Source organism: Staurois parvus, unplaced genomic scaffold (assembly GCF_062004578.1).
Source record: "Staurois parvus isolate SC_StPar_1 unplaced genomic scaffold, SC_StPar_1.0 ptg000636l, whole genome shotgun sequence".
Taxonomy (NCBI): Eukaryota; Metazoa; Chordata; class Amphibia; order Anura; family Ranidae; genus Staurois; species Staurois parvus.
Window position 1 is genome coordinate 364,545 of NW_028318432.1, and position 144,179 is coordinate 508,723.

Below are 144,179 nucleotides of genomic sequence, written 5' to 3' on the forward strand. Positions count from 1 at the left end.
CTCAGTGCGTTTGCCTGCATGGATTGCAGTACCATGTGATCTGGTTGAAGTACGTTTTTAAAAGTAGTGAATTAACTACTTTTGGTGCAATACAGTAAGATTTCAGCCCATTCAAATTAATGGGCTGAAAATTGCATTGTACTGAACCGCACAGAAATGCAGAGCATGTTCCTGTGCGATTCTGGTGTGAACCAGCACTTAAAGTATTCAAGGTGACCCATAAGAGGACTTGTTGCAGTCTACAGTAACCATCTGCTCTTCGCATGTAGCCTCACACAGAGTGGTTAGATAAGATTTAAAAAAGATGTCCGAGCCTGGGCACAGTTACATAGTTACATAGTTAGTCTGGCTGAAAAAAGACAAAAGTCCATCCAGTTCAACCATAAAAAAAAAAAAAAAAGTTATAATCCTTTACCTGCAGTTGATCCAGAGGAAGGAAAAAAACCCAGCAAAGCATGATACAATTTGCTTCTGCTGGGAAAAAAAATCCTTCCTGATCCCCCGAGAGGCAATTGGATATTCCCTGGATCAACTTTACCTGTAAATGTTAGTATCCAGTTATATTCTATGTATCTAAAGAAGAATCCAGGCCTTTTTTTGAAGCACTCCACTGAGCTGGCCAGAACCAACTCTTGAGGGAGTCTATTCCACATTCTCACAGCTCTCACTGTGAAGAAACCTTTCCGTGTTTGGAGATTACATTTCTTTACCTCCAGACGTAAAGAGTGCCCCCTTGTCCTCTGTGATGACCTCAGGGTGAATAACTCTACACCGAGTTCACTATATGAACCACTGATGTATTTATACATGGAGATCATATCCCCCCTTATGTATTATACATGGAGATCATATCCCCCTTATGTATTATACATGGAGATCATATCCCCCTTATGTATTATACATGGAGATCATATCCCCCCTTATGTATTATACATGGTGATCATATCCCCCCTTATGTATTATACATGGTGATCATATCCCCCTTATGTATTATACATGGAGATCATATCCCCCCTTATGTATTATACATGGTGATCATATCCCCCCTTATGTATTATACATGGTGATCATATCCCCCCTTATGTATTATACATGGAGATCATATCCCCCTTATGTATTATACATGGAGATCATATCCCCCCTTATGTATTATACATGGAGATCATATCCCCCCTTATGTATTATACATGGAGATCATATCCCCCCTTATGTATTATACATGGTGATCATATCCCCCCTTATGTATTATACATGGAGATCATATCCCCCCCTTATGTATTATACATGGTGATCATATCCCTCCTTATGTATTATACATGGAGATCATATCCCCCCCTTATGTATTATACATGGTGATCATATCCCCCCTTATGTATTATACATGGAGATCATATCCCCCCTTATGTATTATACATGAAGATCATATCCCCCTTATGTATTAAACATGGTGATCATATCCCCCTTATGTATTATACATGGTGATCATATCCCCCTTATGTATTATACATGGAGATCATATCCCCCTTATGTATTATACATGGAGATCATATCCCCCCTTATGTATTATACATGGTAATCATATCCCCCCTTATGTATTATACATGGTGATCATATCCCCCCTTATGTATTATACATGGTGATCATATCCCCCCTTATGTATTATACATGGAGATCATATCCCCCCTTATGTATTATACATGGAGATCATATCCCCCCTTATGTATTATACATGGTGATCATATCCCCCTTATGTATTATACATGGTGATCATATCCCCCTTATGTATTATACATGGTGATCATATCCCCCCTTATGTATTATACATGGAGATCATATCCCCCTTAATCTCCACTTCTCAAGAGAGAATAAATTCAGTTCCTCTAATCTTTCCTTAGTCCAGTCTCAAACATCTGTTCCTATCCGCAGCGAACCGCTCTGTATGGGGCTACATGAGAACAGCAATGGCCACTGTCAGCCCACCACTAGTTTAAATGGGCTGAGCGGCTGCTGCTGATCACATACCCCAGTTATTCCAGCAGCAAGAATCTGCAGGAAGCCGGTGGCCGCACCAACCAACCTAGAAAAAATAGAAATATTCCCCTGGGACTTTGTATGGCAAAAAACATAATAAGTATACAAAAGTATAAAACAGTAATGTTTATTACAAAAGATTGTTGCGATAAAAAAAATGCAATGAAGTAAATTACAATACAATAGTTTATAATTCACATACAGAGCATTATGAACTATGTATTGTAATTTACTTCACTGAATTTTTTTTATTCTTTTTATTGCAACAATCTTTTGTAATAAACATTACTGTTTTTTACTTTTGTATACTTATTATATTTTTGGCCATAAAAAGTCCCAGGGGAATATTTCTATTTTTTCTTGGTCTTTACACATTGGGATATTGGCAAAAACAGTCTTAATGGTGGGACATGTTGTCCATATTTTCTTTTTTTGTACACCAACCAACCAAGCCATGTGCAGGAGGCCTGAAACATTTGGCTCATGGGTTTGCACTCATAATGCAGTGAAATCAGTGGCACGTGGAAAAGTCAAGAAGGCTAATTTAAACCAAAGAGGAGCTGTAAAATGATATCTTGGGTATGCTAGCTTTGGTATGACAATGCATGGGTATTGGCTATATTTTCTATATTCCTAAAGAATACGTAAAGCCTTAAAATTAAATTCTCTTGTTTGTTCCCTTTTGTTTTGTTATGTGCATAAGGTTTTTTTGTTTGTTTTGTTTTAATAGTGCGGTGACATACACTTTAAATTAGGGGAAAAAACAGCCAAACCAGATCTCCACTAACCATCAGAAATTCATAAATACATAAATAGCAGAAAAGAAAAAACAGCCAATCAGGTGCCAGCCTCTTAGGTAATCAGAGCATCAATCAGATTGGTTGTCCTAGGCCAGCCATTCTCAAACAGTGTTCTATTGAACCCTAGAGTTCTTCCAGACTTTGCTAGGGGTTGCTTGAGCTGTGGTTGATAGACCTTATATTTTGATGATGCTTCCACTTCGCATATCCACCTGCATGATACGAATGAACATTTTCAGTTGTCTTTAGCATTCTTCCCACTGGCTACCAATGTAAGTGCCATTTTTTGTCTACTGTCCTCCCAATGAATTGGTTTTAACTGGGGTGTCTCGAGAACTGAAAACTTATCAAAGGTTCCTTGTTGGTAAAAAGGTTGAGAATGGCAGTCCTAGGCAGTGCTTTAACCAATTCAATACCGGGCAATTTTACACCTTCCTGTCCAGGCCAGTTTTCAGGTTTCAGCGCTCTCACACTTTGAATGACAATTGCGCGGTCATACAACATTATACCCAAACTAAAATTTTATCATTTTCTTCACACAACTAAAGCTTTCTTTTGGTGGTATTTAATCACCGCTGGGGTTTTTATTTTTTGCTAAATTAACAAAAAAAGACCAAAAATTTTGAAAAAAACACGTTTTTCTTTGTTTCTGTTATAAAAGTTTGCAAATAAATAATTGTTCTTCATAAATTTAGGCCAAGATGTATTCTACTACATGTCTTTGGTGAAAATAACCCAAATTAGGATGTATTTTTTAGTTTGTGGGAAAGTTATAGAGTTCACAAACTATGGTATAGATCTGAATATTGATCAATCCTGAAGTACTGACAGCCAATCTAATTTCTTGAGGTCCCAGAATGTCAGAACAGTACAGATATCCCCAAATGACCACTTTTTGCAAAGTAGACAGTCCAATGTACTTCATAAGAGGCATGGCGAGTTTTTTGAAGCTGTATTTTTTTTGTCATAATTTTTCGGAAAATGAAAAAATTAAAAAAATTAGTTTCACTATTTTTTTTTACATATTGTCACCAGTGCAGTACAGCGTCATCATATAACTGGCATGGCGGTGATCAGGGACCCTGACTGGTGACAGTATGAAAAAAAAAATATATATATTTTTTTTTTATTCTTTTTTATTAATTTTTTTTTCTTTTTTTAAGATTATTTTTTCATATTTCACTATGACCAAAGTAGTATGATGTTACCATAGTAACATTGTACTACTTTGGGGAAGTGATCGTTTTTTTTTGTTTTTTTTTTACACAATTTGCTTATAGCAAAGAATTACTTTGCTATAAGCAAGCATTCACCTGAATGCTTGTGGTGACAGATCGCGCCACTGCGCGGCTCTGCAGGAGCGCGATCTGCGCATGTGCGGGAGGACGCCATATGGCGTCCACCCGGAACGCTGATGACATTTGTCAGCCGCCATTCGGCCATAGGGCGGGCGGCAAATGGTTAAAGTGGTTGTAAATCTTAGACATGAAATATGAACAAAGTATATCCCTCTATAGTGTGTACTATTAAAGAGGAATTCCACTTGAAAAAAAAAATGAAAGTCAGCAACTACAAAAACTGTAGCTACTGACTTTGATAATACAGACACTTACCCGTCCCTTTATCCAGCGGTGTCCTCGCCGTGGCTGATTTCACTGGCCGCCTTCTTTCCCTGGCGCTGGCATCTTCAATGTGGGCACCCAGGCTGTGACAGCTTGCGGATTCACAGCCGTGTGCTCACTGTGCATGCGCGAGTAGAGATGCACTTTGTGAATGGTCCCATAGTCTTCTGGGACCTGTCATGCATCTCAGAAGACTACGGGGAGGGAGGGAGGACAACTGCCACTTCCGATCGCCTTAGGCGATTGCACAGGAAGTGGGAGCGGGTACCTGTCAAAGTTGGGTACCTGCTCCCCCCTGCTCCCTAAAGGTGCCAATCCTTAATGGGGAGAGGGGGACAAAGCCTTAAAGCGCAACTTCCCCTTCCCAAGTGTCATTTCTGTCTGCTGCCTCGTTCCTCTGCTATCAGCATGAGTCACTTCTATGATTTTTCCTGACACCAAGAGAAAAATAGTGATGGGGAGGGACCTCCAGCACACAGCCTGTGATTGACAGCCTCAGCTCTGTTTCTGTTTCCTGTGTGAAGGGGGGAGTGTCCCTTCCCTCCAATCATCTCTCAGTTCCCACTAAGGTTACTTTCACGCTGAGGAGTTTTTGAAGCGTTTTTTAATAAAAAACAAAGTGCCTGAAAAGCTCAAGAAAAATGGCTCCCTATGTATGTGAATGTATATCTATGTATGTTTTCACACTGAGGCGTTGTGCTTGCGGTGCGGTGTAAAAACTCCTGCTTGCAGCATCTTTGGGGCATGTTTGGTGAGTTAAAAAAATGCCCCAGAAACGCCTCTTCCCATTGAAATTAATGGAAAACGCCTGAAAAGCGACTCAAAAACGCCTCTGGGAAGCATTTTTGGAGCAATTTTTAAGTCACGTGTCTTTTAAAAATGCTCAGAAAGCATGACAAAAGCCAAGTAAAAACACCTATGCATCTTTGCTGTGTTTTTGCGGCAGACCAGTGTAAAAGTAGCCTAAGCTCTGAAGTGTGTAATTTCAGCTCATCACCTCCTGCTTTCTGAAAGTACAGACAAGCTTTATAAATTCAGCACATAGGACAGATGTGGCGAAGTGAAGACTGCAGATAAACAGGTACAACTTATGTAGGAGGATTTGTTTCATCTCTGTGTATCACCTGAGACCAGTCACTTCAGTGGGTATATGTAAGGGTTTACAACCACTCTAAATATTCTAGTTTTTAAAAAAATCTGCCCATGATGACACTTCAGACATGTAACGTCCTGACAGAAGATAGGGAAATTGTATTGCCTCCATACCTGCCAGTTATCGGCGCACAAACAAAAGAAGGAATCCAGAAGGTTCAGACACGTCCCTGAATTCTGACATGGGTTACTATTGCATGACTTTCGGTTGATAGTCTGTTATTTCAAAAAAACAGATTAAATTAATTTTTAGAAATGAAACAAACATATTCGCATTTATCATATCTATCTATCCATTCAGTCGTATCTGACCCTCGGCGATTGCATGGACTGTCACTTGTAAGCGACTTTTTCCATGAATTCTCTTAGCAATTATTTTACAGGGTAGATTGCCAGGTCTTTCCCCAACCACTACCATGCAGGAGATCCCACATGGCCAGTGATGAAACTAGGACAATTTAGACAGGAGCCAATTAACCTACCAGCATGTCTTTGGAGTGTGGGAGGAAACCAGAGTACCCGGAGGAAACCCACGCAAGAACAGGGAGAACATGCAAACTCCATGCAGGAGGCGCCATGGTCGGGAATTAAACCCATGACCCATTTACTGCAAGGCAGATGTGCTAACCACTAAGCCACTGTGCCACCCCATTTATCATATACTGTCATGTAAAATGTATATGTACAACAGCAAACATATGAAATCTACGCTTAAAAAGACCCTGACATCATACTATTCATATCAACAACAATCTTCCGTGAAATCATGTGTGCACGTAACATGTTTTTTGTATGTTACTAAGGAAAAGTCTCCTTTAAATAGACATTGAAAAGCCTGCAGCTGAGCGCTGCCATCCACATCTGCCATTAGCAGCCCCAGCAGACTCCAAGCTGTCACTAAAGTGAAATTCTACAGTATTCTCCTTCTCTCCTCCATCATCAGCTATATAAAAGGTTATATTGGGAGTTGCAGTGAGGGGTGTAGGAGCTGGGCCAGCACACCCAGTAGCTAAGACACACCCAAAAGAGGAGAGGGCTATGATGTGAAAGGGGGAAATGTACTTTTCCTAATAAAGTAAAAATTTCTAGCATATTCAGGCATGTGCAGGCACTGCAAGTGAAAACAATATTTTTTTTAAAAAAAGCAAAAACACTGGCAGTAAGCATTTAAAAGAACTGATTTTTTTGTGGTTTATCTGCAGATTTTTGAAGTTGGGTATCTTTCAGTATGCCTCAGCAATGCCATAAATGTGAGGAATAAAACATTGGAGATACTTAGTTGGCAGAAAGAAATGCATATAAAAGCAATATTTGTACATAATGCAGTTCTAGGTGTGAAGCCCACGTGGGACGGTGTTTGCATGGAGTTTGCATGTTCTTCCTGTGTTTGCATAGGTTTCCAACCACAAACATGTCAGAAAGCTAATTGGTTTCCTCCCAAAATTGGCCGTACTGTATGTATGCGTGGGATAGAGATTGTGGGCTCCTTTGGTGAATGATAGGAAGGGGGCCCATCCAAGGTGGGGTTAATGTATTAAAGACAAATAGACTGTGCACTTTGCAAGTGCTGTTGCACTTATTTTTCCCAGAGCTTAGTGAATGTGGGGAAGCTCTGCTGATTTCCATCATCCAATCATGTGCAAGCCAAAATGCAGGTGTTTGTTTTTATTTTCCTAGCACCTGATTCTTTACAAAGTGAAACTTCACCACATTCACTAAGCTCTGGGGAAAATAAGTGCAACAGCACTTACAAAGTGCACAGTCTATTTGCCTTTAGTAAATCAGCCTCATGGTGTAATATGTCAATGCCATCTACAGGAAATATATTAAAAAAAATAGCTTACCTCCTGTAAAACTTGAACCCTGTTTTCAATATCGGACAACTAGAAAGATAAGATAACACCCACCAAAAAATATTAAAGTCATTCATGTCTTTGCCAGTCGCCATTCATAACAATGTAAACATTTATATGTATCACTGTAAGAGCTCGTTCCTTCTAAAGAGCGCCCCTGTGATGGATCACTTTTCAGAGGGCATTTGACAGGTGGAGAGAAGGAGATGTGTCACTTCCTCACTGTCTGATTTAACCACTTGGTGACCGTGCTATAGTCGAATGACAGCTACAGCGCGTTTATCCAGTTTTGGGAGGGCGTCATATGATGTCCTCCCAGAACACACCCCCAGCAGCACCCGGCGATCTCTGTGATCTGTCCTATGGACACAGCTGATCATGTGATGAGGTAAAAGGCCAATCATAACATCCTTTTACCACGTGATCAGTTGCCGGTTATCGGCAGCACTTTTCTGCTGTCACAGCATGAGGAAAGTACTGCCGATAACCGGCAGCTGTCACAGAGCAGATTGGCACTGATCAACAAGGCACTGATGATCTGTGCCCTGATGATCAGTGCCCAGCAGTGCCGCCCAGCAGTGCCCAGCAGTGCCACCCACCAGTGCCTAGCAGTGCCACCCACCAGTGCCCAGCAGTGCCTCCCACCAGTGCCCAGCAGTGCCTCCCACCAGTGCCTAGCAGTGCCACCCACCAGTGCCCAGCAGTGCCTCCCACCAGTGCCCAGCAGTGCTACCCATCACTGCCCAGCAGTGCCGCCCATCAGTGCTGCCCAGCAGTTGCGCCCATCAGTGCCCAGCAAAGCCACCAGTCAGTGCCATCAGTCAGTGCTGCCAGTCAGTGCCATCAGTCAGCTCCGCCCATCAGTGTTGCCCATCAGTGCCGTCTATCAGTGAAGCCTATCAGTGCCCATCAGTGCCATCTATCTGTGACCATCATTGCTGCATATCAGTGCAGCATCATCAGTGCCTCCTCATCAATGCCCACCAGTGCCGCCTCATCCGTGCAGCCTATCAGTGCCCATCAGTGCTGCCTATCCTTGCCACCTCATCAGTGCCCATCAGTGCTGCCTATCAGTGTCCATCAGTGCTGCCTATCAGTGCAGCCTCATCAATGCACATCAGTGAAGGAGAAAAATTTATTGCTTGCAAAAGTTTATAATAGAAACAAACAAAAACGTTTTTTTTCAAATTTTTTGCTCTTTTTTTGTTTATAGTGCAAAAAAATAAAACACCCAGCGTTGAGTACATACCACCAAAAGAAATCTCTATTTGTGTGAAAAAAATAAAAATTTCATATGGGTATGTTGTTGCATGACCGCGCAATTGTCATTCAAAGTGTGACAGCACTGAAAGCTGAAAATTGGCCTGGGCAGGATGGGGGTATAAGTGCCCAGTAGGCAAGTGGTTAACCACACTAGTGCACTGCAGACCAGGTTTGCTGTTAGAAACCACTGGGCCCCATACATCCAACCTGACACCCCCAAATAAACACAGTTTACTATGCTTCAGTTATGAATGAACACAGTGAGAGATTGGTACCAATTACCCATTGTGTTCATTCAGGAAAGGGAGGGGCTGTCATAAATGACATATTTACCAGACTCTTTTTCCATTGTCCATCCTGAAGGATCCTATTCCTACCAGCAGGAAGCAGAGGAGGGAATCCGGCAGCACAGTGGGGGTGGGTCACACAGGGGGAAATGTATGGTGCAGAATGAGGGTGATTGGCGAGGCTAGGGGACAGTTAATAGAACCGATCCTCTGTATGGCTCTGTAGCAGCTGAAAGCAACCAGGAGAAAAAGGAGAAGACGCCAACTTTCAGCTGCCGATTACCCTCCCTGGCCAAATATGATTCACCCAGCTGGCCTGGGCCCTGCACAGGAGAACCAGTGGTACCCCCTTATCCATGGCCATGCTGCAGACACTAACATTGCACAGGGTTGCGGTGCATCCCCATAGACCTGCATTGGCTATGTTTGACCACTGAAAGTGACATGATGTTTCATTGCCATGTGGGTATGTGTACAGCTGTAGGCAGCTGCACGGGAGTATTCAGGTGGGCAGCTGAGGGGCCGCAAAACCACGGCTCAACCGCCTGGTCTTACCGTCCCCTGGCCACACGTGTGAACAAAGCCTAATGCAGACCATACATGGGTCAAATTCCAAACGGTTTACCAATCGAAAATCTGAAATTTCGTGCATTTTGTAATCCAATGTTGCCAACATTGATTTCGAAATTCGACCAACCAAGCCTTCAGTTTCACAGAAAAGAAATTTAGTGGACAGGAATATTCTTTTCTTTCCAGGTTACAGCTCATGCGCATTTCTTTTTTGATTACATTTATTGCACCATTCTCCCATAATTTATTAGAAATGTGTTCATTTTTCAAAAAATTTCCAACATGATCAATCACTCAAGTTTGATGGCTGCATGAAAAACGGTCGTTGTTGCAGCCCGTTAATGGTGTGAAACTTCAACTAAAATTCATCATTACGATTTTCGAAAGAAAATTTGTTCGGAAATGGCCCCATGCATGGCCGGCAAAAGTCAGCAGTGATGTCTCAGTCTTTTGTAGGTAAGTGTAACTGCAGCCATGCTTTAGTTTCAGTAAAGAGTGGAAAGGTTAGGACCAGGGGCGGACTGACCATTTGGGAACTCGGGCACTGCCCAAGGGCCCGGGGTCGGTAGGGGGCCCCAAGAGATGCCCCTGGAACCTTTCATAGGCTTTTTTGGGTGTGGTTTGAGTGTGGGCGAGGATACAGGGGCCCCATGATCCCCTATTGCCCCGGGGGCCCCATGAGTTGTCAGTCCGCCCCTGTTTAGGAACAATCAGTTGTTTTCAAAATCGGCAATGTGGTCAAAGGAACATTTCTTTTAGACTGCAGTGATGAGAATATTTGAAGGGGCAGGGTGGATTCTTTTTTTTTTTTTTGACTGAATGTGGCCCATTCAAGTGATGTGGGCTGTGCAGCAACTGTATGCACTGAATGTGGTTGCAGCATGGTGGTTCAGCATCTTGATGGTTTAAGGAGGCGCTTCCTCACTGCCTGTCAAATACTCCCTGGAAAGGGATCCATCAAGAATCAATTTTCAGAGAGGCAGCAGTATAGCCGCTCACAAGAACAAGTCCTTAAAGATACATTTGGTGGCAAGATTGAATCAAAGATACAACACTATAATTATAATGTGATACAATCAACAATTTGCTCCAACAAAGAAAAGGCATTATCCACTTTCATTATAAATGATGTGCAGGGGCGGACTGACCATTTGGAAACTCGGGCACTGCCCGAGGGCCCGGGGTCAGTAGGGGGCTCCATGAGATGCCCCTGGTACCTTTTTCATAGGCTTTTTTGAGTTTGGGCAAGGACACAGGGGCCCCATGATCCCCTATTACCCGGGGGCCCCATGAGTTGTCAGTCCGTCCCTGGTTAGGACCTCTGTTGTGTGTTTTGCAGCGGTCTATGTGAGATTTCCCCTCACTTCCTGTGTGGTCACCAGAACAGGAAGTGTTGGACAATCTCTACAATTTGGAATTAGCAATACCACTTTTTATTGGATAGGGGAACTGTTTGGACCTCTGTCAGGTTTGTAATGATGTCTGTGTCCTTGGAGGAGAGATTCTATGTTGCTATGTAACTACAGTTGCTATGTTATCGGCTGTACAGGAAGAAAGTGGAAATCTCTCCATTGGAGACCTACAGGTGAATAATAAAGCAATAATGACACATTTCTGGCAGTATGGCCCCTATAACATGACCTGCACCTTTGTGACAGTTTCCAGTTCTGACACATGCGCTAGATTCAGGAAATTCTTACCACCGCAACTTTTAGAACCCGTTGCTATGGCTGCGACAGATTAAGTCTGGGTTCACACCGATGCAGTGTGGAATTTGCAGCGTTTTCTGTGTGAATTGCGCGCCGCATCAGAATCGCACCCTGTTCGTGCCAACCAATGCGGGTGTGTATGTTAAATTAACAACACCCTGAAATCGATCCGCAACATGTGGTGCGATGTACAGAATCAGATCACATAGGTGTGAATACCCATGCGACCCGATTTTAGTGCGGACCCAAAAAAGGGTCTTGCACCTTTTTAGTGCGGGTGCAGTGCAATTGAAGCCATACATAATGTCTCAAATTGTACCGCACACAAATTGCATGTGATTTGCACAGGAATGAAGGAAAGCTGCCATTAACCACTTGCCCTCCAGAGGATTTACCCCCCTTTCTGACCAGGGCATTTTTTGCAATACGGCGCTGCTTTAGTTTAACTGACAATTGTGCGGTCATGCAACGCTGCACCCAAATAAAAATACATGTCCCTTTTTTTCCCCCAAAATGGAGATTTCTTTTGGTGGTATTTGATCGACTGTACGTTTTTTATTTTTTGCACTATAAACAAAGAAAAAAAAAACGACAATTTTGAAAAAAAAACCTGCAATATTTTTGACTTTTTGCTATTAAACATCTCCAGTAAAAAAATTTTAAAAAATCAAATTTTGTCATAAATTTAGGCCAAAATGTATTCTGCTACATGTCTTTGCTAAAAAAAAATCTCAATATGTGTAAATTAATTAGTTTACATGAAAATTATATCGTTTTCAAATGGCGGTATTGATACTGGAATTATTTTTTTTTATTTTATACTAGTAATGGCGGCGATCAGCAATTTATAGTAGGACTGCAGAGGGCATTCCAACATTTGGGGGAACTGACTTGGTGTCACTGACATCCCCACTGACACTAATACAGTGATCAGTACCAATAAAAAGCACTGACACTGCACTAATGGCACTGGGCAGGAAGGGGTTAACATCTGGGGCAATCAAAGGGTTAACTGCGTGCTGTTCTACTATTTTGTCTGTATGTGCTTTACTGTGTAAGCACGCTGTGTTGTATGGCTCTGCTATGCAGAGCCATACAAAGTAGCATGCTGGTACTGACAGGGGAGAGATCTGTATTGTTTACATGCAGACCTCTCTGTCAGTGTTCCTCAGCGATCATTGGCTGCAGGCAGGGAATCTGTGGCCAGGACCCGGTGATCGACAGCTGTAGCCACTAATGGCGGCTCAGATAGGTCGTGATTTTGAGCGGCCCGGCTTCCCTGTAGCAGTACTTCTGCTATAGGGCGGCCGGGAATCGGTTAATATGACAGGGCTTATTGGTTGCTAGGACGCCAATGGAGATTCCCCAGGTGGTGGCTGAAAGTAAACAAAGTGGCAGGATGCTGGCTGACATATGGCTGGGGTCATATTTTGGTAATGACATCAACCAGCATTCCATCCCCTTTGTTTACTTTCTGCTGTCGGCCTGGGATTCTCCTGGCCACCAGTGATTGGTTCCCTGTTGCTATGACACTATCAACGTCAGAACCAACAACATCCTAGCTAGAGAGGGGCGGAGATTCCCCGGCCTACAGCTGAAAAGGGAGGTCCCATGCACAGCCTCCAGTGTGCTCGTCTCAAACAACAAAGTTTTATGAAAATAACGACATCAACAGTGTGCCAACGACCTTTGGTATTCGGCCTACAATGGAGGTGAGTTTCTTCCTGCCTCAACCTACTGTCCTGAACAGGCTTGAGCACATGAGTGGCCATCTTTTCTGTCTCCCTAAGACCTAAAAGGTACATGGAAATCCCCATGGGACTTTAGTGGCAGAGAAAAAGTAGCAAAAGCAAAAGACCAATTGTCAATTTTTATTTGTATAAAGGTTTTTTGCTCACTGCAGTCCCTTTCACTGGTGTTCCTCGCTCCCCGACACCGGTATCTTCAGTGTTGGCACCCAGCTGTGATAGCTTGCGGCTTCAGAGCTGAGTGCCCACGCCTTGTGAATGGTCCTGTAGTCTTGTGGGATATGTCAAGTGTCCCAGAAGACTACGGGGAGGGAGGACAACATTTGCTTCCGATCACCTAGGTGATCGCAGTAGGAGTGGGAACCTGTCAAATTTGGGTACCCCCCCACCTGCTCTCTAAAGGTGCCAATCCTTAATGGGAAGCAGGGGACAAAGCCTTAAAGCGGAACTTCCCCTTTTGGGTGGAGCTCCACTTTAACTTCACATGGTATCAGCCACTTTCACTCTGTTTAACAGAGCTTAAACTGGCATGGGAGAAGTGATGAGCTCATCCGTGTGCTGCTTCTCTTTTCACTGTCCATTCACAGGAAAGAAAATAGCTTCTATCTCATGTGCTTGGGAGACAGGTTCCCTTTACATTTTAACTTTGCCAAACCACAGCCAGCAATAAGTAAAGCTTTACCTTTGTATTGAGCTGAGCAAGCTGGTTGGAAACACTCTGGTTGTGTCCAAGAACATTTGCTTTTAATACAGAAATTTCTTCTCTGTTTTTGTGTATCTGAAATACAGAATAAGATGATTTCAGCCTGACGTTGCCTCGGGGTTATCATTATTGACATTCATTGGTGGCTGGTTACCTGAGTCAGCAGATCAGACAGGTCATCATCATTAACCTTTATTTTCCCATACACGCCAGTCTTGAATTCAATACATTTTGTCTGGCTTACTGAAAATATTAAGTTTCCATCTTCTGAGGACATCCGAGGTCTGTTGGGGAAAAAAAAAGTTTCTTATTTCACTTGGAGCAGTTATAACATTAAATAATAATTTATGTGTAGCACTACCCCCTTAGGGGATGCTGTTGATTTGGGCCCCCCTATAGTTCTGTCCCCTGTCAGCTCCTGCACACTGCTTACAGTTGAAAGCACAGACACAGCCCACTGTAAAACAGCACACACTTTGATCGCCTCTCATATTCACCCCTTCCTGCCAAGTGCCATTAGTACAGTGTCAGTGCTTTTTATTAGTACTGATCACTGTATTGGTGTCACTGGGGATGTCAGTGATACCAAGTCAGTTCCCCCCCAGTGTCAGAATGCCCGCCACAGTCCCGCAATAAGTCGCTGATCACCGCCATTACTAGTAAAAATTTAAGAAAAAAAATCCCAGTATCTCTACCACCATTTGTAAACACTATAACTTTCACACAAACCAACTAATTTACACGTATTGGGATTTTTTATTAGCAAAGACATGTAGCAGAATACATTTTGGCCTAAATTTATGACGAAATTAGATTTTTATAATTTTTTACTTGACATGTTTAATAGCAAAAAGTCAAAAATATTGTTTTTTCTCAAAAATTTTTTATAGCGCAAAAATAAAAAATAAACAGGCAATCAAATATCACTGAAAGAAAGCTCAATTAATGGGAAAAAAAGGACGTACATTTCATTTGGGTGCAGCGCTACATGACTGCGCTATTGGCAGTTAAAGTAACGCAGCGCTGTAATGAAAAAAATGGCCTGGTCAGGAAGGGGGTAAATCCTCAGGAGGGCAAGTGGTTAACCTCTTCACACCGGCCGAATGCAAATGTGCGGCCTCCCCGCATCTGGGCCTAGAAGCCGAGCATCCGCACATTTGCGTTCTATTAAAAAAGGACATATGTGCCGAGAGTGCCCGCCCTGCATGCTCCCAGCACACATGTCCGGTACTCACGGAAAGGTCCCGATCTCCTCTTTCGATTGGGACCTTTCCCAATCATGTGACTGCGGTGATGGCGTGTCACGGCGGCCACATGACCCTAAACCCCGCCTCCCGGCTTCTGAAACTCTTAAAGGGTCAGGAGGCACTAGCGTGAAGGGGTTAAAATTATATTAGGCTAAGTTACATTAAATTGCACAAAACACTACCTGCAAAGACAGGCGATTCATGACCATTTTTGAAACTCCTCGAAAGTCTTTAATAATTGTGTACATTGCATGGCTCATTTTTGTTCACATGGTCATGCTAGTATAGTGTCACAATTGACCCAACACGTGTCGTTTGCTAGGCCTTACTGCTCCCCAAACATTTTTATCCATTACATCAATGTAAATACGCTGCAAGTGCATTGCAAGCACACCACAAACACGCCCATGGCGTTTACAACAAATAGCTGAGATGATAATATATAAAATCCATACAATAGAAAAACACAGAGGGGGCATCTGGCAAGCATTTTTTAACATGACGCGAATACGTCAAAACGCACTGTTAACGCGGCTTAATGCATTAGGTGTGTTAATGGGAGCTGAAATTTGAACTTTTAAATCTTAGATTGTAAGCTCCAAAGAGCAGGGCCCACCTAACCCTCTTGTATTGAACTGTATTGTTGCTGTATTGTCTCCCTCTATATTGTAAAGCACTGAGCAAACTGTTGGCACTATATAAATAATAATAATAATAAGGATAAATGAGCCCATAAAGTAAAAATGTTCTTTGCCCTAAATCAGATAAAAAGAAAATAACCTAAACAACATAACATAAAATAGGTTGTGCATAAAATAATATAATATGCAACATAATGTGTTTTTTAGAGGTTCCTATTTCATTTGTTCCCCTGCCATGCTACTATCTTCGCATCCCCTCTGTGCTGCTGCGACCTATAGAGTCTTATGTGGGGCTCCTCTCCCGCTCTGTACAACAACCGCTGAGAGTGCTGCATACAGGCAGTGTGTGTGTGTGCATGGGGCAGAGACTCGCCCAGGACTTCATAGGTCTAGGAGGCATAGAGAGAATGAAAATATAGCAGCCTGACCAGGGGCCAATGGAAAAAGGAATCTCTGGGGGGGAAATAAAAAAAGTTGCAGGAATTGGGGATTAGATAAAAGTAGAAAAACTCAAGCTGATCTGAGTTCTAAAGGTGCAGGAATTGGTGAATTGGTGCTGATCTGAGGTTTGAAAGTTCAGGAATTGGTGATGGTCTGAGGTGTGAGAGTGCAGGAATTAGTGATGGTCTGAGGTGTGAATGTGCAGCAATTGGTGATGGTCTGAGATGTGAAAGTGCAGGAATTGGTGATGGTCTGAGATGTGAAAGTGCAGGAATTGGTGATGGTCTGAGGTGTGAAAGTGCAGCAATTGGTGATGGTCTGAGATGTGAAAGTGCAGGAATTGGTGATGGTCTGAGATGTGAAAGTGCAGGAATTGGTGATGGTCTGAGATGTGAAAGTGCAGGAATTGGTGATGGTCTGAGATGTGAAAGTGCAAGAATTGGTGATGGTCTGAGATGTGAAAGTGCAGGAATTGGTGATGGTCTGAGATGTGAAAGTGCAGGAATTGGTGATGGTCTGATGTGTGAAAGTGCAGGAATTGGTGATGGTCTGATGTGTGAAAGTGCAGGAATTGGTGATGGTCTGATATGTGAGAGTGCAGGAATTGGTGATGGTCTGATATGTGAAAGTGCAGGAATTGGTGATGGTCTGATATGTGAGAGTGCAGGAATTGGTGATGGTCTGAGATGTGAAAGTGCAGGAATTAGTGATGGTCTGAGATGTGAAAGTGCAGAAATTGGTGATGGTCTGATATGTGAGAGTGCAGGAATTGGTGACGGTCTGAGATGTGAAAGTGCAGGAATTGGTGACGGTCTGAAATATGAGAGTGCAGGAATTGGTGATGGTCTGAGGTGTGAAAGTGCAGCAATTGGTGATGGTCTGAGATGTGAAAGTTCAGGAATTGGTGATGGTCTGAGATGTGAAAGTGCAGGAATTTGTGATGGTCTGAGGTGTGAATATACAGGAAATAGCTGTATCTGAGGTTTGAAGGTGCAGGAATTGGGACCTATCTGTAACACTTCCCCTGTAGAAGCCACTGTACCTTTGCCCAGGTCTTCTCTGTATTCGCCCTGCAGCCATGCACAAGGTATTCTCCCACAGCCAGGTGCGCACACAATTTCGCTCACTGTCTCCAATAAACAGTCTAGGTGATGTTTGGTTTTGTTGTTTTATTAGAGAACTTGGATAGGAATGGGGAATTTAGCAGGATACTCCAAGAATAGAACAAATTACAACAAGGACACTATCTGATCTCTTAGTTGAGCTTTCATAGTTGACTTTCAATGAAGTCCTTGCTGGAGCAGATAGAAGACCTCCCCTTTTCAGCCTCCTTCCAAAGTTTTAAGGGATGCCCTCCGGTGATACCAGACAGATCTTTGGCAGATAGCTCCCCTCAGCCAACTTACTGAAGAACCCAGATCACTCCTACTTCAGGTCTCAGAAATTTAGACACATTTTCCTTATAAAGCGTGTTTATGGCCTATTATAATTTATGGGTCAATGGTCAAGGTGAGCATGGAGTGGGGCCACAAGTCAAGCACGGTGTTGATTATGGCTGGATGATAATGCAACATATACTGGATTGGACGTTTACTATCTGTTAAATTTTATTTCTTTTGGACTGTCACTTTGCCTTTTCAAAGCTTATGGTTCTATTTATGATGAGATAATGCACCACAATCTTTTAATTTATCTAGGAGGGTGCTACATATCTAAGGTATGAAAGTGTAGCAATACAAGCTGATCTGATAATCCAAGTAGGAGAAACATCGCTCCAGGTGGTGTGACAGGATCCTATGCAACACCCACAGAGGTGCACGGAGACAACAGGAAATCAGAAAATTTTTTGTCTGCCACTAAAACGTGTGGATTTATTGAAGCATAGTGAAAATCAATATTACAACATAAAAGCACACATGTGATAGTATGGAAAAAAGTTGGCGTGTTTCACGCTCCATAGCGCTTATTCATAACCAAGATATCATCAATACAAGCTGATCTGAGTTCTAAGGGTGCAGCAATTGAAGCTGATCTGAGTATGAAGGTGCAGGAATGGGTGCTGACCTTAGGTCTGAAGTTGCAAAAATTGAGGCTGATCTGAGGGGAGGGTGCAGGAATTTGGGCTGATCCGAGGTCTAAAGGTGCAGCAAATAGAGCTGATTGGAGGTGTGAAGATGCAGGAATTTAGGGTGATCTGATTCCTGAAGGTGCAGGAAATGGGGTTGATCTGAGGTGTGAAGGTGCAAAAGTTTAGGTTGATTTAAGATGTGAAGGTGCAGGAATTGGGGCTTTATAATATGTATTGCACCCTCACCAAGGAGCAGCTGGTGAACTTATTCCCCTTCCCCTTATTTCCCCAGCTAGAGCACACAATGCTGGGCACATGGCATTTTCTACACTCTTCCAACTGGCTCAAAAGAACAATCTAGGGGGTGTCTTTTTTTTTGTAGTTTTTTTTTTAAACATAGAACTTGGATAGGGTGAAGGAGCATGGGATACCCCAGAACTGAAGAACAGGACACGTTGAGGAATCCCTATCTATTTTGCTGAACTGTACATAAATGTTGCATAGAATCTTTTATGCTGATTGTGACTATGAATTCTCCCAGAGACCAAAAGCTGCAGTCACTCACTCTCTAGCACATGGACCACAGGATTATTGGTTGGCTCCTTCCGACGTCCACCAGGCCCTTTACAGTGAGGGAGATGCACGCTCAGACCAACTTAGGAGAGCTCGATGCACTTTCCCTCATCTTCCTTCTGACTCCAGTGAGCTCTCTCTTAACACAAATTGATTCCAGGACATAGAGCGGAAATCCTCCTCCCCCCCCCACCATATTTTGCCTGTCATTTTTTGGGAGGGGCCTGATACCTGGTTTTGACAGGCACCCACTCCCATTTCCTTCGAAAAGCCTAAGTGATCCAAGTGTAAGTTTTCCTCCCACTTCCTCCCTGTAGTCCTCTGGGACACATCATGGGTCCCAAGAGACTGTGGGACCATTCAAAAAGTGCAGCACGGCTCGCGCATATGCAGTAGGTAGCCGGCTGTGAAGCCGAAAGCAGCATAGCCGGCTGCCCACAGTTGGGATGCCGATGCTGAGAGCCAAAAGGCTAGTGAATAACCAGTCTGGGTGAGGATAGCGCTGGATCCTTGGACATGTAAGTGTCTTTTTATTAAAAAACAGCAGCTACAGGATTTCTAGCTGCTGACTTTTAATTTTTCTTTTCCCAGAGTGAAGAACCGCTCTAAGCTTGCAAATAGGCCTCCCAGCTAAGCCTAACCCCAGGGGTAGAGTCCCTGCACAGGGGGTCTCCTCCAGCAGGACTGGACCCAGGAACACACTGCCCTGCAGTTTCAGGCCTCAAACCTTTTATGAGTATTACCACCACCTACTGGGCAAACTCTCCATGGATTGGTTAGAGTTTCATAAATATTCAAGCTGCCCACGCTGTTCTTCCTCCAACTATAATTATAGAATCCTCTAGAATACAGGGGGAAGTAATCAGAGCAGCAGCCTGTAAAACACTGAGCAGGCCTAAACAATCAATCCCTGTTCCAATGATTACAGAGGAGCTAAAATGTACTACTAAATGTACCAAACAACCTACACTACATCTATGAGGATGCTAAAAATATATTATAAAGGGATACAGTACACTCATGATAAAATTCAAGACAAGAGTTTTAGGAGGGCTTTGCTTGTGAGAGCTTACAATTTAAAAGGGAGGTGCAAGTAATACAAAAGGATAATACCTATGTAGGGATGAGTTGCTGGAAAAAGTACAGCAGAGGTGGGATAGGCTTCCCTGAAAAGATCAGTTTGAGCTAGGGAATTCTAGAGGATGGGAGAGGCTCTACAGATGTCCTGGAGGTGAACATGGGAGAAAGTGACAAGGAATCTAGATAACAGGAGGTCTTTATAGGAGCAAAGAAAATGGTTTAGAGACAAGGATGGTGATGTAGCTCTGGGCAGAGTTGCGGATGGCTTTGCATGTTATTATTAGAGTTTAGAATTTTATTTTTTGGGCCAGCAGAAGCCAGTGGAGGGGTGGTGGGCAGAGAGGGGTGGTGGACACTGAGCGGTTGGGGAGGTTGAAGAGCCTGGCAGTACCAATTATGAAAGACTGAAGGAGGCATAGCCGGTGTAGAGGTTGGTCAATAAGGAGGGGGTTGTATAGTTAAAACGAGAGAATTAGTAGCTTGTTGGTGTCAATGGTTAAGAAGGTACTTATTTTAGAAATGTAGAGGTGAAGGTGGCAAAATTTGGACAATGATGGCAAGGAAGACTGAAAGGAGGGGTCAGAGTCTAGGAATACACTTAACACTTGACATGAAGGGTGGAACTGATAGTTGTGGTATTGACCTTGATGGAAAAGTTGGGCGTAGAAAATATTATGAGTTCAGTTTTGAACTAATTTGTGAAACGGTTGAGCAAACTGGTGATGCGCTGAAGAGACTGAAAGTGGTGAACTGGTGGAGTGGAGAGATAAATTTGGGTGTCGTCAACATAGAGATGGCATTAGAAGCCATGCAAGGTTGTCAACTGACCAAGGGAGAAAGTGTAGATAAAGAAAAGGGGTCCAAAGACAGAGCCTTTGGAGACCCCTACAGAAAGAGAAAGAATTGAGGAGGAAATAGGGTTTTAGGTGACACTGAAGGAGCGCTTAGATAGATAGGAGAACCAATAGGGAGCAGAGTTTTGGAGGCCAAGAAAGTGGAATTTTTTTTCAGGAGTGTGTGGTCAACTATATCAAAGACAGCAGAAAGGTCTAATATTATGTCAAATATAATAGAAACCAACAATACATTTTCCCTTATATTGTCTTGCTGAGTGTTGTGTTTGTCTTTTCAGGAACAACGAAAAGCCATGCCATCTCTGGCATGTTTGTGCGCACAGAAGGTGGTGAGTGACCAAGCCTCCTTCCGCATGTTGTTGGACTCCATTCCCTGCAGTCTCTACCCGCCACTCTTCACTGCTGCCTTCCTAGGGAAGAAGACTTCGGTACTGCAGGACTTGGTGCAGCGATGGCCCTTCTCAAACCTCAGCTTCCAGGCACTGCTAGGAAACAACCTCGGCCAGTTCCACCTATATTACAACTGTGTGTCCACGGAAGCCGTCATAAAGGGTGTTATGGCTTACCTGAGTAAAGAGAGTCAGGAGAGGTAACTGACTGATCCGAGAGGAGGAGGATTGAGACACCTGGGAGAGGGGACATACAGTTGTGTTCAAAATAATAGCAGTTAGACATCACTAACCTGATCAATCACTGTTTTTGGTAGAAATGATATTTCTACATGGAAAATAATTTACTAGCAGGTGTAGTAGAGTAATAGAAATCCAACAGACCCAACAGTCATGACATGCATGCTGCTGATTCTGTGTAATTGAATCACTAATTGAAAGGGGCATGTTCAAAATAATAGCAGTGTGGAGTTCTATTAGTGAGGTCATTCATTCTTTGAAAAACAGGTGGCAATTATTGCCCTTATTTAAGGAAGGAAGGCAGCAAATGTTGTACATGCTGGTTACAGTGCATTTCTCTCTGAAATTCTGAGGAAAATGGGTCGTTCCAGACATTGTTCAGAAGAACAGCGTACCTTGATTAAAAAGTTGATTAAAGAGGGGAAAACATATAATGAAGTGCAGAAAATGATAGGCTGCTCAGCTAAAATGATCGCAAATGCTTTAAAATGGCAACCAAAACCTGTAAGACGTGGAAGAAAGCGAAAAACTACCATTCAAATGGAAAGAAGAATAGCCAAACTGGCAAGGACTCAGCCAACAATCAGCCCCAGGAAGATCAAAGAAGGTGTAAAGTTCCCTGTGAGTACTGTTACAATTAGAAGACGCCTATGTGAAGCCAAGCTATCTGCAAGAAGCCCCCGCAAAGTCCCACTGTTGAAAAAAAGACATGTGCTGAAGAGGTTACAATTTGCCAAAGAGCACATTAACTGGCCTAAAGAGAAATGGCGCAACATTTTGTGGACTGATGAAAGTAAGATTGTTCTTTTTGGGTCTAGTGGCCGGAGACAGTTTGTCAGACGACCCCCAAACACTGAATTCAAGCCACAGTACACTGTGAAGACAGTGAAGCATGGTTGCGCAAGCATCGTGATATGGGGATGTTTCTCATACTACGGTATTGGGCCTATTTATCGCATACCAGGGATCATGGATCAGTTTGAATACATCAGAAAACTTGAAGAGGTCATGCTGCCTTATGCTGAAGAGGAAATGCCCTTGAAATGGGTGTTCCAACTAGACAACGACCCCAAACACATCAGTAAACGTGCAACATCTTGGTTCCAGACCAACAAGATTGACGTTATGGAGTGGCCAGCCCAATCCCCGGATCTTAATCCAATAAAAAACTTGTGGGGTGACATCAAAAATGCAGTTTCTGAGGCAAAACCAAGAAATAGAGAAGAACTGTGGAATGTAGTCCAATCATCCTGGGCTGGAATACCTGTTCACAGGTGCCAGAAGTTGGGTGACTCCATGCAACACAGATGTACAGCAGTTCTCAGAAACAGTGCGACTACAACTAAATATTCATTAAGTGATTCAAAGGAAAGCAAAATCTTCAAACATTTTTCAGTTTATATAGTGAATGTTTGAGTTTGTAAAGAAGAATACAAACACTGCAATTTTTTTGAACAGTCTAATATTCACTTTTCTTCAAATTTTTTAGAGGAACAACACAAATTTGATATGTTTTTCTTCATGTTTTGATTTGGAATAGAATGTGTCGTGTTCCCAATGCATTTGTGTGAATGGAAATAAAAGCTATTAGAAGGATTTTGAGCTTTATTCACTTTTTTCAACACACTGCTATTATTTTGAACACAACTGTAACTGTAAAATGTAGTAAAACTCACACAGAACCATTTCATGAATGTCTTTTGAGCTAAAAGGCCAGAAAATGTATCACTCAATTATTGCCGGAGTCTAGTGTTGCTGAGTCACTTGCCCCAGCACAGAGATCTCCACAACTCCCTAGGGAAACCTGTACCGAGAGATAACATTGCCAATGTTGATCTTTTGAATATGCCAGTTGCTTAAAGCCACTGGACCAACATGACAGCTAGAGAATTTATATTTTCAGAAGAATTTTACAGTGGCAGCTTACATCCTCTGTAGAGGTTTCCTTTGGGCTCCATTCACACTTGTAGGACTCTAAAGTTGTGCACCTTTTGAGTACGACTTTGGTGCAACTTTGACACAACTTTGGATGGGTGTGACTTGGATGTGACTTGTCCCTCTGTAAAGTCAGACCTGCTGTTGCACTCTGTTGCATGTAAAACATTCAGGTATCACTTTAATGCAATTTTTGAGGGTTAACATTGACGTCTGTGGCCTTCAAGTTGCCTGAAAGTCGGACCAAAGTAGTACATAAACTACTTTGAAGTCTCTGCAACTTTAAGTCGCACATATATGAATGGTTATCGTTGAAAAACATGAGGTACCACTTGTCATGTAACTTTGATTTCCAAAGTCGCATAACAAGTTGCACAAGTGTGAATGGGGTTTTAAAGTTAGAAAGTTTCCAGCAGCCGCCAAAGGCCAGAATATCAGTTTTTGGTTGGGATTTCTCTTTTTAGATAGAAAGGCAAACATTTCCTTTATGGGGGTGCCCTAAAGATGTACTCCACTCTGAACTGAAATAGCTTATGTTTTGAAGTTTCTCGACATCCAATACATTTCTATTGCTCCATTCATAGTAATGTTTCTCACTTGTTGTGCAGGAGGCAGCAGTTACTCATACTGGACATGACGGGTGCCCACGGCTTCAACTTGAATGAACTCCACCATAGTCTGTGTTCACACATAATGACCCCGGCCAAGACGTGCATCGATCTCTCTAAGAGATGTTGTGATGAAGCCACACAAGCAAGGCTGAGGAAGCAGGAAGTCAGCAATTCCACATTGGCCCCAATCACTTCCCTCAGCTCCGTTTATGTAGAGGTTAGGATAGACCTCTTTGTATACAGCACAATGTACCCCATCCTAAAGGAGGTACTCCATAAGAGCATGCATGGACCCCTACACCTGCATTGCCGTAACCTACATGTCTGTATGCTGCCCTTGTGTAACACAGTTGAGCTGCTGGAGCTCCTGAACGCAACAGGGGTGCGCATGATTGAACTGTACAGTAAGACCCTGGATGAGCTCAATACCATTCTGCCTGTCATGGTGAAGTTCCGCTCCCTGCGCAGCCTCAAACTGCTCTGCTGCTTCGACAGCATCCAGAGGCCAACCCCTGGCACAGAGGACGCCATGAAGAAATTCACCACGATCATCAGACAGCTGAGATCCCTGAAGGAGCTAAACCTCAGATCTTCCTCCCTAGCAGGATGCTTGCAGCAGCTGCTGGGGTGAGATGGTGATGTATCTTCAAAAACAATATGGAAAATGGCATTGTAAAGTGTTGGGAGGGAGGCACTTAAAGTGGACCTGTCATCAGATACATGTTTATATTTCTTGTTAAAGCTGATCTTCAGGCTTCCCTATCTCTCATCATCTTCTAACTAACCAGAGTCTTCTGTCTTCCTATGTTTACAGAAGGCAGGGTCCTTCTTCAAGGTGTCCACATCACTTTGGGGATGACGTGGACACTTCTTATTGGCTAAGGTGACCAGATTTTTACTGACCATGTACACTTTTATTGAAGGTAGGACATGGGTGGAGCAGGGGGTGAGGATGATAATAGCACGTGAAGCGTGGCTCTCCAAATGCTGGGTGTGGCCAAAATGTGCTAACAGTGCGAGGGACTTAAAGTGTAACAAAAGGCAAACCTTTTTTTTTCCATTTTGGATAGAGTTAATGAGGTTTATAACCAGTTTTTTTTTATGCCACCTGTATCCCATTGGGGAGGTTTTCCTTCACTTCCTGTGCCATAGCCAAAACAAGAATTGAGAGGAAATCCCGATGTGTCAACAGTGTCCAAAGAAATCCAGATGTGTCCCTATTGGAAGATTTCCCATCTATTAGTGTTCTGGTGTCAACCCAAAATGTGAGCTTTTCTTTTACTTTCACATTTGAGGATAACAGTAAACAGGAAAAATAGAGAGGGTGAATCTTCCTAACGGGGACACAGACAGCAAAAACACTGACAGGTGTTTGAATCCCTCTCCGCTCTATCCAAAACTAAAACAAAAAAGTTTTGCCTTTAGTTACACTTTAAGGGAGTATGGTTTAATAACATGGGTCGTGGAAGCCATTATCAAAGCTGGGGACAATTTCTTTTAACAGGGGAGGAAATCAGGGTTGTTTTGTTCCCTGGGGACAGCCCCCCAAAATTGTGGACTGTCCCTGGAAACTGGGGACATCTAGTCACCGTACTATTGGCTGTCCAGCAGCAGGGTTCTCTTGGGATCCAGAAGAAGAGTCTGCACCTACATCTTCAGTGCTAAATTAGTGGCCAACCGCAGTGGCGTAGGGGGGGAGCCAGTGCGATCAACATTTAGAGGTATGTAGACATAACCCAGGCAAACTAAAACCTCCACCCAGTGCCTGGTAAGAGAGAGGGTGCAGCGTGGAGGTTTTAATTTAGTTGCTATCACAGAGAAAGCAGAGAGAACGAATCCAAGCATGCAGAGGAGGGCAGAGTGGTGGGCAGAGCTGGATCCCGAATGTTTGCAGGAAGTGGGCGCCATGCTGTGCTGGGGAAAGTTAGGCCTGGGATGCTGGCGGAGGACGAGGTCAGGGTGAAGGAGGCTCCACACTGGTTGCTGCAGCTGCTGCCACCCCTGGAAATCCTGCTGGAGATATTCTAATGCTTACACAGGACACAGCTAACCCTCTTGTCCCTGGTACTGCAGGACCAGTGAGATGTGGGGTGGATTGTGTGTGTGATGGGGGAGGGGGTATTCGGGGGGGGGCAGAGTGGAGGGATCTGGTGGGGTATCTGGGGGTGTGATCAGATTGGAGGGATCTGGAGGTGTGATCAGAGTGGAGGGATGGGGAGTGCTATCTGGGGGTGTGATCAGAGTGGAGGGATCTGATATCTGGTGGTGTGATCACAGTGGAGGGATCTGGAGGTGTAACCAGAGTGGAGGGATGGGGGGGAATCTGGAGGTGTGGTCAGAGTGGAGGGATGGGGAGCGCTATCTGGGGGTGTGATCAGAGTGGAGGGATCTGATATCTGGTGGTGTGATCACAGTGGAGGGATCTGGAGGTGTGATCAGAGTGGAGGGATGGGGAGTGCTATCTGGGGGTGTGATCAGAGTGGAGGGATCTGATATCTGGTGGTGTGATCACAGTGGAGGGATCTGGAGGTGTAACCAGAGTGGAGGGATGGGGGGAAATCTGGAGGTGTGACCAGAGTGGAGGGATGGGGGGAAATATGGAGGTGTAACCAGAGTGGAGGGATGGGGGGGAATCTGGAGGTGTGACCAGAGTGGAGGGATGAGGAGAGCTATCTGGGGGTGTGATCAGAGTGGAGGAATATGGTATCTGGTGGTGTAATCACAGTGGAGGGATCTGGAGTTGTGACCAGAGTGGAGGGATGGGGGAGGGAATTTGGGGGTGTGATCAGAGTAGAGATGGGGGGATCTGGGGGTGTGATCAGGGTGGAGGTATCTGGGGGTGTGATCAGAATGCGGAGTTATCTGGGGGTGTGATCAATGTGCGGTTATCTAAAAGTTCATGGGATAGGGGGCACAAATTACTTGCCTCGCCCCGGGTGCTGACAACCCACGCTATGCCACATGCCCACCGCACCTGGAAACAGTGAAGACGATGGATCTGGAAGGCTGACTTAGCTGTCAATATATCTTGTTCACAAGGTAAGAAAAAAAAAGTGCAGAATGGCTTAAAGGGGGTGAATTATGCCCCGGGCTCCTCATTGTAACATTTCCAGGTATTTATTACCTTTCACAGAGATCACAGTACTCCCCGACAACGGCGGTTATTTATTAAAACTGCATGGTGCAAAACCTGGAGCAGCTCCACACAGAAACCAATCAGCTTCCAGGTTTTATTGTCAAAACTTAACTGAACAAGCTAAAGTTAGAAGCTGATTGGCTGCCATGCCCAGCTGCACATGATATACCAGTTTTATACATTTCCCCCAGTGTCTTCTGCAGCTTATCTCTCTGGAAGGACAGCACTATCTTTGTTCAAGCATTATCCAGGGTCAGAATCTACTACCAGGATGAGATGAGATAACAAAATCAAGTAAATCCATCCTGGTGCCTGTGCAGTTCTTGGCTGTATTTACAAATGTCTGACACAGATCAACCCCTGTACAGCCTCTCACAATGTGACCTGCTACAAAATTACAATGTTACAGTCTAATCATTGGAGGAGGGGGAGAAATCATAGGCACAGGTATCGGACTGGAGCTCAAATGGCTATTTAATGATAAAAGGTAGAGCTTTTCAGAAAAAATTACATGGTCTATTTTAATTATCAAAGCCACACAAAAATGGGTGGGAACACATAAAGGTAGGCGGGTACAGAGCAGGTAATTATGGCAGGGAGATCTCATTAGAAGACATAAGGGCAGGATGTCAGACATCATCTTAAAATAGAACTATAGGAAAAACTTTTTTTTTTCATTTCGGATAGAGCAAGGGAGGGTTATATCCCCTGTCTGATTTTTTTTACCATCTGACCCATTATGGAGATTTTCCTTCACTTCCTGTTCCATAGCCAAACAGGAAGGGAGAGGAAATCTCTGCAAAGTAAGGGAATTCCTTTGGGACCCCCAGGTCACCAGAACTCGTGTCCCCATTGGAAGATTTCTCCTCTATTACTTTTCTGCGGACAACCCAAAATTTGAGATTTTCTTTTACTTTCACTTTCAATGATAATGGTAAACAAGACAAATAGAGGGGATCTCCCTAACGGGGGCACAGACAGCAATAAAACTGACAGGGGTTCTAACCCCTCTCCATTCTAACCAAAACTAAAAATAGTTAAAATAAATATTACTTCTTGATCCTTTAAAATTGCTGCCAGCTCCTAACCTGACTGAATTGCTCCTGAATTCGTTATATGGTAACTTGTGCAGACTCCACTTCCGCAACATCGCCAAAATCCGCACGTTCCTAACCCCAGAAACCACTAAACAGCTCATCCACTCCCTCATCATATCACGACTCGACTACTGCAACTCCCTCCTCACTGGCCTGCCTCGCCGCTGGCTATCCCCGCTTCAGTCGATCCTGAATACGGCTGCCAGACTCATTCACCTTTCCAACCACTCCGTTTCTGCCACCCCCCTCTGCCAATCCCTCCACTGGCTTTTGATTGCGCAACGGATCAAATTCAAAATCCTAACACTGATGTACAAAGCCGTCCACCATACTGCCCCGAACTACATCACTGACCTAATATCCAAGTACCACCCAACACGCACACTCCGCTCCTCACAAGACCTCCTTCTCTCTAGTTCCCTGGTCTCCTCCCATGCCCGCCTCCAGGACTTCTCCAGGGTGTCACCCATCCTCTGGAACTCCCTGCCCCAACCCATCAGATTATCACCTCCTCTCCTCTCCTTTAGGCGCACCCTGAAAATCCACCTCTTCAGGGAAGCCTACCCCACCCCCTGCTAATCTGCCGACCTCCTCCACGCTTCCCTCCACTCCATCCCCCACAGCTATCTCCTCCTGTGCCACCATCCCCTCCCTCCTAGATTGTAAGCTCCAAAGAACAGGGCCCTCGATCCCCTCATGTTTTGCATTGTATTGGTATTGTTCTGTCACATGTTCTGTCCCCCTTTGTAATGTACAGCGCTGAGCGAACTATTGGCGCTTTATAAATACTGTATAATAATAATAATATGGTAACGCTGTGCACACTTTTTCTTTTCAGGGGAATACAAGAGCCGCTGGAGAGTTTGGAATTGGGACACTGTGACCTGCTCCCGGTAGATTTATATTATTTGTCTAAGAGCCTCCACATCTCCACCCTTAAAAAGTTGGACCTAAGAGGGCATAACCTGTCTGCGCACCTCCTTCTTCCCTTCCTCCAGCTCCTGGCCGCCATCTCCTCCTCCCTCCTTTATCTGGACATCCGTTTGTGCTGGCTAAGTGACCACACCCTGTCGGTCCTGGTGCCCGCACTCTGCCGCTGTTCCCATTTGCGGTGCCTGGTACTCTCCATGAATCCATTATCCTTTCAGGCACTGAAGAGTCTCTTTCAGAACTGTTTGCAGCTCCAGGACCTCCAGCTGGTGGTCTATTCGTACCCACAGGACTGTTATGTTAATGGTACATTCTTCTTCATTGACACAGAGAAACGCAATAGACTCTTGGCAGAGCTGCAGGAGATATTGGCGAAGGCGGGGCGGACAGACATTGTATGGACGACGAGAGTGTCCATTCTCCAAAATCCAGTCTACATGAACCTCTAGCACTGATAACCACTGAAATACAGACTTGAGTCTCAACTCCACCCAGAACTGTTTTACATAAAGGCATAAAAGTGGAACAGCCAAGTTTTTTATTTGTGGATTAAACGAGGCAAAATTAGAACCTGTCAGTTTTTATTGCTGTCTGTGTCACAGTTACCATGTACTGTATCTCCGACAAGTGTGATGTATGGCAAAGGAGGCTTTTTTTTTTGTTAAGAAAATAGCTACGGTACTTTTTTTTTTTAAGTTCATTGGCTAACAAAAAGGTGGGGTATTTATTACTAAGAGCCTATCTCTAGGGAAAGCAAAAATCTTACCTTGTAGTGAGGTTTGCCAGGCACGGTAAGGGTTAGACACTCATTTTGATCGTGGATACCGGAAAAAATGCTTCACTTATCTGATCCCAACTTCTGCCCTATGCTCCAGCATGTGGACTGTACTTTGGTGTCCTCCTGTCCAGTGCATGGCTATAGGCCCTGCATTGTATTTGATATATGAAAAATAGTGAAGAGCTCCACCTATTATCCAATAATCATGCAAAAAATGTTACCAAAAAGATTCATATAATACTATATTGAGTGTTTGATAACATTTTGTGTATGTTTATTGGATAGATGGATTACCTCTCTATTTGTCACATATACAATTTATTGTTTTTGTGGTGTGACTACAAGTCTATAGTGGTAGCTGCTCCTGGCAGTAGGATTTTATTTAGGTACTAACTGGGAGTAATGCAGGGATTTTATTTGATTTAATTGTATTTCATGATTTTAGAGGGCCACTGGAGCATAGGTGGGAATAGGAACTGGTCTTATAGCCCGGAGAGAGCCTGTAAGAGCTGAAGATCAGATATGTAAAAGTGCATTTTCTGGTACCCTAGACCAGTGGTGGGCAACCTTTTTTTTCAACTGAGCCAAATCTCGCCAAAACCACGATTGAAATTTATTTTGAGAGCCACATTTTTAAAACTGAAAATACATCCCCCATATAGGAATTCATCCCCCATAGTAATTCATCCCCCATATAGTAATTCATCCCCCATAGTAATTCATCCCCCATAGTAATTCACCCCCCCTATAGTAATTCATCCCCCCTATAGTAATTCATCCCCCATATAGTAATTCATTCCCCATATTGTGTCAATTCACTTACCTTTGCTCCGCGCGTTCCTCTCGCCGTGTTCCCGCGCCGTTCCGGTCTTCAGGGCGGACTGTGAGAGGAGAGGAGTTCGTCACGCTGCCCCACCTACATCCTGACCGCCAATGTTTGCCACGCTCCGCGGGCCGGATTAAAAGGTCCGCCGGGCCGTAGTTTGCCCATTGCTGGGCTAGCTGCAGAGTCCTGACTTTTGGGGCGGCCGCCCGAGAGGAGGGAGGGGAGCAGGCGCCCGGCCCACAGAAGAGCCGCATTAAAGTGTGTAAAGAGCCGCATGTGGCTCGCGAGCCGCGGCTTGCCGACCACTGTCCTACAGTATCTCACAGAAATGAGCACACCCCTCACATTTTTGTAAATATTTTATTATATCTTTTCATGCAACAACACAGAAGAAATGACACTTTGCTACGATGTAAAGTAGTGAGTGTACAGCTTGTACAAGAGTGTAAATTTGCTGTCCCCTCAAAATAACTCAACACACAGCCATTAATGTCTAAACCGCTGGCAACAAAAGTGAGTACACCCCTAAATGAAAATGTCCAAATTGGGCCCAATTAGCCATTTTTCCTCCCCGGGGTCATGTGATTTGTTAGTGTTACAAGGTCTCAGGTGTGAATGGGGAGCAGGTTTGTTAAATTTGGTATTATCGCTCTCACTCTCTCACACTGGTCACTGGAAGTTCAACATGGCACCTCATGACAAAGAACTTTCTGAGGATCTGAAAAAAAGAATTGTTGCTCTACATAAAGATGGTTTAGGCTATAAGAAGATTGCTAAGACCCTAAAACTGAGCTGCAGCACGGTGGCCAAGACCATACAGTGGTTTAACAGGACAGGTTCCACTCAGAACAGGCCTCGCCATGGTCGACCAAAGAAGTTGAGTGCACGTGCTTTGGGAAATAGACGCATGATTGCTGCCAGCATTGCTGCAGAGGTTTAAGGGGTGGGGGGTCAGCCTGTCAGTGCTCAGACAATGCGCAGCACACTGCATCAAATTGGTCTGCATGGCTGTCGTCCCAGAAGGAAGCCTCTTCTAAAGATGATGCACAAGAAAGCCCACAAACAGTTTGCTGAAGACTAAGGACATGGATAAACTTATTTGGTTCAGATGGTGTCAAGCGTGTGTGGTGGCAATCAGATGGTGAGTACGAAGACAAGTGTGTCTTGCCTACAGTCAAACATGGTGGTGGGAGTGTCATGGTCTGGGGCTGCACAAGTGCTGCTGGCACTGGGGAGCTACAGTTCATTGAAGGAACCATGAATGCCAACATGTACTGTGACATACTGAAGCAGAGCATGATCCCTCCCTTCTGAGAGTGGGCTGCAGAGCAGTATTCCAACATACTAACGACCCTAAACACACCTCTAAGATGACCACCCCCTTGCTAAAGAAGCTGAGGGTAAAGGTGATGGACTGGCCAAGCATGTCTCCAGACCTAAACCCTTTTGAGCATCTGTGGGGCATCCTCAAACAAAAGGTGGAGGAGCGCAAGGTCTCTAACATCCACTAGCTCCGTGATGTCATCATGGAGGCGTGGAAGAGGACTGCAGTGGCAACCTGTGAAGCTCTGGTGAAATCCATGCCCAAGAGGGTTAAGGCAGTGCAGGAAAATAATGGTGACCACACAAAATATTGACACTTTGGACCCAATTTGGAGATTTTCACTTAGGGGTGTACTCACTTTTGTTGCCAGCGGTTTAGACATTAATGGCTGTGTGTTGAGTTATTTTGAGGGGACAGCAAATTTACACTGTTATACAAGCTGCACACGCACTACTTTAAATCGTAGCAAAGTGTAATTTCTTCAGTGTTGTCACATGAAAAGATAGAATAAAATATTGACAAAAATGTGAGGGGTGTACTCACTTCTGTGAGATACTGTATGTAGATCTTTAGTTATCACTAGAGAGATCACAAACTACCTCAAATGAGCTCCATTGGCTAAAAACTATTTTGAAACTCATTATGGCCTCAAGGAGTGCATTTATAAGCCCTAATTCTGGTTGTAAAAGATCCAACTTCTCTGACCTGAAACAGAAGATGCAAATCAGTAATCCGAAAATTCTGTATCCCTTGATGACTGCGTGGGTTCCTCTAAAAACAATGTTCAAGCATCTTGTCTGCATTTGGAAATGTATTACTTATAGTAATTAATCACATTCTATCATTCTTCTGCTGCTTATGAGAAAAACTGCTGAAATCTCATTGGTTACAACAGATCCAGGTCATCCATAAGGTAACATAGCCAGGAAGTTCTGGGGCTCAGCTGCAACCTCCATGGTCGTTCAGTAAACCAGGAGAAGGCAGTCAGTCAAAGCTGAGCCATTGCCACTTCACAAGGGAGGATGAACTTTTAGGCATTTTGGTGTCTCACATAGTCATACCAATACAGACAATACAAATTGGGCAACACATATGTACCTCAACCAAATTTATCACTGAAAGTGAAAATAAAAGAAAACCCAAATTTTGGGTTGACTCCAGAAAAGTAAAGAAGGGAAATTTTCCAATAGGAACACTAGTTCAAGTGACCTGGGGGTTCCCAAGGAATACCCTTAATATGCAGGGATTTTTTCTCACTTCCTGCTTTGTCTATGGGACAGGAAGTGAAGGTAAATCTCTCCAATGAGACACAGGTGACAAAAAATAAACTGAAGGGATAGAACCCTCCGTACCTTTATCCAAAATGAGAAAAAAAAAGTTTTGCCTATAGTTCTACTTTAATCCATCTCAGGGCTACTGTTAAAATTTTTGTTTTTCCAACAAATAGCTCCACAGTGTTAGCAGCAATGTAACAACACTTACTGGTCATGCAGCGTGTCCCTTCTCTCCCTGGCTTTCGATGGCTCCCCAAGCTGACATATCAGTCCAGAAATAAACAATAACTCCCACAGAAAATGCCTTGAGAAATGGCCTGGAGAAAGCATGTTCATGGTTGGCTTTCCCCAGGCAGTAAGGTGAAAGCAGTCATTGAGCCTGAAATATCTCCCTGCATGTACTTTGTCCTTATAGAATCATTCATTCTCACAAACCAGGACACATAGTTAACACAAGTCCTTCGTTCACATTAATTGTTTAACTCAAGTAATGGGAGGGGACAAAGTGCTGACTGGTTACATTTCAAACGTGCGTAAAGTATTCTTGTTTAAAATCCATCAACTTGATGACCTTTGTGACAATTTAGGAGCTGCTATGAGTGTGAATGTTAATAACCTATGGAAGATTGGTGACTCCACTACAGTGTTATCCTGTCCTTCAATGACCCTAACCATAACCTGACATCTCATTGTAACTATTTTGAGGTCCCACTGGTAAACCTATGTACTTTACTTCTCTATTTAAGCAGGCCATAGATGATGTGATTTTCTTTTCTGCAACCACAGCAAATCTTGATTCCCCCTTCACCACAGTTAGTGTTGATGGGGGAATCCCTCCCATGGAGCTATTGTGTTCTCCTGGCAAGGGGTGCCATCCCACCAAGATAACACAGTGATTATTGCTAGTGGCTACAGCTGCTGGCAATCGCATGAAAAATCTGACAGGCTAACTGTACCCAAGTCGTACAACAATCGAATCAGCCTGCCTATAGATTGTTCGAATCTTGGCTGGTCCCTGCTGAGCCATCTATGGTGGGTTTTAGTCAGAATGGTTTAAATTATAGAAACAATTTCTTAGCCCATTATTTTATAATAATTTGCTATAGCCCTTCAAGCCATTTAGTCTTTCAGAATCAACAAAATAAGTAGAAATTGATTTATTCTTTCCTATTACTAACCTTTTTATGTGACAGCACCATTTAAAAGGAAAATACGGAAAATCTTGAGTCACCTCAGTCTAAAATGGGGTCCTTCTATTAAAGCAGAGTCCCCAATTCACATCTGAGTACTCAGTCTTCCCCTCTCTCTTTCACATCATTGCATCAGAAACCTCAGCCCTCCCTTTTATATCAAGGTTCTCAGTCCCTCTTCTTCATCAGAGTCCTCAGGTCTCCCTTTTATATCAATGTCCTCATTCCCTGCCTTTCATATCAGAGTCCTCAGTACCTCCCCCTTCACATCAGAGTCATCAGCCCCCCACTTTCACATCAGAGTCCTGAACTGATCCATTTGCATCATGGAAAAACTGTGCAAAAATATGGGACACAGTGGCAGCCCTGGTGAGCCCAGAAGGTGCTCTGCTTAAGAATGCAATCACATTCCATCTGAAATGCAGGACAGTAAATGACAGCTTACCCTTTGCAATCGCCCTGCTGGAAAATCTCCGGTCGATCTGTGTATTCTGATGGTGGGGAAGTCTCGCTGTCAATGGCAATACAATGATACAGAGGGAGTATTCCCCTATCCACTTCCTACTTGTGAATGAAGGACTCAGGTTAGTTTTTTCTGTTCTGCCAGCGGCCATCAGCTTTATTTATTATAGGTACTTATATGGCACTATCCAATTACACAGTGCATTTACATATATTGTACATTCACATCAGTTCCTAACCCTCAAGCAGCATACAATCTAAGGTCCCTAACTCACATTCATACACATACTAGGGCCAATTAACCTGTCTTTGAAGTGTGGGAGGAAATCAGAGTATCCGGATGAAATCTAAGCAGCCACAGGAAGAACATGCAAACTCTGGGCAGGTAGTGCCATGATTGGGATTCAAACCAACAACCCTAGTACTGCCAGATGATAGTGCTAACCACTTTGCCACTGTGCTTTAGGCAGATTGCTGTTCAATTACAAGCAATTGTTCTGAAGGGGAAAGTTACACAACGTATTTTAGGATGTCAGGTCCTGGACAGCATATTCTAGTCAGCTAATTGTAAAAAAAAAAATTCTACTTTTCCATTAGACTCAAGTTTCCCTTGACTGCTCCAGTATATAATTACACTTTATCTACATGCAAACATCAGTTTAATGATACAGAATATTAATTTGCATTTCATTGGATAGGCCCAATGCAGTCTGGTAAGTGGTAATTAAATAACTGTAGACCTAATCATTTAGTTAAGTTGTACACAGGTCAGAGATGAGAAAATATGTGGTATCCCCAAGTAATCAGGAAATGCATCTTTATAACTGGTGTACAGTTCAACAAATCTGCAGATCACAACAATATCCTATCAACAAAGATAAGATTGATGAGACTTAGTACTCATATTAAATAAACATACGGTACCTTTAAAGGTGAACTGCAGGAGTTACGATATAATTTTTGTATACTTAAATTGGGCTAGCTTGGATCGATATAAATATCCATATCCAATATCCAGAGAGCTACTGCGAATGATGAAAATCACTCTAGTGGTCTCCAATACATACAGTGAAAACCATGGTCTTCTGGGTTCTGTGCAAGCAGCTTCCCCTCTGCACAGTAAACACGGGTCATTCACCTGTCACTCATGCAAGTGGGTCATCCAGCTAGTCATAATGAAATGTCGTCATTGAAAATAAATGGACAACACATGAATCTTTAAGTGTTATGAATCTTTATTCAAGTAAAACCTTCACAACAGGGACCTGGTCTGAAGCACTTTAAAAGAGAAGTGCAGGAATTAAAAAAAAACAAACAAACCTGCACACTCACCTGCTGATGGCTGCAGAATCAATCCAAAAGATAAACGAACGAAACCAGCGCTCCAGTCTTCATACAACCAAGGAGATGCCAAAATGCCAACCGAAGAGGCGCTGCCCCTCTAAGATCGGGAAATCTGACCACTAGTGGAAAAGAACAGACAAGGGCGCACTCTCATCGTGCATTACCGTGGTAGAACACGTGTTTATTGAATAAAAAGAGGATATATACTCACAAACCAACGTGATTAAAAGCAGTATAAGTGGTCCACAAAGACAGTCACAATACTTCTGTGTCTAATGATGCGGATAATCTGACGCGTTTCGGGAGCTGAACCCCCTTACGCAGAGTTCAGCTCCCGAAACGCGTAAGTTTATCCGCATCATTAGACACAGATGTATTGTGACTGTCTTTGTGGACCACTTATACTGCTTTTAATCACGTTGGTTTGTGAGTATATATCCTCTTTTTATTCAATAAACACGTGTTCTACCACGGTAATGCACGATGAGAGTGCGCCCTTGTCTGTTCTTTTCCAGAATCAATCCAAGCTGCAGCTGACCCCCACTGGCTCTAGTGCTGAGAATTGAGCGGTCAAAGACTGCTGACTGCTCAGTTCTTGGGTCTGCTCTAAACACAGAGCGGTGGCTCTCAGTTACTGATCTCTGCTCTGTCCCTCCAGTGCTTATTGGAGTTCCAGGCTGGGAGCGGCTGGCTCAAACTGGCCATATACAAAAAAAATTGCTCAATTGTCCCATCAACACTAATGGGGGAATCCCTCCCGCAAAGCAGTTGTGTTCTTCTGGTGGGGAGACAGGAGGAGCCATCCCCACCGTGAAAACACAGTGATTTCTGTTAGCGGCTATAATAGCCACTAGCAATATTTGCATGTAAAATACGACAGGCTGGTTATTCCCAAGCTGATCAGCCTGCCCATACATAGTTCAAGTCATGGCTGGTTCCTGCTGAATTGGCTGAGATTTGAATCATCTATGGCAGGCTTTAGGCTCTCAGCAATATCCTGAGAGGCTGAGCCAGCTGCTGGTCAGGCTTTTGGGCAAACCCCTTGCATTATTGTTGGGATTCCTGCAGAGCCTGGACTGGATCTGTGATGGCAGTCAACAGTGGGCTTTAGCCTGCTGTTGTGCTGAATCTGGGGTCACGGGAGTGCAGAACTAAGTGCACTACTGTGACCCACAGGAGAAGTATGGCCAAAAGATCTTTGTGCTATACTTCTCCTTTTCTCCTTTAAGGCATCTACTTGACATTTTACTAAAAGCTTTCAAGATGTTTGTGTGCAGTCCATTTATTGTGGATGGAATCACCAGTGCTAGTTTGCATCTCAGTTACCTCCTACAAGGAATTTTGGAAATTCTGAGATATCTCCCTACTGAGGCCCCAAAGATATACAAGGAACCAACAGCTGATTGAACCAACAGCTGATTTAACCTATCAATGACTATGCTAAAATTAAACATCAGTTATTGGTGGACAAAGTTCCGAACAAATGATAAAAAAAGAGAATAAAAAAGTGTTTATTATTTAATTTATTCAATCTAATTCAAATATTTAGGATAAAAAAAAAAAGTCTGGGGTCTTGTTGATCCTTGAAGCTGAATCAATGTGACTGAAGTAGGAGGGTGACGAGTCTGGCAACAATATGCACGTTCAGACTGTTCCCGAGCAGCCGATACCTCTGTTTTGAGGTTATCTTTTCTGGAAAACCTAAGGAGGACATAAAAGGCATTCGATTACAAAAAAAAAAATCAAAAAGATCAAAAAATATAAAAAAAAAAAATAACTTGTGTGCAGAATAAAGCAGCTGCTGTGCCAGTGTGATACCAATTGTAACAAATCAAAGAAAAACAGTAGAAGCAAAGCTAAATCCACCAATGACAAACAATAAATCATCTTCTAATGGAAATGGTGCTTAAAACATTCCAATCACTAAAAAAATGATCACAATGCAAATAAATACACATGCAATGACAATTACTAGATTTTTAAATCATAAAACATTTCCAAAAATACAGTGCAGTCTGAGGGTTGCAGCGACTCAAAAGCTCTGGTAAACTCTGAACAGTGTAAGTGGAGGTGTTCTAAACAGCTCTAACCAGGAGGCTACTGGATGACTATTCAACCTGAGCATGTATGACCATTTATAACCTAAAGGCTCACAATATTTGGTAAGAGGCTTCCCTGAATAGTGACACATGGTGGTGGAAGCACTTTGGTTACTAGGATGTGAATATACGAGGGGCGTTCAAGTTAAACTGGGACTTTTAATTTTACAGATATAAAAGGGATGCTAGCGTAGCGGCACTACACACAGTAGTAAATGGCGAGTGTGTCCATTTACAGATAGGCAGTGCACATGTTGTGGGCCAGTCTAGAAACCGTTAATCAAGATGGCAAACGACAGTGTTAGTGCGTGCATGGAACGGCGTGTGGTGATGAAGTTTCTTATGAATGAAGGAGTAAAAGCCGCTGATATCTAAAGAAGACTTCATGCATAGTACGTTGAGGAGACGCTCAGCCGCAGTAAGACATTTGAATGGTGTAAACATTTCAAAGATGGCCATATGTCCGTTGTATCGTTACATGTGAAGAAACCTGGGAACATCATTTCACTCCAGAATCAAAATGATCATCAAAAGCAGTGTAAGCATGCGGACTCACCACCACCAAAAACATTTCCAACAATTCCGTCTGCAGGTAAAAAAATGGCAAGTGTTTTCTGGGACATATGTAGAGTTATTTATGTGGATTTTCTTCCCTGTGGTGCCACTATTAACAGTGAATATCACTGTCATGTTCTGAGTGATGTGCATATGCATCTGCAGAAAAAACGGCCTAGGTTTGATCACTAAGGGCATCCTGTGTAACAAGATCATACTAATCCCCACACTACATGCACAATGCAGCAACTCAGCTAGGAGGTATTGCCACATCTCCCTTACAGCCCGGACCTCGCTCCGAGTGATTTCCACCTGTTTGGACCCCTAAAAGAATTCCTCAGAGGTCAGCATTTCAGCACTGATGAGGTGAAGCAGGCTGTCCTAGGATGGTTCAGGCGTACTGACAAATCTTTCTATGCTGAAGCTTTCCAGGCATTACTTAAACGCAGGGATAAGTGTATAAATGTAGCAGGGGAGTATGTAAAAAAATAAATGCAGTTTCTACTCCTTGAACTTTGTTCTTTTATTATATAAACTCTAAAGTCTCAGTTTGACTTGAACGCCCCTCGTACATTGGGTCAACGCATGAACTGCTGCTGTTCACATGTGCTTATTGCGCTGTAGTTTGTGTACATGTTTTATGGTTTAAAAACATAGTAATTGTCATTATATGTGTGTATTTTTTTGAATTTGTGCATATTTTTTAGTGTTTGGAATGTTTTAAGCACCGTTTTCATTAGAGGGTGTCTGATTATTTGTCATTGGTAGATGTAACGCTGCTTTTACTGTTGTTCTGTTTGGATTATTTAGATTGTTTTTGATATCATTTTCACTGTATGTGTGTTTTAAAACACAGAATAAAATCCTTTGCAGCCCCTAATAGCAACTGGATAAGTCCTTTAATCAATGATCTACAATGTATTTTTAAAGGAAACCTTTGTATTTTGTTCCTTTCAAAAAGTGTGCAATCATTTTTTAAGAAAGAAATCTATGTTATCTGCTAAGATCAGTCATGGCGAGATACTTTACTTTAGTTTGCACTAGATATGGCGCAATACTTTACAGCTGAGGCCATCTACAGCTCAAGTTACTTCCGTCTAGACCCAGATATGCCTCAGTTTTCCACAGTAGGATAATATATTACTTGGACTCTACACTAAATGGTTTGGCATAACAATCTAGAAGTTTCTGCAATAATGCATGAATTACTTGTCACCAAATCTGTTACTGAAATGCTGAATCAAGTAATATTTCTAAATTGACTACAGTGTTTGTCTGTAGTGTCAAAGGTTGTCTCTCCCCATCCTACACATTCCCAGTGGCCAGTAAGATTATAGACCATAGTTATGGGCCAAAAGGCCAGCCCTACACGCTGGAAGAATCCATATTTATATATAGCGGATGTAGCCGGGGGACATGGTCCTTCCCGGAATGCTGAGGAGACCACGTGGGAGATGCCATTTTATGCCTTAGGCTTTATGGTGTCTGGCCGAATCGGGAGGTGGACAATTTCACACACCTGGCAACCATTAATTGTGTTTGGGGTGGAGATTGATCCCTATCTATACATACAGTGCTCAGCATAAATGAGTACACCCCGTTTGAAAAGTAAGATTTTAATCAATATCTCAGTGAACACTGTATGACCTCCATGATTTGTAAGGACAGCACCAAGTCTCCTAGGCATAGAATGAACAAGTTGGCAACATATTGCAACACCGAACTTTTTTCATTCTTCAAGAACGACCTCTTTTAGAGCCTGGAAGGTGGATGGGTTCAGATCACAAGATATACTTTGCCACTGAATCACTTTCACCCTGTTCTTATTCAGAAATGCAACAGTGGCTTTAGATGTGTGTATTGGATCATTGTCAGGTTGGAAAAGTGCACAACGAACCAAGGGCACGGAGTGATGGTAGCAACTTCTCTTTGAATATAGAGCAATACATCAGTGAATTAATTATACCACCAGTGAATTGCAGCTCCCTGACACCAGCAGCACTCATGCAGCCCCAAAGAAGGATACTGACACCAGCATGTTTCACTGTAGGTACCATGTATTTCACCTGTGCGATGCCATACAGTTTTGAAGCCATCAGGTCCAAAAACATCTTGGCCTCATCACTTCAGAGTACAGAATCCCAGTAGTCGTCTTCTTTTTCAGCATGGGCCCTGGAAAATTCTAAGCAGGCTTTTTTGTGCATGGGCTTTAGGAGGCTTCCTTCGTGGACAACACCCATGCATGCCATTCCTCTGCAGTGTATGCTGTATTGTGTCACGGGAAACAGTCACCCCAGTTTGGCTACTTCTTTAGCTAACTGCAGTGAACTTGCATGGCGATTTTCTTCAACCCTTCTCATCAGAAGATGCTCTTGTCAAGGTGTTAACTTCCATGGATGGCCTGGACATCTCTGTGTGATGGTTGCAGCTCCATCTTTGTTACATTTTTGTTTCACTTTTGTTAAGTATTCCGGCTGATAAGCTTTAGTGATCTTCTTGTAGCCTTCACATTTCTTGTGTAAAGAAATTATTTTCTTTATTAGGCCTTGTGACATTTCTCTTCCACGTGGTGCCATTGCTGACAGCATGAAATGGGAAGGGGTTTTCTTGTTAAGTAATGCCCTTTTATAGTCAACTGTCTGCTGGAAACCTGTTTAATGAATAATTAGATTCACTTGTAGTTGAATTCTTATTATTTAGGATTTTGTTGTCTAAAATTTAGCTTTGCTCCTAAGACTTTCATTGGAGTGTATTCATTTTTGCAACATGGTCTTCGATGACTTTTGTTAGGAAAAATACTTTATGTGTGCAAATTAACAAATCTTGTTTGCGATCAATGGTCCGCATTTGTGGGAGTATTTTGTAGTATAGTGTCCCTTAGAAAATGTTGATTCTGAAAGGAAAGTCAAGGTTTTCTGACAAATCTGTTGGGGTGTATTCATTTATGCTGAGCACTGTATATAGGATACCTTCTCAATTTGGGTTTCACTTGCACTCAGACTGGTCCGCAGTATACATCACAGTAAGGTAATAACATACTCCTTGGTGGACTTTAAATCACTCAGGAGTTTTCTAATTTTCTTTTGTAGATCCTTTTCAAAATGGTGAATAAGCCAACTGAATAAAGGAATTGGAGAGTCCTTTTCTGGCCAAAAAAAAACCCTTATTGGGCATTATATTCATTTTCTCTGTAAACTATAGAGTGGACCTCATAACTCATCCCAGCATAGTGATGGGCCATTATATATTTTTGATTTATACCTATACTGGGCACTTGTATGTGCCTCAAAGCTTTAGGATACTTGACAGGTAATATATATATACATATGCATATACAATATGTCCTTCTCTTTCAAGCATTCCTTAATTATTGACCTCAAGACATTGCCTTTAATATTCAGCAAGAATTTTACTGATGTAGTAACTGCTTTTTACCCTCTATGTCCTTTATTTGGTCAGTATGGTTGACACATGGCTCACCAGCCTGAGCACATGTATTATCCAATCTGATTTATCTGTATTCATAGAACGAAAAACATTTTTCTCTATTTGAACCCCCTTTTTGGTACAGGTGTGTGATCTCCTCACTTCCTGATGCGGCCTTTGGCCTGGCTCCTGGGATTGTCCTCTGTGGAGTGTGATCGGGGTGCTTGGAAAAACACCTGTTTTTAGTTGCTCTGGTGTTTGTCCATTATCCCCAAAACTGCAAGGTAATTACTCTATGTACACGTGGAGCACATTTAGTCAATGTTCAGGACTGAAGTCAGTATACCTTATATTATTTGCATAGTATGTGATGTTCTAAATAAGATTTATTTTTCAGTTCAGATACCCTTAACCACTTTCCCTCCAGAAGATTTACCCCCTTCCTGACCGGACAATTTTTTGCGTTATGGTTCTGCGTTACTTTAACTTACAATTGCGCGGTCATGCAACGCTGCACCCAAATGAAATTTATGTCCTTTTTTTCCCCCACGAATTAAGTTTTCTTTGGTGACATTTGATCACCTGTGCGGGTTTTATTTTTTAGCACTATAAAAAAAGTCAACAATTTTGAGAATAAAACAATATTTTTTACTTTTTGCTATTAAACATGTCCAGTAAAAATTTTGTCATACATTTAGGCCAAAATGTATTCTGCTACATGTCTTTGCTTTGAGGCGATCAAAGGGTTAACTGTGTGCTGTTTTACTGTGGGCTGTGTCTGTGCTTTCAACTGTAAGCACACTGCTTTGCATGGCTCTGCTATGCAGAATCATGCAAAGCAGTGTGCAGGAGCTAACAGGGGAGAGAACTGTATTGTTTGCATACAGCTCTCTCCCTCCGTCCATAATGCTCCGCAATCACCATGTAGCTGCGAGTAATCACTGGTCGGGACCCGGTGATTGACAGCCAAAGCCGCGAATAGCAGCGTGGGTAGGGCACGCGAGCTCCCCCTACACAGAAATGCAAAATCGCATATATATATATATGTGATTTTGCACACCCCTGCCGCCCTGTAGCAGTATATCTGCTATAGGGTAGTGGGAAAGCGGTTAATCTCTCTGATGATGATTGTAAACACTGTATATCGAAACGCATTTGAGTTTCTTCTCAAGGCAGAAGTATAATATGTGAAATTCTTGTGTAATCTTTCTGCCACTAGTAGGGTTATCTTTGTATAGCATTGGGGACCTATTGTACCAGAACTCATATTTTAAGCACTTGCTTTATTTATTTATTTTTAAATCTTGTATAAATAAAAGATATCGTTATCGTTTATTGTTGTACTTTTTGATTTATTTGTGCTGCCGAAAATTCCAAGGGGGGAATTATTGTTGGACAATTTGTTTAGGACAAGCAGCATATCTGTCTCTATGTGATTCTTTTTCCTAAATCCATATTTACATATTAGATCTCCTGAGGTGCATGAGAAGGTGATTGAAGGTATGTGCATATGCATGTACCTTACATATTGATAGAACTATAACTAATAAACAGCAGAATACATACTAAAAGTGTTTTGCCTGGACCTTTGAGATCCAGGACAGACCTGTTAAATTCTAATGGATGGTGCTGACCAACCAGAATCCATCTGGTCCCTCCCAGCAGCACAGAACCAAGAAGAGAGAGTAGCAGGGATGTGAAATCCCTGGACCAGCGGAGTGGCAGTGGGAGCCCTGACAGCTACAGATCGAAACAGGTAAGTACAGCGGGAACTAGAGGGTGGGGAGGGTGTCCAGTGTTAGGCCACCTTTTTACAGTTTTTTTTTTTTGTAAAGGTGAACCAAATATTTAAAGTGGTTGTAAAGGCTCTAGGTTTGCACGAAGGTAAAAAACCTGTGTACAGCAACACCCTAAAACTTACCTGAGCCCCATCTCAATCCAGCGATGTGCATGAGAGCATCGGCTCTCTCAATTCTCTCCCTCCTCATTGGCTCAGACAGCAGTGGTATCCGCTACTGTCAATCACAGTAAAATACCATCACACTATAAAATGAATCCTCAAGACATTAGATCCCCAACTGTAATAAGAAATGAAAGATGAAAAAAAATTAATAAACCTGAGAGAACCGCCGTGTTTATCTACCATGAAACAAAACCGAAAGATAAATCAGCTGGCTATGGCTCAACCTCAAATATGCAAAAAAGCTTTTATGTATATAGGAAGCCCAGAGGACAACTCAACACATAAAAATATTTATATGTGTTGAGTTGTCCTCTTGCCTTCCTATAAACATATAAGCTTTTTTTGGGCTACCATATTATATTTTTGCATATACAGTGGGGCAAAAAAGTATTTAGTCAGCCACCAATTGTGCAAGTTCTCCCACTTAAAAAGATAAGAGAGGCCTGTAATTGGCATCATAGGTAGACCTCAACTATGAGAGACAAAATGAGAAAAACAATCCAGACAATCACATTGGCTGATTTGGAAAGAATTTATTTGCAAATAAACATCACTGCTCTAGAGGAGATCTGCATGGAGGAATGGGCCAACATACCAGCAACAGTGTGTGCCAACCTTGTGAAGACTTACAGGAAACGTTTGACCTCTGTCATTGCCAACAAAGGATATATAACAAAGTATTGAGATGAACTTTTCATATTGACCAAATACTTATTTTCCACCATAATTTGCAAATAAATTCTTTCCAAATCAGCCAATGTGATTGTCTGGATTGTTTTTCTCATTTTGTCTCTCATAGTTGAGGTCTACCTATGATGCCAATTACAGGCCTCTCTCTTTTTAAGTGGGAGAACTTGCACAATTGGTGGCTGACTAAATACTTTTTTGCCCCACTGTATGAGGTTACGCCATAATCAGGTCTTTTATCTATCGGTTTTACTACTGTCAATCATAGTCCGTGATCCAATAAGGAGAGAGTGGGGGTGGGCCTAGCCATGCTCTCTGAATGGACACACAGAGCAGTGGCTCGGGTGCCCCCATAGCAAGCTGCTTGATCTGGGGGCAATCAGCAGGGGAAGGAGCCAGTAGTGCCAGTAGGGGACCCGGGTAGAGGAAGATTGGGGATGCTCTGTGCAAAACCATTACACAGAGCAGGTAATTCTTTACCTTGAATCACTGTAACTGTGAACTAATTTCATGAATGCCGATGCAGTATGTATATAAATAAGAGGTTTTTTTTACATATCTTTCTGAAGTTCTTGTTAAATGTGGTTATCACATTCCATATTTTCTTTGCTGTTTATCACACATACCAAAATCTGCTGCAAATCCGTGAAGATTTGCAATTTCTCTCGGTGTGAAGTATCTCAGTTTCATTGTGGAAAGTTTAGCGAGTTTCTCCTCGTCAGATAATGTTTCCAGTGATTTATACACAGAGCTGATCTGCATCACAATAGGAAAAAAAGACACATGAGGGCCCAGAACCCATAAATTAGAGTAATAAAACGCAAACCATAAAGCGATATTTCAGTTGTCCTCAAATCTGGCTCCATTTTATAATATCACAGTTCCTTTTCTGCTTTGACAAGCACCATTCAGAATAACATGTCAACATTCTCCCAATAAATGTATCCCAGCCAACTAGTAGACAGAGTTTGTGAAAAGCGCAGAGACAGTTTCCTGCCCACTTGGCTGAACATTTAACTCATTCACTTAATGAGAGTGCCATTGTTTAGAAGCAATAAAGCGTACAGTGACACAGACAGGCCCCGGCTGCCAACATGCTTCGTATATAAAGTTGTTACTAGCCTATCAGTTATTATAGCCGGGATTTCAATAAAGATAATGATCTTTACCCGCCAAACAAGCTCATCTACTGAAAAAGCTGTCTAGCGCCAAGGACCACTTAATGCACAGTGGAAAAACAATAGTCCCAGAGCACAAACAATGGTTTTATAGTTGTTCACAAAAGTAAAGTGGTTCCACCAGTAGTTTACACTGTCATTTGTTACAGATGATCAACTACTACAGAGAAAAATGTTACGTTTTTATTGGCGGGGCTGTTCAGCTCTTCAACCATTTAAAACAATATAAAAAAATCATGAAAAAAACACAGACTTTTCTAAATTGATCAATGTGGTAAAAAGAATTGATACTGTAGATAAAAAGGTATAAATGTAATTTTCTAATTTGTGCTGTGTATTAGGATTCCACATTTGTGTTACTGATTCCAATTCTCCTGTGATGGTTTGGTTCTGAGTGGATAATAATTAATAAAACAATATATATATATATATATATATATATATATATATATATATATACATACACACAGTATATATATATATATATATAATTTTTTTTTTAACACACACAATTATTGTATAAAGTATTTTAAAGTTATTTACAAAGCTTTTTTTTTTTCAATTCTGCATTTTTTTTTATGTAACATACACACAAAAACTCATGAATAAAATGAAAGAGGTTCAAATATTAATGTTTGGAAAAATAAACAAAAAAAAACAAATAGGGAAAAATTGGTAAACTGGAGAAGGGGAAGAAGGAGTTAAAGTGGTATTAAACCCAAAAGCAAACAATTACTATATTGCAACTTAACAATCCTTAGATGTGGTGGCTGAATTAGTTTTCTTTTTTGTTCCTTTATTTTCACCAGGTGGTCTGGCTAGTAAGTCTGTTGTTTTTTTAACAGAAAAAGCTTGTGATGGTCAGCTTTTATTCATATAGCCAAAACCTTTATCACAAAAGGAAAATAACTATTGCTGTAACTGCTTAAAACGCGTTGGCTTCAATTTGTTAGTGCTTCTAAATCTGCTAGTACATCCAACATGCATCTCCACCCAGACTGAAATGTGAATGAAAAGATGGGTTACTGGCCAGATCACCAGGTGAAAAAAACAGAGGGAAAAAAGGCTAAAAAAGAAAACGAATGCAGCCACCACATCTAATGTTTGGTAAGCTGAGTTTTTGGTTTATTATCATTTTAATTAAGCTGATGGGTAAACCACGTGTTAATAAGTGATTTAATGGGAGCACATTTTATTAAAACAAAAAAAAACCTTTGCAAGGTTGCTTTAAAGCTGAATTCCAGGAATTCAGCCACTTTGATAAAAATGCAGGCATAATATGAGTTAAGTGGGCTTATCTCTTGAATTTAAATCTCACAGTTTTAGGGAACTCTTGGAGGATAGCTCTGGTCAAAGGAATGAGCTTTGGTCTCAAGCTATCAGGGCTCTGAGAGGAGAGGCACTGTGTGCACACACACAGCATCTCTGCCCGCCCCTCCCATCTTCTCCCCATTCACAGAAGCCTTTGTGAATGAGTTCACAAAATGTAAAGGCTTCTGTGAATGACCAGCAGAGGTTAGGGGCAGACACAGCAGCTACATGCACTCTGCAGAAGGTCATGTTGGAGCTCTGGAACTATAGCCATAGCTATCTTTCTGGAGCACCATATAACTGTCAAATGTAAATGAAAGAGACAAGTTCACCATGTGGCATGCACTTCATTGGACTTAACTCATAGAATGCCTTTAGTTCAACCATGACCAGTGTAAATGCACCCTTAGGCTCCATTCATATCTGGCTTTTTGTCATGTGGAAAATGTGCTACAAATGCACTGTGAAAAAATGCGCCACGCTCCACTCCAAAAATGATTATTTGGGGTATTTGATGCACATAGAGCAGGCCATTCAAGTGAATGGGCTGCCACATGCATGATGAACAAAAAGCTCAAAAAACATGCAAAGAAAAACGTGAGTTCCTGATACGCTTAGGTGTGAATGAGGTCCTAGACTCCTGATACAGTCAGTGATGTTTCCAAGCAATGTACCAAATCAGAATGTCTCTTTAAGCAATTGCACAGTGTCCAGCATTAGGCTTAACCATTCAGGTATGAAAGTTTACCTCTACATCTGTTGCCATCTGTAAGACAGAACCCGTTCCTTCTACATAATGCCCATATCTAAAGAGGAAGGGATTGAGACGTTGAAATGATTAATTTTCAGTCTTCCATGCAACCATAAAGAAATGTTGATAAAACAATACTTTTAGCAATAGCCAATTAGGAACACAGAGTATACTGTATGCAAACTATACAAAGAAAAAATCTATCTAAACAGCAGAAAAACTGATAAAATATATCTAAAACACAGAAAACACTATAAAGTCAGCTACTATCTATATTAATCTGAGTGCAAGATGTCCCTCACCAAGAAGCAACCAAAAAAGATGTTCAGAGGTGTATTGATTTTTTTCGTAACTAAATTTTCAAAAGTGGACTTGGAATTAGACACCCAATTTAGAAAATCTCTTTAAAAAAGGTTTTCCATGCATGCATCTAATTTGTACAGCAGTCCTCACTTGGTATATTTGCATTGAACATTTTTAAATTCAATACTGATTCTCTATGAGGAATAATATATCACATCTGCATCCAACTTTTTATTTTTCATAATAACAAACTGCAGCTATAAACTGCATATTTTTGGATCTTCGGATACTTCAGATTTTCAGAGTTGATGTGCTTCCGATGGGAGTTCCTGACCTGATCTCCTTCCTGCATCATTATGGTTAATCAGCCAAGCACAGCCCATGGAATTTTGTGACTGTATGATGATAGAGCAGCAACAAACTGATGAGATTATCCCTCTACTCTCTCCTCTTTCAGCAGGTTCCTTGTCAGCACATGTGAAAAAGACATCTGACTGTCTCCCAGTGCTGTTCCCCCCTCTCCCTGTCTGGGTGCTGCTGTAACATATAGTACAAAGATCTAATATCTAGTCAAATTCAGGCATTTTTACCAGTTGTTTTAAAATACATGTATATATATATATATACACATATTTATATATATACATACATATATACAACTATATTTAATAGGCTTTTCTTTTACCAGCCAGCTTTAAAATGTCATTCTGGGATGGAGTTACCCCTTACATGCTGCCATGTTGCACACTCACCCTTTTGTGAAGCAAATTGACCTTCGGCATGTGGGTTTTACAATATCCAGGATTAAAGCATATCTCAGTAATGACTTTGGAGGCAGAAGGTATTGGCTGATCTCTTCAGTGTTCTCTTCTAAAAAGTCTTGTAGAGTCTGTATAGAGGAGTCATTGTCCTGACTCTGTTTTCTCTGCAGGTCCTTAGCCGTTTCCAACTTGTATACGAATCCTCCATCTGGGCACTGGGCGCTGCTTGCAGCTTTCTTCTGATCTGTGTCTGTTTGCGGGTGCTCTTCCAAACCCAAATCACTGCCAGTTCTTGTTGATTCTGATTCATTTGTACTAGGAAAAGTTTCAAGAATCTAATATGGAAAAGTATATTGGTATATAGATGTGTTAATTTGAGCCTAAAATAAGTCTGTACTAGTCATGGTATACAGATGTTTGAATAAGTGGTGGTAATTATACAAGAGGCATTCAAGTCAAACCGACACTTTTGATTTTACATAATAAAAACACATTTTAAGGAGTGGAAACTATATTTATTTTTCAACATACTCCCCTGCTACATGTATACACTTATCCCAGCATTTAACTAATGTCTGGAAAGCTTTGGCATAGAAAGATCTGTCAGTATGCCTGAACCATTCTAGCTTCACTTCGTCACCATTGCGTTCACCGTTCCCACAAAAAAATTTGTCTCTTGTGCAATTTTATGACAGGTTATGTGTCTATTATCCAGTATCAGGCGTTCAATGCGCTGAATGATCACAGGAATGACTGCTGTGGGCTGGGAACCACCAGGGCCAGGATCGTCACTGACGGACGTACGGCCATCTTTGAAATGTTTACACCATTCAAATGTCTTACTGCGGCTGAGTGTCTCATCACCGCACTGTGCTTGAAGTCTCCTGTAGACATCCGTGGGCTTTACACCTTAGTTCACAAGAAACATCATCATTACACGCTGTTCCATGCATGCACTAACACTGTTGTCTGCCATCTTGATTAACAGTCTCTGGACTGGCCCATGACATGTGCTCCGCCTATCAGTAATAGGACACACTTGCTACTTACTACTGTGCGTAGTACCGCCGCGCTAGCATCCCTTTTTATTCCTGTAAAATTAAAAGTCCTGGTTTGACTTGAATGCTCCTCATATATTGAACCAAGTGTACCTGGACTGAGGTTGGTGGCCCCTCTAATTGTGTAGTGACTAAGAAAGGCACCTACAGGGCCACAAATAAGGAAAGTGTTAATTTGATCACCATTTTCACCTTTAAATCAGTTGTGTTGGTGAAAAAGGTAGGCTTTAGTAAAACATTTTTCTACAAAATTGTCAATAGGTCCCATAAACTTAAAAGCTGCCCTACACATGGGTTGCATATTTGTCAAGGTAGCTCATTTAGATATTCTATATTTCAGTAATGAGGCTGCATATGTGCTGTCACCATTTAAAAGAGAAGTATTAGATTTTTTTTTTCAATCATACTTACCTACAGTATCTCACAGAAGTGAGTACACCCCTCACATTTCTGTAAATATTTTATTACATCTTTTCATGTGACAACACAGAAGAAATGACATTTTGCTACAATGTAAAGTAGTGAGTGTGCAGCTTGTATAACATTGCAAATTTGCTGTCCCCTCAAAATAACTCAACACACAGTCATTAATGTCTAAACCGCTGGCAACAAAACTGAGTACAAAAAAACTAAAAAATTCTTCCTGCGCCAAGTTAAACACCCTACTACAGGATCTATCCTGCTGCTGTGCAATGTGGTGAACACAAAATGTGATAAATATAAATAAACAGCGCAAACATAGACCTTTAAATCAAATCAATATACAAAGTGCAAACATATATAAAAAATTATATTAATAGTGAAGTCCATCATGGTTAATAGACAACAAAAGTTCAGAAATCTCAAAAAAATATTTTGTGCAAAAAAAATTTTTTTCCCATTCTTCTTCTAATGTAAAGAAAAAAACTTCCACCTTCCACCCGTGCAAACCAACATCAAATGCACTCACCAGATTTAGGTGAATGAAACGCCTTTTAGGAATTTATATGGGATCCTAAACCCTCTTCCGTATCCACTCTATAGGAATCCTCACCTTCAGTGTAGGCTCCACCATACAACCGGGGAGAGAAAAATCTCAGATAGTGTAATATTGCAAAATACCATTTATGAATAAAATCAAGGATTAAGGCCACTCACATTTAAATCACTTTAAAAAGGCATATTTATTAGGACAAGCTTCTTCCAGATGGACAATGAATGTAAGACAACCTCCCATGGAATCTCACATCACAGCTCCAGGATACAGCAGAAGTTCCACAGAGACCAAACATACACAGATCCCAAAAGATGGCCGCTGGAACGCACCGCTCAGCGTGCGCTCCACTCACCGGAAGTGACGTCAGATGTACGGGGTAACAACCGGAAATGCGTCAACGCGTTTCGCCCCTCCCATCGGGCGTTCCAGCGGCCATCTTTTGGGATCTGTGTATGTTTGGTCTCTGTGGAACTTCTGCTGTATCCTGGAGCTGTGATGTGAGATTCCATGGGAGGTTGTCTTACATTCATTGTCCATCTGGAAGAAGCTTGTCCTAATAAATATGCCTTTTTAAAGTGATTTAAATGTGAGTGGCCTTAATCCTTGATTTTATTCATAAATGGTATTTTGCAATATTACACTATCTGAGATTTTTCTCTCCCCGGTTGTATGGTGGAGCCTACACTGAAGGTGAGGATTCCTATAGAGTGGATACAAAAGAGGGTTTAGGATCCCATATAAATTCCTAAAAGGCGTTTCATTCACCTAAATCTGGTGAGTGCATTTGATGTTGGTTTGCACGGGTGGAAGGTGGAAGTTTTTTTCTTTACATTAGAAGAAGAATGGGAAAAAAATTTTTTTTGCACAAAATATTTTTTTGAGATTTCTGAACTTTTGTTGTCTATTAACCATGATGGACTTCACTATAAATATAATTTTTTATATATGTTTGCACTTTGTATATTGATTTGATTTAAAGGTCTATGTTTGCGCTGTTTATTTATATTTAAAACTGAGTACACCCCTAAGTGAAAATGTCCAAATTATGCCCAATAAGGTTGGTTATCTGAAGAACACATAGGCCTGGGCAGGCTCTAAAATGACTGATGTGGTACATACTATGCGGATGTTCAGGACTTGCAGTTATGCACAGCTGAGGATCAGACGTACTAAACTGCTAATGGATGACCAGCTTGAAACACAGGTTAAATCTTAAAAAATAACTAGAGTAAAAGGGCCTCTGTATCCCACCTTCATTCATTATATATATATATATATATACACATATACACACACACACACACACACACACACACACACACATACATACATATACACACACACACGTACAGTATATTAATCAATATCTCAATGAACACAAGAATAATTTATAAAATTGTGACAAAACTGAGTTTTAAAGAACATTTGTTTAGCTCATTACATGAAAGTAAGGTTAATAATATAATGTAGATAACAAAATCTTCGGATTTACTCAAATTTGTTGATGCAAAAATGAATACACCCACAACAAAAACTACTACATCTAGAATTTTGTATGACCTCCATGATTTGTAAGGACAGCACCGAGTCTGCTAGGCATGGAATGAACAAGTTGGCGACATTGCAACATCGATCTTTTTCCGTTCTTCAAGAACGACCTACTTTAGAGCCTGGATGCTGGATGGAGAGTCTCTTCTGAATTCCTCATAGGTGTTCGATTGGGTTCAGATCAGGAGACATACTTGGCCACTGAATCACTTTCACCCTGTTCTTCTTCAGAAATGCAACAGTGGCCTTAGATGTGCATTTTGATCATTGTCATGTTGGTAAAGTGCACGAGGACCAAAGGCACAGAGTGATGGTAGCATCTTCTCTTTCGATATAGAGCAGTACATCTGTGAATTCATGATACCATCAATACAGCTCCCTGACACCAGCAGCACTCATGCAGCCCAACAGAAGGACACTGCCACCACTATGCTTCACTGTAGGCACCATGCATTTTTCTTTGTACTCCTCACCTTCGTGACGCCATACAGTTTTGAAGCCATCAGGTCCAAAAACATTTATCTTGGTCTCATCACTCCAGAGTACAGATTCTAAGTAGTCTTCTTTTTCAGCATGAGCCCTGGCAAATTCTAAGCAAGTGTTTTTGTACATGGTCTTTAGGAGAGGCTTCCTTCGTAGACGAAACACCCAAGCATGCCATTCCTCTACAGTGTACACTGTATTGGGTCACGGGAAACAATCACCCCAGTTTGGCTTTCTACTTCTGTAGCTAACTGCAGTGAACTTGCATGGCAATTTTCTTCAACCCTTCTCATTAGAAGATGCTCCTGTTGAGGTGTTAACTTCTGTGGACAGCCTGGACGTCTCTGTGAGATGGTTGCAGTTCCATAATTGTTAAAGTTTTGTATCACTTTTGCTACAGTATTCTGATAAGTAACGTTTTGCTGATCTACTTGTAGCCTTCAACTTTCTTGTGTAAAGAAATTATTTTTTCTCAGGCCTTGTGATGTTTCTCTTCCATGTGGTGCCCATGCTGACAGCATGAAATGGGAAGGGGAATTCTTTGTTAAGTTACACCCTTTTATAATTAACTGTCTGTTGGACACCTGTTTAATGAATAATTAGACTCACCTATTGTTTAATTCTTGTTAATTAGGATTTTGTTGTCTAAAATGTAGCTTTGCTAATTAACAAATGTTGTTTGCAATCAATGGCCCGCAACTGTGGGAGTATTATGGTTATAAGAGGTTATGACCCAGGATTCTCATCTAGGCGTGTTGAGGGGCTCCAGGGACCTTGTGTCATATAGAGGAAACTGACTTTTGAGTTTTCCTGGTTTGGGACCTGGAGCCCAGAGATTTTGTAGAGATCTGGGAGGGATGAAATCTCCACTCCTGGGCCCTGGTTCTCAGAACTACCAGCACACTAAATGGTCAGGTGTGTGCTGGGGTTTTAGTAGTGGTATTGAACCTAGCCATGTTTCTGTGCTCCACCGCCGGTGGACAGAGGTGGAAGGCTCCACCTAGGAGAGAGGTAGGAGTCACAGCAGTAAGGGGCTGCAAGGTATGTGCTGAGAGTTTCTGATAAGATTGTCTGGAGAACACAGACAGACCAGAGCCTAGAAGGTAAGGCCGGAGTAGTAGTGTCAAATGTGTAAGCCAGAAGGCTGAATGTGGATGCAAGACAGAGAAATGCTGAACACTCCAGTGAGGGAAACTCTAATTTTAATTTTCTGAAACTTTGTGAAACCCTTAAAAAAGGAGAAAAATCAAGTGGCGGTGTCCTTAAAAGCTCTTGCAGCTAGTTCTCACAATATATAAAACAAAAAAAAGAATGTCAGGTAATATCTGATAATAAATTATATGTTCCAGTTCTTATTGATACCTCCAAGTGCCTGTACAACAGAGGTCAGTTTTTCTATTCAGATCACCTGGTTTCTAAAATCCTAGAGTGCCCTGGAATGCAAAATTCTCCATCTTCCCCGGTAAAGAGTCTGGCCCTAATGCCACCCATGACCAACTACTAGCCAGTGATGCTTCCCAACACATGTACTGCCCATCTGTAAGGGTAGGGAGCCTAGATTTCCAGCATGCAGGATCCAGAGAACTTGGATGGAATTGGAAAAATTACTTGATGTGCAGATAACCAGAGGTAGCGGTTCACAGAATCTTTTTCATTTTAAGTTTGCCTAAACTGAAAAATAGGTTCTAAGCCTACTTTTTTATATGTATTTCAATTATCTGATTCTAATGCTGCATTAGCATTAAAGCCTGAAAGTCATTTAATGTTTTTAGTGTAGGCTAAAGGCTAAGTGGAACTGCTATTCAGATGGTTTAATCAAAATATGTGATTGTGACAATGTACTCAGTTAATGGCTGCATTCAGAGACAAAGTCAGATATAATTACTTCAATGGCAAGCAGATTAAGAATGCACTTCGTACATTTACAGACCACCCACCAAAGCATGGACAAAACCTACCATAACTGCAAACCAATTAAAAATCCAGTCTAGTAGTTATGTACTTGTCTAATTAAATACCAAAATCATGCAGTTACTTCCTCCACATATAAACCCACGCGGCATTTTATAGACAGAGAGTCCTATGACTGTGCTGTACTTACTAGATGTCTAAAGGGTAACAAAACACAAACCAATACAATGATAAACAGCCTTCTGTACATCAGACGGTAGATCAACTAACATAATGCTTAAGGCAGGAAGTCCATTATTCTGAATTTTGCTAAATCAAGTCTAGTAATATGTGGATTGTTCTCATAGGCCGGGTGTCTGCAACCCGCGGCTCCAGAGCCGCATGCGGCTCTTTTTCACCTTGGCTGCGGCTCCGGAGCACACTGCCCACCAGGTGACAGGCAATAGGGCAGCAATGGGCAAACTACGGCCCGGCGGACCTTTTAATCCGGCCCACGGAGCTAGGCTCCCGCTAGGCTCCTCTCACAGTCCGCCCTGAAGACCGGTGTAGCATGAAAATCTGTCTCCTATGAGGATCTGTCCCCCTCTACGTATTTGCGCATGTGCCGGAGATCGCCGATCGGCTGCTAATGCCTGAAACTGGCACATGCGCAGATACGTCGAGGGGGACAGATCCTCATAGGAGACAGATTTTCATGCTACACCGGAACGGCGCGGGAACACGGCGAGAGGAACGCGCGGAGCAAAGGTAAGTGAATTGACACAGGGGGGACTTAATATGGGGGATGAATTAATATGGGGGATGAATTACTATAGGGGGGATGAATTACTATATGGGGGATGAATTACTATATGGGGGATGAATTACTATGGGAGATGAATTACTATATGGGGGATGAATTACTATATGGGGGATGAATTACTATATGGGGGATGTATTTTCAGTTTTAAAAATGTGGCTCTCAAAATAAATTTCAATCGTGGTTTTGGCGAGATTTGGCTCAGTTGAAAAAAAAGGTTGCCCACCACTGACCTAAGGCTATGATTGTGATTATGACGATACACTGTGGCCCTGATTAACCCTTTGCTTACTGGGCCCTTAAACCCCCTTCATGACCAGAGCGCTTTTTGCAATATATGCAGTGTCGGATTTGTTTTAAATGTTGCAATGGTTTTGCGGCTCCCAGTCTTTTTTTCCCTCTCGGAAACGGGTCCAAGTGGCTCTTTATGTCTTAAAGGTTGCAGACCCCTGTCATAGGCTATCTGTGCTTTAATGCCTTCTATAGACAGCGCCACCAGACATGATTATGAAGGTGCGATCCAAGAAAAGAGGAAGCAGCTACTTTATCTCTGGAAATCCCAAAGCAATATAAGCAGATACAAGAAATTAAATAGTGCTCCCTTACACCATTACAATATACCCTCCCAAATGTGTGCAAACCCCTACAGGTATACAAAACATGAAAAATGTTGCTAAAGTGCAAAACAAAGTGCTATATGCAAACATACACTAAAAAAAGTGTCATATTCATAAATGACTCACATTATCTAATTCATATACAAAATAATTGTGCATACCCCATCAAAATCATATCAAATTCATACAACAAATTATGCAAAAATATATCTTAAATGTATATCCAAAAGTTATATATAAAAAGATTGTGATGAAAATTCCATCAATTCATACATTTAATTCTTGTGCTTTCTATAATGTTCACCACCACACCGTGCTGTTCCACCACAAAATGTATTAAATGAACTCACCAGAGCTCCATGCTGGTAAGATAATAAACCAGCTACAGCACATTGGCTTTGGGAGCAATGATCCGCCCTTGCAGGATTTCGGATGACAAAAAACGTACGATGGGGCTTTGGAGGTGATGTCACCACGCATGTCGGGTGAGCTTGCAATAATCGGTGAGACCGGAGACTACCTGCTTTCAAATTTATGCTGGTTGTAATGGAATAAAGCATTTTAAATGGTTTTACGCTATGGAGTTCCCTCTTTCCTTCCAAATGGTTCCCTGGCATCTGTGCTATAAGCCTTCAGTGAGCTCAAAGAAAAAGCAATGCTGGAACCAGGTGCCCCCTGGCCTGTTAAAGTCCAATTTAGTGTTTTCTACTTATTTACCCAGCAGAATAACAATAGCCAGAGTAAAAATAAAAGTGACTCTGCAGGCAGGCTGTAACACCAAATTGCTTCAAATGCAAAGGTAAACTGATGGATGGGAGTGTAATTATAAGTAACGTGCTACATCATATTTAAGGTAATTTGTACTCATGTTAATACCTGTGTGGAAAGCCTGACTTGGAAGTCACCATTATGCTTTCTGGCCCACATACTACTTCCAAAGTAGTAAAGTCCTTGTTCAGCAGGTAACCTCATAAAACGTAAGGTCTCCACTGAAGCTCCTGTAAGTCCTCCAGGTGTTTCCTGCAATGGGTGCTGGCTGGGAAAGAGTCCATCTACATTCCTCACATACTGTGGATATGCATAGAGAAAGGTCCCAAACACCGCACACCAAGCAAAGCCATTAGTAAACAAATCCTCAGCCAGCTTGACCCAAAGCCATGTCCCCAACAAGTTTCACCCCAGCCATGGAGCTTAATCATAGAGGTCATAAATAAGCCCCATGGTCAGAGTGAAATGTGTTTTGGACGTGGCTTTGGGTGAAGCTGGCTGAGGCTGCTTTCACTTGTTTACTAATGGCTTTGCTTGGTGTGCGGTGTTTACGACCTTCCTCTATGTATATCCACAGGTTGTTCAGCATGACTGCAAGTAAGGTGACTGCTTCCAAATTAGCCTACAGCTTGAAAGTCTAAAAATGGGAGATTCCATCTCATGGTTTTCAGACAAGTACTGTTTTTTCAGGGTCCAACTGGGTAGGAGATTTCCTTTCCCTGTCCTATAAAGACAAAAGAATGTGATAGGAAATCTCACTAATCCAAGCAGAAAAAAAATCTTATACAGTTATCACCAAAACAAGTGTCCACTTTACAAGATTTTTTCCTCCCTTTCTGTGACAACTAAAATTTTGGATTTCTCATTATTTCCTGTCCCATTGACAATGGTCTTCATGACATAGAGAGGATGAATTTCCCCATCAGGGACAGAAATAAAAACCTTACAGTCATTTCTGTAAAAAAAAAAAAAAAAAAGGCTTTAGATATACTTTAATATACAAGTTGTCAAAGATGGTGGTTGGACATGACATCATATTGCAATCATTGAACAATGATTATTTAAAATGAAGGGTACATAAACATGCAAGTTCAGTTCATCATGCCAGTAGTGACTGTCCAGGGCAATTCAAGCTGGCTGACCAAGCCTAAAGCTGGTCAAACACATCTTGAATGAAAAAATCCATCCACGATAACCAGGGGTTGTATTCTGACAGTCGGTGTCGCCAGCTATCAAAACACCCAACAATGTCTACATCTGATGCAGGTTCTGCTGACAACTTTCTGCCTAGCTCCTTTGATTTTTTCACTTGAGGAATGTTATTCAGGATGGGGCCCACAGGGTCATCTACAGAGCGAATTTCAGATGGTTAAAGTGATTATAAAGGCTTTTTTTTGTTAAATAATAAATGTGTCTTTACTTTCCCAGTGTGTGCAGTGGTTTTGCACAGAGCAGCCCCGGTCCTCCTCTTCTCGGGTCCCCTTCAGGCTCTCCTGGCCCCTCTCCTGATGGGTGCCCCCACAGCAAGCAGCTTGCTATGGGGGCACCTGCTGCTCCATGTGTCCATTCACACATGGAGCCACGGCTCAGCCCCGCCCCCTCTCTCTTCTCATTGGCTCACTGGTTGTGATTCATAGCAGTGGGAACTGATGGCTCCCGCTTCTGTCTCAGCCAATCGGAAGAGGGAGTCCCGGGATAGCCGAGACTCCAATGAACATCGCTGGATCGAGAGGGGGGCTTAGGTGATTATTAGGGGGGGCCGGGGTGATGCTGCACACAGAAGGTTTTTTACCTTCATAAACCTTGAGCCTATAAAACCACTTTAATCAGGAAATCAGCAGAAATTGCTCTGTGCGTGGCCAGGCTTAACACTGGTCATTCAATCACCACCCAACCCTGAAGATATGGACCAGCCTGGAAGTTGGACAATTTAGGTATTCCATCACATTGTGACTGTAGTAAAGCTGACCCATCAAGGGAAAAGTTGGATTTCTGATGGTACATTTTTTTTTCAACCGTGGTTGTTTAGAAATATGAATAATTTTTTCGGCACTGCAATTTTAAATCATGTGTGATTATTGGTTCATTGTATATTATAAAGGAAAAACTACTGGAAGCTTACTTTATTGGTGGTCTGGAAAGCAAATGGCTCTGACTGAAGCTTAGCAATCAGAAAGTACCGCAGCCTTGAATTTGGAATGCCGAGCTAGTAAAAAAAAAAAAAGAAACACAAAGCAAAAGATTTAATGAAGGCCTAGCATGAAATTTTGGCAGCAGCAATACAAGTGCGTAGCCGAACAACCACAATGGAGATGATACATAAAATCTAAAGGGCAAAGCAACGTGCTTCCAATAGCAACCAGTAACATACCAACCAAATTCCAATTTTTTTCAGTTAAAGTAGAGCTGGAATATGTAGCAAAGGGCCACACAGCTTTCCCTTCCTCCAGAATTTATAAAATCAGGCTGGAGATACTCATTTTCCAAGTATGTACTGATTTTCTGTTTTAGTTATCAAATCCTGCTAAAAGCCAGTACAAATAAAAAACTGCACATACCTTTATATTATAAGGTGTGTTCAATAAAGGATTTCAAAAGGCAATGATAATCTGCATATGCATTAATTCCAGGCACTCACAAATTATTATACAGTATTTATATAGTGCCAATAGTTGGCTCAGCACTGTACATTATAGTGGGAGACAGTACAGTAACAATACAATACACGAGGGGTTCAAGGGCCCTGCTCCTTGGAGCTTACAATCTAGGAGGGAGGGGATAGTGGTACAGGAGGAAATAGCTGTGGGGGATGGAGTGGTGGGAAGAGCGGAGGAGATCAGCAATTAGGTGAGGGCGGGGTAGGCTTCCCTGAAGAGATGGGTTTTCAGGGTGCGCCTAAAGGAAAGGAGAGTAGGTGATGGATGGGGGTAGCGAGTTCCAGATGCTGCACTAAGCTCACTGCTCTTCTCCTTCTGAAACTAAAATTTTTTTTACTGATCATCAGATGATAACAATGTAGAAAGAATCTATAAAAAAAGGCTGCATGCACATTAGGAAAAACAGAAGGCCCCATTCACACGTCTCGATTTGGAATGACAGGAAGAACTGCAGTGATTCTGCCTCTGATTCCAAATTGCACTGCAATTTCCATGTATGTTTTGGTGCCATTCAATGTTAATTGCATCCCAAATTCAGTGTGATTTTGGCTCGACTGTCACATGACAGAATTGCACGGCAATCGCGGCAAAATGCATTGTACAAAGCCTGTTGCCCAAAAGAAGATCCTGCAAAAATTGCAGCAAAATCGAACTGCGTTTGCGATACCATTAAGAATGAATGGCACCCAAACGCACGTGGCACATTTTATCACAATTGCAGTGCAATTTGTAATCCCAAACTATGATTGGTGCCTAAATGTATGTTAATGCCAGAGCTGTGCAGTAAGCAAAGCTCACAATTCTTGCTGATTGGAGAGTTTTAGCTACTACTCAGATGGTGGGAGGGAATTCACACCTCTACAGGGAGACCATTGTTCTTACAGTCCAACAGCATGGAAAGTATCCAAGGGCTTCCTTCATCAACCCAAAGCTTTGGATAGAGTGAGGAAGTATTAGAACCCGTCAGGTTTTACTGCTGTCTCTGGGCTCCATTAGGGCTCATTTGCACCAAATGCAGTCAAATACACTTTTAATTCAGAACAAACGCGTATACAAGAAAAATTTATATATTGCAATGAGCCTAGTTCATACCACTGCAGTGCCTTAACCACTTCCTGTCCGGACACTTTTACCCCCATCCTGTCCAGGGCAATTTTTAGCTTTCAGCGCTATCACACTTTGAATGACAATTGCGCGGTCATGCAACACTGTACTCTTATAATTATTTCTGTAAATTAAATTTTTTATTTATTATGAAATTTGCTTAATATTAAATAATTTTGATAATCACTGATATTTATTATATTATTAATTATTGAGGTTTTATAATCAAAAATATATTTTTTTCGGGTATTTAGTTATTATTATATATGAATACTCAATTGTGGTTAATTGTATGAATACACGTTATTTATTTTTTGTAATTAGTTATTTTGAGGGATATAAATGGAGGGCTATTAGTACTAAAAAAGATATTATAAATTAATAAGGAGCGCAACACACTTTGGTGAAACACTGTACCCATATGAATTTTTTTACCATTTTTTTGAGACAGATAAAACTTTATTTTGGTGGTATTTATTCACCGCTGGGAGTTTTATTTTTTTTGCTATGTAAATGAAAAAGTCCAAAAAATTTTGAAAAAAGGTGTTTTTCTTATAAAATTTTGCAAATTAATAATATTTCATCATAAATCCTGGCCAAAATTTATTCAGTTACCTTTTTAGTAAAAACAAAATAAGCCAAATTCGTTTATAACCAAAAATTATAATTTTTAAACATTTTTTTTTACATTTTTATTTAATTTTTTTATATTATTATTATTTTTTTTCACATACTGTCACCCTAGCAGTACACTACTTGTGGGGGGTGATGATGATTTTTTATTTTTTTACACTGATTGCTTTTCCACCCATATAGGATGTAAAAGCAATCATTTCTCTTTCTCTCTGCCTGCATTCTTGCAGCCATTGAGAACTACTGAGAGAGCTGTGATTGGTCACAGCTTGTCACATGGTACAAGGCTGTTGTGAATAGCCTTGGACCATGTGACCTCTGTGATCATTCACAGATTTCACACGTAGTAAGCAATGATGTCACAAGTGACATCTTGCTTACTACTTTGCATGTGATCACTGATTGGCCAATCAGCAATTACATGATCGGGACCTCGTACAGAGGTCCCGTCCGACGATCGGTGTTTCACTTCCGAAGGACACAGCGAGCACCAGATCGCGGTGCTGCGCGCTCCCAGGGAGCGCGCACAAGCAAGGTGCGGGGAGGCCATTTATAAACGGCCACCCGACCTTGCAGTGCCACGGTCCGACCATTTATATACAACGGCCGGACAGGAGGTGGTTAATGTGCATTTAAAAAAAAAAAAAATACAACTCGCTGCATTTTTGCTTGTAAATGCATCACAAACCTATGTAAATGCAACTTTATGAAAACAAAATCATAGAAAATGCCTGCAAGCACATAACTAATGCATGTAAAAGCGCATGCTGTACTGTACACTGTTGCAGTGTAAACAAGCCCTTAGGGAGAGTTTCCCTCACTTAAACTTGCCATACATTGTGGACTGAAGAAAAAACATAACAGATTCCTCCTGCAGTGCAGATGGACGAATTCCCCACTGTAGGTATTGCATTTTGACAACAGGTTTTCCCAGCTGTTGACATACGCAAACAGTGCCTACATCTGACTGAATGCAGCCACTGTCCAGCTGAAACTTTTCCAGCAGACTCCTTCATTGAAAGGAGCAAGACTGGCAGGCCACTCCATTTGCAAAATGCATGACCAGCTTTACTGTCCCAGTGACAATTGTTTCAACAAATTGGAAGCAGGAGGAATTCTACAAGAAGGATATAGACAGGAATAAAAACGCATTTTTTTAAAGTAGTAGTAAAGTACGAAAAGGATGAAGGTTTTTTCAACTTCTCACTGTCAGAGTTCCTTGTTTACCCTCACTACCTGTCTGGTGAAACTGTTGTCACTGTGAAAGTGAGGCGGAACAGGGGCCCTGGATAGCAATAAAAAACCCGAACAGGGATTTTAATCCTTCCCAACTCCATCTGAAACGGAAAAAAAAGGTTTGGCTTGACATACGCTTTAAAGCTGAACTCCAGGGACAGTCAAAATTCTCCCATGCAGTGGGCTGCCCCCGCACAGCAAGGGCTAAATGTTCATTTGCACCTAGAGGACCAGGAAAATCAGTTTTGCTTACCTGATGCCCCACAGGCTCCTCTGTGCTACAAAGACTGGTCCCCACAGCCTCTACTCCCCTGTGCTCTGCGGTCGGATGACCCTGATGTCATCAAGACCAATATAGGGCCCATAGCCTACTATACATGGGGGACACTGGGACAGTCCACTGCTGGAGCATAGGGGAGCATCGTCTGCAGGGGGAGAAAAGTATCAGGTAAGTACAACTGATTATTCCATCCCCTAGACGTAAACGAGCATTCAACATTTGCAATGTGGGGTCAGAACCATTGCAAAGCGGCATTTTACCTTTTTCTGGATTTGGGCATTAAGTCTTCACGTTAATGTCTAAAGGATAAGTTCACCTTTTGGACAAAAATAATAAATGCACACTTTTTTGCAGGTAAAAAAAATGTGCATTTATTATTTTTGTCCAAACGAGCCCGGAAAGCATTGCACCAGTGATCAGTAGATCGCTGATACCATGCAGGTCTCCTGCAGACCTGTCAGAATATCTGCTTGCCATATACGCACAGAAAACTTCAGTGAACTACCACGGCGCTCCACAGGTAGTTCATTGAAAACTACAAGTCGACAGCCGCTAAAGACTGCCAGGACTTGTAGGCACTCATTCACAGAACACTGTGAATGAGTAATGTGGCCGTGTGGGCAGAGCCCTACACGGCCACGCTGTATTCAAATCTGACAGATAGTACAGGGAAAATTCTCCCCATACTATCTGTCTGGGGGGGGGCTGGGGCTATGGAACAATGGTACATGTTCCACCCTAAAAACAGGTGGAACATGCAACATGTTCCAAAGGTGAACTTGTCCTTTAAAACACATTTACAATAACAAAAATAAAAATTAGGTGATGTTTGCTGGTGATTCTTCTCTTGGCTGGTGTGCCCCTTTAGGGAAATGTACATCCATTCTAAATCCACATACAGTACTGTTTTTTTTTTTGCCCAAAAAACAGCCTATGGTCTTGAGTATATACATAGGGGCGAAAAGGAAAAAAAAGCAATTGGAAAAGAAACAAGCACAAAGTACAATGTTACACCAACACACAGAAAAGAAAAAAATAATAAAATTCTCTAACCAGAATGAAGTCATTACTTACACATGTTGGGGAGAGAAGGAACTCCTGGAAATGATATCCGCAGTTCTGCAAAGTTTTGACCAAGGTGCCTCTAGTAATGAAACAAAACTATTAAGCAGAACTCAGTTCTTCCAATAAATTGTCCAACCTCTCTGTACACCGTGCTGCCAAACTGTGCAGATCACCTGCATGCCCATCCTAAGTGTGACTGCTTGCTTTCATTTGCTTGCATTTTTGTTATTCTCTACCTTGTATAATCAAGTGGTTGTAAAAGTTGACGTTTTTTGCCTTTGTGCATTCTATGCTTCAAGGTAAAAAAAACTTCTGTGTGCTGTTCCCCCCACAGCCCCCCTAATACTCACCTAAGCCCCATTTCCATCCAGTGATGTGCACAGGAGACTCGGCTGTTCCAGGTCTCTCTCTCCTGATTGGCTGAGGCTGTCAATCACAGCCAGTGAGTCAATGAGGAAAGAGTAGGGAGCAGGGCCAAGACATGGCTCTATGTGTCTTATGGATGCATAGAGCAGGGCTCGGGAACAAGCATGTGCCAGTGCCCCCATAGCAAGCGGTTTGCTATTGGGGGCACTAGTCAAGGGAGAGGAGTCTGGAGTGCTGGAAAGGGACCCGAAAAGAAGAGAATCGGGACTGCTCTGTGCAAAACCATTACAAAGAGCAGGTAAGTATGAACGGACCTTTAATTTCACTTTAAAGTAGATGTAGTACATAAATCAATTACATCAAGTTTGCTAATGTGCTCTGTACAATAAACAACAAAAATTTTGCTTAATAGAACACTCGTTTTCACCTCTTTTCACCCTTTGTGTTTCTTTTCAACACTGCTGATCTCCTGAACCACTTCCAGTCTACATGCCTTCTAATGATGTCAGTAAGTCATTACTCGGGAAGGGGGGGCTTTCTTGATATGAACAATAGTGGACCGTACCAGCAGAGCTTGTGTTGAAGTAGCCATTTACAGTCATCATTCGAAGCCCATGTGACAGGGTGGCAATGCAGCAGGAGAGTTGTCAGGCAGTAAAGTAAAACATGGCACCCATGCCGGTCAATAACTGGCTTATGAAGCAAGGACTACGTGAACCGGGCAAAGCATGTGAGTAATAAAGGAAAAATAAAAAAAGGGTTCGAAAGTCAACTGGCCAGCCAGCTTGCCAACAACCAAATTAACCTGTCTAACATTATGCGTTAAAAACAGGGGTTTAATTAGCACATATTTGCAAATACATATGTAAGCCACAGAGCCACATCACGGCACCCTGATATTCTGTGGTCCTAACTCTACAAATTTGAGAGTCCCCATAGTAGAGGCACATGCATTTAAAGGATAGACCAAGGGCAAGTGCACATCAGGGAGCCCACCCCTCTTAAAGGTACAGGAGTGCAAAGAACACCCAGCATATACACAATGGCAACCAGGGCGCCCAGTGCACTCACTCATAACAGGAACAAGGACTTTCAGGGCAGGAGCACCAGGTATTTTTTAATGAAAACCTGTCAGGTGATGGAAAATCAAGATGAAACCTCCCTGCAATAGAAGAGCTCTTAAATGTATGTCTCCTACCTTCTCCCTCTGTTCTGGACTGCAACCGCTCTCTTCTGCACTTCAGGGAGAATCAGATTGCCTGTATCCCCTACCCTGTATTGTTACTCCAATCTCCAACCCCTATGTCAATGCTGAGTTCTGCAGTAATGTATAGGGTTGGTGAATGGAATCATGGAGTGCCAAGAGACACATGCATCCGACACATCTGGAAGTGTCGCAAACTGACTGATGGAGGATGCAGTGCAGTAAAAGAGGTAAGTTGGAACTTTCAGGCCACCCACATCCGCTAGTCCCCAATGACCCTGCTAGTAGAACATTTTCAGAAGATTGGAAGTAAAAGCCACTGTAAGTGCACACTGACATCGGGGACTCTAGGTTTTATTTCTGACACTGTGAGGTTTTTTCTACAAGCAGGCAGAAGAGAATGATGATGTAGGGAGAAACTGCAGGTGGCCTGGAATTATAAAGGCTAAGTTTACATCTAGTAACATGTTACACCCGTATTTAGAGTGTAACATGTTACTATGCAGCACCCCCATCTCCACCCTTTTTACCTGCAAAAACGTGTGCAGTTATTTTTCCACTCCAGGACATGCTGAGTTTATGACAGATTAGCAGTATTGATAACTCCGCATAGACAGCTCAAACTGCGGCAGCAGATAAAAGCTACTGTTAGCAGATCTTGTGCAGATGGCAATCATGCATTAGTGCAGAGAGCTAAATGTGATCCTTTTAAACTGGACCTTTACACATTACCTAATGTATATCTATGCAAACAACAAAGGGATAAATGAATAAAGAGCAACACAAGAATTGAAATACTTACCTTGACTTGAGAAAATGTTGGTACCCTTGCCACATGGGTGAAGGCTTGGACACTTAGTCATGTGATCTCTGTTAAAAGTATATGTAAACCCTCACCTTGTAAAATAGCCCATTTAGCTTAAAATAGAAATGAAAGGCAAAACATTTATGTATAGATATAAAAAACAATATATATACCCCCCCCCCCTTTTTTTTTTATAAGGGATCACATACCCTCTGTTCTCAGTTGCATAAGAACTGGGGGAGGGGAACAACATACACTAACCTTCCCAGTGAAAGGCTGTGCAGGGGGGGTGTCAGGACAAGTCTGATCATTGGAGGAGAGCTGGCTGAGGTTCTAGCACAGCTAGAGAACTGACCAGGTTGTGCTCTCCTACCTAGTGTGGTCAGCTTTTATTAGAAAAACAGAGGGACTGGCAGGAACACCAGGGATTACACACAAAGAAAGCAGTACAAAAAAAAACAAGATACTTTTTCACACAAGTACATGGTACAGCAGGCACATATCAGGAATATGACATGTTGGGTTTATATATTCTTTAATGGGGAAGATCAGAATTCTGATTAAAGGGACCCTGCTGCCAAACCAACAATTTCAACAACAATCTGCCATAAGATTATATGTGCATTTAATATATGTTATGCATGTTATTTACCTCTAAAAGTCTCCCTTGCCTAGACATTTCAAGGCCCTAGGAGTGCTGCTGAGCACCACCATCTTGGATCTGATGTCCATAGCTCCAGCAGACTCTCCCAGTGGCAGAACATGGGCTAACAAAGACAGTAATTAGAGACTCCCAGGTAATGAGAGGGTTATGACATGCAAGGAGGGAGGAGGCTGTTCTAGGGAACTGACTAGTCAAATTTTCTAGCAAGTTCAGTGGCCCCGCTGCAAGTGAATTAAAAAAAAAAACATATGAAAATTAAAACACTGCAAGCAAGCATTAAAAATATGTGAGATTTTTAAGCTTTTAACTGAAACAATTGAGTAGTGACGTGATTTTTATTTGCACTAACATACAATTTTGAGGACAAGCTTTCGGGGGATGTCCACTTCTTCAAGGTCCAGGCAGTACTACACAAAATTGTATGTTAGTGCAAATAAAAAAAGTATCACGTCAGTACTCAATTGTTTCTGTCGCAAGTGCACTAATACGGCTGCAATCACCTTAAGCTTTTAACTGCAATTTGGTGAGTGGGTCTCTTCAATTGACCCTCCTCTTTAGCACAGATCGTATGACCAAATTCCCAATCACATTATGGCCAGGACCAAAACAAATTCTCTAGGAAAGGTAAGTAATTCAGTCCTTCCATTATTCTGTATTCATTCACACCATGAAGTGTGTTAGCATAACTTTGTGTTATTACTATAGCTAATATTTAAACCAAACTCTAGTCTTACCGTGCTTCAGATGATTCAAATCCTTTCACGTTTTCCAGAAGAATGTATTTTGGAGTTTTCTGAAGTCTAAACACAAAGTATCCATGATTACACTCTGAGCACAAAAGTATAAAGTAATTAAAGAAAGCCAGTCTGTGATGCAGTGTAGTTAAAGGCTTCATTCACAAGGGCCGCGCACTAATAGAGAGCTGTGTTCACCTGCACAGGGATGCAAAGGTGTTCTGAGCAACCCCATGCAGGCAGTCCTATTGCTGTCAATTGGAACCCTGATACAGAACTCCAGGAAGCCCACCAAACCCCACCTAAAAAAACAGAAGTGTAATTTTTCATAACAGAGTAAACAAATATTCTGTTCCACCTTTAGGGTTAATGCACATAGACAGCTAAAGGCATTTTTTATGCCTAGTGTGAATTTCCCAGCAATTTCCTGCACGCAGAGAGCCACAATGTCATCTCATCAAGAAACTACTAGATCAAAAAACACATGTAAATGATAATGATCTGCCATAAAAGCAGCTAAAATTAAAAAAATAGCCCTGTGACCATAAAAGCTGACCAACCGATCCTTCCTAAATATTCCACTTCCAATCTGGATGATTTGTAACTCAGCTCTCATATAAAGGGCCCCTAAATATTCCCCTAAATACCATCACATAGTTAAATAGTTAATCTGCCTGAAAAAAGAGAAAAGTCCATCCAGTTCAACCATAGAAAAAAGTTGGAAGTATGCGTAGTCTATATGTATACATATTTGCCTATAAAAAGCATATGATACAATTTCAGAAGAAGACATATAGGAGTTGATTTACTAAAGGCAAATAGACTGTGCACTCTGCAGATGCTCCAGAGCTTAGTAAATGAGCTTCTTAGTAACTGATGACTTCTATCATCTAAACATGTACAAGCAAAAATTCTATATTTTTATTTTCCTTGAATGTGATTGGGTATTCTTTGCAAAGAGAAGTTTTACTTTATTTACTAAGCTCTGCAGCAACTTTACTTGCAAAGTGCACAGTGTATTTGCCTTTAGTAAATCAACCGCAATGTGATATAGGCAGCAGCAAAAGCCAAGCACAGTAATTTGCAGCTTCCTGTAGATATGCAGATATTAATAATTCTATAAAAATTCACATTTCAAGGAGAAAAGCTTTCCTTTCAGCAGCTGCAGTCGTCATATAAGAAAAACGTGGAAACCATTTACTTTAGCCTGTAAAGCAGCAGATGGACTATAGCAATTCAAAGACAGATGGAAATCAGTCCAGTAGTTTTACACCTTCAATCTCATCATGCTATATAGCACATATTAACCATACAAAATTCTACTTTGATGTGTTTTTATATACAGTATACATGTGGCACCCCTACATGGTTATAAAGAGCCTAAGGACCATCTATGTATAATTTCATATATACTGGTAAATATGGATTCTTATAAATTCATGTGGAGGACGAGATCATCAATTTTTGTAATCAATCAAAAAAGTGTCCGGCTTGCAGTTGTAGTGGTCAACAAGAACGTGTTCACAGATGAATAAGCCACTATATACACATTTTTAAAAATACAATAGTATTTTTAATTTCCCCGAGGCAGTATTTTTATGCCCCGAGGCAAGTATAGTTGCAAACAAAATAAGTTTGCATATTCCATAAATACATATCTACACGGTATTGTGCAAACATTTTAGGCAGGTGCGAAGAAATGCTGTAAAGTAAGAATGCTTTCAAAAATATACATTTTAATTGTTTATTTTTACCAAATTTACAAAATGCAAAGTGAGTGAACAAAAGAAAAACCTACATCAAATCAATGTCAGGTGTGATTATCCTTTGTCTTCAAACCAGCATCAATTCTTACACTTGCACACTTGTACAATGTCAGGGACTTGGTAGGATTTGAGTCAGGTGTATGATTAACCAGTTATACCAAGCAGGTGCTCAATTTCATATGCAGGCTGAAATACATTCATTATGTGAAACAGAAACAGCCGTGTAGGAGGCATAAAACTGGGCAAGAAACAGCCAAACTCTGTTACTAAGGTGAGGTTGTGGAAGACCATTTCATGTCACAGGTCATACACCATGCCAAGGACAGAGCACAGCAAGACACAAGATACAGCATCAGCAAAGTCTCTTCCAGGCAAAGATTTCAAAGCAGACTGGGGTTTCAAGATGTGATGTTCAAGCTCTTTGGAAGAAGCACAAGGAAATGGGCAAGTTCGAGGACTGCAGATGTAGTGGTCAGTCAAGGCAACTTAAAGACTCCCCCCTCCCCCCTTATACTTACCTGAGCCTGATGTCGATCCAGCACTGTGCAGAAGAGTTCTGGCTCTCCTGCCTCTGTCCCCCCTCATTGGGCAGATAGATAGCAGGGGGAGCCATTGGCTCTCGCCCCTGTCAATCTAGTCCAGTGATGAGAGAGCAGGGGAGCAGGGCTAATAGACACAGACAGGGAGGCTCAGGATCATGCCTGCCCTAAACGAGGGGGGTGGAATCAGCCAGGAGCGCCAGCAGGGGACCAAAGAAGAGGAGGATCGGGGCTGCACTGTGCAAAACCAATGTTAATAAGTATAATATGTTAACAAGTATAATATTTTTATTATTTTAATTAAAAACAAAGCTTTAATATCACTTTAATGCAGCAGATGAAAGACACATCATGCTTACTTCCCTTCAACATTTAAAGATGTCCAGCAGTGGCATCAGCACAGAACTGGAAAAATACAGTGGGACCCAGGTACACCCATCTATTGCCTGGAGAATTCTGGCCAGAAGTGGTCTTCATGGAAAAATGCCATACCTCTGACATGGAAAAAAGGCTAAGCAACCCAATTATGCACAAAACCATTGGAATTGGGGCGCAGAAAAATGGCAGCAGGTGCTTTGGACAAATGAGTCAAAATTTGTAATATTTGGCTATAGCAGGAGGCAGTTTGTTCACCAAAGGGCTGGAGAGTGTTACAATAATGAGTGTCTGCAGGTAACAGTGAAGCATGGTGGAGGTTCCTTGCAGGTTTGGGGCTGCATTTCTGTAAATGGAGTTGGAGATTTGATCAGGATCAATGGCATCCTCAATGCTGAGGAATGCAAACAGATACTTATCCATCTTGCCATTTCATCAGGGAGGCATGTGATTGGCCCCAAATTTATTCTGCAGCAGGACAATAACCCCAAACATACAGCCAATGTCATTAAGAACTATATGCAGTGTATAGAAGAACAAGGAGTCCTGGAAGTGATGGTTTGGTCCCTACAGAGCCCTGATCTCAATATCATAGAGTCTGTCTGGGATTACATAAAAGACAGAAGAATTTGAGGCAGCCTGCATCCACAGAAGATCTGTGGTTAGTTCTTCAGGATGTGTGGAACCACCTACCTGCCGAGTTCCTTCAAAAACTGTGTGCAAGAGTACCTAGAAGAATTGATGCTGTCTTGAAGGCAAAACATGGTCACACCAAATATTGATTTGATTTGGATTTCTCTTCTGTTCATTTACTTTTCATTTTGTTAACTTATAAAAACGCACTATACACACTATTTCTGAAAGTATTCTTAATTTGTAGTATTTTTTCACACCTGCCTAAAACTTTTGCACGGTAGTATATTTTGAACAGGGATGCCAAAAAGTTTTCTATATCAAACTAGAAAATCTTTTTTGGTAACATTTTTTCCAGAAATGGAATCATCCTCTTAAGTATCTTAAACAGTATTATAAAACACGTTACAGTTATTCTGAATTTATCACTCTGTGTTTAAGCCAAGAATAAACTTCAAAAAAGCAGACATTGTACCTTGGAAGGACTTCCAAAACATACAGGAAACTCTTTGCTCTGGGGTCAGACACGTCACCTTGTAAGCCTGTCCTATCGAGAAAAATTAAAAGAAAGAACATATTTATAATTTGGTAGTCAACACCTTCTTTCACTGCAAACACATTAAATCCGTGTACAGATAAACATAGTTCAAGTCAAAATCAAGCCAAAATGAGAGTACAACTCCTGGCAAAAAGCATGGAATCACCACTCTTGGAAAATGTTCATTCAATTGTTTAATTGTGTAGAAAGAAAAAACAAACAATCACACACATGCCTAAAAACTATTTTCATTTAACATTCCGACCTTCTGGCTTTAGGAAGCACTAGGAAGCAAAAAATAAAAAGAAAGAAAGAAAAAATGTAGGCATTTGTAACTGTTTTTGCAGATCAAGGAAAGGAAAAAAATATGGAATAACAAAATTCTGAGGAAAATTTTATGGAATCGCCATGTACTTTGCAGTTCTAAAACAAACATCTGCATCAGATTACATTTGCTAATTAGTCTGCAGTTAAAAAAGAGTGCTTGCACACCTTGGTGAGCTGTTGCACCAAGCTAATTGACATGAACCATGGCTCCAACATTGGAGATGTCAGTTGGAACAAAGGAGAGGATTGTAAAACTTCTTCAAGAAGGTAAATCATCATGGAATGTTGCAAAAGGTGTTGGTTGTTCCCAGTCAGCTGTGTCTAAAATCTGGACCAAGTACAAATCAAATGGGAAAGTTGTAAAAGGGAAACGTACTGGTAGACCAAGGAAGACATCAAAGAATCAAGATAGAAAACCTATCCGCTTTCCCGCCACCCTGTAGCAGAAATACTACTACAGGATGGCAAGGGTGTGCAAAATCACGTATATACGTGATTTTGCATTTCCGGGTAGGGACGGCCTCGGCTGTCAATCACCAGGTCTCAGCCAGTGATTACTCGCTGGCACTTGGTGATTGCCGAGTATTACTGATGGGGGGAGGGAGAGAGCTGTATGTAAACAATACAGTTCTCTCCCCTGTCAGCTCCTGTATACTGCTTTGTATGGCTCTGCATAGCACAGCTTACTTACTCTGAAACAGCACACAGTTAACCCTTTGATTGCCCCACATGTGAACCCCTTCCTACCCAGTGCCATTAGTATAGTGTCGGTGCTTATTTATTAGCACTTATCACTATATTGGTGTCACTGGGGATGACACCAAGTCAGTTCCCCCCAGTCTCAGAATGCCCACTGCAGTCCCGCTATAAGTCACTGATCACCGCCATTACTAGCGAAAAAAAAAAACAACCCAGTATCTATACCACCATTTGTAAACGCTATAACTTTCCAATGTAAACCAATTAATTTACACATATTGGAATTTTTTTTTTTTTAGCAAAGACATGTAGCAAAATACAGTTTGGCCTAAATTTATAACGAAATTAGATTTTTTATATTTTTTACCGGGCATGTTTAATAGCAAAAAGTCAAATATATAGTTTTTTTCCTCAAAATTGTTGTCTTTTTTTTTTACAGCGCAAAAAATAAAAACCACACAAGCGATTAAATACCACCGAAAAAAAGCTCTATTCGTGGGAAAAAAAAGGACAAATTTAATTTGGGTGCAGTGTTGCATGACCGCGCAATTGTCATTTAAAGTAACGCAGCGCTATAATGCAAAAAATGGTCTGTTTAGGAAGGGGGGTAAATCCTCTAGAGGGAAAGTGGTTAAAGCAATGCCTTGAAAACAGAAAATGCACCACAAAACAATTGAGGAACAAATGGACAGAAACTGGACTCAATGTCTGTGACTGAACTGTAAGACATTGCCTAAAGGAAATGGGATTTACATACTGAAAAGCCAAAATGAAAGCCATCATTAACACCTAAACAGAAAAAAAACAAAATTAGAGTGGGCTAAAGAAAAGCAATCATGGACTGTGGATGACTGGATGAAAGTGATATTCAGTGATGAATCATGAATCTGCATTGGGCAGGGTGAAGATACTGGGAATTTTGTTTGGTGCCGTCCCAATGAAATGTTTAAAGATGACTGCCTGAAGAAAAACATGGAAATTTCCACAATCACTGATGATATGGGGTTGCATATCAGGTAACGGTACAGGAGAGATGACAGTCACTAAATCTTCAATAAATACACAAGTTTATATTGATATTTTGGACAATTTTCTTATTCCATCAATTGAAAGAATGTTTGGTAATGATGACATCATTTTTCAGGATGATAATGCATCTTGCCATAGGGTTAAAGCTGTGAAAACGTTCCTTCAAGAAAGACACATAATGTCAATGGCATGGCCTGCAAATAGTCCGGACCTCAATCCAACTGAAAATCTATGGTGAAAAAATGGTCCATGACAAGGCTCCAACCTGCAAAACTAATCTGGCAACTGCAATGAGAGAAAGTTGGAGCCAGACTGTTTGTCGATAGTTAAATTAATGCCTCAGAGAATTCAAGCTGTTATAAAAGCCAGAGGTGGTGCAACAAAGTACTAGTGGTGTACTGTAGTGTTTTTTTTTCATGATGCCAAAATATTTTCCTCAGAATTGAGTGTTCCCATATTTTTTCCTCTGCTTGATCTGCAAAAACAGTTGCAAATGACTACAGTTTTCTTTCTTTTTTATTTTTTAAGTGTTTCTTACAGCCAGAAGGTTGAAATGTTAAATGAAAATCGTTTTGTGGCATGCCTGCGATTAGTTTTTTTTTCTACTACATAATTAAACAATTGAATGAACATTTTCCAAGAGTGGTGATTCCATACTTTTTGCCAGGGGTTGTAGTAGAGAATGTACCGAGAGTAGAGAATAGTTTGAACATGTCAGGTTTGTATGGCTGTCTGGGCCTTTATTGGGGCGATTCTCCTTAATTCACGATTAATTCATTGACGTCATGAAGTGGGAGGAAATCAAATTGGAAGATTCTCCCTGTGTTCTTGCACTGTCAGAATGTTTGATTTACCCGCACTTTCATTCCTGGTGACACTGGTGATCAGGACAAATAGAGAGAGTGATTCTCCCTAATGGAGACACAGACAGTAATAAAACCTTCTTTGTGCATTGGCTCATGGTAGCTCTACCATGCAGCTCATTCTATTGTTGTATTGTGCTCCTTAAAACAACACCATCTTTTTCCAGAGCAGCCTGTTTTTCTCTTGAGGTTGCCTGTGGGTTTTTCTTTGTATCCCAAACAATTTGTCTGGCAGTTATGGCTGCAATCTTTCTTGGTCTACTTGACCTTGGCCAGGTATCAAGAGATCCCAGAATTTTCCACTTCTTAACCATTAGCCGCCCGGCCAATGGCCGTTTGGCGGCTTCAGATGTGTCTCTCCATTCCGGGTGCACGCCATTTGGCGTGCTCCCGCACATGCGCCATTTGCGCGAATGCAGAGCGGCGCAGCAGTGCGATCTGTCACCGGCCGTGCACCTCGGACACGGCCGATGACAGATCCGAGTACCGGCTCCCGTTGCTGGTACCATGTGACCTGCTGTGACCAATCACAGCAGGTCACATGACAGTTGTATACATGGATGGCTTCATTCATGATGCCATCCATTGTATACTAGTGCCTAGCTGTGAATGGTCACAGCTAATCACATGCACATGTCATGTGATTAGCTGTGACCAAATCACAGCTAAGCACAAAAAAAAAAGAAAAAGCTGAATGAATCGATTTCATTCAGGTAAATGCTTGCTTATAGCAAAGTAATTCTTTGCTATAAGCAAATTGTGTAAAAAAAAAAAAAAAAATACTGATCACTTCCCCAAAGTAGTACAATGTTACTATGGTAACATTGTACTACTTTGGTCATAGTAAAATATAAAAAAAAAAATCTTAAAAAAAATTTAAAAAAATGTACCGTATTTTCCGGCGTATAAGACGACATTTTAACCCCTGGAAATCGTCTACAAAGTCGGGGGTCGTCTTATACGCCGGGTGCTGTGCTGAAACCTTACCGTACTTCCGGGTTGACGCTACTGCGCATGTCTTCGGCAGCAGTAGACGATCGCGGATCACCATAGCTCGCAGAACTGCATGAGACGTCGGATGCAGCAGTGCTCGATTGAGCTTGACTGAAACTGTGATATGCAGAGAAGGGATACACAGTGATTCTGCGCATGTCACAGTTTCAGTCACGATCAATCAAGCACTGAACGGCTGCATCCGACGTCTCATGCAGTTCTGCGAGGAATGGCGATCAGTGATCGTCTACTGCTGCCGAAGACATGTGCAGAAGCGTCAGCTCGGAAGTACCGGTATGGTACTGCTGCATCCGACCTTGTCCCCTTAACTTCTATGAGATACGGTAATTAATTATTAATATTATAATGTCTGTGGCAGTTCTGTGCAATTTATGGTATCTTGGAGACAGGCAGGGCTGGGCAGGCAGGGAGAGCTGACCCACCCAATCCAAGCAGGCTTTGTATGCAGTGTGCACAGTGTGCACAGAAAATACTGGTACATTGCTTGCCGTGATTGGTTGGAAGAGGGGGGTAGTCTTATACGGCGAGTATAGCCCAAACCCTATATTTTAACAGGAAAAGTAGGGGGGTCGTCTTATACGCCCAGTCGTCTTATACGCCGGAAAATACGGTAATAAAAAATTAAATATAATAAAAAAAAAAATATATATATATATATATATATTTTTTTTTTTTTCATACTGTCACCAGTGTCCCTGTTCACCGCCATGCCAGTTATATGATGACGCTGTACTGCACTGGTGACAGTATGTAAAAAAAAAAAATAGTGAAAATAATTTTTTTAATTTTTTAATTTTCCGAAAAATTATGACAAAAAAATACAACTTCAAAAAACTCGCCATGCCTCTTATGAAGTACGTCGGACTGTCTACTCTGCAAAAAGGGGTCATTTGGGGATATCTGTACTATTCTGACATTCTTGGACCTCAAGAAATTAGATTGGCTGTCAGTACTTCAGGATTGATCAATTTTCAGATCTATACCATAGTTTGTGAACTCTATAACTTTCCTACAAACTAAAAAATACATCCTAATTTGGGTTATTTTCACCAAAGACATGTCGCAGAATACATCTCGGCCTAAATTTATGAAGAACAATTATTTATTTGTAAACTTTTATAACAGAAACAAAGAAAAATGTGTTTTTTTTTCAAAATTTTTGGTCTTTTTTTGTTAATTTAGCAAAAAATAAAAACCCCAGCGGTGATTAAATACCACCAAAAGAAAGCTCTAGTTGTGTGAAGAAAATGATAAAATTTTAGTTTGGGTACAGTGTTGTATGACCGCGCAATTGTCATTCAAAGTGTGAGAGCGCTGAAACCTGAAAACTGGCCTGGGCAGGAAGGTGTAAAATTGCACGGTATTGAAACGGTTAATAAGCGATTGAACAGTACTGACTGGCATATTGAAAGCTTTGGATATCTTTTTATATCCCTTTCTATCTTTATAAAGTTCCATTACCTTGTTACACAGGTCTATTGACAGTTCCTTTCTGCTCCCCATGGCTCAGTATCTAACCTGCTCATTGCATCCACATGAGAGCTAACAAACTCACTGACTATGCACAGACACTCATTGCAATTTAAAAAGCAACATATGTGGGAAATTAACCTTTAATTGCCATTTTAACCTGTGTGTGTCACCTTGTGTTTCTGTACCAAGACCAAACATTCCAGAGGATGCAAACTTTTGATCAGGACCATTTGGGTGATTTCTGTTATCATTATGACTATGTGATAATAAATGGCTTCCTCTAATCACTATCCTTAAATAAAAGACAGTTTTTTAGCATGATCAGTCATATTTTCAATATCAATACCAAAATGTCACGATTTCTGCCAGGGGATGCAAACTTTTGAGTACAAATGGAGAAACAAAAAAAGGGCGCACCGACCTAGTGCATTATCGTTTAAAATATTTATTGAAAAAATAAAGTATCATACTCACAATAGACATAAAAACACAGGCATGTCAAACTAAATATTTTAAACGATAATGCACTAGGTCGGTGCGCCCTTTTTTTGTTTCTCCATTTGTACCCAAAAGTTTGCATCCCTTGGCAGAAATCGTGACATTTTGGTATTGATTTTGAAAATATGACTGATCATGCTAAAAAAACTGTCTTTTATTTAAGGATAGTGATTAGAGGAAGCCATTTATTATCACATAGTCATAATGATCACAGATATCACCCAAATGGCCCTGATCAAAAGTTTGCATCCCCTGGCAGAAATCGTGACATTTTGGTATTTTTTTTTTCTCCATTTGCATCCAGTGTATTTGGACCACCCTGGTCTGTTGAGGGCAGCAGCAGTGCATATTCCAGAAAATTCCAGAACACTCCTATTGGGTCTACTGAGTCTTTTCCTAGCGCAGGAGAAAAGTGTTTGTTGTACAACTGTAAATATACTTTACGTTCACCAAATAGTCGTAACATTATCACAGTCCTGTATATAGCCTGTGCAGAGAGCAGAGCTATAAAAAGTACCCTGCAGCTCTACCCACTACAGGCTGCCTGCAGAAAACTACAGAAGGGGGTGGAGACAAGACCAGTCACCATGTACAAGAAGAAAGAGCAGCAGTGACCGGTCTGTACTGCAGGAAGCTCCTGCACAGAGGCAATGTTTCATGCTATATTACTACACAGATCTTAAAAAAATACACAATAAACATCATGATTCAAATAACAGCACACATGTCCCTTGTATTTAGACAATAATTGCTTACCACAGAACTCATCTTTAACAAAATAAATGTTTCAAAATACTACAAAGAAAAACAACAGAGATGTACTTCTAATATTAACTGCAGAGGATCAGGAAAAGGTTTTCAAGCCTTGCATCAGAGGGTGTCTCTGTTGTTGAATCTACCCCACTATTTGTGTTTGGTACTGTTAACATATCCTTTATTTTACAAACCTACCGTGTAAATGGCTGGCAGGGTGGACTCATCAAGATCATATCAAACGATAAGGAATCCAATTCTTTCAGTGTTATTCCCTAATACAAAGGAAGGAAAAAGCATTCTGAGTCACAACCACGAATGTAAGGGCAAGTTTATAAAGGTTTATGGCATCTGAATAATGGAACCCATGAAAAGATCTAAATGGCTCTGCATATTGTGAGCTAAAGAGCAACTCCAGACACCAAGTACAATCATTCAATACACTGATAATGCTATCCAGGGAACATTAGAACTGTTTACAAGTTCATGCATTCACCAAGTTTGCTCTAAGCTGAGATTTATGTAAATTTCACATCACACCTTGCAGCTAGGTCAACTAGGCGTTCACAATACACTGAAGTCTATTCTAGTTATTGGTGCTAAACAACATCCTGCCCTCTACACCTCTCTCCATGCAAAACTGTTGACTTCAATAGAAACATTTAAAGGGGTTAAAAAAGAAAAAATGAATCATGGGGGATAAGCATACCGTATTTTTCGCTCCATAAGATGCACTTTTTTTCTCCTCCAAAAAAGGGGGGGGAAAATGTCAGTGCTTCTTATGGAGCGAATATGGAGCGGCCGGTCCGGTATTTCCGCTGCCGCCGCCACCGTGTCAGAATACTGGGCCGGCCGCTCAGCTCTTCCCTGCAGCAGGACCTTACCTGTTCCTCGGTCCAGCGTTGTACAGTCTTCCCGGCACCGGCATTTTTGGTGTGGGCACCCGGCTGTTATAGCCGGGTGCGCACTGCACATGCGCGCGAAGCGCTGCACTTTGTGAATGACCCGGTGTCTTCTGGGACACATGACAGGTCCCAGAAGACGCCAGGCCATTCACAAGGTGCAGCGCTTCTCGTGCATGCGCAGTGGGCACAAGGCTGTCAGCCGCGTGCCCACACTAAAGGGAGGACAAATTCAGGTACCTGCTCCCCCTCCCTCCCCAAAGGTCCGCAGTCTCTTGGTCATCCCCTGTACTGTCTGCAGTCTCTGGTCATCCCCTGTACTGTCCGCAGTCTCTGGTCATCCCCTGCACTGTCCGCAGTCTCTGGTCATCCCCTGCACTGTCCGCAGTCTCTGGTCATCCCCTGTACTGTCTGCAGTCTCTGGTCATCCCCTGTACTGTGTCCGCAGTCTCTGGTCATCTCCTGTACTGTCCGCAGTCTCTGGTCATCCCCTGTACTGTCTGCAGTCTCTTGGTCATCCCCTGTACTGTCCGCAGTCTCTTGGTCATCCCCTGTACTGTCTGCAGTCTCCGGTCATCTCCTGTACTGTGTCCGCAGTCTCTGGTCATCTCCTGTGCTGTGTCTTCAGTCTCTGGTCATCCCCTGTACTGTCTGCAGTCTCTGGTCATCCCCTGTACTGTCTGCAGTCTCTGGTCATCCCTGTACTATGTCCGCAGTCTCTGGTCATCTCCTGTGCTGTGTCCGCAGTCTCTGGTCATCCCCTGTACTGTCTGCAGTCTCTGGTCATCCCTGTACTATTTCCGCAGTCTCTGGTCATCTCCTGTACTGTGTCCGCAGTCTCTGGTCATCTCCTGTACTGTGTCTGCAGTCTCTGGTCATCTCCTGTACTGTGTCTGCAGTCTCTGATTATCTCCTGTACTGTGTCCGCAGTCTCTGGTCATTTTCTGTACTATGTCTGCAGTCCATTGGTTCAGAATATTTTTTTTCTTGTTTTTCACCTCTAAAACCTAGGTGCGCCTTATGGTCAGGTGTGTCTTATGGAGTGAAAAATACGGTAATTAAACTGCAAGAAGACAGGAGGTGTACAGAGTTATTATGTCTTAAGTGTTATTAACACCTTCCCACCTGGCCTATTGCAGATTGATGGCCGGGCGGGAGACTCCTTGTTGTGACTGGGTGTCATATGACCTCCTGTCAAAACAGGCCGCGCGATCTGTCACCGGCTGTGTACACGGGACACAGCCGATGACCTATTACTACACCAGCCTGTTGTCAGTGTCATGTAACCACTGTGACCAATCACAGCAGATCACATGTCAATTGTATACAATGGATTTCTTCTTGTCATGCCATCCATTGCATACAATTATGTTTTTAGCTGTGACTGGTCAAAGCAGTTACATGATACAGACAGGGCCATTCACAGCCCATCTGCAGCATGTGATCAGCTTTGCCCAATCACAGCTAATCACAACAAAAGACTGAAGGAATCAGTTTCATTCAGTAACAATGATTGCAAATATCAATTAAATACATTGGTATGAGCAATCATAATGTGTTGAAAAAAGAAAAATCCTGATCACTTGCCCAGAGTAGTTCAATGTTACTATGGTAACATTGTATTGCTTTAGTCAGTGTGTTGAAAAAAAAAATTGTAAAAAAAAAGAAAAAATAATGTAATAAAAAATACAAAAATAGAAAAAATAATACAAATTAAATGATTATTATTTTCACCAAATAAATGTAGCAAAATACATTTTGACCTAAATTTATGAAGAAATGTTATTTATTTGCAAAATTTTATAACAGAAACGAAGAAAAGTGCGTTTTTTTTCAAAAGTTTTAGGTTATTTTTTGTTTTATTTAGTAAAAAAGAAAAAACTCAGTGGTGCTTAAATACCACCAAAAGAAAGCTCTATTTGTGCGAAAAAAATAATAAAAATGTCATATGGGTACAGTGTCGCATGACCGCGCAATTATCATTCAAAGTGCGACAGCGCTGAAAGCTGAAAATTGGCCTGGGCAAGAAGGGGGTAAGAGTGCCCGGTATTGATGTGGCTAAAACCTTGTAAATGGGAAATTATATGCAGCATACTCTTTATATTTCCATTGTTTTACCCTTTTTAATTTGCAGCCTGTCTTTTCAAAAAAGCATTCACTGAAAGTCATACCCAATCCATTTCCGGATATAGGGTAGCTAGGTTGTCTTACAAAGATCTCCCTTGTAGTGCAATTACTGACTGACTTCATTCCAAATAATCTCCCAAGCCAGCACTGTACACCTGACGGTTGCACATTCCCTAATGGAAGTTTAAGGAAACAACGTGGAGAGGGATGGGGCATTGAGAGAGGGAATAGTCTTTTGGGAAACATTTCCCAATCCCACAATCTTCAACATAACCTTACAATATTTATTAGTCACATGGAGCCATGGAGAAATATTTTTTTGCAATGAGGGTTTTTACTTTAAAGTATAATCCTAGATTGTAAGCTCTAAGGAGCAGGGCCCTCTGTTTCCTCTTGTACCAAATTGTATTGTAACTGTAATGTCTACCTTCATTTTGTAAAGCGCTGCTCAAACTGTTGGCGCTATATAAATCCTGTATAATAATAATAATCTCAGCTCAGTGTGGTGACGAAGCTGATTTTGATACGCCCATCGGCGTCACAGATGGCCTCAATCCATTGAGGTATGCACATTACACACGGGTAAAACACAGAGTGCAGCGGAAGCAAGCGTGTCACCACACTGAGCTATTCATGGCATCTCACGGCAGCATGGTTTCCCATCGATGACTATTAAATGCAGTAAGGATGGGCCTTTATACATCCCGGTATTCGGCCACTTGGTGAGTCAACACACCCTACTATGTGCGATATGGCGCCTTTCTAATGACGGACAGTTACAAGTTCATAGGGTGAACATATCTCCTGCAAGGCCACACACCGGTTGTAAGGACTTTTTTCCGTTTGATTGGATCACTTAGGTCCACTTTGCAAACAGGGAATTGGTGTCTTCCTGCCAACAATTGCCACAATTTACTGCCAATATCTACCATTTGCCGCCATCCTTATTTCCAGAGAGTTGCCACTTTATACTCATGCATGTCCAAGGTGGTCTATCTTGTTAACCATTGAACTGAGTTGCATATTCAATGACTCCATCTTGGGACTATACACCACATTAATTCCAGTGAACAAGACTATCTGTGCAATTTATTTTTTGTGACACACTTTGGACTTCACGCTTATTAATCCGATTTGGCATTTTTGATCTGTTCTGGATACAACACCTTAATGATATCCTAGAAGTACACCTCCTTGTTGAGATTGCAGCTTAGCAGATGACAGGATTGTGTCGCTACCATTCTGCTAAACGTCATTTGATTTTGGCCATACCATGACGCCATTTATTTTTAATATAAGATTACACAGACAACGTTGTCTGGGACGAGGTGATGTGTACTAAAAGGTTTTTAATCCTCTTCTGTGTACAATTGGCAATTTTTGCATATAACTTTTGATAATAATAAAGCATTATATTTATACACTGGTTGTGTGTCAGTTTACCGCATTGTCCTTCTATGTAACCGCTTTGAACAGCTTGTTCACTTGATATTTTGAGGTTTTGGTTTTTTGGTTACTGAACAGCACTTAAGTTGTTTGGCAGAGCCTATTTAACTTTTTAGTACCTCCTGTAATATTTTTTATAATCTGGCACAGCATGTGGACAACCCTGTCAGGTTGTAAAGTTAAGGTTAAGGTTCAGGTGGGTGCCCGAGGGGTGGTAAAACCACGTTCAGCTGTTTTTACCACCCCTCAGTCATGTGTGTGAATAAGCCCTATAATAGCCAAATCTCCTGACTGGGGACACAGCAATAAAAAACCTGACTGTGGTTATAAACAAAAGCTCTGCTATAGGCTGTGTGCATTCCCATGATAAGTATTGAAGTTTGATTTGAGTGTACCTCCAGATTAAAACTTTATTTTTTACAATCTCATATTGTATGGCATAATGGACATATTTCTAGTTTAACTGCCTTGTATGCCTCCTGAGCCAATGAGCGAAGGGGCTCATACTTACTGGGTCTCTCTACAGGTGTCTACAGACCACTCATATACTCTGTATAGATCACTGTGCAAAAGATATCAAGGTCAAGTTTTCTAAATAACTGACGACTATGCCTAGACAAGATGATATCTTCAACAAACATTAACCAAGCAAGATGCCAATAAAAAGAAAACTCAGGAGCAGATTACTAAAGTTGCCAAGATATTAACGCATTTTAAAACCAGGGAGCTCTCATACCTGGGCAAATGGCCATAAAGATTAAAGTGTTACAAGGGACGTCTAATCCAAGAAACGCCTATAATAACCATTTTACAAGGGAAAATGAAGGTTTTTGAAAGAAAATGGACAAGGCTAAGATCTGTCTCTTAAGCGCGCCTAAGGCCAAATTCTGGTCAAGTCAAGATTCTAGTAAGGGAAGAAGATAAATCTTTGGGACTTAACCACTTGAAGACCACCCTACAGCAGTTTTACTGCTACAGGGCAGTCCTCCTGTGCAAAATCATGTATATATACCTGATTTTGCACTTCTGCCATAGGGAGCACATGTGTGTACTTCCGGCAGCTCGCTTCTGCTGTGAACACGCACAGCAGAAGACTATCTGAGAGTCCCGGTGGACGGATGTTCACCGGCACCCGCCGTTTATCAGACAGGAGAAAGAACAGAGCTCTGCTTATGTAAACAAGGCAGAGCTCTGTTCTAACAGGTGAGGAAGTGAAGGATTGTGTGTCCCTACAAAGCTGGGAACACAATCCTTCACTTCCCCTAGAATAAGCACCACCTAGTGTACACCAAGCACATAGCTAGGCATACATTTAACTCTTTAATTGCCTTAGATGTTAACCCCTTCCCAACCAGTGTCATTAATATAGTGATCAGTGCATATTCTTAGCACTGATCACTGTATTATGCAGGCCATAGATGGGTCGAAAATCGGCCGATCTTTCGGCCGAAAATCAAATCGGCCGATTTTCGGATCGTTAGTGGGCTATTTGTTCAGCCGTTTTTCGGGATTTTGGCCGTTTTTTTTTTTTGGTAAAGTTGGAAAAAAATCGGCCGATTTTCGTGGCATTAATGGGCTAATCGGCCAATTTTTTACTGATAAAAAATCTGCGCATGAGCAGTGACCTGCAAGAGGAAGACAAAAAGAAGAAAAAGAAGAAGAGGATGAAGAAGAGGATGAGGAAGAAGAAGAGGATGAAGAAGAAGAAGAAGAGGATGAGGAAGAAGAAGAAGATGAGGATGAAGAAGAAGAAGAGGATGAGGAAGAAGAAGAAGAGGATGAGGATGAGGAAGAAGAAGAAGAAGAAGAGGATGAGGATGATGAAGAAGAAGAGGATGAGGAAGAAGAAGAAGAAGAAGAGGATGAGGATGATGAAGAAGAAGAGGATGAGGATGATGAAGAAGAGGATGATGAAGAAGAAGAGGATGAGGATGATGAAGAAGAAGAGGATGAGGATGATGATGAAGAAGAAGAGGATGAGGATGATGAAGAAGAAGAGGATGAGGATGATGAAGAAGAAGAAGAAGAGGATGAGGATGATGAAGAAGAAGAGGATGAAGAAGAAGAAGAAGAGGATGAGGATGAAGAAGAAGATGAAGAAGAGGATGAGGAAGAAGAAGAAGAGGATGAAGAAGAAGAAGAGGATGAGGATGAAGAAGAAGAAGAAGAGGATGAAGAAGAAGAAGAAGAGGATGAGGATGAAGAAGAAGAAGAAGAGGATGAGGATGAAAAAGAAGAAGAAGAAGTAGGATGAAAATAAGAGGAATTCCAGTCCAGCAAAAAGTGTCTGCAGAGAGCTCCGCTATTTCTTTGACAGTTCTCTGACAGTTCCTTGACATTTACAGCGGTTGCAACATTGTATCTATTTGTTTCCGAATAAAAACATCTGTATCCTAAATGGAAACAAATAGATACAATGTTGCAACCGCTGTAAATGTCAAGGAACTGTCAGAGAACTGTCAGAAATAGCAGAGCTCTCTGCAGGGACACTTTTTGCCGGCTGTAGACGGGATGAAAATCGGCCGATTTTTTTTACCATTGGTGGTAACGTCGGCCACTTGAACGACCGATTGTTCGTTTTTTTAAAAGAAAAATCGGCCGATTTTCGACCCATCTATGGCCTGCATTAGTGTTCCTTGTTCCCACAAAGTTGGCTGCTATAAGTCACTGATCGCCGCCATTACTACTAAAAAAAAATAAATATATAAAAAAAATTCCAGTATATGTCCCATAGTTTGTAGACGCTATTATTTTTTGCACAAACGAATCAATATACACTTATTGGGATTTTTTTACCAAAAATATATAGCAGAATACATTTTGTCCTAAATTCTTAAAGAAATAGGATTTTTACAATTTTTTATTGGATATGTTTTATAGTAAAAAATAAAAAAATATAGTTTTTTTTCAAAAATTGTCGGTCTTTTTTTTGTTTATAACACAAAAAGTAAAAACCGCAGACGGGATCAAATACCATCAAAAGAAAGGTCTATTTGTGGGGAAAAGAAGGACATAAATTTATTCTACATTCATTTATGTAGAGTGTTGCATGACCACACAACTGTCAGTTAAATTAACGCAGCGCCGTATTGCAACAAATGGCCTGGTCAGGAAGGAGGGTAAATCTTCCAGTTGGCAAGTGGTTAAATGCCTGTGTTTACACCAGGCAAAGAAGGATTTCCAGGTATGATAGTAATTTTTTCTGGAAGTGGCCTTTCTGGCTTACAGCAGTGTGGAAATGACAGAATCAGAGAAACATCTGTCCCTCAAGACCTAGGTTTCAACATCCATACCATTAAATTTAGTGACTGAGAAGCAAGATGGGATTGAAGGTCTGGCTTATTTAGAACAGGCCAATGATCATCTCCTAGAAGTTTAAGTATGTCTGTATATCAGGTTCTTCTGATCTAGTTTGGTGCAATGACAGTCACCAGTATTTTGTAGAGAAGCCAAGGCAGAAGTCACACCAGAAGAAAGACATATATGAACTGGAATGGATCCCAGGGAATCACAGCATCTGATGGCAGTACTAGAGGATCCTGGGTTCTAGCTACAAACAGGGGTAGCTTGTTGCTGTACCTGTGCTTTGGCGGTTATGCCTCCTTCCTCCTTTATTTCCCATTGTGCTCAGCAATCAAGAGAAAGGGGGGTCTGTGTCTTGCTTTTTTTTTTTTATATACTCTTGCAGAAGTCAGCCATTTACCCAATTACTCCCACCCATCCAGGAAGAGAAACCCCCTTTCACATATCTTAAGACTTTGCCAGTTTCAGCCAATGGGGGCGGTCTTAGGCTAGGACAAAAATCTCAAGACGTGTTCAGTTTATGTCACCAGCTGTTATAAAAAACAGGTAGCCCCAGCTGTACTTACATTCTTTAAAGTAAATTCCCTCAAGAAGATCTATAACAATACTTCCTAGCGGGTGTTAGAAAATTACACCTGGAGGACAGGGTGTCCACATCTGGGGTTCCCCATTTCTGAGATAGGAGTCTGAAGATGATCAGGATGAAGGGCTTATTCCCTTTGGTCTAGATGTGATGGCTGAGGCAATCTGCCATTAAACAGACCACTTCTGAGACGTGGACAGCACAGAGGGCTGGACAGTGTTTCTCTACTCATGAGATGATCAGACTTACTTTCCTTTAAGGGTGCCTGATCGCTAGTACCTCCTTGGTGGTTAATATAGGTTGTGGTGTTGTCTGATTGCACCCTGATCAAGTGACCCCGAAGAAGGGATGGAAGTCCAATTATTCAGTTAGTTTTATTGCTCTCAGCTCCAGGATGTTGACAGGGAGCTTTGAGGGTTTGAAAGACTCCTCTCCCCTTTAACTGTTGGCAGAAGAAGGTTGTTTAGGTACCCCGTTACATAAATAACTATATTTTTGTGAAAACTCTTGGTGAGGGGGATAGGCTAAATGGCAGTGCGACAAATTAGAAGTATTTGTCTCCTACTGTGAAGCGCAGGAAGCACTGATGGGGTGGGTAAATTTGAACATGTGAAAAAGCATCTTCGATGTCTACTGATGATAAATATTGTCTCAGAGAACCAGCAACTGACTTTGCGGATTCCATGTGAAACTTTGGAACATGAAGATCTTTGTTTTGGGGATTTTAGGTCCAGGATATGATGAATATCCCCGTTGGGTTTTGGCACTGTAAACAGATTTGAATGGAATCATTTGAAACTGTTCTCCAGAGAAACTGGCATGACCACTTCAAGGGGTAAAATTGGTTTAAGGCAGTTGGCAAATATGACTGTCCTTGAGAAGATTTCTGAATTTTATTTTGTACCTCTTAAAACCACCTATTTAACCCACAGGTCTGAGATGTCTGTAACCCAGTAAAAGGCACACTGTTACAGTCAACCCACCACTCTTAGTGGTGAGAGCTCCCCTTCATTGTTAAGAGAATTTTGAGGTTCTCAAGGAGTAGAATGTAGAAATGGGGTAAGCTTGTCTTTGAAGGTATAAGCAGCAACCCAGGTGTAGACCATCCTGTAACGAAGTCCTTGTGACAAAAGGGTATAGGAAGTGACTGGGCACCTTATAAAGGGCTTTAAGTGGAAATGGTGGTAAAAGTAGGATCTGTAATGTGATGTAGCATCCACTTGAGAATATGCTCTGAAGGGTGGAATTTTACCACTAAGTTTGAAAAGTTTAACACTATACAAGTGGATAATTTTCAAAAACAATTCCCAGTTTAATGTACACATGAATACTTCTCCTGAAACCTGTTTAAAATGAGGCTATACAGTATCGGCCCAGTACAAGGTAATGGAACTTTATAAAGATGGAAAAGGACATATAAAGATGTCCAAAGCCTTGAATATGCCAGTCAGTACTGTTAAATCACCTATTAAGAAGTAGAAAGTTCAGGGATCTCTTGATACCAAGCCAAGGTCAGGTAGACCAACAAAGATTGCAGCCATAACTGACAGAAGAATTACCTGGGATTCAAAGAAAAACCCACAGGCAACCTCAAAAGAAAAACAGGCCGCTCTGGAAAAAGATGGTGTAGTTGTTTTTAAGGTGTACAATACGGTGATACTTTAACAAAAATGAGCTGTTTGGTCGAAGTGCCAGAAAGAAACTTTTCTTAATAGGTGATTTAACAGTACTGATTGGCATATTCAAGGCTTTGGACATCTTTTTATGTCCTTTTCCATCTTTATAAAGTTCCATTACCTTGTTATGCAGGACTTTTGATAGTTCTTTTCTGATCCCCATGGCTCAGTATCTAGCCCAGTCAGTGCTTCCACGTAAGAGCTAACAAACTCATTGACTATTTATACACAGACACTAATTGCAATTTAAAAAGCCACAGAAGTGGGACATTAACCTCTAATTGGCATTTTAACCCGTGTGTGTCACCTTGTGTGTCTGTACCAAGGCCAAACATTCCAGGGTATGTAAACTTTTGATCATGGCCATTTGGGTGATTTCTGTTATCATTATGATTTAAAAAGGAGCGAAACAACTATTTCATAATAAATGGCTTCATATGATCATCATCCTTCAATAAAAGAGCATTTTTTGGCATGATCAGTCATATTTTCAATATCAATGCCAGAATTTCACAATTTCTGCCAGGGTATGTAAACGTTTGAGCACAACTGTAGCACCCTGCAGCTAACTACACACATTAGAACTGCTGAGGTGAGCACCCAAGCAGAATCCAGTGCCCAAAGAAACATTTCAGGTCACCTTAATAGTGTGGGGTTGGGGTACCGTTCTGAAGGTTATAGTTAGGTTGCATTGGTGCGGATGGACTACTTCTATTTGTTTAATTTGAGTTGAACAACCCAAAGTAAAAAAAACTAATGAAGCAAACAATTTTTCTGCAAGGGAGAAAAGGTTCATCAATTTAGGACACTAGCAAACAACTGAGCTCTCACAGAGTAGGTTGGGGTTATAGGGGAACTCCCAGGGGGGCATGTCAAGCAAAATTTTGCCAGTGTCTAATTACCTGAAGACACTAGCCAATAACTCAGAGTCTATAAATATCCTGTCCTGTGTCCGATAATGATAGAGCTTTTAATAACATTTAGAGCTAGACATACTAAAGTCTCAGGAAAAGTCATGAAAAAAAAATATGTTGCCATAGTTGAGCAGTGGAGAGCAATTTTCCAGATGAAGCCGACTTCCTATCTAAAGAACACACCATAAACACATAAACAAACTGACAGACCTTTTCAATTTCAATTATCTGTAACTCAAAATATTAAACTTCACAGCAGTTACATAAATCTCAAATTTACTCATTTTCTAGACTGAACATATTTTGCATACACTCTATATTAGCAGCTCTTCTGCATAATATAACAATTTTGTTTCAAATGGTTTTAGATTGAATAACCTCATATGCACAAAGATGACTTGAGCGGAAACAAATAAGAACATATATCTGGATTTGCAAATGTATGAGTGTGTTTATTTGATTTTGGAACAATTTTTTGCGTGCATTATTTTTATTTTTCAAGCTTTTTCAGGCTTCAGCATTTTTCAACTAACCAAAAAGAAAGCTATATACTAGGATAGGAAATTGTTGTTATGAGGAATGCACATTCCGCACTATACTGCCCCAAAAGGAGATTCTGAACTTTTTCCGAGCACTGAGCGAAAGTACATTTCTTAGATGTGAACAGGCAAAACAGAATAACATGGAAATCCAAATTTCAAACATTAAAGTGTGAATGGAGGCTAAAGATGATAATCGTGTACTGTAGTAAAGACAGATGAAGTATCTTCAGGTAGTGTCATAGTGACATGCAACAAAATCGATGACAGCAGTAATTTAAAAGGCTGACTTATCAGTTAACCTTTGCACAAAGTTATCTCTGTTAATGACACTTTTCACAGAATCATGCTTTTCCACTAAGCTGTTATTTATTACATGTTGTTTTTCACATATATCAGTGCAAAAGTTATTAAAAAAAGCTTGTAAAAAATCTAAAGTCAGAGCATTTTTTTCTCCATTTTTTACTGGAGTATAGTAATAGTTAGAACCCTGTCTGTTTTTCTTTTTTTTTTTTGCAATCTGTGTCCAAGTCGAGAGATTTCCCTTTACTTCCTGTCCCAGAGACAGAACAGGAAGAAGGGAACATCTCTCCAAAGTTGGGGGAAATCCCCTCTTAAAAAGTTACTAAACCCAGGACCCTGCATTCACTCTATCTGGTCTCCCACAGTACACACAACATGGAAATGCAATTATTTCAGTAAATATAAACTGTTAAATTCCTTTTATCATCAGTAGTATATATAGCCGTCTTATGACTTCTATCAGTGTCCAGCTGAACACATGTTAAAGCTTGTAGGAGGAGTTTTCATTTTGCTCTAGGAGGAGGCAGAACACCTGACCTCTGTCTGGGCAGCGCTGATTGGCTCTGTGCTTTTCACATGCACTCTCGCAAGAGGAAAAAAAAAAACCTCTCTAGTAATACACACCAAACTGAGCATGTGCAGAGTGTCTCCACATGATATGTCTTATCAGGAGATGAGAGGGACAATGGAGGAAGGGGAGGATCAGAGAAGACAGGATCAAACAGTGTTTTTACAATATGCAGAGGATTAACCCCTTAGGTTCCACAGTGAGTATAACAAGCATGCTTTACTGCATAAACAGACTCATTTTACTGTTGTGGGTTTACTAACACATAGTTACATAGTGAGTCTGGCTGAAAAAAGACAAAAGTCCATCCAGTTCAACCATTAAAAAAATCAAAGCTATAATCCTACACTCATAGTTGATCCAGAGGAAGGCAAGAAAAACTAGCAAAGGATGATCCAATTTGCCCCTGCAGGAGAAAAAATTCCTTCCTGATCCCTCGAGAGTCAATCAGATATTCCCTGGATCAACTTTACCTATAAATGTTAGTATCCAGTTATATTCTGTGTATCCAAGAATCCAGGCCTTTTTTAAAGCAATCCACTGAGCTGGCCAGAACCAACTCTTGAGGGAGTCTATTCCACATTTTCACAGCTCTCACTGTGAAGAAACCTTTCCATGTTTGGAGATTACATTTATTTTCCTCCAGATGTAAAGAGTGCCCCCTTGTCCTCTGTGATGACCTCAGGGTGAATAGCTCTACACTGAGTTCACTATATGAACCACTGATGTATTTATACATGTTGATCATATTTATACATGTTGAACACTTTAAGCTGGCCATAGACTAGTAGATTTTGAATGAATGTTCATACAAATATAATATAATATATATAATACAAAGATACATAAAATATTTTCAGTACATTTGATGACTTGAAAAATGCCGTTCAAAAGTATGTCAAAATGTCTACTTTTAACTTTTGATTTTGGTATGAATGTAATTTCCCAAATGAAGACCACATTCCCTGTTAGAAATGTGTTTGTTCGAGGAAATATTTCCATTCCGCCTCTTTGAATTTTCTTATAACTGTGGTAAAAAATAAACATCAATTTGACCCCAGTAATACTCTAACAAATGTTCTTGTAATTAAAATGTTTTAATACAAGTCTACTAGTGTATGAGCAGCTTTAGACAGCTGTCATCTGAACATTTGTATCCACTGGAAGATTTTTGGTGTCAATTGGAAGAGTTTCATTTTCCTATCACCTTCTGTCACGTTGACAATAGTCAACTAGGGAAGGTAAATCTCCCCAGTAGAGACACAGATAGACAGAATACTTGCAGTAGCTGGGGAGCAGGGAAGCCTTTCAACACATGGGCCACTGCAGAGGTAAGTATATGCATGCTTATTTTACAGATGACCTGTTGGGTAACAGTGACTCTATGCTTTAAGGCTGAACACCAGGCAGAAAATAAAAAAACTACAATAAAGTGGTTCTAAAGGTAGAAGGTTTTTAACCTTAATGTATTCTTTGCATTAAGGTAAAAAACCTTCAGTGTGCAGATGCACCCTCAGTCCCCTTTATATGTACCTGAGTCTGATCTTGATCCTGCATTGTGCATAAGAGCAGCAGCTCTCTCACTGTTTGCAAGCTCAGAGACAGCAGCGGGAGCCATTGGCTCCCGCTGCTATCAATCACAGCCAGAGGAGAGAGCAGGGAGCAGAGCTGAGCCATGCTCTGTGTGCCAATGGACACACAGAGCTGGCCCAGGAGCAAGCACACAGAAGTGCCCCCATGCCAGCAGCTTGCTACAGGAGCATTGAACAAGGGGAAGGAACCAGGAGTGCCGACAAGGGACCCAAAAAGAGAAGGATTGGGGCTGTTCTGTGGAAATTCACTGCACAGATTAGGTAAGTATGACATGTTTATTTAAAAAAACAATATCCTTTAGAATCACTTTAGGGCAGTCATATGATTTTATTTAAAATCATTAAATGTATTTTTGTTCAATCCTGCTTAATTGACTTAATCGATTAATGACAGTACAGAAAGAACAGTCAGAATATTCTTGGTGGTCATAGGGTTGCATACACTGTGGCACATATTACATACGTGTACAAATTTACAGACAGTCTAAGTATAGAGCAGAGCTACAAAAACAAGACACCTCCAGACAACATCACTTCGTCTTTTTAACAACATTGTGGCAGAGGTCCTCCTTTAAAAATAATAATGGACTGCCAACAGGTCCCATTGATGAAGCATCCAGTGTCAGCCATAATTTGTACATCAGAAAGATTTAAGTGTATTTTAAATGCAGCTAGATACTAGTTGTAGTCAGTACCTGACTTTGCATTCAGCCCCCTGTAAATCCCTGCACAGCAGTAGACCGTGAGATTGAGGACCAGCAAGCACTAACAGCAAATCAGATTCTCCTGCAATGCAAATATATTGACATTTTGAAAGGAGGATAGCAAAGTGTTTACTATGTAGCTGCTCCTTCATTGACCAACCAGCAGGTTTAGGATGCAGGCCAAGCTATGGTACTGCAGTGCAAGTTAAAGCTTTAAAGCAGGGGTCTGCAAACTTTCTACACAATGGGCCAACCTACTGTCCTTCAGACAGATGGGGGCTGAATTGTAGCTAATGGGGATAGAAAATGTCCCGTATTCAATGGAAGTAAACAGTGCCTTAAGCCTAGTACACACTGTGATAAATCTGATGTCCAATCACTCGATTTTTGATAAAAATGCATATTATGATGTAAGCAAGTAAGCATAGTGTTGTCCTGTGCTTCTGATCATGCACATTTTTTTCTGTACGATTATTTCTGTATGATTACTGTATTAAACGAAAATTGGACGTTGTGTTCACGTACAATAAAAATTTTCTAGCTTGCACGCTCAGTTTTGGTTGTCTGAAAATTCGGAATTGACTGTGGAAAGCACTATAATAACGTTCAGATAATCGGCCCTCATACGGAAATGTTCATACAATTTCCTCATCGTTTGTATGAGCCTATAGGCTTGGTGTTCAGTTGGAGTAAATAAATTACATAATGCCGGTGGTCAGTAGCATGAGGAATAGTGCCCCATCATTGGTATCAGTGGGGGGAATAGTGCTCCATCATTGGTATCAGTGGGGGGAATAGTGCTCCATCATTAGTATCAGCGGGAGGAATATTGCCCATCATTGGTATCAGTGGGAGGAATAGTGCCCCATCATTGGTATCAGTGGGGGGAATAGTGCCCCATCATTGGTATCAGTGGGAGGAATAGTGCCCCATCAGTGGGAGGAATAGTGCTCCATCATTGGTATCAGTGGGGGGAATAGTGCTCCATCATTGGTATCAGCGGGAGGAATATTGCCCATCATTGGTATCAGTGGGAGGAAAGGTGCCCCATCATTGGTATCAGTGGGGGATATAGTGCCCCATCATTGGTATCAGTGGGAGGAATATTACTCCATCATTGGTATCAGCGGGAGGAATATTGCCCATCATTGGTATTAGTGGGAGGAAAGGTGCCCCATCATTGGTATCAGTGGGAGGAATATTGCCCGATCATTGGTATCAGTGGGGGGAATATTGCCCCATCATTGGTATCAGTGGGAGGAATATTGCCCCATCATTGGTATCAGTGGGAGGAATAGTGCCCCATCATTGGTGTCAGTGGGAGGAATAGTACCCCATTATTGGTTTTAGTGGAAGGAGCAGCACCCCATCATTGGTATTTTGGGCAGAAATAGTGCACCATCTTTGGGAGGAATCCTGCCCCTGCCTCAATGACGTCAGTAGGTGGAATAATACGCCATCATCGGTGTCAGTGGCAGGAATTATGCTCCACTGTTAGTGTCAGTGAGAGAAATAGTGCCCCAAGGACTGGATAAAGGCTAGCAAAGGGCCACATCAGGGTCTGCAAACTTTCTACACAATGGGCCAACCTACTGTCCTTCAGACAGATGGGGGCTGAATTGTAGCTAATGGGGATAGAAAATGTCCCGTATTCAATGGAAGTAAACAGTGCCTTAAGCCTAGTACACACTGTGATAAATCTGATGTCCAATCACTCGATTTTTGATAAAAATGCATATTATGATGTAAGCAAGTAAGCATAGTGTTGTCCTGTGCTTCTGATCATGCACATTTTTTTCTGTACGATTATTTCTGTATGATTACTGTATTAAACGAAAATTGGACGTTGTGTTCACGTACAATAAAAATTTTCTAGCTTGCACGCTCAGTTTTGGTTGTCTGAAAATTCGGAATTGACTGTGGAAAGCACTATAATAACGTTCAGATAATCGGCCCTCATACGGAAATGTTCATACAATTTCCTCATCGTTTGTATGAGCCTATAGGCTTGGTGTTCAGTTGGAGTAAATAAATTACATAATGCCAGTGGTCAGTAGCATGAGGAATAGTGCCCCATCATTGGTATCAGTGGGGGGAATAGTGCTCCATCATTGGTATCAGTGGGGGGAATAGTGCTCCATCATTAGTATCAGCGGGAGGAATATTGCCCATCATTGGTATCAGTGGGAGGAATAGTGCCCCATCATTGGTATCAGTGGGGGGAATAGTGCCCCATCATTGGTATCAGTGGGAGGAATAGTGCCCCATCATTGGTATCAGTGGGGGGAATAGTGCTCCATCATTGGTATTAGTGGGAGGAATAGTGCCCCATCATTGGTATCAGTGGGAGGAATAGTGCCCCATCATTGGTATTAGTGGGAGGAATAGTGCCCCATCATTGGTATCAGTGGGGGGAATAGTGCCCCATCATTGGTATCAGTGGGAGGAATAGTGCTCCATCATTGGTATCAGTGGGGGGAATAGTGCTCCATCATTGGTATCAGCGGGAGGAATATTGCCCATCATTGGTATCAGTGGGAGGAAAGGTGCCCCATCATTGGTATCAGTGGGGGATATAGTGCCCCATCATTGGTATCAGTGGGAGGAATATTACTCCATCATTGGTATCAGCGGGAGGAATATTGCCCATCATTGGTATTAGTGGGAGGAATATTGCCCATCATTGGTATTAGTGGGAGGAAGAAAGGTGCCCCATCATTGGTATCAGTGGGAGGAATATTGCCCGATCATTGGTATCAGTGGGGGGAATATTGCCCCATCATTGGTATCAGTGGGAGGAATATTGCCCCATCATTGGTATCAGTGGGAGGAATAGTTCCCCATTATTGGTTTTAGTGGAAGGAGCAGCACCCCATCATTGGTATTTTGGGCAGAAATAGTGCACCATCTTTGGGAGGAATCCTGCCCCTGCCTCAATGACGTCAGTAGGTGGAATAATACGCCATCATCGGTGTCAGTGGCAGGAATTATGCTCCACTGTTAGTGTCAGTGAGAGAAATAGTGCCCCAAGGACTGGATAAAGGCTAGCAAAGGGCCACATCTAACCCTTGGGCAGCAGTTTGGAGGCCGCTCTTATATTACAAACAGTCTATATGTGTAGCTGACCTGGGTAATTAGGTGCATGCCTGGAATTCAGCTTTAAAGGAGTAAAATGAGTACCATACCCAACCGCTTTATAGAATAGCATTTCCCAAAAACCAATTAAATTTATTTCAAAATTAAAAAAAAAAACAAAAAACACTGTAAGATAAATTGGCTGGTAACCAAGATAACTTAAGACACACAGAGGTTTTGCTCTGAAACAGCAGGAAACTTGAGAATAAGTAAGTGGTTAAAGAAAATATTGTTTCTTTCCTCTATTTGTATGAAGGAAATGTCAGGAAACAATTATCACAGTTCTGCAGAAAAATAAACGTGGAATCTGAAGGGAACATCTAGTTATATTAAAGTGATTTTATTCAGCCAGCATATTCGAGTTCAGAAGGTAAACGGTACCAGTAATATACACCGATCAGCCATAACATTATGACCACCTACCTAATATTGAGCAGGTCTCCCTTTTGCCACCAAAACAGCCTAGACCCATCGAGGTATGGACTCCACAGGCCAAAGCATCACACTGCCTCCACCAGCTTGCCTTTTTCCCACACTGCATCTTGGTGCCATTTCTTCCCCAGGTAAGCGACACACACCCATCCACATGATATAAAGAAAATGTGCTTTATGAGACCAGGCCACCTTCTTCCATTGCTCTGTGGTCCAGTTCTGATACTCATGTACCTAGTGTAGGTGCCTTTGGCTGTGGATACGGGTCAGCATGGGCACCCTGACTGGCCTGCAGCTACACAGCACCATACACAACAAACTGTGATGCCCTGTGTTCTGAAACCTTCCTACAGGAACCAGCATTAAGTTAATCAGCAATCTGAGCTACACTAACTCTTCTATTGGATCAGGCTACACAGGTCAGCCTTCACTCCCCATGTGTATCAATGAGCCTTGGCTGCCCATGACACTGTCGCCAGTTCACTTTTTTCTTCCCTGGACCACTTTTGCTCGGTTCTGACCACTGCAGACCAGGAACATCCCACAAGAGCTGCCATTTTGGAGTTGCTCTGATCCAGTCATTTGGTCATTATAATTTGTCCCTTATCGAAGTCACTCAAATCACTTGCCCATTTTTCTGCTTTCAAATCAAATTCAGGGACAACATGCTCACTTAGTGCCCGATATACAGTATCTTACCGAACGTCAGATGCCATTGTCACAAGATAATCAATGTTATTCACTTAATCTTTCAGTGGTCATAAGGTTATGGCTGATTTGATGTATTTGTAATAAATAATAAGATTTTAATTAGGATCCTTTTGCTACTTGCCCACAGCGGTTCCTAAGAAATCTCTTTGCAAAAAAGAAAACACCCCTGTTTTTATAATAAGTAAAGGAACTTACCTCTATGGATTTGGGCCATAATGGAGTGTTTGGAAAGTTATATTTGTAGACTTCATTAGCAATAGTATTAACATCTACAGCTGCCACCACTTCCGCTGATGCTCCACTGGCTGAAATAATATAAAATAAAACAGAATTCTTAAAAAAATATTTGATGGAAGCCTGTTCTGAGGGATATAATGAGAGATATTTACTAAAACCAGTACAGCTGTGCATGGCAGCCAATCAGATTCTAACTTCAGTTTGTTCAATTAAGCTTTGACAATAAAATCTGGAAGCTGATTGGTTTCTATCCGCAACGGCACTGGATTTTGCACCATGCAGTTATAGTATATAATGCCCATAGAGTATACTAATGTTCATCTCCTTATTGAAATTTTAGTTGGTCAATTATACATAATAAAGTCTGTGTTGTGCAAAGAGATATTGCATATTCCATGAATACAATCAGATTGTACAATATCTGTACACTCTTCTATAGATTTACCAAAACTGTGTAATATGGAGGACCTACCTAAGCAACTTTTTTTATCTAATCAGGCAGGCCCCTGTTCTACATTGTTATTGGCAGATCTAAAAGAGATTGTACAATAAGATTGCATAGTGCATGGTTACCATGAATATTCTGCCATCCTGTGTGAATGTAGCAGGAAAGGACATGAAACACCACTGGGATTGGACCCCTATAAAAGCTTTGTACTGGCCCTTCAGCAGGTCCCCAGTCAACACTTCCAGCAGAGACTTCCCTCTCTCACCAGTGTCCACACCAATATATTCTTTCCTTGGTCTGTCACAGCTCTCCTTCCAGTGTCCACAGTATCTTCTCTGACACTCTACCCTCATCGCCCACAATATAGTCTCTGGCCCACACCTACACTGTCTACTTACTAGTCCCCCCACAATACACAATAAGCTTTCACCCCCCCCCCAACGAGATACCATTGTGCCCCCCAATGATCCTTCTGCTCCTCACTAGACTGTGGGTGTCAGAAACAACTAAGATGGATCACTTAAAGCAGTAATAAACCCCAACATAAAATGTATATAGCATCTTACCAATTCTTAGATGTGATGACTGCATTAGGCTTTCTTTCTTTTCTCATCTTGTGATCTGGCCAGTAAGTCTATTCTTTCTCAAAAGAACAAGGTCCCCAGCAGAATGTATCAGTTACAGAGATGAGACAAACCATTTATCACTGGCAGGGGTGCTTACAGTGATCACCTTTCATTTATTCATGTAAAACCTTTATCCCAAAAGCAAAAAAACTGCTGTAATTGATTCTAAACTGTGAGCTGGAGCTTGGCTTCAATTTGTTAGTGTATTTAAATCGGTTAGTACATGCAACACTCCCCAATTCCCCAGAATGACCATGCTGCTATCCAAGAGGTGCCCCCTGTGCTTCTTCATCCAGAGTGGGGGCACTCTAATACAGTAGGCGTGTTACTGGCCAGATCACCAGGTGAAAACAGAGGGGAAAAAGAGTAAAAAAAACTAAATGCAGTTACCACATGTATTGATTGCTATGCTGCAATATATTACATTATTGGTTTTGGGTTTAATACTGTTTAATTACTTCCTGACCGCATTATATCCGAATGACAGCTACAGCGCGGTCGTCCAGTTCTGGGAGGGCGTCATATGACCCCCAAGTGCTCTCTGTGATCACTCTGTCTTGTGGGCCAATCACAGTGGCCTTTTACTATGTGATCAGCTCTGCCCAATCACAGCTGATCACCATCTAAATACACTTTCTGGTTATTGGCAGTACTTTCCTCGTGCTGTCATAGCATGAGGAAAATACTGCCGATAACTGGCAAGTCTTAAAGGAGACATCTACACTGATAATCAGGGCAAGCCCCAAAAAGTTTCCATCAGTACTGCCAATCTGCACCTAACAGTGCTGCCACTCCATGCCCAACAGTGCTGCCAATCTGTGCCCAACAGTGGCAACTATCAGTGTCGCCTATCAGTGCCCTTCATTGCAGCCTCATCAACGCACATCAGTGAAGGAGAAAAATTACCTGTTTGCAAAATTTTATAATAGTAACTAAGGCTGGCCATACAGTATACAATTTTCTGTTCAATTTTCTTTAATTTACCTTCAACTATGAAGAGCAAAGGCCTGCCTAATTGGATACAGTTGAAAGTGTTGTTTAAGTTTAACTTCCTATTATATGGTTTTTAGTAAACCTCCCAGGCACAATGCATCCTGGGGACGCTTACTTCGTATTGCGAAAAAAATTAATAAACCAAGGCATTATTTTCAATGGATTTTCATTCGTAAACCAAAAATTACGTTAACCGAGGCGTTCATAAACTGAGGTACGCCTGTATTGTGTTTCTGCTGCATTTTGCTTTTTTATTCTGCCCAGCAACAAAAACATTTCCACTTTAATAGAAAAAAAAAAAAAAGCTGAATAAACACAAAACGAGCTAAAAATGTGGTAAAAATGTGAATGTAAAAATGCAAAGTGAAATGCAAAAAGCATTGCAAAAACGTATCAAAGCCTTGGTGTGAACCAGGCCTAAGAGTGAAGACACCTGAACAGGTAAGAAAATACTGACATCTAGTGTGCTGTTGCGTTCATCTACCCGGCAATTCTAGTCCTTGAACAAGTTCCTGTCAGTTACTTTGTAGCAGGAAAATGTTTAATGAGAAGCTCGTTCACAGTATAACGCACCATTGCCATGCATTACACTTTGGTTTTGAAGGATCTAATTCAGTTTTGAAGGATCTAATTCAGACTCTCACCCTTTTTACCATGGAGGAACCCCTGAAATAGTTTTTGGCTTCAGGGAATCCTTGCTAATAATTACATTTACAGCTCACAGTACATTAGTGTGATGGTCAATGGGAAGAATGCTCCTTACATTTGTGGTCATTGTGAAGATCCCCCCCCTTACAGACAGCTAAAAAGATCAATGGTGTCAGTGGGAAATGATCTGAGAGGCAGAAATTGCTTTTTGCTCAAGGAACCCCTAGAAACCTCTGGAGGAACCCTAGAGCTCAATGGAACCCAGGTTCAGAAACCCTGATCAAATTCAAGACAAGTGAATTTGATTGGAGAGTGAAATAGATGGTTCACATGCGGTAAGATGACAGCAGTGGCAATGTGCCGATTGTGGCACTGTTTACTTTTTTTTTTAAACAAACTTTACTGGAATATCATACAGCAACATTTAATCAAAGGGTGGAGTGACAGACGTCATCGCGCTCCGGAAGGACAGCGGCCATCTTTTGATGGTACTTGATCACCACTGAATTTTTTTTTATTATATAAAAGGAAAAAAACCAACAATTTTATTTAAAAAAACTATATTTTCTACTTTCATATCCAATCTGAAAACATATCCAATAAAAAAAAAAAATCTAATTTCTTCATAAATTTAGGTCAAAATGTATTTTGCTTTGGTAACAAATGTATGTCTTTGGTAACAAAAAATTCCAATAAGTGTATATTTATTGGTTTGTCGGAATGGTATACCGTCTACAAACTATAGGATATTTACTAGAATTTACACAGCTATGACGCTATACAGCCACTTATAGTGGCACTGTGATAGTGTGGCGGACAATCTGGTACACTAATTGACACCACTAGTGACACTAATACAGTGATCAGATATAATACTGTACACTGTCACTGTACTAATGACACTGGCTGGGAATATGTGCTGCTTTTACTAAGAGATCTGGCTGCTTTTTCTTCCTGCTTTTCAGGAAGGACAAACAGCCAGATTGCTGCTCTGTGTACAGAGTCCTGTTTGTTTGTAAACACAGGACTCTGTACTGTGATTGGACACGGCTGATCAACAAGTCTTAGCCATAAGTCCTTATACACACTGGATGTTTTTGACGTTTTTTTTCTACAGCCAGTAAACTCCCCAGCATGTTTACCTATGTGTCCATGCACACATAGGCTGTAATCAACGTTCTTTGGCAGGGACGGTTTTTGGCTGGAAAAAAACCCAGAACTAGTGGGTTTCTAGAGGAGTTTTTTAGCTGTAAAAATGCTCTAACGCTGAAAAATGCGCAAAACACAGTAAAATGTGGTAAAATAAGGCAAACTAGCATGTTTTGACTTTTTTTAGCAAAAATAAAAGTAAAAAAATGCTAAAAACCACAAACGCCAAAAAAAATTGCTAAACGCTAATGCAAAAATGTTGAAAAACTCACATTTTTAATTTGACTTTACACAGCTAACGTTACCAGCGTTATTAAAACGCCCCATGTGCATAGAGCCTAAACCATCGGCTCAAACCTGCTGACAAAATCTCGCTGTGTCTAACCGCAGCACAGATCAGCAAGGGGTGCGCATCCCACACGTGGAAGCAAGCTTGCAGCATTTATGTTGCTGAGCCTGCAGATGCCGCTGTGTCACAGTAAATCTACTGTTCCCAGGTGGCAAGTGGCTAAAACACATCTTCTCTCCCAAAACGTTTTTTAATAACTCCAACCCATCCCCCTGCCTCCATTCTTGCCTAGAAGAGAATGATATGCCCTACTCATGCACCCTCTTGGGATATCCCCATGACATAAACCAGGGATAAGTCCAGGAATTCAGCCACTCTGTAAAATGTGCCAGATTACACTGGGCTAAGTCCAACGATACGCCTGACACCATGTGGAGTTATCTCTTTCATTTGCAATTCACATTTTACTGAGCGCAGGGAGTTCTGGTGCATTGACATTGGACCTTTTGGTCTCAGCTCCTGCAGAGTTATATTCAGCTAATCTACCCACCCCTTCCCTCTCCCACCCTGTAAATAGACAGCAACAAGAAGGGTGGCAGCATTTCTCCTGTCAGACCTGGGAGTAGTTGTTTAGCGAAACTGTCAGCTGTAAATAAAAGAGATAAGTTCATGATGTTGTAAGCATCTTGTTTGACACAACCCATGGAAAGCCAGTCCATGCTGGAAAGTGGCTGAATTCCAGGAGTTCAGCTTTAACTTAAGGAAAATGATTGTGATGTGCATACAATGAACTATATATAAATTTGGGAAGTAACAGATAAAATCAGATTACCATGAGTATGTAGTAATGACCACAGTGAAAAAACTGATCTGCCCATGTCTCCCTTTATTAACTTGAAGTATTAATCACATACCAAGCTTAGGGACTCCTACTCTCCCTTCCTGGACTCCCACTTCTAGCACGCCCGGCACCGGAACTCTTGGTGACCTCACCAATTAGTGGGAACCGTAGCTTCAGCTATTTTGGAAAGACATTTTAGTACAATTATGGAATTCCTCTGGCGTGTGGAGGAACTTCACTTTCAAGGCTGTGAGAGTTACAGAGAAACAAGAGATTCAATAACAATCAATTTTCTTTAACTCCTTTCACGGCCTGAAGACACACAAATTTTTTTTGGATAAGCCGACTGAAGATGTCTGTCAACAAGTGAAACCAATCAGCAAGTTGCTCGTGTACAAACAGGGCAATCACCGGACATCCACATGGGCCTAATAGATGCACCACAGAGGTGCATCCACCACTGGTCTCTGAAACTAAGCACAAACAACAGCAGATTGGCCATTTCTTTCAAGGGGTTACTATTTGCACGAAGGCTGTGGGGATGGTGGCAGAGGAAGGAAACCTTTGGGCAGTAGATGCTCCTCAGATGGAAGGAGGTAGCAGAGGGCGAAATCATAAATCTTCCAGTACATCCAAAAGAAGTCTCCACCCCCTAATCCTACCTATTTTATCACCTATTTGAACCATCCGGGTACACTGGCCCTGGGGTAGAATTCAAGTTGGATAGTGTAGGAGGCCCTGCAATCAGCAGAAGGCCTTGCAATATCAATATTCTAAAGTTGTCCCAGCTAGGTCTGAAAAAACTCAAAGAATGGGCTTATTCTTTTACTGTCAGTTAGCCATGTATTTACTTTTATAGGTGCATAAAGCCACACACTTTTATGGGCTGCCCTGGAAGATGATAGGGCAAAACCACCTAAGCCCTGGTTCACACCAGTGTGACTTGTCATGTGACTTAGAACTCTCATGTCGCATGACAAGTTGCACCCCATTAGCGGCAATGGAATCGTTCAAATCGTTCAACTTTGAAAAATGTTCCTAGGTTTTTTAAAGCGGCATCAATGCGACTTGCATTGACAGCTGGTAACTGAAGCCACACAGACTGTCCACAAGATGTAATGAAGTCGCGTGACTTCAAAGCCACACTGGTGTGAACCAGGGCTAAATTGTGCAAAATGACAGGGTCCCTTTGACAAGCTGCAAACATATTTTGACAAAGGCTTCCTGTGTGGTCCAGAAGAACTCATAATATGCTAAATACACTGCTCAAAAAAATTTGAGGAACACTTTGAAAACACATCAGATCTCAATGGGGAAAATATCATGCTGGATATCTATACTGATATGGACTGGGTAATGTGTTAGGAACGTAAGGATGCCCCAGAGGTGTTCTATTGGATTTAGGTCAAGAAAGCGTGGGGTTTATTCAATGGTATCAATTCCTTCATCCTCCAGGAACTGCCTGCCTACTCTCGCCACATGAGGCCAGGCATTGTCATGCACCAGGAGGAACCAAGGACCCACTGGACAAGCAGAGGGTCTGACAATGGGTCCAAGGATTTCATCCTGATACCTAATGACAGTCAGGGTGCAATTGTCTAGCCTGTAGAGTTCTGTGCGTCCCTCAATGAATATGCCTCCCCAGACCATCACTGACCCACCACCAAAACGGTCATGCTGAACGATATTACAGGCAGCATAATTTTCTCCAAGGCTTCTCCAGACCCTTTCACGTCTATCACATGTGCTCGGGTGAACCTGCTCTCATCTGTGAAAAGCACAGGACGCCAGTGGTGGACCTGCCAATTCTGGTGTTCAATGGCAAATGCCAATTGAACTCTGTGGTGCCGGGCAGTGAGCAAAGGGCCCACTAGAGGACGTCATGCCCTCAGGCCACCCTCATGAAGTCTGTTTCTGATTGTCTGGTCAGAGGCATTCACACCAGAGGCCTGCTGGAGGTCATTTTGTAGGGCTCTGGCAGTGCTCATCCTGTTCCTCCATGCGCAAAGGAGCAGACACCGGTCCTGCTGATTACTTGAGGACCTTCTACGGCCCTGTCCAGCTCTCCTAGAGTAACTACCTGTCTCCTGGAGTCTCCGCCATGCTCTTGAGACTGTGCTTTGAGACACAGCAAACCTTCTGGCAATGGCACGTATTGATCTGCCATCCTGGAGGAGTTGGACTGCCTGTAGGGTTCAGGTATCGCCTCATGCTACCAGTAGTAACACTTACCATAGTGAGAAAAGATGAGTAGAGAAAAAAATGTCATTGGCCTTCATCTGTAAAGCCATTCCTGTTTTGGGGATCGTCTCATTGTTGCCCATCTCGTGCACCTGTTGTTAATTTCATTAACACGAAAGCAGCTGAAACTGATTACAAAAACCCCTCTGCTACTTAACTGACCAGATTAATATCCCAACTATACTCTGATTAAAAAGTGATCCTTTAATTTTTTTGAGCAGTGTATAATAATGCTCCTGGGGATTTTGACATTAGAAATGACACAATCCATATAGCCAATTCAAGCACTCATTTGGCTTATCTGTGTAGGCTTCTGGTGTACAGTGTTGGCCTCATAACTACAATCATGTACATTTTCATTCACAAAACATTAATATGCAGTTCAGATCTCATCACGTCTCGCGATGAGATCTTCAGTGTCAAGCTTCCTCCTCCAACCAACATACCAGGTTCAACGCTACAAACAACACTCTCCTCCTGCAGACCCGTTACCCCCGAGGAGGTTGCCAAACTCTTTTCTGAGGTCCACCTCACCACCTGTCTTCGAGGCCCTGCCCCCCCCCCCACATTTATTGTGGCCTCCTTCCTGCTCTATCATAAACTCTCTAACCCACAACTTCAACCTCTCCACCGACACCTTTCACTCCCCAATCAAACATGCACTGGTTCACCCCATACTTAAAAAACCCTTGCTGGACCCCACCTGTTTGAATAACTTAAGGTCCATCTCCTGGCTCCCGTTTGCCTCCAAGGTTCTCGAACGCCTTGTCCACAACCGTATGAGTTGCCTCCTCAGCGACAACAACATTCTCGATCCCCTACAGTCTGGCTTCCCCTACAACATTCCACTGAAACTACCCTACTAAAACTCACTAACAACCTACGAACTGCTAAAACCAATGGCCACTGCTCCATACTCTTAGACCTTTCCGCTGCATTTGACACAGTTGACCACCCACTCCTCCTCAGTAAACTCCACTCCTTTGGCCTCAGTGACTCAGCTCTGTCCTGGTTCTCCTCTTGCACTTTCAGCATCAAATACAACACCAACTCCTCTTCCTATTGGGGTACCCCAAGGCTCTGTCCTTGTTCCCCTCCTTTTCTCTTTCTACACCTCCTCCCTGGGTCAACTGATAACCTCCCATGGCTTCCAATACCACTTCTACACTGACGACACCCAGATCTATCTCTCCACTTCCCAGCTCACCCCCTCGATCTCCTCACGTATCACAAATCTACAGTTTATCAGTACGGATGCCACACCACTTCCTCAAACTCAATCTTTCTAAAACGGAGCTTGTAATATTTCCTCCTCCCTAATCCCCCAGTCATGACTTTACTATTAAGATCAACAGCACAACCACTGGTCTCTTCCCCTCATGCCAGGGTGCTAGGCGTAATCTTAGACTCTGACCTCTCCTTTGGGCCCCACAGCCAATCACTGGCTAAATCCTGCTGCCTCAACCTCTGCAACATTTCCAGAATTCGCCCCTTCCTGACCCCGCCCTGGTTATATCCCGTCTTTATTACTGCAACTCCCTTCACACTGGCCTACCTTTACACACGCTATCCCCCTTCAGTCTATTATGAATGCTGCTGCTAGACTGCTGCCCCTCTCTGTCAATCCCTTCACTGGTTTCCACTAGCCCAATGTATGAAATTCAAAATACTATCCACAACATACAAAGCCATCCACAACACTGCCCCTAGCTATATCAACAACCTCATCCGTAGATATTGTCCAAATCGTCCGCTCCATTCCTCCCAAGACATCTTACTCTCTAGCTCCCTTGTCACCTCCTCCCATGCCCGCCTCTAGGACTTCTCCAGAACCTCTCCCATATTCTGTAACTTCTTACCCCAGTATGCCTGGTAAGCCTTTAGGCGATCTTTGAAAATCCACTTATTCAGGGAAGCCTACCCCACCTCCACCTAAGAACTGCATTTGAATCACCTCCACCAGATCATCCCCCACAGCTATCACCTTTTGTATCTCCTCCTCTTCCTTTAGATCAGTGGTTCTCAACCTTTCTAATGCCGCGACCCCTTAATACAGTTCCTCATGTTGTGGTGACCCCCAACCATAAAATTATTTTCGTTCCTACTTCATAACTGTAATTTTGCAGTGGGAGGACTAGTGCCACATCATTGGTGTCAGTGAAAGGAGTAGTGCCCCATCACTGATGTCAGTGGGATGAATAGTGTCCCATCGTTGGTGTCAGTGGGAGGAATAGTGCCCCATCGTTGGTGTCAGTGGGAGGAATAGTGACCCATCGTTGGTGTCAGTGGGAGGAATAGTGACCCATCGTTGGTGTCAGTGGGAGGAATAGTGCCCCATCGTTGGTGTCAGTGGGAGGAATAGTGCCCCATCGTTGGTGTCAGTGGGAGGAATAGTGCCCCATCGTTGGTGTCAGTGGGAGGAATAGTGTCCCATCGTTGGTGTCAGTGGGTGGAATAGTGCCCATCGTTGGTGTCAGTGGGAGGAATAGTGCCCCATCGTTGGTGTCAGTGGGAGGAATAGTGCCCCGTCGTTGGTGTCATTGGGAGGAATAGTGCCCCATCATTGGTGTCAGTGGGGGGAATAGTGCCCCATCATTGGTGTCAGTGGGGGGAATAGTGCCCCATCATTGGTGTCAGTGGGAGGAATAGAGCCCCATCATTGGTGTCAGTGGGAGGAATAGTGCCCCATCATTGGTGTCAGTGGGAGGAATAGTGCCCCATCATTGGTGTCAGTGGGAGGAATAGTGCCCCATCATTGATGTCAGTGTGGTGGAGGGGGAAATAGTGCCCCATCATTGGTGTCAGGGGGGGGGGAATAGTGCCCCATCATTGGTGTCAGTGGGAGGAATAGTGCCCCATCATTGGTGTCAGTGGGAGGAATAGTGCCCCATCATTGGTGTCAGTGGGAGGAATAGTGCCCCACCATTGGTGTCAGTGGGAGGAATAGTGCCCCACCTTTGGTGTCAGTGTGGTGGAGGGGGAAATAGTGCCCCATCATTGGGGTCAGGGGGGGGGAATAGTGCCCCATCATTGGTGTCAGTGGGGGGGAAATAGTGTCCCATCGTTGGTGTCGGTGGGGGGAGGGGGAAATAGTGCCCCATCATTGGTGTCAGGGGGGGGGGGAATAGTGCCCCATCATTGGTGTCAGTGGGAGGAATAGTGCCCCATCATTGGTGTCAGTGGGAGGAATAGTACCCCATCATTGGTGTCAGTGGGAGGAATAGTGCCCCACCATTGGTGTCAGTGGGAGGAATAGTGCCCCACCTTTGGTGTCAGTGTGGTGGAGGGGGAAATAGTGCCCCATCATTGGGGTCAGGGGGGGGAATAGTGCCCCATCATTGGTGTCAGTGGGGGGGAAATAGTGTCCCATCGTTGGTGTCGGTGGGGGGAGGAATAGTGCCCCATTCTTGCTGTCAGTGGGGGGAGGAATAGTGCCCCATCGTTGGTGTCAGTGGGGGGAGGAATAGTGCCCCATCGTTGGTGTCAGTGGGGGGAGGAATAGTGCCCCATCGTTGGTGTCAGTGGGGGGAGGAATAGTGCCCCATCGTTGGTGTCAGTGGGGAAGGAATAGTGCCCCATCGTTGGTGTCAGTGGGGGGAGGAATAGTGCCCCATCGTTGGTGTCAGTGGGGGGAGGAATAGTGCCCCATCGTTGGTGTCAGTGGGGGGAGGAATAGTGCCCCATCGTTGGTATTAGTGACAAAAATGATGGGGCACTATTCCTCCCACTGACACCAATGATACTTACCTTGCTGACCCCTGCTCCAGCCTGGGCTCGCTCTCTCACTTACCTGTCAGCTGTCTTCCTTCTCTGGCCGCTCTCCTCTTCACTTACTCCGGCAGCTCCCTCGATCTTCTTTGATCTACGCGCGCTGCCGCTCGGCTCCTCCTCTCCAAGCTCCACCTCCTCGCCGGTGATTGGCCGCCTGTGTGCCTCTCCTGAGCAACAGTTCCAGTGGCCAATCAGCGGTGAGGAGGCGGAGCTGTTGAGTGATCCCGGAGGTGTGGCCAGGTGACAGGGGCAGCGTATCATCCGGCCCACACATCGCCTGAGTCAGAGGAGCGGTGTCTCGGTTCCTAAGACCATCGGAAATATGTGTTTTCCGATGGTCTTAGGCAACCCCTGTGAAATGGTCGTTCGACCCCCAAAGGGGTCACGACCCCCAGGTTGAGAACCGCTGCTTTAGATAGTAAGCTCCATGAGCAGGGCCCTCCTATTCCTTCTATAATGAACTGTATTGTAATTGTACCGTCCCCTTTATATTGTAAAGTGCTGCGCAAACTAGTGGCGCTATATCAATCCTGTATAATAGAAATAACCTTGTCCTTGGTCACTTATGCAAACAGGTACTTTTCCATTAAAAACTGATGTAACGTTTATAATGAAAAACCTTACCTGCTGCATTGTAGACTATTCATACCATGGCCACAGCTGTCCTCCGTAACCAAAGTGATAGAGAGGGACGTGTGATATCATATCACAGGAACACAGACAACTAAAGGGCAACTACATGAATATGAACCAAGCATATTAAAACATCTGCAAGTAATATTTATTAGACAGACAGTATGACAAGTCAAGGTCTATTAGCCAAGATGAAAGTAGACTTCTGAGGATCAAAGCAATACATTGACATACAGTTAGGTCGATATATATATATATATCATATTTTTCGCTCCATAAGATGCACCTGACCATAAAACACACCTAGGTTTTATAGCAGGAAAACAAGAAAATAATATTCTGAACCAATGGACTGCAGACACAGCACAGGGGATGACCAGAGACTGCGGACACAGTACAGGAGATGACCAGACACTGCGGACACAGTACAGGGGATGACCAGAGACTGCGGACACAGTACAGGGGATGACCTGAGACTGCGGACACAGTACAGGGATGACCAGAGACTGTGGACACAGTACAGGGGATGACCTGAGACTGCGGACACAGTACAGGAGATGACCAGAGACTGCGGACACAGTACAGGAGATGACCAGAGACTGCGGACATAGTACAGAGATGACCAGAGACTGCGGACACAGTACAGGAGATGACCAGACACTGCGGACACAGTACAGGAGATGACCAGACACTGCGGACACAGTACAGGAGATGACCAGAGACTGCGGACACAGTACAGGGGATGACCAGAGACTGCGGACACAGTACAGGGGATGACCAGAGACTGCGGACATACCACAGATAACCAGACACTGCGGACATACCACAGGAGATGACCAGACACTGCGGACATACCACAGGAGATGACCAGACACTGCGGACATACCACAGGAGATGACCAGACACTGCGGACATACCACAGGAGATGACCAGACACTGCGGACATACCACAGGAGATGACCAGACACTGCGGACATACCACAGGAGATGACCAGACACTGCGGACATACCACAGGAGATGACCAGACACTGCGGACATACCACAGGAGATGACCAGACACTGCGGACATACCACAGGAGATGACCAGACACTGCGGACATACCACAGGAGATGACCAGACACTGCGGACATACCACAGGAGATGACCAGACACTGCGGACATACCACAGGAGATGACCAGAGACTGCGGACACAGCACAGGAGATGACCAGAGACTGCGGACACAGCACAGGAGATGAACAGAAACTGCTTATCTTTGGGGCGGGAGAGGGAGCGGGTACCCGAATTTGACAGGTACCTGCTCCCACTTCCGCGGAGTTGTCCTCCCTCCCCGTCTTCTGGGACAAGTGACAGGTCCCAGAAGACTGCCAGACCTTTCGCAAAGCGCAGCACTTCTCGCACATGTCACAGCCGGGTGCCCACACTAAAGATGCCGGCGTCGGGAGAGACGATTGTACAGCGCTGGACCGAGGAACAGGTAAGGCTCTGCTGCAGAGAAGAGCCGAACGGCTGGCATGGTATTCTGACACAGCGGCGACGGGAATACCGGACCAGCCACTCCATATGACGCATAGACATTTTCCCCCATTTTTGGGGGGGGGGAAGTGTGTCTTATGGAGCGAAAAAAACTGGCACAATTTTAGTTTTTTTCAGGTGTTTACCAAAACATATTCAAGCTATAGTTATATAATGGATATGGGCTGAACGTGCACACTCTCAGGTTTAATTTCAGGGTATGTACATCCAACTTGTAGGAAGGGTTTAGGAATTACAGCTTTAAGAGTAGCCATCACCCCTTCTTCAAGGGACCAAAATCAATTGGACAATTGAATCAAAAGCTGTTTCATGGCCAGGTGTGGGCTACTCCTTCATTAGTTCTTAATCAATTAAGCAGGTAAAGGGTCTGGAGTTGATTCTAAGTGTGGTATTTGCATTTGGAATCTATTGCTGTGAACCTATATCATGCATTCAAAGGAGCTGTCCATGCAAGTGAAATGGGCCATTGTAAGGCTTCAAAAATTAAACAAATCCATCAGAGAGATAGCAGCAATATTAGGAGTGGCCAAATCAACAGTAGACTATTCTGAGGAAAGAATGCACTGGTGAGCTCAGCAACATAAAAGGGCATGGACGTCTACAGAAGGCAACAGTGGTGGATGATCGCAGGTTCCTCTCTATGGTAAAGAAAAACCCATTCACAACATCCAGACAAGTGAAGGACACTCTCCAGGAGGTAGGTGTATGTGTGTCAAAGTCTACAATCAAGAGAAGACTTCACAAGAGCAAATACAGAGGGTTCACCACAAGGTGAAAACCATTCATAAACCTGAAGAATAGAAATGCCAGATTAGACTTTGCCAAAAAAACATCTAAAAAAGCCAGACCAGTTCTGGAAAAGCATTTTGTGGACGGATGAAACTAAGATTAATCTATACCAAAATGACAGGAAGAAAAAAGGGTGAAGGCTTAAAACAGCTCATGATCCAAAGCACATAACGTCATCTATAAAACATGGTGGAGGCAGTGTGATGGCATGGGCATGCATGGCTTCCAGTGGCACTGGGTCATTGGTGTTTATTGATGATGTGACAGAAGACAGAAGTAGCCGGATGAATTCTGTAGTGTTTAGAGATATACTGCCAGCCCAGATTCAGCCAAATGCAGCAAAGTTGATTGGACGGTGCTTCACAGTACAGAAGAACAATGATCCAAAGTACACTGCAAAAGCAACCCAGGTGCTTTTGTCTGAAAAGAAGTGGAATATTCTGCAATGGCCAAGTCAGTCACCTGATCTCAAGGCAATTGAGCATGCATTTCACATGCTGAAGGCAAAACTAAAGGCAGAAATACCCACAAACACAGAACAACTGAAGACAGCTGCAGTTAGAGCCTGGCAAAGTATCAGAAAGGAGGACACCCAGTCTTTGGGAATGTCCATGGGTTCTAGACTTCAGGCAGTCATTGCCAGTAAAGGATTCTCAACAAAATATTAAAAATGAACATTTTATTTATGATTATATTCATTTGTCCAATTACATTCGAGCCCATGAAAATGGAGGGACTGTGTATAAAAATGGTTGCAGTTCCTAAAATTTCTACTTATATTTATGTTCAAACCCTTGAATTAAAGCTGAAAGTCTGCGCTTCAAGTTCATTTGGATTGTTTCAATTTAATTTATTCTGGTGGCATACAGAGCCAAAAGTCTGAAAATTGTGCCTGTGTCCAAATATATATGGACCTAACTGGAGGTCCACCACAATCCAGGAGCACAAAGGCCACAGTTGACCAAACAAACTTACCAAAAAGGCTCTTAGGCCCGGTTAACACCTATGTGTTTTTTAGTTCTTTTTGTATTTTTCAGAAGCTCACTACAGTCTATGTAACATGGTTTCCTATGGGACATGTGCATATCTATGTGTTTTCAGCTGCTGCATTTTTGAAAAGGGTTAGGGACCTTTTTTACCGCAGCAAATTGCAGCACACATAGGTGTGAACCAGGCCTAATGTCAAAAATACATTATAGATGACAATTTTTGGAAGAGCCATACAGCAGAGCAAGGCCTCCAGCATCAATACTGAGCCATGGATTGAGATGTAATAAATGTGTAGATGGCCACAAACTGCTCAGGAATTCACACCTATTACCTGGAAATGATGATCTGGTGTGCAGAGAAGTAGGATTCTAGTCTAATGCAGGCCATAGACGGGGAGAAAAACGGCCGATTTTTCTTTTAAAAAACGAAAAATCGGTCGTTCAAGCGGCCGACGTTACCATCAATGGTAAAAAAAAAATCGGCCGATTTTCATCCCGTCTACAGCTGGCAAAAAGTGTCCCTGCAGAGAGCTCCGCTATTTCTTTGACAGTTCTCTGACAGTTCCTTGACATTTATAGAGGTTGCAACAATGTATCTATTTGTTTCCATTTAGGATACAGATGTTTTTATTCGGAAACAAATAGATACAATGTTGCAACCTCTATAAATGTCAAGGAACTGTCAGAGAACTGTCAAATAAATAGCGGAGCTCTCTGCAGGGACACTTTTTGCTGGACTGGAATTCCTCTTATTTTCATCCTACTTCTTCTTCTTCTTCATCCTCATCCTCTTCTTCTTCATCATCCTCATCCTCTTCTTCATCCTTATCCTCTTCTTCATCCTTATCCTCTTCTTCATCCTCATCCTCTTCTTCTTCCTCATCATCCTCTTCTTCAGCCTCTTCTTCTTCATCCTCATCCTCTTCTTCTTTTTCATCATCATCCTCTTCTTCTTCATCCTCTTCTCCTTCTTCATCCTCATCCTCTTCTTCTTCATCCTCCTCTTCTTCTTCATCCTCCTCTTCTTCTTCATCCTCTTCTTCTTCTTCATCATCCTCTTCTTCTTCATCATCCTCATCTTCATCCTCATCTTCTTCTTCTTCATCCTCTTCTTCATCCTCTTCTTCTTCTTCATCCTCATCTTCTGCTTCATCCTCATCTTCTTCTTCTTCATCATCCTCTTCTTCTTCTTCATCATCATCATCCTCTTCTTCTTCTTCATCCTCTTCTTCATCCTCATCCTCTTCTTCATCCTCATCCTCTTCTTCTTCTCCTTCTTCATCATCCTCATCCTCTTCTTCTTCATCCTCATCCTCTTCTTCTTCATCCTCATCCTCTTCTTCTTCATCCTCTTCTTCTTCATCCTCTTCTTCATCCTCTTCCTCTTCTTCTTTTTCTTCTTTTTGTCTTCCTCTTGCAGGTCACTGCTCATGCGCAGATTTTTTATCGGTAAAAAAATCGGCCGATTTGCCCACTAATTGCCGCGAAAATCGACCGATCGGCAAAATCGGACGATTTTTTTCCAACTTTACCAAAAAAAAAAAACGGCCAAAATACCGAAAAATGGCCAAACAAATAGCCCACTAACGATCCGAAAATCGGCCGATTTTTATTTTCGGCCGAAAAATCGGCCGATTTTCGACCCATCTATGGCCTGCATTAGGCTGGCCATACATTATACAATTATCTGGAGATTTTTGGTTTAGATTTACCAAAAACCATATAATAGGAGGACAAACCTAAACAACACTTTCAGTTGTTTCCAATTAGGCAGGCCCTTGCACTATACAGTTGAAGGTAAATCTACAGGAAATTGGGCAGAAATTTGGAAGATAATTGTATAATGTATGGCCAGCCTTAACATAACCCTGTCACTAATGCAGGCCATAGACGGGGAGAAAAACGGCCGATTTTTCTTTTAAAAAACGAAAAATCAGTCGTTACCATCAATGGTAAAAAAAAATTGGCCGATTTTCATCCCGTCTACAGCTGGCAAAAAGTGTCCCTGCAGAGAGCTCCGCTATTTCTTTGACAGTTCTCTGACAGTTCCTTGACATTTATAGAGGTTGCAACAATGTATCTATTTGTTTCCATTTAGGATACAGATGTTTTTATTCGGAAACAAATAGATACAATGTTGCAACCGCTGTAAATGTCAAGGAACTGTCAGAGAACTGTCAAAGAAATAGCGGAGCTCTCTGCAGGCACACTTTTTGCTGGACTGGAATTCCTCTTATTTTCATCCTACTTCTTCTTCTTCATCCTCATCCTCTTCTTCTTCTTTTTCGTCCTCATCCTCCTCTTCTTCATCATCATCATCCTCATCCTCTTCTTCATCCTCATCCTCTTCTTCTTCATCATCCTCATCCTCTTCTTCTTCATCATCCTCATCCTCTTCATCATCCTCTTCTTCTTTTTCTTCTTCATCCTCATCCTCTTCTTCTTTTTCTTCTTCATCCTCTTCTTCTTCATCCTCTTCTCCTTCTTCATCCTCTTCTTCTTCTCCATCTTCTTCATCCTCTTCTTCATCCTCATCTTCTTCCTCATCCTCTTCTTCATCCTCTTCTTCTTCATCCTCATCTTCTTCTTTTTCTTCTTTATCCTCATCCTCTTCTTCTTCTTCATCCTCATCCTCTTCTTCTTCTCCTTCTTCATCCTCATCCTCTTCTTCTTCTCCTTCTTCCTCATCCTCATCTTCTTCTTCATCCTAATCTTCTTCTTCCTCATCTTCTTCATCCTCATCCTCTTCTTCATCCTCATCTTCATCCTCTTCTTCATCCTCATCTTCATCCTCATCCTCTTCTTCATCCTCTTCTTCATCCTCATCCGCGTCCTCTTCTTCTTCATCATCCTCTTCCTCTTCTTCATCCTCTTCTTCATCCTCTTCTTCTTTTTGTCTTCCTCTTGCAGGTCACTGCTCATGCGCAGATTTTTTATCGGTAAAAAATCGGCCGATTTGCCCACTAATTGCAGCGAAAATCGGACGATTTTTTTCCAACTTTACCAAAAAAACGGCCAAAATACAGAAAAACGGCCGAACAAATAGCCCACTAACGATCCGAAAATCGGCCGATTTTTTTTCCGGCCGAAAAATCGGCCGATTTTCGACTCATCTATGGCCTGCATAAGTGGCCAAATTTAAACCAGCACACCCAGTAAAACTTTGTTCACATCTAGTGTACGCAGAACATCAAGCTTTTAGTGTGTTTTTACATGAGCGGGTTTTGCCATGTTTTCGGAGCAGCATTTATTTGAATGGGCTGTTCTCTGCTCCAAAAATGTGCCAAAGAAGCTTCTGTAACTATTTTTGGAGCTGACTTTTTGCATTTTTGGGAAGCGTGGTTTTTAGTGTTTTGCGCATGTTTTTTTATGCGAAAAAAATGCCCATTTCTTTTGCAATTTTGGGGTGCCATTAACAATAACAATTTGCCCTGATCCAGAATCGCGGGCAACATTGCATGATTCTGCTGACGATTCTAGAACACCCAGATGGTTAACAGGGCCTAAAAGAAGGTTTATATTTACCTGACCAATAGGTGCTGAATTAAAGTGGTTCAAAAGGCTGAAGTTTTTTTACCTTCGTGCATTCTATACACGAAGGTAAAAAACCTTCAGTACGCAGCTCCCCCACAGCCCCCCCTAATACTTACCTGAACCCAATTTCAATCCAGAGATGTGCATGAGAGCAGCAGCTCTTCCAGCTCTCTTCCTCCTCATTGGCACAGACACAGCAGAGAGAGCCATTGGCTCCTGCTGCTGTCAAACACAGGCAGTGAGGAGGGAGTGGGCTGACCCACACTGCATGTGTCTTATGGACACAGAGGCGACTCGGAAGTGAGAAAGCACAAGTGCCTCCATAGCAAATGGCTATGTGGGCACTCGGCAGGGGGGAGGAGCCAGGCATGCTGGAGGGGTACTCAAGAAGAGAAGGATTGGGGCTGTGAAAAACCACTGCACAGAGCAGGTAAGTATAACATGTTTGTACAAAAAAAAACCCCTTTACAACCACTTTAAATCTATGCCCTCTTGAAGAATTCTAGATGCAACTGCTATGTTACAATCTTTTGGACACAGATGATCACAGATCGCAGTAAAAGGCCAATCACAGAAGCCACATCGGTATACCTTTTCTCACACGCTGTATGTGTAACCGGAAAGTCTGACAGGGCAGAGTGAGTACATTGTGATTGAATGCACTGTTTACACTGATAATCAGAGCACTGATCATCAATGCCTTGATTATCATTGCAGCCTCATCAGTGCCACATCATCAGCGGCCATCAGTGCAAGAAAAATTACTTAACAAAAACTGAGGCTACGTTCACACTAGCTTTTTAATGCTTCTCAAACGCCTATGAAAATTCTGCACATGCTGTGCAGAGAAATACAAAGCAGCATGTCCTTGCTGGCAGGAGAGAGATCTGTGTTGTTTACACACAGGTCTCTCCCGTTAGCTTTCTCTGCCGATCACTGGGTGATCGCTGATTGACATCCCAATGGCAGCACGGGTAGGGCGGCGCATGCGTGCCCCCTACCCAGTAATGCAAATCATGTATACGTACATGATTTTGTGCAGCCCTGCCGCCCTGTAGCATTAGTTCTACTATAGGGCGGCAGGAAAGCGGTTAAAAAAAATGCTGTCCCAATTTTGTCTGCAATTCCAAATGTGTGCCTTAACCCTGGTTCACCTCTATGCTGGCGGTTGCTGGTGCAGGAATTACATTAATTCCCGCACCCACGACCTCCCGCAATCACATTGATTCCCGCACCCACAACCTCCCGCAATCACATTGCTTCCCGCGCCCACGACCTCCCGCAATCACATTGATTCCCGCGCCCACGACCTCCCGCAATCACATTGATCCCCGCGCCCACGACCTCCCGCAATCACATTGCTTCCCGCGCCCACAACCTCCCGCAATCACATTGCTTCCCGCGCCCACGACCTCCCGCAATCACATTGATTCCCGCGCCAACGACCTCCCGCAATCACATTGATTCCCGCGCCCACGACCTCCCGCAATCACATTGATTCCCGCGCCCACGACCTCCCGCAATCACATTGATTCCCGCGCCCACGACCTCCCTCAATCACATTGATTCCCGCGCCCACGACCTCCCGCAATCACATTGATTCCCGCACCCACGACCTCCCGCAATCACATTGATTCCCGCACCCACGACCTCCCGCAATCACATTGATTCCCGCACCCACGACCTCCCGCAATCACATTGATTCCCGCATTCACGACCTCCCGCAATCGCATTGATTCCCACACTCACGACCTCCCTCAATCGCATTGATTCCCGCACCCACGACCTCCCTCAATCGCATTGATTCCGGCACCCACGACCTCCCGCAATCGCATTGATTCCCGCACTCACGACCTCCCTCAATCCCATTGATTCCCGCACCCACGACCTCCCTCAATCGCATTGATTCCGGCACCCACGACCTCCCGCAATCGCATTGATTCCCGCACCCACGACCTCCCTCAATCGCATTGATTCCCGCACCCACGACCTCCCTCAATCGCATTGATTCCCGCACCCACGACCTCCCGCAATCGCATTGATTCCCGCACCCACGACCTCCCGCAATCGCATTGATTGCCGCACCCACGACCTCCCGCAATCGCATTGATTCCCGCACCCACGACCTCCCGCAATCGCATTGATTCCCGCACCCACGACCTCCCGCAATCGCATTGATTGCCGCACCCACGACCTCCCGCAATCGCATTGATTCCCGCACCCACGACCTCCCGCAATCAAAAAACATTTCATACTGTTTGTAAAGGCGTTGGGGACCCCCATGTATCTAAAAATGCAATGTGGGTGCGGAAGCCAAAGGGAAATCGCATGGTGCACTATGCGATTTCCCGCCCGCTGCATTTTTACAATGGTGCAGTAAAGAAAGTCCGGCAGGCCAACTGAATACACGGGCTGACGCTACCACACAAACCCGCATAGATGTGAATGAGGCCTTCCAGAAGGTTGTGGTTCTCTTGTTTATCTACAGGTTATCCTGTTTGGGGGGACATTTCTTATCCCCCCCCTAAATAAAAAGGTCTACAACAACTATGTGTGAGTCTCCTATACTCTCCATGCATTACACACTACAATGTCTCCATCTGTATACATCACACACGTGTCCGCCCAGTACAGGAAGTGGACATCCTCCATATCCTCCTCCTCAGTCTATCGGGCTCGCTGTAATTACCTGTCAGGCCGCAGTGCATCCCGCCCAGGCCGCTGTACAGCTCCAACACCCGGAGCCCGGCCATCCTCCCCCGGCCTCTGCTGTCTCTGCCTCCTTGGCCTGCTCCCCACCCCCGCTCCGTGCTCTCTCTCCTGGAGCAGCCGGGACTTCCGTGTGTGTGCAGCCCGCTCTCTATGTCGGTCACCCATAGTAACCAATCACTGCTCACTGTACTCCTGTCATGCCGGAGCAGGCTAGCTCTGGTTGCTAGGGGTTACAAGTGTTAACAATGACCCCAAAAGCGAAAATATTTTCCAGTAAAAAAAGTAATGGAGGCGGGTTTATGGAAAATGGAGGAAATGAGCTTAGAATTGGAGTTGTTGCCATTAGCAACTAAAAAAAGTGTGGGTTGCCAGGGCGGCACTAATCAGCCTCTTTGCACTGCACACAGTACAGAATTTATTGTATAAATACAGAACTTGCATCTCTACAGAGCATTTATTTCTTAGTCACATAGTGAATTGGGAGCGCAGGTAGAATCGCTGTGATTCCAAATCCTGACAATTGCAACATAATGTGGGTGTGATAATCTTTCAATGGCAACCCAAAGGTGATGCGACTCTGCCGCAATGGTCGCGCAACAGGATCATGCGGCAATTGGTAAACCATGCCATTCAATATACATAGGGGGCACAGTCTCTGATGGGGGTGCTGCTTCAGATTGAGTGCGGCTTAGAAGGAGTGCATAGAAGAAGCAGTTAAACAGCAATCTAATTATGCCTTCTCTACTTTCACAGGTAAATGCACCTTTCTCCTACCTCCACTCTTAACTCCAAAACGCATTAACTCCTGCTATATTCAGAACAAATGGTGTATTTATATTTGTGTATGTTGACCAGTTCTCACCTCCAGCTGCACCCGTTTCCTGTCCACCATACTGCCCCGAACTACATCACTGACCTAATATCCAAGTACCGCCCAGCACGCACACTCCGCTCCTCACAAGACCTCCTTCTCTCTAGTTCCCTGGTCTCCTCCTCCCATGCCCGCCTCCAGGACTTCTCCAGGGTGTCACCCATCCTCTGGAACTCCCTGCCCCAACCCATCAGATTATCACCTACTCTCCTCTCCTTTAGGTGCACCCTGAAAACCCACCTCTTCAGGGAAGCCTACCCCACCCCCTGCTAACTTGCCGACCTCCTCCACTCTTCCTACTACTCCATCCCCCACAGCTATCTCCTCCTGTGCCACCATCCCCTCCCTCCTAGATTGTAAGCTCGAAAGAGCAGGGCCCTCGAACCCCTCGTGTATCACATTGTATTGGTATTGTTCTGTCACATGTTCTGTCCCTCTTTGTAATGTACAGCGCTGAGCGAACTATTGGCACTTTATAAATACTGTATAATAATAATTCAATATCACATGTGCAGTGGAATAACGTCCTTACAGGATGTCTCCCACCTACAAGCCAACCTCAATGCTCTGTGTAATTGGGCAACTGTGGCAAATGAGGTTTAATGTTGATAAATGTAAGGTTCTGCACTTGGGGGCTAAGAATATGCATGCATCATACATACTAGGGGGGTACAACTGTGGGAATCAATGGTGGAGAAGGATCTGGGAGTTCTGGTAGATCACAAGCTTAATAATGGCATGCAATGCCAAGCTGCGGTTTCTAAAGCGAGCAAAATCCTTTCTTGTATTAAAAGAGGTATAGACTCCAGAGAGAGAGATATCATATTACCCCGGTACAAATCATTAGTAACATCTCATCTGGAATATGCAGTTCAGTTTTGGGCACCAATTCACAAAAAGAACATTGGGGAACTGGAGAAAGTACAGAGAAGGGCAACCAAACTGATAAGAAGCATGGAGGAGCTCAGCTATGAGGAAAGATTAGAGGAACTGAATTTATTCTCTCTTGAGAAGAGGAGATTAAGGGGGGATATGATCACCATGTATAATACATAAGGGGGGATATGATCTCCATGTATAATACATAAGGGGGGATATGATCTCCATGTATAATACATAAGGGGGGATATGATCTCCATGTATAATACATAAGGGGGGATATGATCTCCATGTATAATACATAAGGGGGGATATGATCTCCATGTATAACACATATCCCCCTTATGTATTATACATAAGGGGGATATGATCTCCATGTATAATACATAAGGGGGGATATGATCTCCATGTATAATACATAAGGGGGGATATGATCTCCATGTATAATACATAAGGGGGGATATGATCTCCATGTATAACACATATCCCCCTTATGTATTATACATAAGGGGGATATGATCTCCATGTATAATACATAAGGGGGGATATGATCACCATTTATAATACATAAGGGGGGATATGATCTCCATGTATAATACATAAGGGGGATATGATCTCCATGTATAATACATAAGGGGGGATATGATCACCATGTATAATACATAAGGGGGGATATGATCTCCATGTATAATACATAAGGGGGGATATGATCAACATGTATAATACATAAGGGGGGATATGATCTCCATGTATAATACATAAGGGGAGATATGATCTCCATGTATAATACATAAGGGGGGATATGATCTACATGTATAATACATAAGGGGGGATATGATCACCATGTATAATACATAAGGGGGGATATGATCTCCATGTATAATACATAAGGGGGGGATATGATCTCCATGTATAATACATAAGGGGGATATGATCTCCATGTATAATACATAAGGGGGGATATGATCTCCATGTATAATACATAAGGGGGGATATGATCTCCATGCATAATACATAAGGGGGGATATGATCTCCATGTATAATACATAAGGGGGGATATGATCTCCATGTATAATACATAAGGGGGGATATGATCTCCATGTATAATACATAAGGGGGGATATGATCTCCATGTATAATACATAAGGGGGGATATGATCTCCATGTATAACACATATCCCCCTTATGTATTATACATAAGGGGGATATGATCTCCATGTATAATACATAAGGGGGGATATGATCTCCATGTATAATACATAAGGGGGGATATGATCTCCATGTATAATACATAAGGGGGGATATGATCTCCATGTATAACACATATCCCCCTTATGTATTATACATAAGGGGGATATGATCTCCATGTATAATACATAAGGGGGGATATGATCACCATTTATAATACATAAGGGGGGATATGATCTCCATGTATAATACATAAGGGGGATATGATCTCCATGTATAATACATAAGGGGGGATATGATCACCATGTATAATACATAAGGGGGGATATGATCTCCATGTATAATACATAAGGGGGGATATGATCAACATGTATAATACATAAGGGGGGATATGATCTCCATGTATAATACATAAGGGGAGATATGATCTCCATGTATAATACATAAGGGGGGATATGATCTACATGTATAATACATAAGGGGGGATATGATCACCATGTATAATACATAAGGGGGGATATGATCTCCATGTATAATACATAAGGGGGGGATATGATCTCCATGTATAATACATAAGGGGGATATGATCTCCATGTATAATACATAAGGGGGGATATGATCTCCATGTATAATACATAAGGGGGGATATGATCTCCATGCATAATACATAAGGGGGGATATGATCTCCATGTATAATACATAAGGGGGGATATGATCTCCATGTATAAATACATCAGTGGTTCATATAGTGAACTCGGTGTAGAGTTATTCACCCTGAGGTCATCACAGAGGACTAGGGGGCACTCTTTATGTCTGGAGGAAAAGTAATGTAATCTCCAAACACGTAAAGGTTTCTTCACAGTAAGAGCTGTGAAAATGTGGAATAGACTCCCTCAAGAATGGGTTCTGGCCAGCTCAGTGGATTGCTTTAAAAAAAGTCCTGGATTCTTTCTTGGATACACAGAATATAACTGGATACTAACATTTATAGGTAAAGTTGATCCAAGGAATATCCTATTGGGGGGATCAGGAAGGATTTTTTCCCCTGCAGGAGCAAATTGGATCATGCTTTGCTGGGTTATGTTGCCTTCCTTTAGATCAGCTGTGGGTATAGGATTATAACTTTTTTTTTTTTTTATATGGTTGAACTGGATGGACTTTTGTCTTTTTTCAGCTAGACTAACTATGTAATATGAAGCTTGTCACCCAAAACAGAGCAGGAGCTTCTTTTGCTTCAAATGTGCATAAAGCAGTCTATTTCAGTAAATGGGCTGCTCTTTGCGACACACAGTGCTTATCGTGCACTTTTACCCCCTTCGTGCCCAGGCAAATTTTCAGCGTTCAGCGCTCTTGGACTTTGACAATTACAGTCATGCAAACCTGTACCCAAATTAATTTTTTTTAAATAATTTTTCTTGAAACAGAGCTGTCATTTGGTGGTATTTAATCACCACTTGGGGGGAGGGGTTCAAAATTTTTGCTAAACAAATGAAAAAAAGACTGAAAATTTAGAAAAAAAAATTTGTCTTAGTTTTTGTTATAAAGTTTTGCAAATAAGCAATTTTTCTTCTTCACTGATGGGTGCTGGTGAGGCTGCACTGATGGGCACTGATAGGCTCCAGGACTTCTCCAGAGCCTCTCCCATCCTCTGGAATTCCTTATCGCAGTATGTCCGGTCAGCCCCCACCCTGTCTGCCTTTAGGCGATCTTTAAAAACTCACTTATTCAGGGAAGCCTACCCCACCTCCACCTAAGAACTGTACTTGAGCCACCTCCATCAGATCATCCCCCGCAGCTATCACCTTTTGTACCACCGCCCCCTTCCTTTAGATCGTAAGCTCCACGAGCCGGGCCCTCCTATTCCTTCTGTACTGAAATGTATTGTAATTGTATTGTCTCCCTTATATTGTAAAGAGCTGCACAAACTGTTGGTGCTATATAAATCCTGTATAATAATAATAGGCTGAACTGATGGGTGCTGATAGGCTGCACTGATGGGCATTGATAGGTTGCATAATGAGGTGGCATTGATGGAGAGGCACTGATAGGCAGCAGTGACGGGTACTGATAGATGGCACTGATGAGGAGGCACAGATAGACAGCATGATGGCCACTGATAGGAGGCACTGGTGGGCACTAATAGGCGGAACTGATAGGTTGCACTGATGGGCACTGATAGGCTGCACTGAAGGGCACTGACACTGCACTGATAGGGCTGCGCTGATGATCAGTGTCCTGGTTATCAGTGAAAACGATGTCCTGGCAGGCTTGATGGTTAATGGCTCTCCTTTCCTCCTACAGAGACAACGTGGGAGGAAAGGAATGCCTATAATCGGCAAGTCTGTTTACATGTGATCAGCTATGATTGGACACACATAATACATCACATGGTAAACGGCCGCTGTGATTGGTGCTTTATCCACATCTGTGATCAGCTGTGTCCAGGGCAGGGTTCTTTGGAGGACGTCTATTGACACTCTTCCAGCACTGTTGCTGCATTTCTGCTATAGTGTGCTCGGCAAGTGGTTAAAAGGGTTCGTTATCATCCAACTTTATTATCTTGAGCATTGTGGACATCATTTTTTATTAGCTTTACGCCTCTTGCACACTGGACGTTCTTTCAGCTGCTCCTAGGGATGTCTGGCGGTTTTGTTTTCCATGCACAAACAGGCTTTTAGAGGAGTTCAGAGGCAGAGGCTTTTAAATGCAGAAAAAGAAACACTTCCAGTGCATCCAGAAGCAGCATTGTTGTGGCAGAAAAAACGCTTGGCACTTGTAAACACGTCTAAATACATGGAAGGAGAAGAAATGCAGTCACGTGTGTAGAGGATGGCCTTAGCCGTCACACCGGTCATGCCACTGACGCGTTTCGTCCCACCCAGGCTTGATCACAGAGGATCCTCTACACACGAGACTGCACAGGAAGTAAGAGCCGTGTCTTTTCTTCTCCTTCCTTTTAAGTGACTGGATGGACAGGGGGCACCACTTCCTTACATCTGCTGGTGAGGTGATTCTTTTGACACTCAGCTTCTGAGCGGCGCCACAATGTCTCATGCTTCAGTGCGTCTAAATGCATGTTAACCAGGGGTGGACTGACCATTTGGAAACTCGGGCACTGCCCAAGGGCCCGGGGTCAGTAGGGGGCCCCATGAGATGCCCCTGGTACCTTTTTCATAAGCTTTTTTGAGTTTGGGCAAGGACACAGGGGCCCCATGATCCCCTATTGCCCGGGGGCCCAATGAGTTGTCAGTCCTCCCCTGATGTTAACGCTAGACATGTTTAGCACTTGAGCATTCATCCATTTCAATGGCCAGAATAAATTATTATTCTGGCCAATGAAATTAATGTCTACACACCTGATGCGGCTAAATTCGGTTAACACTTTTACAGGCGTCAAGTTAATTTTTTTGTAAAATGTTGGTAACTTGGAAAGGTTCACTTTTTTTTCCAGATTCCACGTGCTGCCTCTGGAAAATTTCACTTTTCCAGTTCCAGTTGAATACACATATTTAGTGCCAGTTAAAAGAGAGGATTTGGCACACCAGGAAAAGGGAAGGACGGATCAGCTCAGGGGCCACAGAGGAAAAAAAATCCACCAAACCAAATTGTTTTTAAAGACCAAGGGCAAAAATTAGGAACTCTTTATATTGAAAGCTATAGTAATTGTGTAATGCATTTATTGCTGAGAGCGAACAAAAAAGCATTGTTACATTGCAGCAAAGTCCTCTAATCTAAACTTGTAATTTGGTTGGACTGAAGATAATGAAGTTAAAATGTGTACAAATATATTTTCATTTTTTAGGGCCCCAACACATCTTTGTGCTTTGGTATGTTGTTTTAGCATGAGTTAATTTTAAATGGTACCCCAACACAACTATGTTGCAACACACTACTATGTACAGTAATGTACTACCATGTATTTTATGCTATGATTTAACATGTTTCTGCAAAAAAATCCTCTATATCTTCTACATGCACGCCACACAAATAAAAAAAAAACAACAGAACAAAAGTAATTCTGTTTTTTAAAATTACACGTACCACACAATTTTTGTTCCTCGAAAAAAATAATCTGTTATCTTCAGGTCTTCTTGTGTTTCTTCCTGTAATAATGTAAATATTTTAGCTTTGAGTATGTGAATAAATACTAATGCTGAAGAGCCAGTATTGTACAAGTCAATATAATTGATCCCAACTCCCCAAATTTTATGAAACTTATAGCTATACGTCATCCAATATAGAGGCAAGATTTGAATAATCAATAATTCATCTTTAAAGTGGAGCTGCACCCAAAAGGAGAATGACTGGTCCCCTGCTCCCTGTTAAGGATTGGCACCTTTGGGTAGTGGGGGGAGCGGGTACCTGTAGATTTTGGCAGGTACCTGCTCCCACTTCCACTGTGATCGCCTTGGCAAGTGCAGTGAGCACCTGGCTGTGACACTAAAGATGCCGGCACCGGGAACACAGAACGGCTCGTGAAATGGGCTGCGTGGGAGGACACCACAGGATAAAAGGACAGGCAAGTGGCTGTTTTTTAAAAGTTAGCAGCTACAGTTTTTGTAGCTTATGACTTTTATTTTTTTACTGTTTCATTGGAACTCCACTTTAAATCAGGGTTAATTTACTAAAGGCAAACAGCCTTTGTGCTTTGCAAGTGCAGTTGCTCTCATTTTCCCTAGAGCATAGTAAATGTGGCAAATCTCTGGTAATATCCATCATCCAATCATGTGCAAGCAAAAATGTTTTTTTCTTCTCCTCTCCTCCTCTCCTCTCCCCTCCTCTACTCTTCCCTCCTCTTCTTCTTCCTTTTCTCCTCCTCCTCTCCTGCTTCTCGTCCTCCTCTTCTCCCTTTCTGTTCTCCTCTTCACTTCTCCCTTCTCCTCTCCCCCTCATCATCCACTTCCTCTTCTCCTTTTCTCTTTTCTCTCTCTTCCTTTTCTTCTGTTCTCTTCTCCTTCTCTTGTCTTCTCTCCTCTTTTCTTCTACTTCTCTTCTCCTCTCTCCTTTTCTATTATTCTTATCTTTTCTCTTCTCTTTTCTCTTTCTCTCTTCCTCTTTTTCCTCCTCTCCTCTCCTGATTTTCTCCTTCTATCCTCTTCCTTTTTTTCTCATCTTTTCTCTCTTCTCCTCTTTTCTCCTTCTCTTTTCTTCTCTTCTCTTTTCCTCTCTTCCTCTTTCCCCTCCTCTACTCTCCTCATTTTCTCCTTCTATCCTCTTCCTTTTTTTCTCATCTCTTCTCTTTTCTCCTTCTCTTCTCCTCCTCTTCCTCTTCTCTTACTTTTCTCCTTATCTATTCTCATATTTTCTCCTCTTCTCTTTTCTCTTTCTCTCTTCCTCTTTCTCCTCCTCTTTTCTCCTCCTCTCCTCATGTTTCTAACTAATGTAGCACGAATAGGCCAAAAACTTTTGAAGACTAATGTATCTGGTTCATGGTGCAGTTAGCATAGCTGACCATATAATACACACATTTCATGCTGTTCATAGTCATTGCTCACTGTTTAGTAATTAGTATAGTGGTTGTACAGCCGCCTAAATGTGTGCTTTACCCTAAAGGCAGCCTTATCACGAGTGCAGCAGCTAAAGGAAAGCCTGTCCAAATTAGTGTCTGCATTCATCTGTCAAAACAGGATTGGCCTGGGGTCAACTGCCCTATAACTCCCATAGCAGACCTCTCTGGAGATGGAGGGGTTTCCTGTGTAGATGGAGCACAGACCTGAACTACAGGACATCAGCACTGACCCTTCATTCTCCAGCAATGATGTCAGACCAAGTTTATGGAGCTAGTTGCTTCTGAACAGCAGGAAAAAGTCAGGTCTGGTTCTGTTTTCTTTCTCTTCTGATTCCACAGAGATTTAACGCTTGCTGCCAGATATCGGTGAATAGGACTGTCGGGAGTTTTCAGCATCTTGTGCACCACCATCGACGCCAAGTGACCAAATAATTGCATTCTGTATTGGCTATTACTGTATATGTTCCAGTAGATTTCAGGCACCACGATGTTTAGTGCTAGTATAAAAAAAAAAAAAATCAGGACCTCCTAACCACTACCAAAGTCTACAGTCTACGGTATATTACATATACAACTTTAACCCCTTCCTCCCTGCACTTGACAGCAATTTAAGTGGGTTTTAACGCTGAGAGGTGGGACGGAATTCCCGATCTTTATTATTATACAGGATTTATATAGTGCCAACAGTTTGCACAGAGCTTTACAAAATGAAGGTAGACATTACAGTTACATTACAGTTATTATTATTATTATACAGTATTTATAAAGCACCAATAGTTCGCTCAGCGCTGTACATTACAAAGGGGGACAGAACATGTGATGGAACAATACCAATACAATACAATACATGAGGAGATTGAGGGCCCTGCTCTTTCGAGTTTACAATCTAGGAGATTACAATACAATTTGGTACAAGAGGAAACAGAGGGCCCAGCTCCTTGAAGCTTACAATCTAGGAGGAAGGGTTGAGTGATACAAAAAGTAATAGCTGTGGGGGGATGAGCTGATGGAGGAAATAAATGGCAGTTTACTAGTTAGAAGCAGGATATGCTTCTTTAAAGAGTAAGGTTCGTGTAATCATTCTAATAGGCTGGCACAGTGGTCTCCTAATCGGGAGCCAATCTCTCATAAATCTGTATCATATATCTGTGACAGCTCAGCCACTGTGCTGAGAGCATAAAGTGAGCATAATGTCAGCACAGAAACTTCGGTCCCCATGGACACGTATGTGCTGCACAACACAGATGTAAACTAGATGTGTACACAGTCTGTCCTCACAAAGGGTTAAGGATCTCAAGACTTTGGTGGCACATTGTATTATCCCATAATTCCACATTTTAAACTATTCTAAACAAAAGAAGCCCCCCCACCCCCCACATATGTACAAACACATTTCTACCCCCACCAAACTTTTCAAAATTTACAGTGTAGATAACTTAAAGGAGAAGTACAGTCAAAGCTCTTTTGGCTGTACCTCATCTGTGGATCACAGGAGTGCAGTTCGTTCTGCACTCCTGTGACCCGTCGCTCAGCCGATGCAGGCTGGGGAAAAAAACCTGGCTTTACCCCCCGGTCACATCAAAGCCGATTTTGAAATCGTATGACTTACAGTACAGTTACACGATTTCAAAATCGGGTGACCTGCCGATTTCATTGTGATTTGCAAGACATCTGACACATATGTATATGAAAATCGCAACAAAAGTAGTGCATGCACTACTTTAGAAATCAGTGCGGCTCCGACCAAGCTGGAACCACACCGATATGACTGCTCTAATAGCGGACAATAGGGTGCAACTTGGCATACGATTTGTAAGTCGCAGGACATGCAAACCGCATGCCAAGTCGCACCCGATGTGACTGTGGGCTTAAAGTCGGGATCCACCCCAAAGTCTGGAGGGGCACCTGGCTCAGCCTTTTGGCAAGTTGCTGAGAGCCTTGCCCAACCGCTCCCTCCCCCTCCACAGCCAAGCGCTCCAGTGAGCTGGTGGGGGGGCAGAACAGCGGTCTGACAGTTGCTGCTCTCTGCTCAGAATGGCTGTGAGCACTCAGTGATCAGCGGTCATGTGATTGCTGAGTTCTCACACTTAGAGCCGGAGGGGGATAGATGCAGCATCAGACCAATACTGCATCCACCTAGATAAGTATAAATGGGGGGGGGGGGGAACAAATTCCACACTTCTCTTTTAATTTCAGAAGCATTCCAGATGGTCACATGACAAGCTCTGTCTGTTCCTTCTTCCTCATCATCAGGCGGAAGCAGGGGCAGACTGACAGCTCATGGGGCCCCCGGGCAATAGGGGATCATGGGGCCCGTGTCCTTGCCCAAACTCAATAAAGCCTATGAAAAAGGTACCAGGGGCATCTCATGGGGCCCTCTACTGACCCCGGGCCCTCGGGCAGTGCCCGAGTTTCCAAATGGTCAGTCTGCCCCTGGGCGGAAGGTAGCCTTCAATGCTATGGTAAAATCACAATAGAATTTTTTTAAGCTCCATGCACACTAGCGTTTTTTTTAAGCTCCTAGAAGCTATTATCAGCAAATTTATTTATTTTTGCTCCTAGCAGCTAAATCATGTTATCCCATGTGTCGATGCACACTATTTTAGGCTAATAGCATTTTTCAAGCTTCTGTGTTTAGGAGCAGAGAAAAAAAATTTCCCAGCAGAAAAACACAAACACTCCTAAACATAACTTAATGCTACTAAATGCTCCTAACAGCTTTTTTCTAGCTTTTCTTCCCTACATGTACTGTAAAAATGCTAATGCTCCTAAACGCTTCTAAACACTACTAATACGCTATTAAAAATGCTATTACCAGCGTTTTTTATCCAGCGTTTTTTTTACAGAGTTTTTTTTTTCTTTAAAAAAATGGTAGTGTGCATGGAGACTTAGGCCTCATGCACACAGGGCATTTTTGGAGCCACTTTTAGGGTCGTCAGTTGTTTGTTTACAGCTTCCAAACACCCCTCCATATCATCATATGTGTCTTTTAGAAGCGTTTAGTGGCAGGGGATTTTAGGCCTCATGTACACAGGATGTTTTAAAAATGCTTTTCCTCTTGGCAGCAGTGTATTGGGAGAAAAAATGCCTGGCGCTTGTAAAACAATCTAATGCATTTACAAGCATTTAGGTGCGTTTACAGATGTCGAATGCTTGCGCATTATTATTATCATACAGGATTTATATAGCGCCAACAGTTTGCTCAGCGCTTTACAATATAAAGGGAGACAATTCAGCAACAATACAGTTCAATACAAGAGGGATAGGAGGGCCCTGATCCTGGGAGCTTACAATCTAAGAGGAAGGGGCTGGCGGTACAAAAGGTAATAACTTTGGGGGGTGGACTGGTAGGAGAAATAGAAGATTCCGTTATTAGCTGATGGCAGGATAGGCTTCTCTGAAGAGATAGGTTTTCAGAGATCGCCTAAAGTGGGCAGAGTAGGCAATAGTCTGATAGATTGGGGTAGAGAGTTCCGGAGGATGGGGGAAGCTCTGGAGAAGTCCTAAAGACAAGCAAGAGTGGAGGTAGAGAGCAGGAGGTCATGGGAGGAGCAGAGAGGACAGTTTAGGTGATATTTGGAGACAAGATTGGTGATATAATTTGGGGCGGAGTTATAATGGCTTTATATGTTATTGTTAATGTTTTGAATTTTATTCATTGAGCAATGGGAAGCCAGTGGAGGGATTGGCAGAGAGGGATGGCAGACATGGAACGGTTGGTAAGGTAGAGGAATCTGGCAGCAGCATTCATGATAGACTGAAGAGGGGATAGCCTGTGATTAGGTAGGCCAATGAGGCATTCATTAATTTAATTGTCCAGAATAATAACTTATTCTGGTCATTGAAATGAATTAAGTCTCAAGCGCTAAACGAGCCTAGCATTAACACGCATTTAGGTGCATTTAGACGTGTGTACATGCGTTAATCGTTTTTTTTCTGCCAAAACGCTGCTGCTCCTAAAAGCATGGGCACTGGGGGGTTTTTTAATAGCTCCTAAAAGCTCCTGCTACTAAACGCTTCTAAAAGTCTATGGGTATGATTTACTAAAGGCAAACAGACTGTGCACTTTGCAAAGTGCAGTTGCACTCTGCTAGAGCAGTTGCTCCAGAACTTAGTAAATAAGCAAAATCTCTGCTGACTTCCATCATCCATCATGTGCAAGCAGGGGCGGACTGACAACTCATGGGGCCCCCAGGTGATAGGGGATCATGGGGCCCCTGTGTCCTTAACCAAACTCAAAAAAGCCTATGAAAAAGGTACCAGGGGTATCTCATGGGGCCCCATACTGACCCCGGGCCCTCGGGCACTGTCCGAGTTTCCAAATGGTCAGTCCACCCCTGTGTGCAAGCAAAAGTGCTGTTTTTTTTTTATTTTCCTTGCGCCTGTTTTCCTATTCTTTGCAAAGTGTAGCTTTACCTCATTTACTAAGCTCTGGAGCAACTGCACTTGCAGAGTCTATTTGCCTTTGTAGCAGTTGTGTGGACAAAAATGCCTTGTTGATGTCAGAGGTCAGAGGAGAATGGACAGACTAGTTCAAGATGATAGAAAGGCAATAGTAACTCATGTCAATTTGGACCAAAATCTCTGAGGAATGTTTCTAACACTTTGCTGAATCTATGCCATGAAGAATTAAGGCAGTTCTGCAAGCAAAAGGGGGTCCAACCCAGTACTAGCAAGGTGTACCTAATAAAGTGACCGATGAGTGTATATCTACAGCTTACATTACATTAAAAAACATAAATTGATTGTGCTGCGCTTCACTTAATGTTAATCAATAATGTATATAAAATTCCAATGTGAAAAATGATATAAATAAAAAACTACTAAATAATAAAGTCCATCTCCATATCGTGATTCTTTCAATATATAATAATGATTTGTGCCATTCAAATCTTCTTTTTGACATATACAGTGTACCTTTACCAACACCGATACCAGTTGTGCTCTCACCTGAGATTTTTGACCGCACAATTATGTTTGGTCAAAAATGGTTTGTGCCCATTAAATGGACATATATTAGTGGCAAGGCATATATCAAGACTCTCCTTCACTGCTGATTCAGCTCCTTCCATCTCCTCCACCCAGCACACATACAGGGAAAACATAGCCAAACCAATTGTGCTTTATTGTTAAAAAACTGACAATTTATTATAATATACAATGGCCACTCACATACAGTAATACAGGTGCTCCATTGCAACAAATATTGCACATATGAATAAACAATCCTTAAACCGTAGCTGACACCCTCAGGCTCTAATGGATCTCACTTGACTCCTCTCTGTGGGCTGTCTCCGGGACAGGTCAGCTGACCTTGAACGTTGTGATGTCACCAAGCCCCTCCCCTACGTGTTACGCCACAGGGACACGTGGATTCCTCAGGGGGATATCATTGGATGTCACACCACTCCATAGTTTTATATACTCTAACCCATGGCCATTTTACTGAAAACCTGCCCGCTCCACCCATGATCACTGCAGCTATCCATAGCTGGGGGACCCACGAAATACAAATATTAATTAATCGCCTAATGCATTTTAATCTTCAAAGTGCCAATATAAATTTACAACATTTCACCCATGGCAATACAACATAGCCATTGTGAAAACCATCTCTAAATGTCCTACATACCCACACCTCCCACTTAATTCTCTTAATAGGTACATGGGCATCAAAAAAAGATCCTAAAACAGTCAACATATTTTAAAATGTTTTAAAATACAAAATAAAATAATATATAAACAATTTAAAAAACACATTAAAACAATGCCCAATCCAATTCGACCAAACAATGATAATAATCTTCCTTCACTTACCCTTAATGTATTTTAAATAGCACTCCATAGACATATTGAATTAAAAATTTCTCAAGCAAGTCAAATCAAAATCCACATTCAAACCATGTGGTATTACAGTATAGTAGCCTGGTGGTCAGTGGGAGTACTGCTCCTTACATTGATGATTAGTGGAAATAATACTCCATACTTTGGTGGTTATTGGGAAGAATGCTCTCTACATTGGTTACGAGTGGGAAGAATGCTTATTACATTGCTCATTGCACCTTATTTATTATTTCAGGTACTTATTATATAGTGCTGTCAATTTATGCAGTGCTTTAAATACATATTTTGTACGTTCATATCAGTCTCTAATCCTCAAAGGGCATACAATCTAAGGTCCCTAACTCACATTCATACATACACATACAAGGCAAATTTAGAGAGGAGCCAATTAACCTACCAGCATGTCTTTGGAGTGTGGGAGGAAACCCATGCAAGCACAGGGAGAACATGCAAGCTCCAGGCAGGTGGTGCCATGGTTGGTATTCAAACCATCAACCCAAGTACTGCCAGGCAGAAGTGCTAACCATTAAGCCACTGTGCTGCCCCATATCTTACCTTGGTGGTCAGTGGGAGGAATGCTCCTTAAATTGGTGGTCAGTGGGAGGCAGGGGTGGACTGGCCATTCGAACACTTGGGCACTGCCCGAGGGCCCGGGGTCAGTAGGGGGCCCCATGAAATGCCCCTGGTACCTTTTTTATAGTCTTTTCTGAGTGTGGGCAAGAACACAGGGGCCCCATGATCCTCTATTGCCCGGGGGCCCCATGAGTTGTCAGTCCGCCCCTGGTGGGAGGAATGCTCCTTACATTGGTGCCCTTTGGGAAGAATATTCCTTACATTGGTGATCATTGGAAGAATGCTCTTACATTAGTGGTCATTCGGAAGAATTGTCAGTAGGTCGTCAGTATGAAGAATGCCAATTACATCGGTGGTTATTGGGAAGAATGCTACAGATCGCTAAAATAAGATCTTTAATGTCAATGGTTACATATCTGAGAGGCAGAAACTAAGGAACCCTTAGCAAACTATGAGTGAACCCTATAGTTCCATAGCATCCTGGTTGAGAAAGGCTGCTGCACACTATTTCAGTAGTTTAATAGGGTTTACACTGACCTCCATTTACAGAACGCCAAGGTTCACAAGTCACTAAAAACATAATTCAGTACATACTCAAAAAAGTCAAGTATCTGGCTGCTTGTCCCTTTATAAATTCTTTTGTATACTACCATTGGTTATTATTGCTAATTGTCTGCATAATATTTGGATCTTTCACAGTCTTACGTGCTACTTTGTTCCATGGGATCTGACATACTTCCATTCCTTGGAGAAATTAATACCTTAAATTACCATTCTATTTCTTTGAGTTGCTACATCCATTACCGAGTAAAATTCTATTTGTTCCATATATTAGCCTGCTCAAGACACGGTCAGTTTCATTTCTTGATACATCCTTTATGGACCATTCTTGAATGCATATTCTTTTATTCGGTATATCCCTTTGGTCTGATGATTTGGAATTTAATATATTATGTTCTTTATACCACCTTTAGTCCCATTGGGGGGATGTTTTGGTGCCCCTCTGTTAGTCCTTGCTGTCTGGTGACCTACATCTGACCACTCTTGTCCTCTTGGATGATGCACCCCGCCGGAACATGGTGTCTCTCATCTCGGAAGTCATCTCCTCTTTTGCTCTGATATATGTTTTTGTAAGTAAAAAAAGTTTTTGTTTATGTGATTATCTGTTGATTTATTTTTTGGTATACTCATTTATGATTGTTTGTACATTTACTCGAAAGCCCTTTGTCTCTCATGCCCCCCGAGGAAGATCTAGAATTTGGAATTATCGAAACGCATCAGTGTATTTTCTTTCTTTTCTGTGTGGTTTTATATTTTTATATTAAGATTTCTCTTCTAGGAACACTGTCAGAGCAATATTATTTTTAGAAACCATGTATGTAATATTGCAATGGAACTATGTATGTAATAAATTTGACAAAAATCTCTTTTAACAAAATGTTTATTTCAATATATGTATGATATTATTGCTGCATTAAAGTCCCACTGGGGGTTCTTTGGGTACATAAATTCAGTACATACTTACCTTTTAATAATATTACCATTTATTTTGCATAAAAAGAAATATTCATTTATTTCTGTTCCTTTAAGATAAACTTAGATGTAATGTCTTATCTTTACAGTACATATGTATCTGACATGTCTGGTAATCATTTTCCTTGCACAAAAAATTAGACCTAGAGTTCTGCAAAGTTTATTACAAATCAGTTTGATGGTATATGATGTAAACACAAATATATCCTAGTGCTTATTTCCAGTGAAAGGTCAGTTGTGCTCAGAGGAAAAAAACTCTTCTAGGCAGGGGCGGACTGACAAGTCATGGGGCCCCCGGGCAATAGGGGATCATGGGGCCCCTGTGTCCTTGCCCAAACTCAAAAAAGCCTATGAAAAAGGTATGAGGGGCATCTCATGGGGCCCCCTACTGACCCCGGGCCCTTGGGCAGTGCCCGAGTTTCCAAATGGTCAGTCCGCCCCTGCTTCTAGGGCCTTTATATACAAGGAATGTATCTAATATTACTGCAGATCTTTAGCTTATGCAGGTATTGATGTAGGTCTTCCTTTACAACAATTGCTACGTCATTAATCCCTGTGCTTTAAAGTACTGTATATGTAAACCTTCACCTTGTAAAACAACCCATACAATTAATGAAAATTAAAATATTTGTGTGTAGATTTAAAGGATAAATTCACCTTTTGACCAAAAATAATAAATGCACGTTTTTTGCAAGTAAAAAAATGTGCATTTATTATTTTTAGTTGCAGGAGTCTTTAAACCATTGTACCAGCAATCTGCAGACTGGTCACATGCCCTTTGTTCTCAGCTGCATAAGGAGCTCAGAGAGCTGAGGGAGGAGAAACAGCAGCAAACTGAACTTCTTAGTGAATTACTGTGGGGAGTGTCAGCACAAGTCTGATCAGGCCAGGCTGAGTTCTCAGCACAGCCATAGAACTGACCACGCTGTGTGCACATGCCTAGTGTGGTCAGTTTTTAATTGGAAAGCAGAGGTACTGGCAGGCACACCAGAGATTTCACACAAAGGAAGCAATACAAAGAGAACAGGATACTTTTCCATACAAGTACATGGTACAGCAGCCACATATCAGCAATATGAAAATGGTTTTACATATTCCTTTAATGTTTACTACAGCCAAAACAATTTTTTTAAATATTGGATTAAACCCGTGATCAGTTTTTCTTTTCCATGTTTATTGAAAACAAATTTTTCAAGACAGTATGGTACAATATTCAACAGAATGAATGACAGATAACCAAACCCTGATCAGTTTTTAATATTCTCTGTGGCCTTGGACAATGGACAGGAAGTAAGGGAAAATCTCCAACAATAAGAATACAAAGCTATGGTTCTAGCTTTTTTCTTCCTCTGCTAACAAAAAATGTTTTTTTTTGTGCCTGTATTTCTGTTGGAGATTTCCTCTCTCTTCTTGTCTGGTGATGACATTGTTGCAAAGACAGAAAGTGAGGAGAAATCTCCCCAACAGGAAAACAGACAGCAGTAGAAACCTGTCTGTGACGGGAGTGACTTTTGGGGGTGGGGGGACCCCTGTATCATCTCCCCAAATCCCTCTTATGTGTGAAGGCACCCTTTGGCTGTTAGGGGGTACAGGGTGCTCTGTCCTGATATTGTGTAGACATGTATAGGTTGGGTTGGGGGGTTGTTCATTGTTCACTGCCACCTGCTGCATGCCATTGTTCTATTGTGTCTTGCTTGCCAGCAAACTATTATGGGATGTATGTGTTCCTGCCATATGGTGTATCCTATTGTTCTATTGTGTGTCTTAGTTTGGTGGGTTGTGTTTCCTGCAGCCCTTCCCTCTGATGGGGAGGGCCTGCTGATGTGTTTCCTTTTCCTGGTTGTATTTCCCCGCCCTGTGTATATATCTTGTGTTTGTGTTAAAATAAAGCAGTTCACTTCCTGTCTTAAGAAGAGTCTGGTGCTGTCTCGTCCTGTATGATCAGTGGTGGAGTCCATGGATTTGTGTTTGGACAGGGAAGCTGGAGTATAACAGAAATAGCCAAGTGCGGTCTGGTTCCGTTACATTGGTGGCAAGCGGTGGGATTGTGCTTCCAAGCTGTGAACACGTCCAAACCACCTCTGGGATTCAAGATCAGGAAAGGAGACGTCAGTCATCCCAGTGGAGATATGGACCTGTCATCAGAGTTCCCAGGGCTGCTGCAGACTGCAACATACCCCAGGACTGTGTCTACGGATCAGCACCTGGAGCTCAGGCAGCGGATTTGGGAGGTGCTTTGGAGAGGAGCCCTCCAGGCTGCTGGTATGAACAAAAACAAGTGCTATCCAACCCCAGGGGAAAGGGCCAGGGACCATCGGAAGTTACAGATGCCATTCCTAGGAGAGCAACCCCTGGAGCAATGGGTGACTGAGTTGGACAGGCTGGTCTAGCAGGGGACCAGCCCCGTATAGGTTGCATGTCGACGATCCCCGCAGGATTGTCGGCATGCAACCTATATGGGGTGACACCGGACCCGCTCCAAGAAAAGGTAAGTTGTAAAGAAAGCTGACGATCCCCGCAGGATGGATCAGATCCATCCTGCGGGGATTGTCGGCTTGCTTTACAACTTACCTTTTTGTGGCGCGCGTCCAGTGTCACCCCGTGCGGTCGGTGTCACCCGGTGCGGACCGCACCTGCCTCGTGATTCCACTGACTGGCCCCCCGCACCTGCCTCGGCATGCCACTGACTGGCCCTACATTGTAGTTGATGACATCAGAGAGGCTGCAACTGGTTGAATGATGTAAAGGAGCAACTTTATGGGACCGGTCATACAGCAGGGAGGAAGGCTGGGGAAACTAGGAAAAAAGTAAATATCTCTTCTTATTCCTTACCCCTAAGACCCTGGTGCCCAAACTGTGGCCCATTTGGGGGCTGCATTTAGCCCTTGGGCACATTTTGGGCAGCCCTTGGGGCCCCTGCAGACACTAGTCTGTGTTTTCTTATTACCTTGTTATAGCAGTCATTTTTTACAATTTTATGTAATGTGTCTCCACCCTATGACGGTCTCCTAAAGCATGATGTATCCAGTCTCCAACAACCTATATAGCAAGTTCACAATATCTTACAATCTCTTGCAGCATGTCTGCAGTCTCTGACCATCTCCTGTATCATGTCTGCAGTCTCTGACCATCTCCTGTATCATGTCTGCAGTTTCTGACCATATCCTGTATCATGTCTGCAGTCTCTGACCATCTCCTGTATCATGTCTGCAGTCTCTGACCATCTCCTGTATCATGTCTGCAGTCTCTGACCATCTCCTGTATCATGTCTGCAGTCTCTGGCCATCGCCTGTATTTTGTCCGCAATCTCTGACCGTCTCTTGTGTCATGCCCATAGTCATTCTTTGACTAAATCCTGTTGTGTGTCTGCTCTCTCTGACACTGACTATTCATTGGATTTTATGAGTGGCCCTTTGGTGAAGTGGAGGGCTGCACTTGACAAAGAAAAGTAAACCACCATTGCATCAGACTAAGTGAACAATTAACCCTTGCTGTGTAAGGGGCAGCAATTGAATATCATGATTTGAATACTGACTGGAATTCAGCTTTAAATGATCAGATGTAATAAGAATCTTTACATCCCAGACATCCTGTTAGAAATGCAAAGTCTCACCAAAGATGAAATTCCAGAGCAGGCAAATTCTAGGGATTTATTACGTACTGCAGGCTGCCTATAATTTGATCTCATGCTCTGTACAGACTTCAGGGAGAAAGCAGTGAGCCAACTGCAGGAGCACAAGGGTGAGGATTCTGAAATATTCTGCCTACAAAGTGACTAATGACCCCTAAAGAAAAAAACCTAAAAAAAAAGAAAAATGTCCCCTACAAGGTAATATCATAATGGGCTAGTATGCATCACATTCTAGCACATTATGAAAGACTTACTTGAGAACTAAGTACCCTCTCTCTTAGATTGTAAGCTCCCAGGATCAGGCCCTCCTAACCCTCTTGTATTGAACTGTATTGTTGCTGTATTGTCTCCCGTTATATTGTAAAGCGCTGAGCAAACTGTTGGCGCTATATAAATCCTGTATAATAATATAATAGCTAAGCCCTCCAGCGGCGTGCTGTCACCACTGCAGAGGCTTCCATCTTCACCTGGTCTTCATTCTGGGCTGCAGCTACTTGAATGGCCAAAGCCACAATGACGTCACTCTTGCGCCTCTACGGCTGAGGCACGCAGCTCTGAAGAAACGGCACGGTTATGTCGTTCCTTTAGAGTGCATGTGCCGGTGATGTCACCTGTTGCCGATCACTAGAATATCTCCTAAACGGTGCACCAGTGAGCCAGTGAGTGTATATTATATACAGTTTAGTTTAATTAAAGGGTTAGTCCACCCATAAGTGGTATCTTATTGTAGATGGAGTCTGGTGTGCTCAGTCATCCCTTGGCTTCCAATATGGCTTGGTCTGCATGCTCGAACAGCGAGATCTAAAACTTTCTTAAAACTTTTCCTTCCTGTTGTGAGTTTTGAGTGTTTCTATCCTCATTTGTGTGTACCAGCTCTATCTTCTGTATTCTCCTTAATATAAAATGGTGGTTGTCAACTCATCAGCCAAAGAGAGCCACAAATGCGGCCCCTGACATCACCAAAGGGCCACACATAATGTTCAATATATGTAATGTTTGAAAGGACTGTCAGAAACTGCAGACCTAATAGAGGAAATGAGGGTCAGAAACAGGGGTGGACTCACCATTTGGAAACTCGGGCAGAGCCCGAGGGCCCAGCATCAGTAGGGGGCCCCATGAGATGCCCCTGGTACCTTTTTCATAGGCTTTTTTGGACACAGGGGCCCCATGATCCCCTATTGCTCGGGGGCCCCATGAGTTGTCAGTCCGCCCCTGGTCAAAGAGTGTGGACAGGATACATTTGTGGCTGGGGATATGCTGCAGAAGACAATACAACACTAAAAACATGTTACATGAGGCTAGTAGAGATCAATGCTATTACCATAATCAATGTTCCTGTTACAGACTGCTGAGGTCTGAGGGCCACACATATACCAAAGTTCAGCACCAGGGATATAGAATAAATAATACATCCAGCAAGAAAGGTGGAAACTTCTCATAATGGTCACCAGACCCAGACTGGGACAAAAAATAGGCCCGGGCATTTTGGACTGAGCAGCTACAAGCCCAGGGATCCTTTCCTCGGAGTGGTGAAATGTCCAGGCTCAGTCGCAAGAGCAACCTTTGTAATCCTGGTAGTTCCATCACTAGTATCAAGTTGTTTTTTTTTACAATTTTACATGTTAGGTTTTTTCAAATTTTTTGTAGGAGCCCTGTTGGGGAGCTTTGTTGAGAGGGAAATAAAGGAAGGAGAGAAAGGAAGGAAGGAAAGAAGGAAGGAAGAAAGGAAGGAAGGAAGGAAGGAAGGAAGGAAGGAAGGAAGGAGAGAAAGGAAGGAGATAAAGGAAGGGAGGAAGAGAGAAAGGAAGGGAGGTAAGGAAGGAAGGAAGGAGATAAAGGAAGGGAGGTAAGGAAGGAAGGGAGAAAGGAAGGGAGGTAAGGAAGGAAGAGAGAGAGAAAGGAAGGAAGGAGATAAAGGAAGGGAAGTAAGGAAGGAAGGAGATAAAGGAAGGGAGGTAAGGAAGGAAGAGAAAAAGGAAGAAAGGAGATAAAGGAAGGGAGGTAAGGAAGGAAGGAGATAAAGGAAGGGAGGTAAGGAAGGAAGAGAGAAAGGAAGGGAGGTAAGGAAGGAAGAGAGAAAGGAAGGGAGGTAAGGAAGGAAGAGAGAAAGGAAGGGAGGTAAGGAAGGAAGAGAGAAAGGAAGGGAGGTAAGGAAGGAAGGAGATAAAGGAAGGGAGGTAAGGAAGGAAGAGAGAAAGGAAGGAAGGAGATAAAAAAAGGGAAGTAAGGAAGGAAGGAGATAAAGGAAGGGAGGTAAGGAAGGAAGGAGATAAAGGAAGGGAGGTAAGGAAGGAAGAGAGAAAGGAAGGGAGGTAAGGAAGGAAGAGAGAAAGGAAGGAAGGAGATAAAGGAAGGGAAGTAAGGAAAGAAGGAGATAAAGGAAGGAAGGTAAGGAAGGAAGAGAGAAAGAAAGAGAAGACAGAGAGAAAGAGAGAGAAATAGAGAAATGAGAGAGAGAAAGAAATATAGCAAGAGAAAAAGAGAGAGGGAAAAGAAAGAAAGAAAGGTTAGAGTAAAGACCTCTCAATTTACCTTGGGGAGGGTTGTGGAAACACCTGGCAACCTACTTTGTAAAAGAAAATTCTATGGAAAAAAGCCTTCAAATGTATCAAACATGGTGGCCAGAGAACTGGCCCATAGAATCACAGAGAGTTGCATACAACTGAACATACATATACAGGTAGACCACAGTGGACCCTGATATTAAATAAATGAATTAAATATGTATGATTTCAGGTAAAAGGTCCGCCTGCTCTCTGTCTATTTCATGGCATTTCTAGCTAGTACTGTCTGGATCCTGGTTATTAGTCATGGAAACTTCTACACTCAAACCATGAATAATTGTGGGCGGACGGGTTAATCTCCCCAAATACTGGATGTGAATTTTAGAAGGCTGTAACCTTTTTTTTTTTTTTTTTGGCCCCTTTCCCAAGATTTCCCGCGTTGTGGCTAGAGAGGAAATGTCTCAGTGACAAGACATCCCTGAAAACCCTTGCACCACGCCTCCGACAGCTGTAGACATTTGTAGGCTCTGCAGAGCCATTTCAGATTTCACTGTTCTGCACTCTACAGCAGTTAGTATTATAGAATATGATGCCCTTACTCTACATTACTCCACCTTGGACATGAAGAGTTAAAAGATCTTTTTGTTGTTAGACAGACAGATAGGTATCTTCTTCAGAATTTGGTATATCAGACCCAAGGATAGGAACTGGGTTGTCACAATAATAGGACGTAGGTTGGATTGGTTGGAAGGTATTACTTTAGTCTGCAAATTAAAGACTTAAAGTGGACTTAGCACCATTTATATTACTTCACGTTCAGTACATTCATGCTAAGAATGTTTTCATTATAACACTTCCCTGTATTAATTACCATTCTTTGAGATCACAGTACTTCCCTGACAATGCCTTCATCAGGCATCATTAAGTGTCACCATCCACTTCCTAGACTTAGATTCCAGCTCAGAGATAACACAGTCATGTAAATCATGGTGCCTGGGCAGCTCTTCGCTGTGTTCACAAATGTCTGACACAAATCAGCCCCTGGCTGCAGCTTCTCACCTGCAACCACTGTTGGCAGTTTGGTTTGTGGGGGATAGGAGATTGAGGAAATGTTTCAACCTGCCTGCAGCAGGCTGAATCCAGGTCTAGGCAAAGTCTGCGGCTACAGGACTGATTATCATTGATAAGGATCACATTGTTGCTGCATATTGTAACAATGTCAGGAATGTATTAATGCAGACTAGTAAAGTTACTGAAATCTTCACTCAAAGGCCCCATTCACACTTCACATAGCAGGAATGCATTTTTTTTAAAAGAATTCTGCATGTGCTTCTGTGCATTGTGCATAGGAGAGCACTTGCATGGGCTGCCCTATGTGCGGCAATGAAGCTCCCACACCTTTTCTGGTGTGGATCATCGCACATTTTTTCAACAATCATTTTGGCGCGTTTGTTCAGGAAACGTGAAATGTTAATAGGTCCTAAGTGTACCGTTCATGTATTTTACATTTTTCCATTCCAATGTGCATACTACACTGATTAAAGGTTTTTGAGACTGCGTTATACAGCAAGTGGCTTACTCAGTGATGGTGGGAAAAGTTATTTCTGTCCTAGGGTGACAACACTGCATAGATGCATAGATACAGTGAATGCACGTTGTCACCTTAGGAGGGGAAATGTGTTACTAGCAGGATCAACTGGTGAAAATAAAAGGAAAACAAGCCCACAAATATAAAACAAATACAGCCACCATAACAATGGATTTGTAAGTTGTTAGATGAAGAAATCTAGATCCACATTAATATTAGCACTTTTTCCATTTCCTGAGTTCGAATTGAAGTCAGGGCACTTTCTGCATGGAGTTTGCATGTTCTCTCGGTATTTGCACGGCTTTGCTCTGGTTATTCTGGTTTCCTCCCACACTCCAAAAACATGCTGGTTAATCTTCTCCTGGCCAATTTGGCCATAGTATGTGTAGGGACTTTAGATTGCTTTTGTGTATATAAAAAAAAGTAATAAAAAGCGTGCATGTTTCCTGCTGATAGTGGTTTTACTGAGAAACCTTTTCTTCTGTTGCCCTCTTCCTCAAAGTCGTAAACCATGGGGGTTTTTCATTTCGGCCATGGCTGCATGTGCGGATTACATGTAATGAAATTCTTATGTGAAAGGGAGAATGGAGTGGATAGGGGGGGATGGATTGGGAAGGAGGGAGGTTGGATTGGATGGAAGGGGGATGGAGGGGGGATGGATTGGGAAGGAGGGAGGTTGGGGTAATAAAGCTTTACACATGGGCTGGACCAGCTCCCTGGTCCTTGCTGCCTCTCCCAAACCCTCACCACACTGAGTCTAGCGGTTTCCCTGTGGATCCTTTGTCTAGAGCTCCAGGACAGGATATTGCTTGGATTCTTACATCCATCCCATACACAATATACAGCTAAGCCCTCTAAAGTCATAGGAGTTACCCAGATGCAATAAAATATATGTACTCTAGAAAGTTTCTAGCATGACACAGAGTCACAGTGGATGTCACTAGGGGTGGGGGCGCGCTTATTCATCTCAAAGAAGAAATTTTTGTTTGTAACATTGTCATGGTAATACACACTGGGACGGTGAAGATGACCTCATCACTCTCGTCTTAGATTGAGTCAC

The 144,179-nt window shown here is 42.4% G+C and overlaps 3 protein-coding genes across 4 annotated transcripts in view; 1 reads left to right on the forward strand and 2 right to left on the reverse strand.

Moving 5' to 3' along the window:
- Window positions 1-14,895, reverse strand: part of CUBN (cubilin) — a 346,655-nt gene extending 331,760 nt beyond the window's left edge. The window contains exons 1-4 of the mRNA XM_089693694.1: window positions 14,873-14,895; window positions 13,893-14,022; window positions 13,718-13,813; window positions 7,450-7,488 (exon numbers count right to left, since the gene is read on the reverse strand). Coding sequence (XP_089549820.1) covers window positions 7,450-7,488; window positions 13,718-13,813; window positions 13,893-14,022; window positions 14,873-14,895 — 288 coding nt within the window. The remainder of the gene's footprint in view (window positions 1-7,449; window positions 7,489-13,717; window positions 13,814-13,892; window positions 14,023-14,872) is intronic.
- A 5,503-nt stretch (window positions 14,896-20,398) lies between these two features.
- LOC149449085 (leucine-rich repeat-containing protein 14-like) lies at window positions 20,399-29,429 on the forward strand. Its single transcript, XM_089693695.1, has 4 exons — window positions 20,399-20,629; window positions 20,921-21,231; window positions 23,815-24,444; window positions 28,889-29,429. The coding sequence occupies exons 1-4, from the start codon at window positions 20,399-20,401 to the stop codon at window positions 29,427-29,429; spliced, it is 1,713 nt and encodes a 570-aa protein (XP_089549821.1).
- Window positions 29,430-37,673: 8,244 nt separating this feature from the next.
- Window positions 37,674-119,133, reverse strand: TRDMT1 (tRNA aspartic acid methyltransferase 1). Of its 2 annotated transcripts, XM_089693705.1 has the most exons (11): window positions 118,977-119,133; window positions 97,758-97,867; window positions 78,826-78,902; window positions 71,909-71,980; window positions 68,121-68,186; window positions 64,357-64,426; window positions 59,495-59,578; window positions 49,204-49,547; window positions 48,146-48,203; window positions 45,535-45,664; window positions 37,674-37,879 (listed from the first exon to the last, which is right to left on the reverse strand). In XM_089693705.1, the coding sequence occupies exons 1-11, from the start codon at window positions 119,038-119,040 to the stop codon at window positions 37,773-37,775; spliced, it is 1,182 nt and encodes a 393-aa protein (XP_089549831.1). In that variant the 5' UTR covers window positions 119,041-119,133; the 3' UTR covers window positions 37,674-37,772. The 2 variants fall into 2 exon arrangements, with proteins under 2 accessions (XP_089549831.1, XP_089549830.1); XM_089693704.1 differs by lacking the exon at window positions 97,758-97,867 and having other exon boundaries at window positions 118,977-119,128.
- Between the last annotated feature and the right edge of the window lie 25,046 nt (window positions 119,134-144,179).

Excerpts from the sequence above, each read along its gene's own strand:
- LOC149449085 (XM_089693695.1), top strand. The coding sequence starts at position 20,399 with ATGAAGGGTGGAACTGATAGTTGTGGTATTGACCTTGATGGAAAAGTT. Across the intron at positions 20,630-20,920 it reads AACTGACCAAGGGAGAAAGT|GAACAACGAAAAGCCATGCC; the intron begins GTAGATAAAGAA and ends TTGTCTTTTCAG. Across the intron at positions 21,232-23,814 it reads AGTAAAGAGAGTCAGGAGAG|GAGGCAGCAGTTACTCATAC; the intron begins GTAACTGACTGA and ends CTTGTTGTGCAG.
- TRDMT1 (XM_089693705.1), bottom strand. The coding sequence starts at position 119,040 with ATGGCCGGGCTCCGGGTGTTGGAGCTGTACAGCGGCCTGGGCGGGATG. Across the intron at positions 64,427-68,120 it reads TTTGAATCATCTGAAGCACG|AGGCACCTTGGTCAAAACTT; the intron begins GTAAGACTAGAG and ends TTTCATTACTAG. Across the intron at positions 37,880-45,534 it reads CGGATTTGCAGCAGATTTTG|GTTTTCCAGAAAAGATAACC; the intron begins GTATGTGTGATA and ends TGTCCTCCTTAG.